Here is a 143,855-nt window from a genome sequence, read left to right on the forward strand (position 1 = left end):
GGTAAACTTTACACATGCTAACATCAGCATGTTAGCTTTGCCATTGTGAGCATGCTAGCATACTAGCACGTTGATGTTAGCATTTAGTCCTAAGTTGCAACACAGGACAATGACACAGACCTGCTAGCATGGCTGTAGACTGTTAATCTTGTTTTTGTTGTATGATCATGTGTGTATATGCAGATATCTTAATGCTGCATATTCTAAAGAAATGTAGCATTTTTTTTTTTTAACAGAAATGTTGCAACACTGACTTTTGCTGTTTGTAGCTTGCAGGCATCACATTTTTGATGATTTTTTTTGGGTGTTTCAGTGCCCCAAAGGGATATCTTAAAGGAAATGCATGATACTTGCAGAACAAAAAGCATAGACTCTATTCCACAATCCATTCAACAAGACAAACTTAACAAGACTTTTGTTTTAAAGCAAAGCCTTTAGCTCGCTGTCAATATATCTGTCTGTCTTAACGCCCATGTTTTACTTTATGCTCCCCCTCCTTCTCCCTTTTGCCAGAGATGGATGGCCAGAGATCAGGATGGAGGTGGCTGCCTTGGACAGCCTGATGGTGGACATGAGTGAGCCATCACTCTTGTAATGAGGTGTTGGGACAGAAACAAGGGTGAGTGGGTAGAGAGGAGGAGGGGAGAGGGCGAAGGTTTCAGCCCCCATAGAGGTGTGACAGGACAAGAAAGAGCATAAACACTGTGGTATTGGGAGACAGAAATAAATGCCACAAGGGGGTTGGTAACATATTGAGGTCAGGTTATGTGAGTGTGTATTTGTGTGTGTTTAACACAAATGGGGGGCAACAGTTGAGGCAGTGACCCTCCCCAGGCGAGCAGTTAAGGGCGAAAGCGGCTGGTGTTATTGTGTGGATATGTCACAGTCTTCAGGACCTGTTGCGAGGGGAAGGGTAATGAGAGCAGTTCCAGTGTGGAGATGTTTGTTTAGGGAGCACCAGGAAGTATCTAATTAATGCCATCCCAGAGGCCCTGGTGAGGCCTGACCTTCTGTTCAAAGCCCAGAGCTGATTCCACAGCCTCACCCTGCCTGGGCTGCCATCAGTGAGGCTTGAATTATTGATAAGACTGAGAGGAGAAGCAGCAGAATACTGGGGGCACGGATCAGGATTTCTCCATTGCATGTGCATGTGTGCAAGTAAATGAGCTCACAGGAAGCTGAACAGTCTATAAAGGGGGGGTCAGATGAGACTAACCTCGCTACTGCTACTCTCACAAGGGCAGGCGTCTACAGGGAGAGGAGTATCCTAAATAACTTCCATTCCGGAGAGACTGGGGTTAAAGGTGATGGGAGAGAGGACGGATGGAGGTGGAGGAGAGCAACAGGAGCACGATGAGTGAAGTCAGAGGATGAAACATGCATCCTGGATGGAAGCAGGAAACGAAGAGACACAGAGAGGAAAAGATGAGTGAAAGAAAGAAAAAGATTTCAGAAAAATTTGTCCAAACATTAAGGAATGTGCCTGCGTGAAATGCAGCACAGCAAGCCTCAGCATGACGGAGAGTGGAAAGGGGGGACGTTGGAGGGTGTGCTGTGACTCTTAAATCAGGCTGATACTTTTCCCAAACGCTCCGCTGTTACTTTGCCTCAGCTGGGGCTCGCTCGCAGGAAACAGATGGAGGTAATAAAGCCAGGAGTTGGGTGGACTCTTGGATCCCACTGGGCTGTCTGCTCGCAGGCACACTCCATCCCAGCCCTGACACACATAAAGCCCACTGAGGATTGAATAGGGCACAAATAGCTGGCGGGCAAGGTGACCAGCGGGGCAGGGATTCAATCTGGGGGAAACAGGCAGTGTTTAAGGCTTGAGGTTTAAGAATGAGTCACGAATGAACTTGAGAAGTAATACACGGCCTGGCTCTTAAATATCAAGCAAGAAGTCACAGAGAACAGAGGCTGGTTTTAAGATGTTCGTGACTATTTCGTGACCTCCTGGCAACCTCACGTGATGACAAGACATCAGGAAGTCACTGCATCTGGCCAAGAAATAGTTTTTGCACATAAACCCTTGATTAAACAAACAAGATATACAGTGCTGTGTTAATTAGAGAGCAGTGATTAACAGTGCTGTTTGCAGATTTAGTTCCATCAAGACAGAGTGATGCTAGCTGTTTCCCCCTCTTTCTATCTTTATGCTTAAGTGAGCCTATTGTAACAAGACCTGCTTACAACTGCCTTTAAAGTTAATTAACATCATTTATCTCATTTGGTTATTCTGTGCAACAAAAAAAAAAGTGAAAAAGCAGATGCAAAATGCAGTTGTACGTGGGGTTATGTGCTAGATTAAAATCTCCTGTAAAATGCTGAATGTTGCCTTTACATTTCAATCACTGTATTAAGTGAATAGGAAATAACATCAATGAACATTGGAGGTGCTGGAAGGTGGAATTTGTTGCCTTTGTAAAGATCCATGCTAGCTGTTTCCCTCCATTTCCAGTCTTTATGCTAAAATAAGCTAATCTGCTGTTGGCCTGCATCTTTACAGTAATACAGCTTACAGTATTTAAGGGACAAGTATGTGAGTGGTATCAATCTTCTCATCTCACTCTCAGCCAAAAAACAAATGAGTTAATTTCACAAAATTCCTTTAATTAATTAATCAATCCTAAGCCTCTAGCACTATTTCACACATAAAATTCATCATCTGGTCTCAAGTCAGATGCACCAAGAATTTTACAGTAATAAACAAGACTGTCACTGCCTCAGTTACCTTGAAATCGCACAGATTGCATGAAATCTCTCCAGACTGGAAACCTGAACACTTCTGCATAAATTTGAAAGACTAATTAGGCTTTGGTGATTAGTTCCTGCTCTTGCTTTTATTCCATTCTCTTTTAATCCCAACCCACGCCTACACCTACGCTCTTTCTCAGCTAAGTCATTAACGGCAAACCTCCCGTGGGAACTGAAGCTACCTGCGTCGAACAAAAACAAATACTAGCTTGTTTCATGCATCAGCCGCCGGAGCCCCTGGGATCGGCAGAGTATGAAGTCAGGAGACGGCTGCTCCCGCTAATGTATTTTTAATCACTTGTGTACACTTTTTATTCTCCTGTCCAGACAGGAGACAGATGCAGTCAGTCCTCGTGTCACCATCCTATTATCCGACATTATTAAAAGGTATTTTGGGAAATGTTTTAGTTAGGAAATAAGCCATGCTGTTTTTCTTTTCTGGCTTTGCTACGTTCTGTATAAACATTTTATGCAGAAACAGAGAAATAGAGGAAATGTTGCTGCCAAAGTGCTGTTAAATGTTTCCATGGCCCACCTCCCAAAATAAAAAACTGGCGCAGCCTTGGAGTCATCAAGCGTGGCGGCAGGAAAGAAAAAGGGAAGGACAGTTGTCAGCTGTTCATCCACATGCACTATCTCCTGAATAAAGAAACATTAACTTGGCACGAAGGGAGAAACTCTGCCACCTCAGTGAATTCAGGAGCAATCAGATCCCGTTAGTATTACACACCAGAAACTCCCTGCACAAGCACACACACACACACACACACACACACACACACACACACACACACACACACACACACACACACACACACACACACACACACACACACACACACACACACACACACACACTGTCCCTGTCTTTCTGTTCATTCAATAAACAGAGCCCTTGTGTTTACATATAGAGGCTTTTACTCCGTCCAAAGTAATTCTTTCCTATCTCAGGCAACCTCTGGCCTTATTTTGTTTGGCAAGGCAAAAGCAATATCAGTATATATTCACATCCCTGAATATGTAAACACTCACAAACACGAGGCTCTGACATCCTGTTTTCGTCTCACCTTCTCTCTCCCTCTGGGGCTTACAAGCACTAATGTTCTCTGATCTCTGATTCAAGGACCAACCTGCAGCTCTTAGTGAAAGACAGAAAGAGACAGAGCGTGGAGAGGCGCACAGCAGAGAAACACATAAAGGAAAAATTGTGATGATAGAGATAACAAGGATGTCGGAGCGGGTTTGAGATTTTGCAGAGGCAGCAGCAGCAGCAGCAGCCAGCGAACCAGATGTGACAGTCTGTATTTTGTCTTCCCTGACGGAGCGAGAGTGATGGCTGCTTTGATCCAGCACAGGATCTGACAATTTCTCAGTTCATATCTGAGCTCTGAATACATCCCCAGTGGCACACAAAAAACGCACCAAACACGCTAAAGTCTTCATAAGCAAAGATAGAACTGCAGAGCGCTTGAAACAAAAGTCCCACAAAGCCACCTGCCACGGGCGGCATGTGATGTGATGTGATTACAAATTGTTCCATTAACTCTCATCTTCTCTGGGGTAGGAGCAGCGAGATTTCACGGCTCAAGGCAAAGCTGCACGAGGAGAAATAGTTTCCGTCCTTCTGCATGGGAAATTTATCCCAGAGTGTTCACATCACACAGTGTTTTGCTAACACCCCACCTGCAGCAAAGTAAATGTTATCATTGCACTAAATGGGCTGGCACACATGTTCGTATGGAGGAGAGCTCCCAAGCGGAAATCCACAGTTAAACAGTGAAAAGGCCCTCTGAGTCTCTGTAAACAGAGGATAGGTGCTTCAGCCTCCGGCTAGATTTGGGAGCTGCTTTCACCTTCTGTTTGTCTCCTGGTCGACAGGCAGTATAAACTCTTCCAGCCTGGAAGTAAAACATGAATTAGGCCACTTTTTACAGCGAGGTGACACTGTGACTTTATGACAGGCTCTCTAATCCTCAATCTATGACATGGATTTAAGGAGGGCTGAACATGGGCTCTGAGGGACTTACTCTCAGACACTCCACTGCGCATACAATCACATGCATGTCTATGCATACATGTTAGTATTCCTGTGAGTGTCCTCTGGTCCACAGGTTATCTGCACATTATTAGTGGTAAAAAGCAAAGCACATTTACTTGAGTTACTGTGCTTAAGTGCTGTCATGAAGGGTGAATACTTCATCTCCTGATGAAGACCATGTGGCATTGAAAGAATCAGAACAGCTACTAAATGGACCTTGTGGAGCATTTTCTGAAATATAGAAAAATATTTTGTCAGTGAATAATTGGTACGTTTTTGAATGCAGGACATGGTGATATTTCTACTCTCACTAAAGATCATTAAACTTCCTCCATCACTGGTATCTATGTAGTCATTACATTTGTCTGTGGGTTGATGCTGGTGCACCATTAATCCAATTAATCTGAGATTGAATCTGTTTTTCCAGGAACAAAGGGTACACTCTGCACTTAATCATAACGACATCATTTTAACAGCAGCTGAGAGGCCCGTTTAATGTCTAAACAAAAGAGTTAGAGGTGGTTTGACATTAAAAGTCCCTCAACTATAACAAACCAGCGCCTATTTATTTCTCTGTATCTTGGGCTGTGATAACTGAGACGTAGTACAACCTGTGGGCATCTTAACTGCCTCTTATCTGCCCCATAAAGAATCAAATTGGGCTGCCGATGCACGCACAGCTGATCCCTCACCCTCGGGGCTTGGACCAAAGAAAATGTTGCGATCATGAACCATGGATTTAGTCTGGGAAGTGTTTATCCACCAATCTGTTTGGATTATCGAATAGCACAAAGGATATTGTTCACATACGGTCCCCTGTTGTGTGGAGCGGTGCTCAGAATATGTCTGTCTGTATATATGCTCAGCCTATGGTGCCATACAGAGGAGGACAGGAATACAGATGTAATCAACCCACACAAGAAGCAGCGAGGAGACAGTTTGATCATGGAGTCATCGCTGTCTGAGGGCATGAGAGTCATCCAATGTGACGGAAATGTGTTGAAGTGGGAGGAGTGGTACGGGATGAGATTTGTGCCACCTGGCAGCTGAATTAAAATGATGTGATCTAAACTGAGCTCAAGTCAAACACTGGCATCTGATCCAGTTTCGAGAAATAAGAACACAAAAATAAATTTGTTTACAAGTTTTGGGGGGCTTTTTGGGATTTAGGCTCAATTTAAGTTTTTTTTAAACAAAACTTTAAAGCATTTTTTGATTAGGGAAACATTTTGGAATTGTATCCAGTAATAAGCAGTTGTTTATTGAGATAATCAGACCAAAGCCCCGAATGGCAAGATATTTTCTTTAAAAAGTGGCCATTTATAACCAATTTCACGCAATGCAAACTTATTCAATTCAATTGCCAACATTCAGTATACTGATCTCATACGAATCCAAAATGAATGTCCAGTCTCTCAGCAGTAAAGAAAAGATGAACTTCTAGTTTCAGTCATGCAGTTTAGCAACGTGGGACAGCAGTGATGACATGATGGACAGATGTGAGTTAAGTCATTATGTAATATGAAAATGGAGCCTATTTGCTTTCTCTTGCTTTATTCTTACTATCATTCACTCACTGTTACTTGTTTTATGATAGAAATACATCATATACATTGTGTCAGATATGAGACTCAATGTTCAATGACAATTTATTTTTTCACAGATTGTAGATGTTGTTCACATTCACTTCACTCCATTATCAGTGTTTCTGCATGGTTTTGGGCTTGCTGTATAAATAACATCCATACACACACAGATAAAGGAACAGCTACACTGGTTATGCACCCACTCACACACACACACAAATGTTCAGTGTTTCATTCTTATCTGAATAAACGATTGGTTTTGTTTGCTTCACTGATAGCGCTCGCCCTGATCCCTAACTGAAAGTAAAGTGCCGTCGCTGGTTCATGAACCACCCAGACTGGAAAATGTTGTGACACCAGAAGAGGAAGCATCCCGATCCCACCCTTCTGTCCTGTTCCCAGAGCGCACAGCACAGCTCTCTGCACCCCCCTCATATTTTTCCCAGAATGTGTCCAGCCTGTCTGTATGGAAGCATAAAAATGTTTTCCTGTTTTCACTTTTCCTGTCTCCGCTCTTTCCTCTTTTGTCCACAGCGTCTGCATGTGAGATGTTACATTCGCAGGAGTTGGCAGGTGTCGCCTGGAGATAGTAACAGGTGGGATTGCTATTGATTTTCTCCATGAGCTGGTGCACGTGCATAAAAGATTTAGGGCGAAAGTGAAAAAGAGAGAATGGCCAGATGTGTTCATTGCAGCTCATTGGAGCAGAAGCTCTGGTCCTGGAGTTAATCAGTTCTCTGAGGCTGCTTCTCTAACCTCCAACCCTGTCTAACTATGCAGAGGCCTTCTTTCATTTCCTCTATTTCACCAAGTCTTTTGTCTTCTTGGACTCTAGACCAGTTTTTGTCTGCAGTGGCTGCTATTTCATCTAGTGCTCTCTAATTCTTTTCTTGCCTTTTTCAACCCACTTTCATGATTCTAGTGGGTTTAGGCCAAATTTTCTTCTGTTGGTTAACACACTCCTGCAAACTTGGAAATTACTGTTGGCGGCTTGTGTTTGTGTGTCTGTGGATTTGGTGGAGTGACATAGAAAATTTGAACTGAATGCTTCTGTTCTTGCTGCTAATTTACAAATTCCTGGCTAAAATCCTCCTGAAGAAATGTTTCCATTAAAAAAAACTATGCATCAAGGTCTCTCAGCAGCCTCTCCAGAATACAGAGAGCTAGTTAGCAGCCACCATAGCAGCAACAGCAGCGTGAAGGCTATATGTGTTTGTGAGCACAGTTTGTGTGAATTGATTCAGCATTGCTGGCAGTGCAGTGTGGTTCAGTGATGAATCACTGTAATTTGCACAGCCTGCAGTGGAGGCGATGCCACAGACTATTAAAGACGGCAGTCCTGCATTGATTACCATAGCAGGTAATTGCTCGGTGAAGATAAAATCAGTGCTAATCCTGGGGTGTTGTCAGGTTTTGAAGCAAGAAAAACTTTTGATCTTCCCAGCGGGTATGTAAAAGCCTGGCCATGCCAAAGGAGATAAGCTGAAGTGGACCAAATCAATTCCTGCAGTGGGTTAATTGCTTTTCTGTGCATGTCTAGCACATTTTCAGAGTGAAGGAGGATTGTTTTTATATTGATTCACTGCACAGGGAAGATTTTAATTCCCCCAAACCTCTCTGGCAGTGCCAACAGTCTGAGGTTAGGAAATCCAATTATCTGGGCTTGTCCCACAACTAAACTAAAACCGCAGGAGAACCATGATATTGAAATAACTGACATGATTCAATGGGCCTTCTGAAATTTTGAATGACGTGAGATAAGGATCAGCAGATCAAGGTCGCATTCACTGTGATAATGAAGGGGTTCAGGAAGGCTTGTATGGTGTGTCCTCTGGAAAAGACTTGGGGAAATAATGTGAAAGCCTGAGACTTTCAGACACTGAGACATTCAGTGTTGCAACAGCATTGCATGTACCTAGCAAGAATGTAATTTTAGGCATTTTTCTGAGTTTATAGTGTGTTGACACTGGAAGAACAAAATGAAGAATGTTTAAAAAAGGCAAGCATGCGTAACAAGAGAGAGAGTAGTCTTTGTTGGACACTATTTTTCTGCAATTCCATAGAAAACAGATGTAGAAGCAGCTCAAAGCTGAAGAAAGTGAAGTGATTTTGGATACCGGTGTGATGGCTCAGGCACCAGCTCAATATCTTGTCTCTGATGCATCTGCATCAGAAATACTGGATGTGCAAGTATTTTAGCAACCGCTCAAAAAGCAATTTGAAATTTGAAACTGTAATGTTGAACAGTTTGACTGAGGTCTGCTGGGGCAGGCCTGTCAACAGCAACTACACATTGTATTTTATGTAACTGGGACAAAGAATAAAGTAAAAAGAAGCCATAAAATAAAGAAAACTGTATATTTCTTTATTCCATGCTGGTTCCATTAGTGTTGAATCTATAGTTTGACATAACATACAGCAGAGATGACCTGTAATTATGGATGGACTGGGGAGCCCCAGGGCAACGAATTTGCAGTCATGCCCCCTGTGACACACCTGAGGCACAGTGACCTATGCCCTCTGTGAATTGTGTATGGATCCCATTATTTCATTACATACAATTTTATTTAGGAATGTGATCCATGTGAGCAGAAAAGAAACTAAAACACTTGAGATCCTAAGATTGGATTTTGACACAGCACCTCTCTACTGGACAGGGCCACACATGCAAATACTGCAGGAGATATTCCATTTTATTGGTATAAATTCACCAGCACATCTGCTTGTGTCTGTACACAGAGATATGAAACCCAGATTTTATAGCAACCAGCAGTCTGCCTGTGAACATAATCTGGTTTGAACCCTCAAATTGTTCTTTTGTTCATTATTGAGTTAAGTCAGGATTTGTCTGTTTAAATGCAGGCCAAAAAAGCTAAAAAGCTAAATCTCAAATGCGTTCCCATTTAGAGGTTTACAACAATACAAAAGCTCTAAATGCAGTTCTGAGAACACTATGTGGGGGGTACCAGGCAGGAATTAGCATTTTGCTCTTTCAGCCCTCCATTAATGCATTAATTCTGCCTTCCATTAATTGGTTGCATTCCGCTGGAGTGTTTCTAGTGCGACAGACTCTGATTAAATCTCAATAACTCCAGCATGTTCTGTTAGTGGTGTTTTTTAATTGAATTATGTCTCTACATTGTAATAGCCAGGGCTGCAGGGAGAGCGCTTCCTCTGCTCACCTTGACGGAGACACAGCCACAAGCCATAATAGAGACTTCACAAAACTCTGGCAGAAGAATACAGCAGTGTGATGATCGCTTCAAAGCCGTCAGAAGGCCTATACATAATGGATGACACAAGAGCAAACCACTCTGAAGTGCATTGTTAATCTCCCAATTAATTTAGAGGTAATAATTCCTTGGACACCTTAATAAGATGAGAGGGCACTGTGGAGAGGCTGCTGCTGCTGCTGCTGCTGCTGCTGCTGCTGCTGGAATTAGTAAAGACATTCACAAGCAAAACTATGATCACATGCCAGTCACTCTGTCAATCTTATTATTATTATTTAATTTATTTTTGCCTGCACTGTAACCATTTATTTAGCAGATGCTTTTATCCAAAGCAGCTTAAAATAAGTGCATTCACGAGGATACAACCCAAATCCTACAAGATGGATGGACAATGTGTTCAGTGTCTGCTGTGGATGGGCTGGGGTGCATGGTTTGACCATGTCTGGGATGCAGGCTTGGCCAGAACTCATTAATATTTGGCAGACCTCTCAGAGGAAAAAATACATTTCCTGGGGTATTTCAGCAATTTAGCAGTGCACTTGCACCGAGTTGAGGGACCTAAAAAAGACAGGTCATCATCAGGGTTATTTTCCCAGACCTTGAAAAAATCTCTCCAGAGTCACAGAAGACATAGTGCATCTGTTTTTTGTAGTACTCCCAGTGCAGCCCAGTCTCATGCCAAAGCGTGGAACAGACGCTGATCCACCAGAGGATAGCATGTCAAAATGACGTTTTCTTCTGGCCTACACGTGAAAAATACACATGTATGAAGGTGCAGTGCCAGCATGGGGCGATAATGACCAAGAAATGAAGAACCAATGTTGTTTAAAAGACAACAAAAGTCCCTTTAGATGCAGAGGCTCGGCCAGAGTGCAACTGTATGTCAAATTCTTATTTTTGCCCTCTGAATGAGAAGGCGTTGTTTCCATGCCTAAGCAATGCAAAACGTGACTGGCTGTTGTATTGCTCACTTTAGCATGATGCTGGGATGCCCCATGACAAATTGGTGCAGCGTCCCTTTAAAGCAGCTTTAATGAATTGACTTTTTGGCTACTTGTGGGCTGCAAAAGAAGCTGTAAACAGAATATTATCTTTCTAAATTAATAATGATAAAGCTGTTAGCAAAAACCTGTCTATTCACACATTCAGCAGACACAAAGCAACGTTAGCATTCATTTGAAGTCTGGTCTCCACCATCTCCTGAGGGAAATATCTGGTTTGTTCGCTGCTAATGCTCCACTATGTGGTGCTGAGCAGGAAACATATGGTGGTTTTTTTTGCTGAGAACGACGGCTGCTCGCTGTGGCTGCAAACACTGCTGATGAGAGCAGCGAGACTGAACCAAAACAGTGACTGTGTGCCAGAAAACCAAAACAATGAGCTGGAAGACGCTAAAACGCTCCATAGAGCTGAGAGGAGCTGCAGAGTCGGGGGATAATCCACCAGGGGTTCATCGCTGTGAGTGACCCCCTTTTCCATACAAGAAGCCATTTGATGGTTTGTTGATATAAAAATATTAATTATAGCCACTATAGAATTTCAACAAAGCCCTCAGTGAAGTCTATTTTTGTGAGCGGGAGTGTTTGTTTTTCCATGACATGCTTTGAGGTGTGAACTCGTGGTGTAGTGTAGCGAGCGAGCAGCATCGCTCACGCACACGGCCCATTTGGATACGAAGAGAAAGGAAGCCGGCGATGTTCCTGGTTTATTTGGGAACAACGGGGAACTCAAGTGAGCTCTATTGTTGCCGCAGCATGTTTGTTTGTTGCTCAGGAGTTTGCGGGGCCTCATGAGAGAGTCACTGACAAGCCACACACACACACACACACACACACACACACACACACACACACACACACACACACACACACACACACACACACACACACACAGAGCACAGAGCACACAGGGACTGATGATGATGTACAGCCTCGGTCTGTTGAGGAGCCTCCTCAGCACTACACGATGCCAGGAGAGCGCAGTGACTCAGGCTGACACAGCGGGAGCGTAGTGCCAAGGAAACTGCTATCAGCTCCCAGAGCACCACAACTCCTCCTCTGCCAGAAACAGTGCCGCTTTGCAGCTTTTGGAGCCCAGTTCCCAAAGACTCCCGGGCCTCATTGTTAATGGTAATGTTGTTTAATGTTGTCTATCTGCTTGCTGAGTCTCTGAATGTTGAACATTTGAAATTCTAGTATTATTTTATATTCACAGGGTTCCCCTACGAGGCAATGATCTCTTCATTTTTCCTGTGCTAAATAAGTCAGAAAGTACTTTTAGCACTGCAGACCTTTGTGGCAAAATAATTATTCAATTAATAATAACAAAAAAAGAGACTGAGGACACTGAATTATCGCCTCAGGGTGTAGGAGTGAAAAAATAAAACAAAGACTTGAGGTAATGACGGCAACAACAGTCCCTGCAGTGCACGTCATAGAGCTTCAAAGTCTCTGACATTTTGATGGGAATTCTTTTAATATATTTTTAATAATGTCAGTGTTGCACTGGGGATTTTCTTTAGACAATAAGATCAGTATCCACTGTGGCTACTAGCTATAGGCAATGTTCTCTATTCCTTGCTTTTATAGTTGTTTGGCTCTGAAATATTTGGGATGAACTGTCCAATGCCACATAAAAGATGTATGAATTCTGCCTTTGCTTTGACTTAATGCTTACTTTTACACAATAACAATTGAGCAGTATTTGCATATTTTAATGTTTCTCTCTTTTATTCCTCATGATCATAAAATGCTTCACAGCGTGGGAATGAGTAATTAATGAAGAACAGAAGATTAAGGTTGCAGCTGCAGTTTATGCACAGGTGACAGCACGGTGTTTGATGTTACAGATGGATCTTATTGGTGAAGATCAGAAGGAAACACCTCATCTGAATTCGGCTTGAAGCTGCAAATGAAAACTTCTGGTGAGAATTTCGTTTTCAAAAAGCTCATTAAAGTTTCCTTTTCTAAATCGTCCTTTTTGCTCGACACAGTTTTATATACTTTGCACGAGGAGTTTTTAAATGTACAATGAAGGCAAGTGAAACTGCACAAGGAAAATCTACTCATTTTTTGTTTATGTTGTTGCTGGACGACGGATAAGACCACAGCTAACGAGGGACTTACAGGTGACGTTTAACGCTCTTAAAACTGTCATTAAAGGTGAAGTCATGTAAAATAGGATTAAGGGATAATTGGTGTTTAAAAGGCAGCTTTCTCTCTGCTTGTCAAGAATCTTTTCCCCTGCTATCACTCTGTGCAAGAGAGGTGTTTTAAACACAATTAACAACTCTGAAGTGGTCATGTCCATGTGTCATATCACACCATTGGATGCGTTAGTGGATTAACAGTCAACATTATGTTTTGCAACAAAACACACTTTATCCACTTCGGCTATATTGTGTGACATTTTCTACAAATGCCTTTGTGCATAATCTACATCATCAGCAGAATCCCCACTGTTCTCAACATCAGTGCGAGGCTTGCTTCTGTCTCCTACTGTCAGATATGCTTTTTATTCTTTAATACTGCTTCATATTCACCTCGAAAAAACATCAAGAGGAGCTCCAGTGGAAGGATGCCTTGTCTCATTTGTGCACACACAGTGCAGCAACAGCTCAGCAGCTCATAGTTCCCACCATGATTCCACTGAATTACCGTCCTGTAGTTCAAAAAACTCTGAGAAACAGGACTAGTCAGAGGACAGCACAAACCCGACGCCTCTGATGCTGTAGATTAAACTCATGTCAAGCTGCATTCTCTCCCACTCCTCTTCACATTGACAGCAGATGGCCTGCGGTGTAACGTGTCAGCAGGGCACTCAGTGCTGTGCATAGAAATGCAACTCTCTGCACAGTGATTTGCAGTGAAGAAAGCATCATGGGACGACAGTTGAAATGACATGGCCAAATTTTAATCACTTCAAGTGATGACTACTACTGTGAGGGCTATTGCATCTGTGCTGCTGTATTAGACTCCTTATAAATACATTACTCTCCTGCAGGAGGTGCAGCCTGTTTGATGTTTGTTTCTATATTTGGTTCGTTTTAATTCCCATGCAGAGCAGCAGAGGCTGTTCCAATCACCCAGCAGTCTATGCTGCAAACAGCAACAAGGCATTGCAGCTCACATTCAGACATGTCATGTTTTCCATGCAGAAAAGTAGCGAGCCAGCCACTTGGCTCACAGATCGGACTATCAGGCCATCTGCCGCACCATCCCACAAATTCACTCTTTTATGTGATGTCTGATGATCAAGTCATCTAATGTTTCCAATTACTTCATGATACTGCTCATCTCCACACGCCTGCTTCCCTGCCATTACACGGTGCGACCCATGATGCTGCTGTATATCCGCTTACATACCATTAATCACGTTCAGGGGCTGACAAGGATCACGGGGATGGCAAGAGCACGAGGAGCGAGCATCTAAAACCTCTCCATGCACACTTACCACACCGAGGCATGTTCATGGAAAGGATATAAAAGCAAGTACTGAAATACTGAAAGTGTGTCTGTGTGTGTTTGCGGTGGAGGGACTCTCAAAGCTTTCATTGTGAATCTATGGGAACCCACATTTTTAAATCAGTAAGGGAGACAGAGAGAGAGAGTGGAGTATGCAGAGAGAAAAGGGGGCAGAATTAGGAGATTAAAGTAGCTGCAGGATTAGGCTCCAGGTTTTAATGATGGAAATGGAAAAGCTGTGAACAGAGTCTGACACATTCTCTCTGGCCCTCTTCTCCTCTTCACTGCCTCTCTGCAGAGCATGTGTCTCCTACTGATTGCGTGGAAGACCTCCGGGGAGAGACAGCTCTGCTCTCCATTAAATAGCATATATTTGTTTAAAGAATATTTATGTGTAAGCACATGTTTCCTAAAACAACGCAGCTGCTCTGGTTAACAGATAATATGTGGACTGGATATTTTGCATGTGCAAGTTACATTTTCATAGCTTTTGCCTATGCGCGCGCGCACACACACACACACACACACACACACACACACACACACACACACACACACACACACACACTTGAGGCCATACACACACACATTCCAACATTTGCATTCAAACACTGTGAATAACAGGATTAAGGCAATAGTTTGGCTGAAGCACTTACATGATTTACAGTAATCAGACGCCCAGAGTTTACATAATCAGGTTAATGTCTGGAAGGATGTGTAGTCGTTTACTGGAAACATTTTATTAATGCCAAAAATAAGCAACAGAGCACCTTAACATGCATTATGTGGTTTGCTAGCCATACACTGAAAGCTGTTTTGTTGTCAGCCAGACTTTTCCCACCAATCCTAGCCATGCTACATTTTCTAATTTAGTGTAAGTGTAAACCTTACCTGTGAAGAGCAGCCATTAAATCTAATCAGACTGGTAAAACAGGTGTGTGAATTAGTATTATTTTACATTTTTACATTGAAACTGAATAAAGTGTTTAATAACAGCTGCAGTAACTGGAGTGCTGTATTAATCATTTCTAGTAAAATCATTTGAGTGCCTGTACATGTGCTTTTTGATCATTTAGATAATAACAAAGAATAATTGGAACAAAGTAGCTGATTAGGGTCACACCAAACCACTAACTGTGTAACAAGAAAACTGCAAGCTGCTAAATTTTTACACCAGTGTGAACCTATGAGCGTGTTGGACAGCTTGACTGCCAGCTCTGCATTTCCACTTCAGAGTAATAATTAGGCCTCAGTTCTCTTATCTCCCCTAAAGCCACATTTTATTACCGTATATGTACTGCTTGTGCACAAAGTTTATCTTTAAGTGTGAAACTCTTCCTGACTGCTGAAATACTGAAATATCCCAGGACCCTCACTGCAGCACTGTAGGATCACTTTCAGCTGAGCTTTAATTGTCAGGAGGGCCGACAGTGCTGAAGATAATTCATGCCCCGAAGAAATGAGATGCTAATATATTGCTGGCCATTCGAAATAAATCTACAAGGTGCTCTTTCATGCAAATACAAGGTGCCCTGTGTGTCAGCAGAGAGTCAAAAATAGATAGATTCGAGGAAAGACCGTGGAAGACTGTGTCCAGGATGTTTGTGGCAGATTTCCTTGGACATCCTGTTCTTGCTGAAGGCTGCTAGGGTATTGCCTGAAAACAAGGGAGGAATTGCACAGTCAGTCCAGCTTTTTAAAATCATATTCAGAATGCTCATCACAATGCGTATTTAATCAGACAGTGTTTCAATAGATGACATTTTAAAATTCAGACACCAGAAACAACTGTCTCTTGGATCCAGCACTGTCATCACAAAACCAGACGGGAAGGGCGTAAGATAGTTTTCATGCTGTGTGCCCTGGGTGCCAATCCAGTGAAAACTTTAGGAAGTGACTTTAAAGACAGACCGCATGTTTAGCTCTACCTCTGTCCAGTGCTAATCACCACAGCTACGACTCATAGATTTGATCTCTGTTGCTTAAATATTCTGTCAAAGAATGTTTTTCTGTCAGTCCTGTTCCCACTTGACTGCTTTACCTCTTCATTTCAAAGGATAAGTATTCCCTTTGTTGCAAGGCTGAGCCTATCAACTTCAGAGATCAAATCCTCATAGTGCATCCATAATAAGTCCAAAGGCCAGCTTCAGAGCGTTATACCAAAAAAAGACAAAGGGTGAAAGAGAATTGAGAAGTGAACAGACTCCTATGGAGAGGCCCACATGCAAATCAAGGACTTTTGGATAGGGATGTCTGTTTTGTCTAACAGGACTCCAACACAGCAGACTGTGCAGCTTCTGCCACAGTAAACAGGAATTTTAAATCTGAAAGACTTGTTTCAATCCTCTGCATGCATCCTGACTCAGGCGTGCTCTGATGACACTCCTCCAAGCCCGGGAGTCCGGCCAGCACGCTGTCGCTGTCCAAGCCAATGCTGAAAGATGAGAAATACGAGAAAAGGAGCTGATGAGGCAATACTCTCTAATGAGCTGCAAAGCAAAATCTTTTCTATGGATTTTTCAGCAATCAGCAGTCAGCTGGAGACGGCCTGAGTGTTAATGTCGGTGAGAAACGTTTCAGCAAAGACTGACTGGATGGTCGAAATTGTCGCCATCGTGTAGCTTGTGTGCTGTTTTGAGGCTCTTCAGGACTGTGACGAACGCTAATCTGTTCTACTAATCCTCTACTGTGAGCAAGAGGATATCCCTGTCGCTCCTCAGCGGTTACCAGCGTGCCTGACGAAACTATTCTATTTGTCTGATGTTTAATGAGATAAAACTCCCCTCTCAGCCAGTGCATGAGGATTAATGTCTTAACCTCAATATTAACTTGGGACAAACATGGAGCTGAACTGCATCAGGCTGAAGGTGCGATGTTGCCAGAAAGCTCTGGAATAAGACAACACCATGCAGACTTCTAACCAGAGATGTTGTGGACAGCCAGCAGGCTCATTATGATCAAAGACAGAACAGCAGGTTAGACTTTCGCTCTGTGCAGGTCAAATGAGACAGATAGAGGAAATAAACTGATCAAAATGAGGCAACAAAACATCTTCAATGCTACATTCAATAAGTGGTTGAGGGTCTGTGTAATGTTTGTTGCTGTTCAATTTCCTATGAAGCCAAAATTACTCCTGAGAAAGCAGATATTTGATGGCCTCTTGTAGTGGAAAAATGATGCTGCTGCTGGAAACACAAAGGGAAAGTGATCAAGGGTTCAAAACTTCAAAGCTACTTTGTCTGTATTTGATTCGTTTCAAAAGTTTGAAGTTCAAACTGAAAATAAGTTATTAGGAAAGAGCCACTGATGCAGGTAACTTCTGAGGGCAAGGTGAATACATCATTTGCAGGCTGAACACCAACAAGACTTTCCATGTCACTTCTCACTCAAACAGTGACAGATTGTTAATGGTTGGAGACTTGCCATGAACAAACTAGTGAAATTATTAATATGCTTTCTAGGTGAGAGTTGCATAAGAAAATGGACAGAGATGTCTATCTAATTAGTAACCTGTGGCACTAGAGCCAGGAGACAATTAAATTAGCCTAGCATAAAGACTAAAAGCAGGGGGAGAAGACCTGGCTGCCTGGCTCTCTCAAAAGTTCAAAAATATACATACTAGCACCTGTAAAACTCATTAATTAACACAAACATTATAATTCACATGAACAGAAGAACAAACATAGCACACTACTTAGTGATTTTTTACTAGTTTTAGATGTACTGATAGGCAGATGTTTGAACCAGAGCCAGGCTAACTGATTCCTCCTTGTTTACATTTTTTAAGCTAAGCTAAACTAAGGCAATTGGCGCTAACCTACCTCCTGGGTTGAGCTCTGTACTTAACACACAGACGTGAGGACAGTGGTGATCCTTGAATCTAACTCTTTGTAAAAAAAAAAAAAAATGAGTAAACGCATTTCTCAAAATGTCAAACTATTGCTTTGAGTGGATGAATACTATGATGTTAAGAATTAGTTCGCAAGATGACATGAAAGATAAATGACAGGTGATCTATTTTATCAGGACTTATGCCATATATCCCAAAATAAGGCACATACACACACACGCACACAAATATGCACACCTGCTAATTCATTCGTGAATCGGGACGAACACTTTATGCAGAGCAGATGGAGGGACAAACCGCACTGTGCATTGATTCATGTAGTCGTTATTGTCATTATTTTTTCTCATTCTGGCCGTGAGTAATTACCCGCTTTGCTTCCCGGTACATCACATTCTCATTCTGAATTCTTTCTATTGCTTGTTTGAAGATAATGTAATCACAAAATGAACCAAACTACAGAGCTTTTGATTCACAGGCAGAGGGGAGAAAAAAGGCTTTGAAGTCATATGGTTAATATTGATGAGGTGAGATATTTTAGATGATTAGCACCAGAGATTTCACTTCTTTCTTTTATTTTGCATCAGCAAGGTCAAATGCCTAAAAATTCACACTTAGCTTACATTTTCCAGTTGCTTGATCAGTGGACACAGTACAGAGAGCAGGGCTGAAATCTTTAATGAACAACATCACATATATCCTTTGAGTGAGCGAAAAGAAAATGACTCAGAGTATTTTGTATCGTCTCCAGATAGCTGTGTGGAAAAAGAAGTGCCACTAACAATCTCTATGGGGATGTTTTTTTTCTATGATAGGAAAGACAAATCTCCATGTTTTAGTTGTGTGACTGCTAGAAAGCTCAGCCTAAACACTACACTTAATCAAACAGTTTAGTTCTGTTGACATGCAAAAGCTACGACATTAGAGGTTCAAGCAAGCTTGTGGACAATCTCCACACAGTTTGAATCTGAGCAATGTGACTATAAAGCTGGAGTCCACAACATGTTCATGCCATTGTTATAAAATCCTTCCTTGTTCGTCATGGTGCCACAGCTACGCATTGTACTTCTTAAGCAAGTCACTTTGCCAATGCCTCTTGCGATCCGGAAACACTCTGGGCAAACGGATCTTTTTGAAGTCCTCAATGCATTTCTTCAGATCCTCCTCCAGCATCTTCCTCTCCTCCTCGTCCTCATCCGCCCCCTGCAGGGGGCCACCATTCTCCTTGACGGTGGGCCGTGGCAGTGTCTGTAGATTGAGTGTGGTAGGACGCTGGGGGCTCTCAGCAGGAGGTGGTGTTTGGGGAGGAGAAGGACTGGAGGTAGAGAAAGGTTTGGTTGATGGTAGAGGTGGAGGTAGGACTGGAGGGGACAGAGGTGGGAGGTCAGAGTAGTCTACAGCAGGAGGAGGTGGAGGAGGAAGAGGAGGTGTCAGAGGAGGAGGGGAGTCCAGGAGAAGTGGGTTTCGTATGTCCAGTGTTGTGCTGCTGCTGGTTTCTGGAAGGCTTTGCGTTCGGCCAGTGCTGCTGTGCTGGTCTGTGGCTGGTGCTGTATGTGCAGTCGCAGTTTCAGAGGTCACCACTTCAGTGACAGCAGGGAGGTCAGAGGTCGCTGCCTTGGAGATCACAGATGAACCACCTGCAGCAGACAAAGAATTGCAAAATTGAGCGTGTAGAATTTGAAACATTTGATACAATTACTATTACTACAATTACTACAAGAATAGTTTGTCATTTTGGGAAATCTGTGCATTCTTTTCTTAAAGGTGAGCATCAATGCCACCGCCATTGTAAATATGAAGCTAGAACCAGCAGGTGATTGGGAAAACTGTGAGCCTGGGTTTGTCAAAAGTTTACAATGGATCTGTTTCTTCACCAAACAGCTCCTGGCTTCAGCTACATATTTACTGTACATTAGAGAGCTGCATGGGTAGACCTCAACAGAAGGACCTGAGCCCCATACCTGTATGGGTTTGGATCCACCTTTCATACGATCAATTGCATTGAGAAAGGGAAATAAGGTGTAAAAAGACTTCTCCTGGAGAGCACAGATGATGGCAAATTATGCTAATGTTGCTTACAATAACATTAGCAGCCGTGGCAACAAATGAATAAAGGCTAAAACTGATCCTTGACTTTGTTGCCAGTCTGTGTGCTAAGCTAAGAGACCAGCTGCTAGGGGTAGCCTACCTTTATGTTTACCAGACAACTATAACAAATTTAAGAATCGATGTGTGAGGATAGATAGAATATTCATTCTCAGGTGTCTGGTCTGTTTGAATGATGGTCTTAATTACCAGTGCAGCCTCATGCTGAAATTTGATTGCATTTCGTTCTTTTAGTTTGCCTTATCAAAGTGTGTCAGTAGTGTGTGGCTGGCACAGAAACAAGCACCTCAGCTTTGAGCTTTGCAGTTTTTGTTTCCAAGAGTACAAAAGTATACACATGCTGGCGCAAGAGCTTGTAGGAGCATTATGGGAACAGAAATTAACAGAGAAAGGCGCTCAGCAGGAGAGAAACGGGAATGAGAGATAAGGAGAACAGAGGACAGTTTCATTCAATTTCAGAATTCCCTTTGACTTTTGCTTGTATGTGTATTATCCTAGAAGGAAGACTGTGACTGAACGGGTGGAGTGAACCCTCCTGGCTGAAGCTTGACAAGCCATTTTTCACGGTATGTTGATTTTTCATCTCATCTCTGTGTGAAGACAGAGGAGGCTGCTGCGCTGCGACTTCTCAGAATAGTTGGCGTGGCACATGCACATTCTGTTCCATTTGAAAGCCCATCAACCATTTTGAATTGCCTCCTCTCTCCGGACAAACAGCCTATTTTTTAGAAATCAGTGAGTGGGTAATCAGCCTCTCTCTTCCCTTTGATTTTCACTGTCTACGTGATGGTGCACAGTCGCAGGTTGGGTAAGCAAGTCACAGCAAACTTCCAGCCCATGTCCTCACCAAAGCGCATAAATTTCCGAATGCTTCTTTTTTCTTCTCTGGGGCTTCCATTTCACACTAATCTTGGTTTTTGTAACCATGGGGAACACACCACACTCATATTCAAAATTGGGTAGCACATGATTGGTATTCATTCTCAGTCTCCTTTGTCACGTGATCCATTTCGGAGAACTTTGACATACTCTGTCCTTCATGCCTGCTCTGTAAACAATAAACAACATTTCAAGATGCCTCTGGAGGAAATAGTGCAAAGCTATACGCCTGCAATGCCCAACGGAAGAGATCAGAGTCTTTTCTTGTTGTTGTGGTATTTCAATAAGGACGCTGAACTTTCAGAAAACAATCAGAAAAATTCTCTGTGGACAGATAAAACTCCAATACATAAACATTTTAAATCTATCCACACGAGTTTGGACATGGCCTTGAACTAAGTTAAATGGCAGTGACAATCCCACGTGCATGCTGCTCATGCTCTGCACGATCCAACACACACATGCTCACTGTCACAGTGAAGCAGCCACACACAGCACATGCTGCCAGAGTTTATGAAAATACATACACCATACAGTGAATGTCTCTCGCAGCCTCTCATACGTCGTCATGCAGAAATCAGCAGGTACAATACGTCACACACACACACACATGGCAGCAGTCACACATGACCCAAGCTCACACACATGTACAGACACACAAAGACACACAAGGCCCTGCACTCTTTCCTGCAATGGGGCTCATCGTCACGGTAACCCATCTTATATAACAGGAAAAGCTGCTTGTGTCAAACGGAGGCGGCACAGAATATTCTCCCACTGCCGTGGCTTTCTGAATACCTGAATACGAGTGTGTGTGTGTGTGTGTGTGTGTGTGTGTGTGTGTGTGTGTGTGTGTGTGTGTGTGTGTGTGTGTGTGTGTGTGTGTGTGTGTGTGTGTGTGTGTGTGTGTGACAGAAAGTGCTCGAGCCTGTGTGTTTCTTCTGTGTTAGTGCATGCATGCATATTGTTAGCATGTGTGTGTACTGTGTGTGTAGGTGAGGGTGTTTGCATGTGCGTGTGTGTCATTATATTCTGGGCATGTGCTGGCATTTGAAAGAAGGACAGATAAAGACAGAGAGAAAGAAAGGGGATGTTGGGGAAGGAGGGGTTGACAGAAACATGTTCTCCACTGTTTGTGTTTGCGTATTTGATGCATTCAATGTCTCTCATAATGAATACATGTGCTTGAGGTCCGCCTGGACGTGGGAGTATGGGGGCTTAGCAGTGTCGGAGAAATAATCCACTGGGGGATGGGCTCCATTGCTTTCCTCCACCACTAAGCCTTATGGAGGAGAACAGCAAAAGAGAGCACTCAACCCTTTTCCCCGGGCCACTTCTCCAGGGATATATGCAAAAGCCAAAGCACTTTCTCACACATCCTCTCCTCTCTCACTGCCTCTCTTTCTCCCATCTGTTCAGTGTGACACATCCCTCCGTTGCCATCATTACTGCTATTAGTAACTCTAGTGTGTCAGTGTTGCCAGGTTTAGCACCTCCCTGTCACAAAATGTCTTCTCCATGTGTGTAACATTGTTTTTTCACCCCACCTGAATCTTTATTTACTCCAATCGTAGCCTAATCTGACACACTGACTGAATAAAAGCAGGACAAGGTATTGAAATAGACTAAAAGTTCTGAGAGTATTGTCATCCAAGTCTAATGTAAACATACAGGCCTTCATATTGAAGTTATAATTAATAATGTGCTTAGAAAAAAAAAAACAATTTTCAAAAGAGATCTCAGGTTACTTATGATTTTCTGGACTGGTCAACAAATTCAACTTTGAAGAATATTTGTGGGAAAAAAATGTTTACAACCATTTGACTAAATGGAACTTCTGATCATTTCTTCTTCTTCTTTTGAGGCCAAAGTTATTTCAAAGGCAAATAATACATTTGGTGTCTGAATTACACTGTTTCTATTTATGTTAAAGTAACATTAAGTGGGAATCAGTGCTTTAGTGAGCTTAGTTAGCTTTTACCTTCCAAGTGGATGCCAGATAGCCTCATCACACCATGCTCATGTCACCATGCTCATGTCTGTGCGGTAAATATAAAGCTAGCTAGTGCCAGCACCAGTTTAGCGTAGCATAAAGACTGAAAATAGGGGGAAAGAGCTAACTTGGCTAAAGTTCATGATGAACATATTGTATTGATGCTTGGCAAGGGGACTGGATTATTTGACCAAGACGAGTCCCCACTGGTTGCCTGGCAACTGTCACCATAGGGCGGTTTCCTGTTGTTTCCAGTCACGCTAAGCTAAGTCAGTTGACAGCTCCTATTTAGCTAACCTATAGACATGAGAGTGATAGGTTATCAACCTTCTCATCTAACTCTAATGAGTATATTTCCAAAAACTGCTCTTTCAGCCTACAGCATGATGGGTCCTCTCAAATGTTCAGATCATGTTTAGTTGTAGAGTGACAGATGTCTTGAATGGCTAAAGGTAGCTTAATAACCAAAGCTACGTGGAGCTCTTTGACAAATGTGAAAACTGTCTTGTATCAATGTTTGTAAGCTATGCAGGATGATGCTGAGATATTTCCACAAATATGCCCAGAAACGATTTAATCATCTTTCAAAAAAAAAAAAAAAAAAGAAGCTGCAGTATCATTGTGGTTTATGTTTCCTTGCACAAACATTTAAAGAAAAACAGTGTCATTCCAGTTCGACCTGAGTACCGAACAATGAACGCATGTAGGATAAAGCTGTTTAAAAATGAGTGCATCGGCTATCTCTGAATATGACCAGGTCAATCAGCCTGTGGGTGCTTTTTAAAATTCACTGTGGCTGCTGACAGCTGTTGTGACCCCGGAATGGGGAGACTGGCAAACAAGGGGACAGCATCATCTCCATGGTAACGCCACAATGATGTGCACGAGCCAGAGCTACACAAATGCATAGTAATGTGTATGAGACTGAGAAGCCTTTTATCCAGAGTGTGAAGTTGTTCATATGGCTCTATGCTGTCCTAATCGGAGCTCACGCTACATAATATTGGCAATTACAGCATGTTTTTTTAGCTAATTGCCTCATATTCAGTTCAGATATCCAACATCTGCTTTGTGAAATGATCTGTATGGTGCCTAATGACAGAGTGGGCCTCACCACCTACGGTCTTTTCATTCATTGTCTTTTCTCTCTGATTGCTGTCAGAGCAAATACATACGGAGGCGTAATCAGACGTGGTACTACGATATTCGTCAGACTAACTTTACATACCCGGGCATAAGCACAGATGCCCAGATACAAAATCACTGGAGTGTACTCACAAGTCTCTGAGCAATTACAAATCTGTCGATCCACATAATGTAGAGGAAATGCGTGACATAAACAGCTGGAGACAGGGGAGCTGCTGCCAAGCAAGAAAGGCGAAAAAGGGAGCAGAGGTGAGAGGAAAGAAAGGGCCAAAGACAAGACTAATGTATGATTTTTGTTTTTGCAGACTTGCACAAATCTACATCCAATCCAAATGTTCTGCTGATTCACTGCGCCACTTGCCGCCTCTTTATCTTCCCCTGCTTTAAACACCCTGAGCTGCTGCCTGGCTAACACAGCCCGTAACCAGCCAGCCTAAGCCCCCTAAAGCTCATCCTGGCACCCCTCTTCCCAGAGCCTGCAACCCCTGTGCCACCTGCCTCTCCTGTCCTGCCTGATTTCAGCCAGGGTCCAACCCTGCCCAGGACTGCAGTAAGGACAAGCCTGACTGTTCAGATTACTGATAATTAGAGGGACAGATTAGAGCCCAAGTCTCCAGATGGCCAAGGTGAATCCCATCCTAACTATGGCACTGATGGACACATTTACAACTCGCTGCTTAAGATCAGCAGGGACATGCTGACTGCTCATGCTTTTGTTGTTTTGTTATAACTGCAAAATGCAAAAGGTTTAAAAAAAAGTGACCTTTTCTCCACGGTCAGTGATTCATAGCATGCAATTAAAATTCATCACATTTAAGCAATTTGCCATCGTGAGACATTCATTTTGCAAAGAGAGAAACTGAAAAATCTGGAAAATGTCAACTGATGAGCTTCAGCTCATAAAGGGATTTTGAGATGATGGGCACAGAAAAGACACCAAAGCACATAGGAAGTGAAATTAAAATTACTTAAGTAAATAAAATGTCTATCTATCTATCTGTATAGCACAGGACTCAGTATGAGCAGGATTTCTGCAAGCATCAGAAGCAAAAAAAAAAAAAAACATCATTAGTACATCCCCACTTTAAACTGAGCTTGTTGACTTTTAACAAGGAATGTTAATAAGAGTCACTTCATATAGAGGCTGTGTCTCTATAGGCCCCTTCAGTCTATTGGACTCCAAGTATCCAGAAGGTCCTTTAATCCAACAATGGCATCAGTGCATCATCTAGTTGCAATATACTGCATTTGTAATGAGACAATTTCCATCTTGCAATTGAGTGTGTCAGGGGAAGTTCAACTGTCTTCCAACAGCTTCCTCAGTCAGTTATTGTCACAACTTCCACCTCACTTTGCCCAATCTGGTATTTCTCTTTCCTTTCAAACTGCTCCTGCCCCACTCCTCATGCCCCTCGTCACATATTCACAGTCTCTATGGCACCATATATGAGGAATTTTGCCTCTTGAATGATCCTTTTTGTTGCTCTCATTTTCAATCCAATAACTTGCATCTGACACTCAGATTCACTCCCTATAACTAATTTCACGCTCCCTCTTCCCCATCCCACTCTTCCGTTATTCTTTCTGTATCTTGGAGCTTAAAAGAGAAAAGAAAAGATTGTGAAGTCAAAGAGAATCACAAACAGACAACTTGGAGAGATGAGAAGATAGAGCACTGTACATCACCGGTGACCTGATCTGCTCCTTTTCAGCTGCTAGACCTTGTCCCATGTTGCCATCCCACTCTGTCTACCCCCTTGGGTATGACTACCCCCTGTGACTTTGCATGACGGAGTCCTTGTGGTGTTCAGGGGGCCAATATGCTTTGTGATATCTGCTGTCTGTTGGAGATGTGTGTGTGATGAGGAGGAGGAGGGCGGTGGAGCATATGTACCCATGCTGGAGGAGCAGTGGCGGTGCACATCTGACTCAATGCCTGGCTCACTATAAATAACCCAACACACAATGAGAGAAAGATGCCTGGAGCCAGTGCTACTGTACTCTGTGCATAGGCGCTTACACGGCAGCGCAGGCGAACCATGTTGTCGTCAAGGACAAACACAGCAGGGCTTGAGCTCACGTACGTATACATGTGCAGATGAACAAAAGCATGCAAAGCTCTGGGCTGCTGTACGCACACAACATGCACACACTCCCTTCACACACATATGTCACATACTGATGCAGAAAGCAGCGGAAGGCCGCAAGCTGCTGCACGCTCTCTCTAGTTCTGAGGTAATTAGCAGCGATGATGCTTCTCAGTATTAGAATGGACTTCTCCTGTTATTGCTGTCAAATGAGGGTGAGGAAGGCAAATGGCTTGTTTGTCTGCTAATGCATTTTTAACTGATCACAAAGAAGAGTGAAAAGAAAGGCAACCAATTAGATCTCACACCTCACAGCTGTGAGACATTGGCCCGTCACCAGTGGGCTGTTGCACATCTTCTCTGAGCAACTTCCCTCCCTCTGTGCATCTGTGTGTCGGAGATGCCAACTGCCTGCTCAGCATATTTGCGAGACAGGGAGCGCGCCTAGTTCATTGCCCCCTCGTGGACCCCATACCAACCCAGCGCTGACCCACCCAACACATAGGCCCGAAGCTCTCATCCAACCTGTCCTTCAAACCTCAACGTAAGCACAAACATGAGGACAAAAACAAAACTGAGCCAAAATACACTTGCACCCAGATCCAGAAGCAGTCAAGGCATTGAGGATGAGGCGATGTAAACAAGCGCAGAGCCACAGATGGTTGCAGCTGAATGAACAGAAACAGCAGCACGCAGACGACATCTGATAGTACGCTCAGTTTAAGAAAATGACTCATTGTAGTTCTCTGTGTTGTCACTCTAACGCATGTGGTATGTCTATTCATAAAAGAGGATACAGTCTGGCAAACTGGGCTGGTTGTAGTCAATTTAAAGGCATGACACATGATTCACAAAAAGATGAGACAGAAAATAACATTTTTTCTGTTGGAAAATATCACTTTACAGGCTTTCTTCTGACGTAATCATACTACGAATCAATATTAATCCCAACCATCCTGTGGATCTACTATCTGTCTGGTGTAACTGAATCTCTCTGTGAGTGTTGACAGAGCAGACGGGCCACAGAGGAGCACATTACAGCACGCCTCAGTGGGGGCTTTGTTTGTCAGGGCGATCCAGCACCTCTTCGAATAACAGGACACTTCATGCTGGAGTTGCTCAGGAAGAGAGATAAGACGGGATCACCAAATCCTTCCCGCTTAAATACTCTCCCTGTCTCACTTCCACCAGGTTATCTGTCTCACTGTCTCTCTGCTTCCTTGCCCCATTTTCCAATCCCTTTTTTCCTCTGACGTACATCCGCTCCTGTTCTCCTTCTGCTCTCTCCTTTTCTTTTTCCAAAAGGGGAAGCGATGACCCAGCTGGCTACAAGACAAGGGGATCATTCTAGGGGAGGAAAGCAGACCGAGCCAAGGCATGTTGCCACATAGAGCCGCCTACAGTAACAATGGCATCACAGGAACACGACATGGGTCAGATCACAGCCATGAGGTACAGAGAGCAGCCTTGTCCTCTCAGGGCACTAGTGATTTTGTGTTTAATAATGAATTGCACCAGCTGACTGAGAAATTGTATCAACTTCAAACCTTGTGATAGGGAGATAAGAATAAAAATTAAAATGAAATATAGGATTTAATTAAGTTGCATGTGTGCGATGTGGTGAGCAAATAATAGAGGCTGCTATTTTGGATTTTTCTAAAAGACAGAGAAGCAAAAATCTTATGGTAAAATATCTTTATTGTGACGCTCTTGATAGAACAGGCAGACCACGATGGTGACACAACTAGAACCTGCCTCTCACATGGCACACGAGCAGGCGCGCTACACTTTACAGGCACAAGTTTCACAACGGAGCACTTAAAAAAAAGAGGGAAAAATAAACCCAAGCAGCATCTCATCACAGCCCGGCCCTGCTGCTGCTCGATGGCAGAGTGTCAACACTTCTCACACGTTTTCTGTTGAATGTCGAGGCTCAAGGCTGCGAGAGAGGACACCGATGCCTAAAATTTCACGAGGCGCGTCTCTCCATGCTTGTGCTAATGACTGACCTTGGCGCTCCCGTGATGCAGTAGCGTGCCGGAGGACAGTGACGGAGGAATGCTGTCTGTGACTGTGTTTGTTTTGGGGTGAAGAGACTCTGCAGGCAGGGCATTGTCCCACTCTCTGAAGGTTCGTCATGCATTCTAGACTGCAACAAAAATCATCTGTTTTCCAGGAAGGGAGCCACATAAATTTTTCAACAGTTTTTGTGAAGCTCATCAGCTATGCTTTTATCTAGGCCAGGCTGAGATCAGGTTTAGAGGTCTTATACTTAGGTAATTAGCATGGGATAATCTCTTGGTAAAAAACTTATATGAGTCAGAGTTTATAAAAAGTGACAGCGTCACTCACATAAAAATAACCCTGGTTGTTGTTCAAGTTTAAATTATGCCCACTTTTCTGTCTGTGGGCGTGTGCAATAAATAAATGTTTTGCATTGACTAAAGACAAAAGCCATCTCTAATCTTGTGAAGCCTATAGAACTACAGTATTTCACAGTCCTGGATTTTAGGCCCAATCAAGATTTTTATTGTATGTAGTAATTAGGTCATTTGCTGGCAACAAAATAGACTCTGCTTTAAAAGGGCCTGTTATCTATGCATGTCCTCATTTCTATCCTGGCTCTAGTTTCTGGTCAACTACTTAATACAAAAAAAAAAAAAAAAAAAGGGGGGAGAAAAAGTGGAAAAGCAGATGAGAGGATGGGGCGGTGGTGCCTGAGGGCAAAATGTTGAACATTTCATATGAAGTCGATTTCATGACCATGGACGTTTCCTTTAACAGGAAATGGTGAGAGAAAAATTTGAATAGGTTGATGTGTGACTGGGTTGTACTGTCAGGGAAAATTAAAAATGTCAGCTGCAGTTATCTGAGGGCATGCACCACTTTCCCCACAGTTCCTACCAAATGCCATCCAGTGCTGAGAATACATTTTGTTATGAATGGAAAAATACAACTGGAAAAGAAAGAAAACATCTTTTTATTTGACAAATCAATTTGCTTGTTGCTGAACACTTTTAATTTCAGTGTCGTCTACGCCTGCAGCGGCACGCTGCAGCAGGTCTAACATATTGACTCAGATATAAACAGCACTTCATCACACTGAAACACAACATTGCGGTTTCTAGACATTTCAGAATACATTTACTGTCACTGTCAGACATTCTGCCAAAACTACAACCTGACACCTTCAAGCTCAGGAGAAATCCTGCACTATGCTGCCTAAACTCAAAACTCATTTTACTGTCAACCTCTTACTCAGCAGTCCCACTACGCTTTGGATATTTTCCGAACCGTGTCTGCATTTTCACGCCATCAGCTGGATCTTTTGTTGGATTTAAGTGCCTTCAGTTTGTGATTTAGTCTGAGGTATATGATGTGCAGACCTGTCCTGAGGCTGTATCTGGAAACGACCCTCTTTCTTACCTCACCCCTTTATAACTTAAGTTATACCTGCTCGCTATGAACCGCCCTCACAATGCCCTTGCTACAGTGCTGAGAAAACATTGGGCTTTGGCTAGCTACAGCGTAATCCTACCCTTTCTTACGGGTATTCACTTACAGTCAGTGAGAGCTGTCATCAAATATGCAACAGCTTCAATGAATACTGATCTGATTATTAAGAATAACATTATTGTTTACAGAACACTCAAAACGTGATCCGGAAAGGTGACTACCACATGTTTTTTTTTTTTTTTGCAGACAACATATAGACATGGAGTAAGCCTGTCCCAAGAAGCGCTTCACTGGAGAAATGCTCTCGAATATCCAGTCGAGCAAAGAAATGTCCAAGAAGCACAATGAGCGAAACTAATAGCAGTGGGCTGTGAGTGATGTAACACCTTCCATCTCCTCTGCCCTCCCAGCGTGGGTGATTAAAATACTGAAAGCTCCCCTGAACAATCAATACACGCACTTCATCTGGCAACCTTGTTTTTTCTTTCTGTCTACGAGGTCTCTTGATATTTCGGCTTTCATCGTCTTTTTTTTTTATCAAATACTTTTGCTTGTTCATTTGCCACACAAACAGTGCCTTCTTGAAAAGGAATCTCCACACACACATACAATCTACTTTTCCCTTTCAAAATAAAAACTTCAATTCATTTTTTTTATCCCCTGTCCATGTGGCTGTATTATTGTAACCATCATTCATTCATACAACAGCTGAACAGAGAGACTACTGTATGGTACATTCCCAACCACGTGGACACACTTAATAAAAACTGAGGAAAATTAGATTTTTGAATTACACTTCTGTCATGTGCTGGGGCTGCTCACGTCCCTCAAAGCTGATAAGATGTCCAATTATTTGGTAATTTAGTTCAGAGGAGCAGGAGAGGGTCCGATCTGCAGTATAGCACTGTACATCACGGCCACTCTTTGAAGCCCTTTCCCTTATGCCCTTATACCCTTATGACTGGTTCAATAGCCATAGAGATACACCAGGGCGCTTATTTAACAAAATTAGCTCTTGGATACAGTATTGTGCTTCACCAAGGCAGATGCAATATACAGAGTACAAAAGGGAAACAGTACATAGAAGGTATCAGTCTCTGCAGGAAAAGCTGTGGGGCTGCTGTGGTTGAGAACTGGGGACTACAACTAAGCGAGAGCAAAAGCTGGACCTGAGGATGATGAGGGGGTGGATCTAGGGTTGAAGGGGGAGGGCTGCAGATTTGACCTGCAGAGAAGGTATGAAGAGTCAAAGCAGCTGCTGGGGACTGTTCATGGGATAAAAGCTGGAGGCTGCAGAGAGAGATGGAAGGGCACAACATCTACGGTACATCTACTGGTGCAGGAGCCATCAGAGTGAGAAGGACAGGATGGCTGGAGGCCGGAGGAGAGGGACACTTGGAGACAGGGTGGGGGACCGGGGAAACAAAGCCGATAGTCTCACTCACGGTAGAACACATATTCAGTGTAGCTGGTCCAGATCTTGTCGTCCGTCTGCTCATGGGCAAAGGCGCAGGTTCCTGTGGAATTACAGGCCACCATGTGGAAGCCTGCGTCAGCCAGCTTGTCAAAAGCCTGCTCCAGAAAGGTGAACTTGAGATAGTAGCGGGACGTGTAGCGCTCAGGGGGGCGGTCAGGGTCACGGCTCTCGTTCAGCGTCTCCCCAAACACCTCTTTGGCCAGTGAGGTCTTCCCACACACCATGATCCGTGCCACCCGGCGGAATTTGGCATCGGTGTGGCTGTCACGGCCCAGGGTGTATGAGCCTCGGTAGCCAATAGTGATGAACCCGGACCGTTTGCTGTCCATGGCGCTGGGCACCAGGCTGGCGCAGGCAGCAGCGGCAGCACCCAGGGAGCCGAGGTTACGGGCAGTGTCAATCCCAGGCGAGGAGTCCTCTGGGTCGCTCTGACATCCCTCGTCGCCAAGAGAGTTCTGCTTGCTGATTTTGGGCGCCAGCAGCTTGACAAGCTCAGGCAGGTTGAAGAACTCAGCCTCCCTCTGCAGACGCCCACGCTCGGGGAAGTGGTCTGGAAGAACCAGCTGCTGGTCCCGCATGTAGTCCAGGATGTAACGGAAAAGGAAACCATCACGGTCCACGAAGAAGCGACCCTTGGTGTCCCTGGCAAGTCCTTTGGCTGACTTTCTGCTGAACATCTCCCCTAGCAGGGAGTCTGGTACACTTGTGAGGGTAGAATAGCGGGTTATGTACACCTGCCCACCAACATTGAGCTCTATAATCTCCGGGAAGGGTACCTCCTCCCCAGATATGCCACTGTCTGGTAAAGCCATGGCTTACTGCTGCCTCACAGGTGCACTTGGATGCAGCTCTAAAAACTCTCTTGGTTTTGCTGAAAGTTCAAATCAATTACAGGACTTCAAAAAGGATGTCCAGTGAGACCTTTCTCAGCGATTGGTGAGGCCTGTTGCCTGTCAGAGATTGCAAGTCCTGCAGCGTTGGAAACCTCCGTGACTGTGGTAACGGAGCGGCTCAACTGCAGCGCACAATTGGTATGCGCGCAATAAAAGCTGGCCGCTGCTCTCACATCAAAGCCGGCAGAAGCAAAACAGTCACACAGGCACACCCTCTATTCTAACTACAGCGCTCCCCCATAATGACTAAAACATAGCGCGCGCGATTTCAGGCAGCGTTGGATGGAACCGTGATGTCCACGTCCTTTACGCGCAAACAGATGGAGTATCCTGAGGCTGAAATGCCGCTTTTGACACCAGTTCTCTGAGCAGGAAATGCGCGACTTGCACAACTGTCCATAACGACTTCTCTTACTCTAATTTTGGTCGGTTGTCCTGGCGCAAACAGGATCAGGTGGCCCAACTTCAATGAGGCAATCCATAGTTGGTGAGCTCTGTGGGCACCCCGCAGATGAAAAGCCACGAGACGAACAGGATGTTGAAGATGTAGTGCGAGACGAGGAAGATGTACAAGAACACCTCCGAGCATTCCATCACCAGTGGTTCAAAGTTGCGCGAGGCGGTCAGCTGTTCGATCCCTCCGCTCCGCTCTCGTGCCAGAATGTCACACTGCTGCAACGTAACGGAGGATACGGCGTTATTCAGCCCGGTTAGCCACGCCCACGTGCGGTGACGCGCTCTGCTGTGATGTGTGACCATATCCTGCCCTGCGAGGAGCGTGGCTGCTTACAGGCTGCATCTTTCACAAATTTCCCTCAATGTTTTAATGAAACATTCGCCTTAAAATTAATGCAAATACCACATAATCAGGTGAAAAGAGCGTCATTTTCTCTCTGCATTTTCGATTCATACATGTCATAAATAGGCCTACCATTAATGGCAACAATAGCCAAACCTCTGGTCCCAGCATCCATTCGTGCATTTTTTGTCAATGCGCTCATCTGAGTGAACAAACAGCGACCTCAGAACACAATAACAGCAGTCCACCGCCAAATTCTTCTTCTGCTGGAGTGTCATTAAAGCCCAGCCACTGAGTTAGGGCATGCATTTCATTTTGATGCATTTATTTTGGGGGGTCATTCTCAGTGATCAGCGCACTCATTGTCTCTCTGAAGGATGGCTTAACAGTGACATCTAGTGAATACTCAAGAGGAAATGTTCTCTCCTACAGAACATTAATACTATTGACTCTCTCTGATAGGTACACTGCATAGAGAGGTAATTTGGCATTGGTATTCTACATTTTTTTTGGTACTTTGTTAGATTAAAGCCCCCACCTCACCTTACCTTTAAGTTTAAGACGTGCACATACATGATTTTGTATTAGAGATCACTGCTGTGAACTGATTTCCAAAAGGTGTCAAGTTAAAGATCCATGTGTTGTTTTTCTTTTGTATGTATGAATTTGCACCATACAAAAGTCTGGACATGCCAAGGTCTCAGACCTCAATCAGCTTTTTAGGTGTATGGCTTGATCGCAATCATTGTTCAAAGCTTTACAAACACTTCTCCTCAAATCTTGTCCCAGCAATCTGCAGCCATGGGCCCCTTAAGCTGCTGCCTAGCAGATGCCCACAAAGCAGGAGAACACTGTAAGAAGATAGCAAAGTGTTTTCAGATAGTCGCTTCCTCAATTTGTAAAGTAATCAATAAATGGCAGTTAGCAGGAATGGTAAAGGTCAAGTTTAGGGACACCTTACTTTAACATTCATCCTCATTTATGAGCACTATATAAACATGTAATAAATGGTTTATAACACACTTGGTATGCAGATACAAGGAGATGTATTTGTCCACAACTACAGTGTTATCACCACTGTACAAACAGATAATGAAAATCATATTTGTTGCTTCTCCCAGAGCTTTCAACCATGTCTTCACCCTTCGATGATTTTGGTTTGGTTGCCATAGAGATGGATCTGTAGCCGCTGTGATTTCATTCACAGCACTTTTCTGGGCTCAAAAGTTAAGCATGAACGCTCATTCTCAAAATAGCAGTTTGACAACACACTCCCGGCTCAAGATCCACTTTGCAGCTCTCGGAAATATTTTTTTTTCAGATTGAAGTACACGAGATGACACATCCTATGGCCAAAGTGTCAACACACCAGTGTGGAGCACGGGTGAGTCAGAGAGACCTGCATAGTCAACAGGCTGAAGGCTATTTATGTTCTATGTCTCTCTCTTTTTCTTCTCATGTGGAGTCCAGCACACGGTCCTTTTTCCGACTAATCAGCAGGCCAATTTTCCCCTTTTCCAAGCATTCTGGCACTGATTTCCCTGAAGGCCCCGCCGTCTCCAGCTGGCTTGCAGCGCAGCAGCCTGGCCGTCCACAATCTGGATCGGACGAAGCTGGTAATGTGGGCCACTGCAGGATCTGGAGGTAATATGGCAGTGCTGTCTGCCAATGAGATGAGTCGACGACACAGTCCCGGCTCCATTTGCCGCTCCCGTCACTGAAATATGCAAGAGCAATATGCTGTGCAACATCACAATCCTTTGCAGTCCAGAACAAAAAATCCACAGTGATAAGCTCTGATGCAGAACCTCATGTAAATACTTGGTAATATTGTCAACTGTTAACCCATGCTGGTGCTCGAAGAAGACTAAGTTTGTGACATATTTGTGCATGAACCATCATCTTTTCACTCGCTGCACACCAGTCCATGTGACACTGGATTAATACAAGCAGTTTCACCACTCTAATCACATCCAGACCATAACCCATTGATCCTCAGAAAGATGGGCAAAACGACCACATCAAATAAATTAGATTGACCTTCTGCAGCGGCTGGATTATCTGTGTACCTTTGTCAATTCTCATCACGGTGATGGCCTTCAGAGGCGTGTGTGTGTTTGATGCTCCACTGATTTAGAATAGGCAGAGATGAGGCTTGCACCCATGGGAGAGAGATAGTGGTTGAGCACAGTCAGACAGGAAATACGAAAATGTATTTGCTGCTACTGCTGCTCCTAAACGTGCATTCACAGAAAATCAACCAGGACGTGCTGCTGAATTCTTGGAGCACGCAGCGAGCCAGAGGAGGGTTACTTAGGGAGGATTTTATGGATATGTCGGCATATTGATCTCAGCGGTTTCTGCTGACAGCTGCACCAGTAAGTGATTTATGAGATGCTATGTGGGATCAACAAAAATGAAGAGGCTGTTGCATCTATTTTCTCAGGTGTTTGCGGTGTCCATGTGAACCCATCTGCACAGCCTCATTTCCCACACTATGAAGCATCATTCATCTTTCAAGACAGGTGACATAGAAGTGAAACAAGACAAGACTGGAGCACATTTTGTTTGAAAGAGAATCAACCCCCCTGGGAGTCTCGGTGCAGAGGCAAAAGATGCAGTTGTTCATTTAATAATGAGACGGAGTCAGAGCTGAGAGCAGTCACTCTGACAGATGTACAATACTAAAATGAAATGAATGTGGACATTTGAGGAGGAAGGCCGGCAGCCCCCAAACAGTTTTTAATCAAATCAGTTTATTCCACTTTTCCTGCTGACTCTGTCACTTTTCCTCTTTTTCTATGGTTACACCCAAATAGTTTAATCAACTCATTTGTTCTCTCCAAGGACTTCAATCCAACCGTTCTTCCCTATAAAATAAATAATGTATACGACTTTGACAAATGTGGCTCCACACTCATCTGCTCTTGGCGCCCTCTTGAGAGATCTCTCTTGGTGCCTTCAAAAGTTTGTCTGACATTGAAGTAAGTTTATTAAAAATGGCTACAGATAAAGTATATTGTCCATTGCTGGTTTGAGATTGTGGTGCAGTTGTGTCAGCTGGTCTTATCGACCTGGAAGCATGTGCCCTCAAGGCTGCTTTTTGCAAAGTAAGTGAGGCTCTGATGTCTCTTTGAAACACTTGAAAGATCTCAGTTTGCACAGTGTGTACTGAATGTACTTCCTGAGATGGAGATGCTCTTAATGCTGCGGGATTACATCAAAGCCACTGGAAAAAATACTGTTCCAGATAAACCAGCATACCAACAACGAGTTAAACTCAAAGCGCAAAACTTCAGAAGGTTTTAATGTCTCTGGATTTCCTGTCTGAGCTTTAAGATTAATGAGTCATTCACTCTTTACTCTTATACTCTTTGACTACAATGTGTACTGGTAAAGCACTCGCATGATTGGACAGAACAGCTCAGCCTCCTCATGCACTCAATCCTGCATTTATGCACAGGTGTGCTGGAGGATGAGCTGGTGATCAAGGGAAATTTTGAATTCCCTTTTACTAACCGATAAGTGGCTTGTTGCTCACTGGAGCTGCAGCTACTGAGGCTTACTGGTCTATTTCATCACTTCTCAGCGGTTAACGAGTTGTACAATCACAGCAAACGTTGATATTGTGCTCCAAGGATTGTTGTGTGGGCTGCAACTAAAAACAGACACTCAGCAGAGGTATTACAACAGTGAGCAGCCTTCCTGATTCAAGCTATGGATGGAGCATGTTTATCTGTGCTGAACAATTCCACTGATCTAGAGAGGAGGTAAGGAGCAGTCACAGGAGAAATATGTCATACCTACACTCCTGCCCGATGGCCTCCTTGAATCAGGTTGGCCCATGAATCTACAGCATGAAATAATGATGTATGGGGTCATTAAAACTGTATTCTGTCAATTCCTCCAGTAAATTTAATTGATGATCTGCAATACAACCAATCCTCTTTAATTATGTATGTGTATGTGCATAGAGCAGCACTACACGGTGCTAAAACTGCTGACTGTCTTAACGTTGTCGTGTAAAGGCGATTCATTTTTACAGGACAGAAAGACAAAAAGCGTAAAAAGATAATTGTTTATTTTGGTTCTTCCCCACCAGTAGTTTACCCACAATCAGACTGAAAGAAAATATAGACTAAAGTACACGAAATGCAGGGATTTTTAATATATACCACAATTAATTTCATGAAGACAGCATATGTGCATACTTTAAGGACTAATGCCAATATGATGACCACTGACTTCAGTTTGGGGTTGGGTTATTTACGACTGTAGGACGAGGGTCTGGGAAACTTGTTAGTGAGCACAAACAAAACACAAAACCCAATCACTTATCCATAGAACAAAACAATAAATGGTTTCCCCCACCACTGTCACTGATAACTCAGTTTTGATGCAGTAATGGATCGTGTCCACTTGCTAGCAATAACACTCAAAAACAATCTTTACCATTACCGACTCACAAAGCTCTGTAATTGTTTATTATGTAGGGTTTGTTTACATGTAATTAAAATACAAAAAAAAAAAGTTATTAAAGTGCTTTCTACTGACTCAAACACACAATCTCTGAGAGAATGGTATTGATACAGCATGTTTGAGAGTTAAAAATCACTTATTTTCTGATTAGCTGTGTTCATCAGTGCTTCAGGAATAAAGACCAACAGAGAGATGTAAGGCATGATTGCAACCAAATGGTTAGCTGAGAGAGCACATCTGTGTCATAGGAAACATCACACGTTACAGTGGCAGTCCAATACAAAAACTCCAGGGGTTATCACATGTGAAGCTAACCATCGGCGCCATCATCGCAGATGTAATCGGAGGTTTCTGTCAGAAATGTGTTGTGTACACTAAAGGGATTTTCTACTAATATACCAACTGCGCCATTTCTCCTCGTTAGACACCACCAACCAGCCCAGAAGATTTCCAACTCACATTTTAAGACATATTTAACGGAATATAGCCTATATTATACATGATTAATGTAATGGAAATTCAAAATCCAAAATGCTGGAAGTTCAGATGTTAGATTCATGGAGATATCTTTTAAAGGTGCGTATTGAGTGTCAACATCACTCAAAACCATTTCTGAATTTAAGAATGGCCCTGCCCCTAAAAGACCAGATGGCATTGAAAACAAATGTCAGCGTAAAAGCTGGTTAATAAGGAAAAGAGATACTAGCTGGTACGAAGGAGGCGAGCGTCTCCTGTACTCATTCCGCATCATCTGAAGAACTGGCATGACGTTCACAAAGCACCGCTTTCTGTTTTACAGGACACAGTCATCATCTTGCAGCATTTCAGCTGAGTGGGTATAAAAATATAGACATTTGAGACCCTGAATATATGTTCATATGTGATTTTCTGCAACAAAACAAAACACAATTTACAGCTGTCCCACTCAGTGTACACACTGTCTTTTTTAGACTTCACCCCCATCTAAAACGTGTTCTTGCATTACCCCTGGGGGAGGAGGTTTACACCCATTACAACACAGAACACAGAACGGCAATTATAATGTTGTCGTCTTCATCAACAGCCTATATCCATCATTTCTTTGTTAATACACTAAAATTACCTCTGGGTGTGTGACACAGATTTACTCGGGAAAGAGGAGTGTGTTCGCGTGTGCAATGACATTACATCAACATGTCTTTGTGATGTCTGGCTATGTGCTGGCTCTTTTCTGAAGGCCTCCTAAAGCCCTTGGTGCAGTAGTCGCAGCGGTGGGGGTAGTCCTTGGTGTGAATGGAGATAACGTGGCGTTTGAAGCCAGAAGCGTCCGTACTGTTATACTCACAATACTGGCACTGATAAACCTTTCTACCACTGTGTGTCTTCATGTGCTTCTTCAGCTCAGCAGGCTGCCGGAAGCCTCGCCGGCAGCGCTTGCACTTAAAGGGGAGGTCCTTCGTATGCAAGGACAGGATATGGCGACTCAAAGTGAAGGTGTCGGGAGCGTTGAAGTTACAATGCCGGCACTGGTGCACCTTGTTGCCCTTGTGTGTCTCCGCGTGTTTCTTCAACTCTGAGGGCCTGTGAAAGCCTTTCTCGCACACGTCACACTGGTGGGGGAAGTCCTTGGTGTGAACAGAGATAATGTGTCGTTTCAGGTCACTGGAGTTGGTACTCTTGTGCTCACAGTGTGGGCACTGATGGGTCTTGTGGCCTTGCACCATCTCTATATGACGCTGGAGTTCTCGTGCGTCAGCGTAGGCTTGAGGACAGTGGCTGCACTTGAAAGGTAAATCTGCGCCATGCTTGCTCTTGATGTGAGTCTTTAGGTTGGACTGATCTGCACAGCGGAACTCACAATGCGGGCAGTGGTAGGGCTTCTCACCTGTGTGGGTCCGCATGTGTTTCTTCAGCTCTGATGGGTGACGGAAGCCTTTGGCACACTCAACACACACATGTGCAAAGTTCTTACTGTGCACGGCCAGCAGGTGACGGTTGAGCAGGCCCTGTTCAGCTGTCTCATAATCGCAGTACTTGCAGTGATGCAGTTTGGGCTCCCGGTCTTTGACGATGAGCTTGTCAGAGCCCAGGGGGCTGGACTCATGGTAGCGGCGTGTGTACTCGGTGTATTCTGGAGAGCGCTCACTGTTGTGGCTCAGCAGCTTGTGACTCTCCAAGTGGTTGTGGAAACTGATCTTCTTATTGGTGGTAAAGTCACAGTCTGTACACTGGTACTTCTTCTTAAGCAGGTGGTCTGGGTGGTTCTTCATGTGGCATTTGAGGAAGCCTCGTGAGCGAAACTTCTTTCCACATATGTGGCAGGGGTAGACAGTCAAAGGCATACCGTCTGGTCCAATGATAACAGCTGGAAGAGAGGGTTGAAAAATAAGACTTGAATTTGAAATACTGTTAACTTTTTAAAAATGTGAAATGCTTATTATCAAATCTGCTGTTCTGATACAACAAAAGTACAGAATAACAATCTCATTATTTAATTGTATAGAATTTGATGCTGTTCATACCAGTCTGACACTGCCGGGTCTCTCCTTTCTTCTTTTTCTTGGCTTTGGGTTTGAGGGCTCGGTTGGCGCCCAGCCCCTCTCGGATTTGCAGAAATGGTGTAGATGTACCATTCTTCACCTGATCAATGGTATTACCTGCAGAGACAGTGCAGACATAAATTATCAACAGGATAGTGACACTGTCATGTTACATATCCAAGATGTGACACTTTTACAAACTGACCAGACTTAAGCAAAAACACTGTCAGCTTGTTCAGATCTTACTGATCTCTTGTCAACAGTCAAACACTTGAGTTTGACATACCCACAAAACAAAGCCACAAAACTTGTCTGACAAAAAAAGATTAAAATCTGTGTCACAAAGGAACATACTGATGTCGTCGTCATCATCATCATCATCACTGTCATCCTCATCATCCTCTTCTTCTTTTGGATGGTTCTTGACCGCCATATAAACCATCTTGTCACGACCAACTCCCAGTCTCCCTGACGATGCAGCTTCCAGGTCAGGGTGGCCGTTCTGGTAATCATCCTCTGTTATCACCTCTGTTCCGCCTAGAAAGGGGAAAAAAATACAAATTAAAAAGTTGTGATCTACATTCAGATTAACAGCCAAGAATTTACAGGTGATCTTTTTGTACAGCTGAAATGATTGATTTGGTTGTTTTTCAATGCACTTGCCTAAATCGTCATCTGCTTCGGCTTTGAAAATGTAGACTTTGATGACCTCTGAGCCATCCTCTTCTTTAGATTCCTTGTCTTCCATCACCTCTGTGCTGATCTCAAGTGGAGTGTCTCCTATGTCCAGCTTCTCTCCCACCTCATCCACTACAGTAACAAAAACAACTTTAGTTATCAAAAATTAGCAGTAATAAAACATGGCATTGCACAAGAACAGTGATTATTAATGAAAGTTATGTGATCATATGGGAAGCTGTCTTACAGGAGATCATGAGGTAATCTTCAGAACTGCTTCTTGCATCATCCTCCTCATCGGTCTGCAGGGGAACAGCCTCTGTTGGCAGCTGTTCGTGGATTATGGTCTCAGAGTTGGCTTCTGTCACCATCAAGCCCTCTGACACGAGCTGGTGGTCCAGAGTGTTGTCCTGGTGCTCAGACAGTAGCTCTGCCACAAACACCTGGTCTGGCATGTCATCATGGTGGTGGTTGGAGTCCTGGATGAGGTCTGAGGTTAGGACGTGGTGATGATGGGGGTCAAGCGCTTCCTCTATCGCAACTTCTGTGCCCAGAATATTGTCAGGCATGATCACACTGTGTTCTGACGACACCATGTCTTCACTGGATATTTCATGGGCCTCCACCCCTTGTGTTTGCAGACTTTCCACATCTACCTCAAGACCCTCAACAACTTCAGCTTCTAAACCCTCCACTTCCACCTCCTCCTCAAGGCCCTCAACAACATGAGCTTCCAGGCCCTCAACATCTACCTCAGTTTCCAGGCCTTCAACCACTTGGGCCTCAAGACCTTCCACTTCCACCTCACCCTCAAGGCCCTCGACTACCTGAGCCTCCAGCTCAACCACCTGTGTCTGTAGCTCCTCAACCACTTCTGCCTCCAAGCCCTCTACATCTGCATGTAAGCTCTCCACCACTTCTGTCTCCAGTCCTTCAACCACCTCGGTCTCCAGGCCTTGAACCACCTGAGTCTCCAGGCCTTCCACCTCAAGTCCATGCTCCAGGAGGATGCCTTCGTCCGTCATCACATCAGAAAGAAGCATACCCTCAGGCACAGATACCACAATGTGCTCCCCATCAATGTGAGCCAGACCCCCCATGCCTGCAACTGTAAATACAAGACACAGAGGATTCATGACAAAAAGCTTCCAACAACAAAATGACAACACAGTTTTTTTTTCTGCACACTAAATATAGTCAGGGTTTTCCCTACATCCTTGAAGGACTTAGGTGCTTCAAGGATGTTAAAACAAATATGCTCACTGATGATTTAAGTGCAATGTCCATTAGTAATCCTTCCCATGTTTGTGAGTGACTGTACTCTGTGCCATGGAGTGTAAGGCATTAGCTAAGTTTACAAGAATTTGACCCAGAAGGTGAAGGTGTATCCTTTGTGCTGCTGAGAGGCAGCGAAAATGTCATGATTTTAAGAAATCTCAGATTTTATCTTGAGACTTTACCTTTATTTTACCTTGGATTACATGTTGCATGCTGAAATTTAATTACAGTTTACAATATAGTGGTTGTCACCTTGTCCTACTTGATCACGTACCAAAGTCTTGCATGATCATAGCGTGGGGCATCTTCAGCTCCTGAGTGTGTAGCTCCAACACCCCTCCTCCTTGATCCATGTCTTCACCCAGAAAAGACTGAAAATTACAGTGCACACCATGTTAATGGTTTTCTTTCACTTTGTTAATGTTTATTACTAATAGCAAAAAATGCATGCAAAAACAGAGTACCACAGTAGCTAATACTCTATACATACCTTCACATTTGCTGACAAAACCCTTAGAATAAAACAAATAAGATCTTCGATGTGCTTCCTTCCATCAAGGTAACCAATCCCTCTGTTAACGAAAAGACAAGCAACTTGTACTCGTAAGTATTACAATGATAATAGACAGGAAAAAGAGATATCGAGTTAGTTAATTGTAGTCCACCTATTGTAAAGACATTTAAAGACAACATTTCAGCATGGGTTCAGGTTTACAATGAGGACACCGTAGACGCCACAAATAATGACCACTGCATAAGGAAAATACACAAGGCAGAAAAAGTGTCTGGAGGAGGGAATCTGTGTTGTTGACCACTGGCTCCATCCTCTGCCTTTTAACAGTACTGCAGGCGGCTTCAACCTGAGGACCAGTAGCTATAATACACCTGGAGCTGGTTGAGCCTGATGGCTGCAGCCCAGCTGAGACAAAGGGCTGTTCCGCTCAGTGTGCAGGAGGGCGAGCTCACAGACAACGGCTCTGATAGCTCCAAGAAGAGGAGTCCTGCTTGTTTTTGTGGGAGGAAATGCTTTGTCGTCACATGACGGTTCAAAATAAGCCAAATGTGCCATGTCTGCAATGGTCTGTAGTGACGTTATGGGTCCCTGATTTCCACGGAAATATCACAATGGGATAAAACTAACACTGTGCTGTCACGGTTATCGTTTTGAAAAAGTATAGTATTCTGGACTCTTTGCACAAAACTACACATGCTCAGAGTTTAAGGGCGCCAATGAAAGTACCGCAGACGTTATGCAATGCATAGCCTTCTAGGGCGGCTACCGCCCTCCACCCACCAAAGCTAACTAGCAAGCAAGCTAGGGCTGTTCCTTCGAGCGCCATTTTGTCTTAGCATAATGGCTAATTCAAGGAATGCAACAACCGATCTTATTTGACCAATTAAGTATCACATCCTCACAACGTTACACTACCAACAACGCTATAAGTATAAGCAACAAACCAATGTGACATCTGAGAATATTTTTTGCACGTCGCCATAATCTGCGCGACGACGGCCGTCCGTTCGGCTAGCTAGCTTGCTAAGCTAGGTGAAGCAGCTTGTGCCGCATTATCTTCCATGTTGTTTTTCGAAAGGGTTGAAAGAGGCCCGCTACGGCCGACTGGGCCCTTGCGTCTTATTCCATATGCCTTTCTAACCGATTCAAAATAATTTTACCTGATAACGTCGTCTTCAGACTCTATCGGTGTTTCTCCCCCTTCTCAGTTTTGTCTGTTATTGTTTTGGTTTATTTTTGACGGTAAGCTAAGTGCGGCCTGCAGTTTTGGATCCCCGGGCACCCTTTGCTAGGCCTCGGCCAATCAGCTTGCTTCCTGACAAGCAGAGGGAGGGCGGGGGGCAGACAATGCGTGGCCTCGTTTACCGCTGATCCCTTACTATTTGCGTCATGCATAAGAGAGCAGAGTTACATTAACACGGACATTCTGTTAATGGGAAGACATTTACGCCTGGCTTCGAGACACAAAATTCAAACCTTATCACACCATGAATAAATTTTTTTATGTGATTGCAGACTGTGCTCCAACACTTTGTATGCGCAGATGAGGCCTGTAGGCCATTTTGTCACAAGGGGTGGGCAGCGCCGAGTACTCATTTGTGAGGCGTTTTGGTCATGCACTTAGGAAATATCCGGGAGATGATGACGGCCGTGCTGCTTCCCTTGCATTGCATTGTATGACTTCATAAGCCTATGATGCAAACACTGACTTGGACTGGCACGGATGGCTTAAAATAACGAGAAATGCTACAATTAGTTTCAGGGTAGATTTTATTATTCATTTTCATTACAGCTCCTAATTTTCGGAGGCACTCTGCATGAGGGTGCATAGCTGTCTAAGGCACGCGGCCTTCGTGCATAAACATTTTCTTTATTACAGTGGTATCCAAAAGCAAACACTCAAAACCACCTCTGGATATGCAGTAAAAATGCCTGGAAAACACAGCACCGGTACAGTACCTTTAACGAATCAAGATTACTTCTAGTTTTAGAAAGTGTTGCAGCTGAAATGCACCTTGGCACAAACCATTTTGTTCCTTTTTTGTATTATTTATAAGGGCAGTGTGGTTTACAGGAGTTGCATTGCTGTGTACTCAAAGAGCTGAACACAAATACAACACAAATCTAATGATAATTTCACAATGAACCAATCATTCAGAAATTCACACAGATCATTGTGGGACACATGGAAGATTTGTCATATTGCAGTTACATGATAAAAAGGCTGTAGGGATAAGTAAAAACAAAACCAAGCATGCAACACTCGGCACCTTCATCTAGTAGGAAGTCACGCAGAAAATGAACAAATCAGCAATATCTTCATTTAAATCATCTTCATATCAATTACAACAAGAAAACAGCAATATAACCCTTAATATTCCAGCAGTTTCTCACAATTACCATAGAAAAATAAGTAGAATTGACACAAACAAGTCTTCTGGAAGCTCTGAGTTGGTCCATGTCACAAGTGGAGTGTGCACGTGTGCCTTCTTGTCTGCCTACACATCCTCTCTGTGTGGGTTGACGATGTTTCATGCGAGGGAAAGAGATGAGTCTTAACTATGGATCCAGTGCAGCCCAGAGCTCCGGCCTGAAATGGGGGACCGAGAGGTTGTACGACACAGTTATGGACACAGTGGCCGTGTTGTTTGTACAATGAGAGGTTTTAGAGAGAAGGTCAGGTGAGGGTCGCAGCAGTGAACATCCTTCATCATTGGCCAGACTCAGTAACAGCCATCCTTCCATGATTCATCTGAGATTTTAGTCATGCCAAAAGACCTGTCAATAAAATAGGAAGTGAGTCTTCATTCACACGAGAGAAACTTTAACGATCTGAATGGAATAAAACACATTAACCACTATTAAAAGGACACATTCCACTTACCTCCTGGGGGGCTGTGAAAGTTTACTCCTGGTGGATGCCGTTGGCACAGCCTGTCCTCGGCCCACGGTGGGCCTCCCCGTCCCGGTGGACGCCCTCCCGGGTATGTAGGCTCCGCCATTGGCAGAACCTGGGGACTGGACCCTGCGGCCGGCTCCTGCAGCCGGTGCTTGGACAACAGGCAGACCTCTGGAAGGCTGACGACCAGGCACCATGGAGCCCGCGGGAGTGACAGCTTTAACCGGAGCCCGCATGGAGAGAGGTGACTGGCCGTTGCTACGCAGCCGACTACAAGCCATACCTTGAGTGGAGGAAAGGCACAGAGGCATAATAGAATCTCAGCCAGCTATTTCTTTCATACAAGTCTGGAAATCAAATAAATATTGTTAATATACACAACCATATATGTATATATATATGTACATATATGCAGTATTTGAAAACCAAACTCCACTTGTGGCACATAGAGGTTTGAAGGCAAGCCTGGGATGATAATCATGACCAGGGGAATCAAAGGAGGGTGACAATGTACAATACCTGGGGTATGTCAGGGGAGAGGAGGGGTCAGGGTAGGAGAAGGGCTTTAAGTACCTGTGACCCATGTATTATGAGGCCATTATGGATTTTTCACACTTGTAAGCAGTCTGTACCCACTGATACAAGCTCAGAAAAATAACCTTAATTTTCTAAGAAAGTGAAAATATTAAACAATAAGCCTCACAGTGTCTGATTCGGACAAATGTAGTGGAGGACCCCTGCCACATCTTGTCTTAAGAATAGGCTGTAATATAAAATATATTGTTAGATATATCTCAGTTTTTTGTTGGAAGTAGCCTTCGGGACACTTTACAAAGACAAGTTTTGGAAAATTTAGAATTTTCATCCATGTTTGTTTGCTAGCCGTCGTCTTCTCCTCTGTGCTTATTGGTGCCATCTGTAAATCAGTGGAACAGAGTAAAACCATTGCTGAGACTGTGCATCGTGTCACACACATGCACGTGCATGTGTGTTCTGGTGCAAGTGCAAGATATAAACAAAAGGAGGACCAGTAGTTCCATGAGGACCAGTATTTGGCCACGAGTAGTGATCAAATATTCTACAGCGCTCCTTTAAGAACAATCTTCCCGAGTGTTGATCAAACCTTACCTGTGGTCACGCAAAGGTTAGGAGGAGGTAAAGTGGGAGGATAAATGTGACACTACAAAGGGCTATAAAGGCAAATGCAGGTGTGACAGGAGTGGTGCGGACCAGGTGAGGAGGGTTGGGTTACCTGTGGAGGGGGAGTGAGTCAGGTGGGACATGCGGTTGCCAGAGCTCTGGAGGTTAGCCTCCATGCTGCGGCTGTTTCTGACTGCCTCCAGGGAACGTAGGCTGGTGCGGGGGGCCAGATTAGGCATGCTGTGCCTCAACTCCTCTGGAACCACACACACAGAACACATTCAGCTACAACGCGAGATGTATCGTGACAGCTTGGGTAGAATCTCTGTGATGGTCACTCTGATCTTCTTTCTGATTTGTTACTGCCTACCCTCACTCTTGGCAAATTTAAGCAGCTCTGCACTGGGGCCCTGGAGAGACCGTCTGGGCGTTCTTGTGCGTGGGGCCCCGAGTCGGCTGCTGTATTCCTGACCGTGGTTGGAGGTGGAGGGAGACAGGCACCGGGGTGAGCCTAAGGGCGAGGGGGTGAAGCGATGTCGTCGCTGGGGCATGGAGCAGAACTCGTCCTCCTCGTCCTCCAGGCTGTAACTGTCAAATTCCTGATCGCTGTAGGTGCCACCCCGGCGCAGGGACTGCAGAGAGGCTGTGGAGCTGCGGCGTGATGCAGATGCCGAGCTGGAAGCATAATCCTGCCTCAGACCTGACACCAAAAAATGACACACACAGATTCATGCACATTTGAAAATTACAGAAAACCACTCAGAGCCTCAAAAGAGTTAAAATATCTAGAAAATGTTTGCAAAGCTGTGCTGGAAGTCATCTATTCTTTCAGCAGCTTTCATAAACAGTAGTCGACCCTTTGGACCAATAACATGTGACTTCCAGCACACGTGATGTGCGCGACCCCTCCACTCACTCTCTTCCTGTAGGCGAGCCATGATCTGGACATCAGTGAGATCCTGCAGCTTATAGCCCATAGAGATGGAGTCATCTGATGTGCTGAGCTCACTGTCTATGGAGGACTGCGAGCTCAGGGCTGACTGCATGCTCGTGACACCTGCAAATACAGCGGGACACCAAGTTATATTGGGGAGAATTACCTTAAATTCTCAAATAAAAGCCAGGACTGAAATAGTGGCCCTTTGACTGGTTGCACACATCGGTCTATAGGTAAATCTGCATCTTCACACACAATGTGATGCACGCCTGTTTGAGGCCATCACCCGGTTGGTGTGCAGTATGACTGAGACCCCTATGCTGTCCATCAGTGTGGTGAAGACTGAGAGATTCAAGAGCTTGTTTGGTACCTTGAACCAGAGCACGTTATACAGCTGAGTGCCGCTGTGACTAAACGCATTGAAAAACGCTGTGAGGAGAGGAAGGGTGGGCTAAAAGTCAAGCTAGACACTCTCACAAGTGAAGCTACACAAAGCTATCTGTCACCTCATCAGTGCTGACTGGGAGCAGGGTATCCATAATCTGGTAGTTACTGTTTTTCTCTAGGAAAAAGTCTCTCTGGTCATAACGTCCACTGAAAATAATTCAAGAGTTAGATGTGAAAATATTCTGGCTCTACACACAGATTCCCTGGCTGCTTCTCTGATGTCCGCCCTCTCTCTCCTCTTGAAATTCAGTGAGTTTATTTCAACCAAAGCAGATTGGTGGTAACTGTAAATGTAATATCTAACAGGTGGATGTGGATTTTATGTAAATTATCAGACTGATTCAGCCAGTATTTCAGAATTTAAGGTTTGAATGCAGACGAATCTTGTTTGACAATCACATTTATCACGTTTATTTTAACACATTTCTCTCCGGACCGACTTCACTTCAGCCGTGCCCAGCAGCATTAGTCTACAAAGGACTGTCTGCTGCTGATGCTCAGGAAAGCAGTATGCAAAGTTCCCCCGCCAGACGTGTCTGTCTGACTGAGGCCTAACTCGCAGACTGAGACAAACGGGAAATGACAACGTCATCCAGGGGCATTTGGTTATGTAAAGGTCTGGGATTAGATAAGGTCACCACCCACAAAGCCAAGCATTTACAAGTTCATGCAAAGATTTGTTATTTAAAGGGTTTTCACAACATCGGCACCTTTGGTGGCAGCACAGTGAAGTGCCAGGTGAGGAATAACAAAAGTGCAGCTGTAACAGTCACCACAAAGTCCTGATCACCAGCTTTATATACGTCACACAGGTTAGCAACGCCTAACACCTTCAGCATACCTTTGTATGAAGTATAAACTCATATACTGACCACCTCGCGAAATATTCTCGTGTTACAGATGAGTTTTTTCCATCTGCCAGGCACACACAGTTCTCCACTCATTTCAATACAACATGAAGATCACAATCAATCATGGAGAATATTATGTGCATTTTTATTTTACAATCCCAATTCCAAAAAAGTTTGGATGTGTGTAAAACACAAATATAACAGAATGTGATCACTTGCTAATCCTTTGCGACAACTGAAAACAGCGCAAAGACAATATATGCAATGATATATGCGATGTTTTACCTCATCAACTTCAAAGACTTTCGGAAATATCTGATTATTCCCACAGCTTGTTTGCAAACTGCATTCTGCTGCAGAGAATAGGGGTTGCAGATAATCTATGTGACTGTTGTGCAGTGATGTAATTGAAAGCTTGCAGCGACTGGAATGATCTGTGTGTGGGATGAGTTCCCGTGTTAGGCCGAAATTTCAACATCTGCCACGCGAGCTGCAACCTCTGTCATGCAAGAAGCAACCAAATCCACACTCATGACGTCTGTGTTCACTTCCTTGATCTTCTCTTAAATGCTAGCCCTAAATTTGTTCGACAGACAGCAGCTGAGCGGAGGAGATCAGACTTCCGGCTGATTTTAACACTGAATGGTGAACACGGTCTGCCTGGCAGAAGCAGAGAAAGGATCCAGGTAACCGAAAAATGGTTAATAGCAATGTGCAGCATATGTGACGTACAGTAAACTGGGTAAAACATGCAACAATGCCAGAACAGCATTTAAAAATGACCATTCAGATCCCAGAGAGGACACATTGTTGATGCCTTAGTGCACACGCGTATCAGCTGATCTACATCTTTACAATAACTGACGTCAATCCCACTTTTGTGTTGAGCGGAAACGGAGGAGCGGTGTGTTAATGTCATGCCATACCTGAAGTGCCACAGGTTAGTAGGGATTTGTTAGTTGATTTGTGGTACCCAGGAGAGATCAGGCCTGAGCCTGCCGAGCCTGCCTCTGCCGATGGACTGCTGTACATGTTCCTCCATCGAGACGCTGCAGGGAACAGGAGAGGAGAGATTAGGCGCTTTAAGAGAAGAATACACACTTTAACAGGGATGGCGCCAAGAGAGAGAGACAAGAGGAACAGCAACGAGTGGTTGGGGTCAATGTAAATGTTGTTAAGGGCCCCATTTTAATGTATTCACGCAACCGCAATGACTGGTGTCAGCATTAGGTCTTGGGTGATTGGACTAACGGGGCGTCTCCAAGCGCACCTGCTGCTTTGGTTCGTGTAGGTGAATCTAGATCAGCATTTGCCTCCCGATTCATTTCAGTAATAAAATTTGAGCGGCTGGGTTTCTTGTAAAAAGTCTGAAAGGAGGCTGCGGCACACGGGATTAACGGGTTGCAGTAATCCTCCCGCTCTCGTGTAAACGGGCACAGTTCCAAGTAGTAACGGACGAGTCCAAAGTGTGCGCCTCTCGTTCCACCTGTGCACTCTGCGCCGGGCGCGTGAGAACAAATCCAACACAATATTTGCATTCACAACGTAGCCAACAAAAAAAAGGGTTCAATCAGACTGTATGCTTTTCTGCAAACCCCACAGTTCCTGCTGCTTGGCTGAAACACGCTGCATGGCACCAAGCAGTTTCATGGCCCGGTGCTGTCGTTTTAAAGGAGAGATGACCCAGGGGTGTAACCCAACCCCGCCCATGACTTCACGTCCTCATTCAGCCCATTGGTGTGAAAGGCCTTGTTGTTCAGGTTCTGCAGTGTGCAGGAAGCAGGCGCTCCGGGCAGGATAAATAATACATGGGGTCTGTTGGATCAGACACAAACCTCTGTCCACACGTAGAGACATACACAGCATGCACACACCACACGGGCTTTGTCATACAGACACAGACCTGTGCACATGCACAGCGGGGGCGAGCAGTAAATAAGACTGCAGCACATTCACAGGAGGAGGTAAGACGGTCTCCCTCAGCTGAATTAGGTGCTTGATTTAGGCCAAGCAGCTCCAGGGCAGCGACATGTGACTCAAAGGCTGTCAGATAAAAACATTTGTCTCTCGTTTAGTGCAACAGCTGCTGCTGCTTTGCATTTGTGACGGACTGTTTAAGACTGAATGAATAAATATGCAGATTAATACTTTGGTTCAGACTTTTCAAAGAGTTTGTCAAAATGCTTACTCTGGTCCAAGCGGCTGATCAAGGTCCGACAAGCCATTTCTGTCTCTGGGCTGCGGTGGTCAAGAGCCTGTCGACACCACTTCAATGGAGACTCGGTGCCTGGATCGGCCGCTTGCTTTTTTGGAGACACATACAACCTGTGGACAAGAGATGGACGAGAAGAAAAAGTAATTATTACCACGGAGATGAGACTGAGGAGTGAAAGGGGCTGAGATGGAAAAGCTGAGGTAGGGAAAGGCAGTTCAGGGCTGAGAGACTAAGCCTAATCTGCCTCATATTAAACAGGCTTGTCAGAAATGACAGTAAGTGCAGAGCAGAAGATCTGAATAAAAACAAGCTGCGTATTAGTGTGAACGTCTGGCCTGTGAGGAATGCACTTAATCACGTTGAGCATGTACAGAAAGAACGCTTTTCACACCGTGCATCACAGGCAGAAGGAAAGGACAGACATCGAGTTATATTTGGAAACTGTTGTACATTAACTTCCACTGGCAGAAATCCACAATCACATCTATGAGCAGCCGGCTGCAGTGGTTTTAATGCAGCCACACAATGCCGCCATCTGAGATGCGTCCGGTGTTGCCCCACCGAAGGCAAACAGCCATTAGTTCACCACAAGCTTTGAGCCGGCGGTCACATGGGCCGATCCTTTCAGTCGGATACACAAAAGGCCCGGTCTGACTGGTTTTGGACCAATCTGCTGCAAATCATCTTCCCATTGGGCAAACACAAAAGGACCCATTTCCCACTGGAATGAGCAACAATGCAGAGAGCAATATTCAGGTCACACATCCTGCCTGTGTGAGGGGGAGCGGAGCGTCTCTCATACATGCATGAACACCGTGTTTGATGTGGAACAATGACCCATGGTCTGCTGGTGTTTGATCTGTTCACCCCTGAGTTTTGGTCACAGGTTAACACCTGGCTGAAACTCACGCAAGGCACAGGTCTGCAACTGTAGCTGACTTAGTTATCATGAGCATGATATGCAAATATATCAGACCTGGTTGCTGGGTTAAGTACAATGTTTACACTGAACTGCTGCAAGTTATTTCTAGAATAATAAAAAACGCAACTATTAATCGATTAAATGTAATGCTCCTTAAGTGTGAGGATTTGCTGCTTTTCTCTGTAATTTATGATAGCAAATGAAGAGTTTTGGACTGTTGATTGGACGAAAGAACAATCTGACATCGTCACTTTGGGCTCTGGGAAATTGGGATGGAGTTAGGAGGCCTGTGTGTGGAATCTAACAGACCACCAGTTTGCTAAGCTGAAGAGTGTATGAGGTAAATCCTGGAGGAAAATGACCACAACTTGAGAACAAGATAGACATTCACAGGGTGATCCTCAGCTGACCTGGCAGCGCCGAAACGTGGCCTGTATCGTCGAATGAAGGGAGGGAGCTACGCTTTAGTTTGCCTAACTAATTTGACTCGAGTGCAGATTTTATCCTTTGAATCAGAAGCACACATGATGAGATCCTGCAGTCGCTCTCAGCTCCAGCGTTTCTGTCCTGGCTGCAGTCTGGTCACACGGGGGGGCCCTCGGATCACATGCTGCGCAATCCCACCCAAAGCAGTTTAGCCATGTGGCAGCATCCAGCCCAGGGCAGATCAGATTATCTCGCTGTTAGGATTACTGGATGTTTTGGCTATGATAACCGCACAAAGCACATATGGTATGGCTAATGATGTGAAACTGAAAATCAGTCATGAATGGTCTGGCTGTTAAGCTGCGGCTCAGCTGCTAAAGTAGCCATCAGAAGCACAATATGCTACCTGTTTTTGGGGAATGCAGCATGCACGGCATAAACATCTCTAGCCTGATATCTGGCATAAAATTAACACAGATTATCAGTAATTAAGCCTCTATTACTGTTCTCTTTGGTTAATTATATTCCAGCAATTAAACTGGAGGAAATGAGCAAAGTTCATGTTGTTTTTTATGACCTGCAGTCAGGAACAAACTCGCACAGATGAAGCTTTGTTGATCTTTAGCACGTTCTGTAACACGGCTAATGGCATGCAGGCGTATGCTGGGTCAAGACACCAATAACAATTATCATTATTAGAATTTTTTTCTGAAACAACCTTTGTCCTTGAAACACCTTCACAGAACACTTCACGCAGACAGTGTTTGCTTTGCTTGGTGTTGATGACACAGAACGGAAAAAATACTTTGCGCTCATCATAACCTGCCAAACAGGTGGCAGACAGGTCGTGCCAGATGTTTGGCGAGGTCAGAGTCAAGTTTTAAAGACAACCAACAGCTTCTCCCTTATGTATTCACATGTCAGCTGCTTCTGAAATCATTCTGGCTGGCTGCCCTTCTTTGTTTTTTTGCTGCTACTGCTGCTGCTGCTGCTGCTTCTTCGTCACTCCAGTGTCTTCTGTCTCTCTCTCTTCTGCATCACTGACATGCTAACATGTCCTCCTAATAACTGTGAATAAACAGTTAGTGAACAGAATGTTTGCCACAGTCAAACAAAGCTTTGAGAAAAGAAACGCAGCTTGTGCCTCGGCCGCTCTCATTTTAAATTCCAGTAACCTACAGTACAGTCCTTTGTCACTCGCCCGCGGGGGAGTTATACACTTTAAAATCAGAGGTTAAAATGAAAAGGCAGAAGTGAGTCATCTGGCTGAAGGAGCTCCTCTACCTACAGGCGAACATAACGTGGACTGAAAATGCAGCATCCTTGTAGTCTATATTGCCAGAATTCGACTTCTGCTGAAGGTGACTCACATGCACTGCTACACATTATGGATACTGCAAATGTTTGCAATGTCATAAAACAGCCCGAACAAGTGGGACAATGCGAGGTGACCAAAAAGCAGAGATAAGCAGTGCAGATGAAACATACCAGCTGTCCTCATCCTCTACTTCTGCACACTCATCCTCCAAATCGAGGACGTCCACTTCATCCAGTGCAGTTTGGTCCACCCCTGAGTCGCTCTCTGCAAGCGTCTCCGATTCATAACTTTCCTGCGAGGGGCTCTCCGGCGTCTGGCTTTGCCCCTCAGACTGTCCCCCTCCGTTGCTGTAGTTCAAGGTGAGAAAGTCCTCTTCCTCCAGCCTGCTGGCCATGGGCAGAGGGGACATCTCTTCGCCGCTGCTGCTGCTGCTGTCCTGAGGGGGTGACAGCTCAAAGTCTGTGGTCCCCAGCTTGCCACTGTGCTCCAACCTGAGGCGGGAATTGGTCACTCCTTCACAATCCAGCCTCTCATTGATATTGACCGCGGCTGTGAGGTTGCTGTTCCCACCGGCTCCTCTGTGGATGACGGCCTTCTTGCTCCCCCTGTTGCGCAGACTCTCATTCTGTACCTCCAACCTGTGAACAAGCTCCTGCAGCTTTCGGACCTCCTCCAGCTCCACCCCTGCCAGGTCTTGACCCCCCTCCACTTCCTGCTCGCACCCGGGCTCGGAGCTCTCATTGCCAGGCTGGGGGACCACGCTGGCGCTGTCCGGGACCACCATGCTCCTGCTCTATCGGGAGGAAGAGGAACATTTACTTGATGACACTACAAAGCAGATCTATCCATCAACGCATGGATGCAGCCTCACGTTATTATGCTGAGTACTCCATTAGTGAACGAGCACCATCTTGTCAGCTAAAACTACTAACAACAACTACAGTAAAGCATATGTTAGCAGTAAAATTTACTTGTAGCTAAAGTTACTTCAAATACATGCAAAGCTTTTGGTCGTAGTCACCATAAGCAGCACGAACATCAACGTGGCCACTGGTGCATGAACTAGCTGACTTCACCTCTGTTTACATGTCGCCGATCACTTTTTTCTCGTTGCAACGTTGCTAACTCCACTACTGCAATCAACGCTGCAAGAAGCTAGCTAAAAGCCGAGGCTGCACACCCTCAAATCCACCTCTAAGCTGTGGACCCACAGCAGATACACGGCGGCACAGCCAGTCCTACCTGCGCATTTGAGTATTCTAGTTATTGTTAGCTCCGCTAGCATGCTACCAGCAAAACAAACGTACCGGTGAGTGAGCCGTGTTGTCCCACTTGTCCCAGCGAGCTGAAGACTGAGCTTGCCCGCCACTAGGAGCTCAAACCCCCCTCTGCACCAGCGACCGCATGAATGAAGCAGCTAATCACAACCACCTGAGACGGTCCTCAGCCTGATGGTGATTGTCAAGGCGCCGGGATAGATCTCAGTCAGCTAGTCCATGTCCCCTCGTCGCTAGAGCATCATCGTTAGCGTTCACCACATTGCTCACTGCTAACTAGCTTGTTGATGGACTTTATTCAACCCAGTGAACAGACCTGCTGCGGCGCTCGCCCCTCCCCCTCCGGCTTTTCCCGGTTATTTGGCGCCTCTCATGGGTTAGACGTGGTACTGCAGTAAACCATGTCTGTAATTTCTATTGTAGCCACTGGGTGTCGCTGTTTACACGACGGAGCAACACACCAGTGAGGAACCCAATAAATGTTTCATCTGCAATGACTAATGGCAGTGAAGAATCGCAGTCATTCGTCTGTAAATAGACAGATAGAAAATTGTTGTTGCTGTTTGCGGTTGCTGCTTTTCGTATAGTTTGAGCTTCACAATTGATATTTTATTCATTCTATTGTACTGGAGTAGAGACAGCAGTATCAGCAGGATATATCAACCCCTTGGTAAATAAAACTGAAACTAGATCCGAGATACAGCTTTAATCAAGTGATAAAACCATCCATCCATCCATCCATTATCTATACCGCCTATCCCTTTCGGGGTTGCGGGGGGCTGGAGCCTATCCCAGCTACAATGGGCGAGAGGCGGGGTACACCCTGAACCGGTCGCCAGCCGATTGCAGGGCCATATGTAAGGACAAACAACCATTCACACTCACACTCACACCTACGGACAATTTAGAGTCATCAATTAACCTAATGAGCATGTTTTGGGTCTGTGGGAGGAAGCCGGAGTACCCGGAGAGAACCCACGCATGCACGGGAAGAACATGCAAACTTCACACAGAAAGGCCCCGCCTGACCCGGGGATCAAACCAGCAACCTTCTTGCTGTGAGGCACGCGCACTACCTGCTGCGCCACCGTGCAGCCCCAAGTGATAAAACCTTTTTATGTTTTTCTTGAAAAAGAAAAATAAAAGGAAATGACAAAATGTACAATCTGTGTTATCATAAAAAAGGTGCATATTGTGCATACAAAAATGCAGGATAGTTAGTGTTTCTGGTGTTGAAACTTGGCTAATTCTTGGCTAAGTTTTTACACACTGCAGTGTATGCCGTGGTTGCTGTATAAAGTGCTGTGCTCATATTTGTTTTCACCATCGAAGTGTCTTTTTATTTATTTATTTTTTTTAGGACAAGGTGATCTCAAGGAAGTAATGGTGCTGCTAAAAGTACCTGCATTACTTGTTTAGCGAGAGGTAAGAATCACCTGCACTTGCCACAATGTTGACACAGGGATAACACAGCAGGCAATAAAAACACAGGTAGAGCAGTCAATAAGCACCTGTGATATTGCAATCCTGCAGCATAAATCACATGTATAAGTTTCAGCTTTTCAGTATGTGGCTCAAGAATAATTTCAAGGACCCTGAATAAAACCATGACCTCCCATCATTCAGTTGTGTCTTCATGTGTTCTTTCTCTTTTTGTGTTGCATTCTCAGTTCTGTTTTCACAGTGCATGGACAAGCCTGATCCTGAAAGATCAATGGAAAAGAAAACAACATGCGTACCATCACTGGCTGCAGGGCCATGAAAGCTCTCATCCTCACGAAAAGTTCATATGATCTCTGACAGGCTTCAATACAACACAGGGGAAATTCTAAATCTACTCAACTCTTCATAATTTTAGTAAGTAAATTCCAACCAAAGCCAATTAGATGCTATAAAGTACGTCTTTGCTCTCACTGACTTGCATGCTGCTGTGTGAGCATGTTCCAACAGGCTTGTTGTGGAAAAACACAGCCTGCATGATCTGAAGCAATCCACACAATGTCTGTGGGAAAAAAAAAAAAAAATCTAAGTCACTGAACCATGTGATACATTTCCTCAACATGGGCTTCCCAAAGCATGTTCATACTGCAAGAGGACTCAAGAGTAATGTGAATATTTCATACGTTACATGTATTTCAAAAACTGGAATGTGACGCAGCTGTGAATGGAAACTAAATTAAAGCAAATTTTTTTAACATTAACCATATTTCATTTTGGCAGCGTGGAATGTGCGGCACCTGCAGCTGATCCACTCCTCCTTCTCCAGCAGGCTTAGACCTGTTGTAACTCTGGATGGAGGACGTTTTCACAGGGCGAGGTCAGTCAAAAATTCAAAACTGATGTCCCATATATGTAGCTCATGGGCAGCCAAGGCAAACTGAACATGCATGCTCACAAACAAATGAAACTTGACAGCATGACAGCAGGTGTTAAGACCTTTTTCTACTCAGCCAAACACTATCAAGAAGATTAATATATTGGCGCCATTTTGGTAACAAGCTGTTTATGATAGTGACACACATAAAAAAGGGTCCAAAAAGTGAAACCTTCTTTGTTTTTGTACCTGCACTTAAGCAGGAATAAATTTGACCTTCAACCTTGTGTCTTCTAGTATGGAAACACTACTTTACAAATGATTTAATCTGTCTTTTCGCATGTTTTTCAGTTTTATGTTGCTGTGCAGTTTCTTAATTGCAGCGTAAGACTAAAAATTATATATTAATGTGATTGTAGAGCTGCAAAAAAATGCTCTAACTTTTCTTTCAGTCCACTTTAGCAGCAATGTTACACCTGGCTCGAGGTCTTGGGAGGAAAAACTAGGAAACATGCTGCAATAACTGCAATAAATGTAAGTATATTCATTTTGGTTTGCCATAATCTTGTTCAAACACACTTTAAATAAATAAGAAGGTTTAGCTGCAAGACAGTTTGACAAAATACACACAAACGCAACTCAAGCAAATCGTTTTCGATACATCCATTTTTATTAAAGCAAAAATATCATCTTATGATTTCTTTGTCCAGACGTGGCCTGAAAGGCACCACTTACAGGCATACATATGGTATTCTTAACAATGTAATATCATCGATGGATTTCCATGAATACATGTATTTCTGAGCTTCCTCCTTTTTCTGTTTTAAAACCTACACCCAGTCAAATTATTATCTTCAGCCCTTTCTAAACTAGAAAGCACACTAAAATGCATCCATTGCATGAATTTACAGACAGATCTTTCCCCGTAGCATCAGCCCAGACACCATTTCTTATCAAACGTGGCGGAGCGGAAAACAGAGGCAGAGGCGGAGGTGATGGACAGGATTCCTAATTAGAGGAGGAGCAGGTAACAGGGCAGGACTGAAGGAGAGGAATCATGACAGGTGCATTTCAGTTAGTTTCCCTCTTTAATGGCTTTCTTCTCCTCCTCAATTTCTGTGGGAGAGCAGGAGAGACAGATGGAGAGGTGAGCAAATGATTATGTAGTCCAAACATCAAACATCATCAATTTGAAGATGATACAGAGACACAGGCAGGGCCCCTTTAATGTGATGTCTAACTACGATGAAAACAAAAAAAATTATTACAATTTAGTACAAACATTATTCAGTTAAAATGAGCTTATGAAACTTTTGCTAAAAGTCAGTTAAACAGCAACATCTCTCTATCTGTGCATATTAGCCACCAGTAGCTGCTGGTCATAACAGATCAAGTACGGAACTGATCAAAGGTGTGTCTTTAAGTTACACAGTCTCACTTTAATGCTTAGAATTCAGCAGAAAACTTGACAGTAAAAGCCACGTTGTGCTAAACTCCCACGGTAACAAAGCACGGCGCTTGTGAGAAAATTCAGGCTCATAAAAAGCCAACATGCACCAGCAGCGCCGCCTGGTGCCCCCCCCCCCCCCCCCCCCCCGCTGACATGCCAGTCAGAGCAAAGTCAGAACTTAATCTCTCCCCTTCCTGCTGCTGCATGTCACACCCCATCTGAGGAGAGTTTCTTCCCCCCCCCCCCCCAGTCCCGGATGGCATGATGCTCCATTTACTCCACACCACCTCTTCATACATCTTAGAGACAGAGATCTTGTGATTAACAGATGGGGGCGGACAGGTTGGCATTAAGCTGAACAAGAAGGAGCTCTCAGGCAGTTTTGTGTGTGCCTGAAGTAATCAGGAATGCAGTGTTTGCAGCTATTTTTCATACTGATACGCTGGGAGGAGTCGAAGTGGTCAGGAGCTGAGAAAAAAAGTTAAACCTGGATCAAAATTTGTTGAGAGCACACTTCTTTTCTCTTGAACACATACCCTCCTTCGTTGGAATATGGTTCTTCTCTGCTGTTTCAGTCTTCTTTAGCTTGCCCTTGTTAAAATTCTGCACCTCCTGGTTGACTGGGTTATCACTCATTTTGGCAGGTTTCTAATGGAGAAAAGAGGGAGACAGAGAGATAGCAGGAAATGGTGATTCAAAAAGCAGACAATCAACAGGGATGAGAAAATGTCCAAAGCATGCATGAGAAAGCATGAGCACATTATCCTCTCATCACTCAAGATGTTGTCTGCAGGACGTGCCCTTACAGGTATACAAATCAAGCCCCGCCTCAGTTAAACAAGACAGTTCTGCCTGTGCTTTGGAGTTATGTAAGCCAGTCACAAGAATCAACATGTAGCTGTTTTACCACCTACCAGTTCACAATGAACAAACGGCTCTAAGCTGGAGTCATGTTACACTGTGCTGTTATTTACAGCACTGTTATTAGGAGGAAACATGCTGTATTTCTACACTGATTTTCATTTATGTGTGGTCATAAAGACATTAGGAAAATATGAGATGTACACCAGGGTTAAAATAGAGACCAGCAGGGAAGTGAGAGCAGAACATGAAGCACTTCAGTTCACTTTTGCTTCTGTGCAGGGGAAAAAAAGTTTGACGGAGACATAACAGTTAAGGAGAAGATAGAAGACCAAAGCAAGAGAGACACGTTTTCTGCACAGTTTCTGCTTGAAACAGCCCAGTGGCAGAGAGATTCAATGTGGAGCTTGGTGAGCTGCAACATCATCAGGCCATCAGGCATCATCACTGTGCACGCCTGCAGACTGGACGTTTCAGCACCGCAGTGAAGGTGTGACAGGTGAACATGCAAATTCAGCGTAAAATCCTGATGAAGCAACGCTGAAAAAGCGTGTGTGCAGAGGAATGGTGCGCTGCAGGGTACCCGCACCACACACTGTGACGGAAAGGCTGCGTGGCCTACAGCGGAAATGTTGCCTTTAAGGCTGTGATATATAGAAATTATTTCTTAACATTAATTATGTTTACATTACACTGCAACTATTAAATGTCTTTTTGAAGTTGCACGAGCTAATAAAGAGGCAAATCAGAATCATTTTACCTGGTGCAGGGGCGCGCAGCGTCAGTGTCCTTTACAGGTAGGATGTGTCTGCGTAATCTGTGCAAAGCCAATGGTTTAAATAGAGTCCACACGCCCTTCTGCACGCAAACATGGACACCGAGGCTCCGGTTCTCATTGGCTGCCTGAGCTCAGAAGACGACTTTTAATTGGACATGCTTGATGCATGACTTCCCTGAATTATGACAGGCAACATTTTGAAACGTCTTTTGAAACATTGCTGTCCGTTCATGTTGTGATCATCTGAATCATTTTCCCCTCCCCGTACCTGCGAGGATGAACATAGCCTGCAGCCACTGTGCAGCTCATCAGCGCACCGACATCCCATTATAGTTGGTGTGGGTGAGTCCCTTTTATACTTTTTGACAACAGCGCCACCTGGTGGAGTGGTGAGTAAAACACAGCAATCGCCGAAATGCATGAAAGACAAGATTCATTTATTAATGCACCTTGAGGAAAAGTGTCTTTTGCAATATAGTTTTATAATACCATTAATGTTATTATGTGTATATTTGTATATGTTGAGGTTACAGACAGGCAGCTGACATTTCTCTTTCACAGTCAAACAGATACTTTTATTTAATTGACTACATTGTGATTAACTTGTTTATTCCACCCATTGGCGCACTGTGATTGCAGGAGGTTGGAGCCTGTCACACACATGGTGAGAGGCCAGCTACACCATGGATGGGTTTACAGTGTATTACAGTGCTACATAACAAATTAGTTTCTGATTACCGTAACCTGCATGTCTTTAGACACCCGTGCAGACATGGAGAGAACATGCAATCTCCATGCAGATTCTCACCCAGGACTTTCATTTGTTCCAGTCCAGATATTCATATGTAATATCTCCATTATACAGAAAATGAATTCATATATTGGTCTATTATTGATTGCACTTGAAGCCATGAACAGACAGATGGTCAAAATCGAGGTAGCAGAGGCTGAGATATCCTGACCTTTGGTGCCCTCATATGGGTCAAGCCCTGAAAAGCATGGCTGAAACCAGTTTTGCTAGACCCTACCTGCCTAGTAAATAACCATCTCCATGCCCTAATTTGTAACGCAGGCTGTATGTTGTAAGCTCTAGTGTCCAGTCTGAGAATCATCCGTTTAGAAAGTTGTTGATCATGTTACACAACTTCCCTTGTTCAAGTCCAGCACGATGTTTTTTCTCATTTGCTCCCCATTATTTCCTGTGATTTCCTCCTTCTACTGTTAATGAAGGCAAAAATTAATCAATTACCTGAAAAAAGCAAAGACCCTCCGAACATTATAAAACTATTTTCACAGGCTGAGTAAATGGAGTAAAACTGAAGTTCCCTTTAAGACAGTCATAATACAAGGCACCTATGACACACGAGCACCATATTTATGTTTCTAGTGCACAAACTTTGGTGCATAATATGAACCAGGTGATGGATCATGATCTTGTGGCTGCACTAATGATTCCCATTAAAAGACTTTTGACACTTACAATGTTTTGACATGTCACAGCAGGAAAGGCACAGGTGTAAATAATAAAATGAACACTGGCTTAAGTCCATTTAGTTGCATCAGTTTCAGTGTCCCAATATTGTGCATGCTGGTTCACTGTCACACTGTCATGGTTAATCAGGGCGATGCAATAGAATCGCGCCATCATTACTGCTCTTGTAACACCTGTGCTTTTCCTACAATGACAGTTTGTCTGCTGCGAAAAAGGTTTAATGGTGAGGGCGTCTGCATGAAGCTGGAGGTGGGATTTGATGAAAGTGTACTGAAAGAGCAACATGGGTGTCTGGTCCCCAGGAAAACACTGAGTATTAGCAGTGGAAAGGAAAACAATAAAATAAAAAAATAAAAAAAACATTTTAAATCTATAGAAAATAAGAAAACCAGCTATTTCTAACCATGTGTCCTCAGCCTGAAGATTTCTGCTGCCTGTCATAGATGGCAGTAGTGATGCCCCATGTAATGCATGATCTCAAAATAACCAGAGAACCTCCTCGGTACAGCAGAGCCACGCTCCGCTGACGCGACTTCCACAGCATCCTCCAGCAAGTCATGACCCCTTTCACCTCCCCTCCCACCTGTGCCTGCATGTTTGCCACTAGCACAGACAGAGGGTACAGGGATAGGCTGATTGCCATGGAGGTCAGCGTGCCTGAGATGAAGGAGGAGACCAGTGGAGAAAGCCCCTGTCCTGCCACGACAGCACACATGGGCCCCTTCAGGCCAAAGTAGAGGGAGCTGCCAAGAGCGTTGCGGGCAGCGATGGGCAGGAAGGCTCTGTAGTAGCCTAAGGCCCACCTCTGTGCCTTCAGCCTGATGAGAACACTCTTCAGGGTGGGCAGGCGGCTGTCGTTTTGGCCGTTTTGCAACACGTTCTGGATGCGCTCAAAGGGGGTCAGAACCACAGCTTCCACCATGCCTGCACCAAACCCAGCCAGAGCGGGCAGGGCAGCGGTGGAGATGACACTTTGGGATGACAGGGTAAGCTGGTGGAGGAGGGTGTCCTGGAGCCCAAAGAGCAGCGTCCCATTCAGTGTCCTCATCAATAATGGTGGGGCCACACCCCTGTACAGCTTCACAGGTCCCTCTTTGTAGAGCTGTCCCACTGCCTGGTGAACCGCAGTGTTGTGGATTTGTTGACGGAAAACAGTTTTGTAGACAGGGAAGACGATGAGAGTGGGGAGGGTGGACAGCAAGCTGGAGGTCCCGCCATGGACATAACTGTGGAAACGAACCATTGGGTTCTCAAGGGCCTCTTTATCCTGTTTATGGTCAGGGCTTCCTGCCATCCTTGAGCTGAGTAAAAACAGAATAATAAATTATTTCAGTGTCAGGACTGTCATACTGATAGTGAAACAGGAATCATACAGACATCAGAGGAGAGAAACCCACAAGAAATTACACTCTGTGATCAGGAATATTAAAGACAAATCAGAGGTGAAATGTACTTACTCAGCCAGCTGTCACCGAGCAGGAAAAACCGATAATGTATAGCGCAGAATATACATTAATTTCCGCGCATTGTTTGAAACTGAAGGCAGCACAAGGTTCTGTTTGCTTTCCAACACTGCACGTGGAGAGAGCTAATCTCTGGTTATTCGTCCAGTTACGAAGGCGACACGTTTTCTACAAGACAAATAAACTGTCACACGCCGGCAGAAGATGTACAACAGCACCTACATAACAGACGCACTGACATTAATCTACCGGTGCTCGTGATTGGCTCACCTCTTCTATTGGTCAAGACGCTCACGTCATGTGGCCGACGATTGGTTATTTCGCCTATCAATCAAAGTCTTGTCTCCGGAAGAAGGGCGTGTTCAGTGCGTGAATGTGTTGTGAGATTAAACAGGCCTTATACATCCGCGGCTCAATGTGAAAATGTACTTGTTATTTTAGAAATACGCCGCTGTTACTGAGCTCTCAACACAGCTAGGGATAACATTCAGGTAAAAAAAAAAAGATTTTATTTATTTAATGGCCACAAGTGTCTAAAAATACTGGATAAAGCCTTCAAAATACAAGGGTAAAAATATTAGCAACATAGGAAATGGATGGACGGGCCTTATCAGGGACTGCAGATGGTAATTAACTTCTAGCTGTATCTGGAGCAATAAATGGATCATGTGTTATCTCTGTCAAATACACACTAAAACAATAAAAACAAGCATTCCCTATGAACTGCTTCTGCTTGTATGTAACTTTAAGGCTTCCACAGCCTGCAGATATAGTGCATTCATGACAGAAACAACAAAAACAAGCGTCAGGTCTCAAGATTTTGCACATTTTTAATTTTATTAAGAATGCATCATCATAACTGGTGCATTCACCCTACTGAAAAAGTAGAACACAAAGGTTTGGATTATGAACATTTATGACAGATCCTTCCTCCAGACATACCAAAAGACAAAAAAAAAAATCAAACGAAAAACAAAAAAAGCAGGTGAACATTTCTGACGGAAGCTCCAGCCTGCAGAGACCCCAAACTCAAAACCCGACAGCTTCTCTATAGAAAGACCTTCAATGCAGAAACTCAAAGGTAACACCTGGAAACTGGGCAAACCCCACTCAATGAGGGCGCCTCAAGAGTTGAAAGAAACATCCCAAAACATCTTCTACAGCCTGATTAGACAGGAGTAACTTCTTCATCCAGCAGGAAAATAAACACCGGTAAACGGGTGGGGTGGGGGGGGAGCAAGGGAGGAGAAGGCTGGAGAAAAAAAAAGTCATTTCATTTCAGACTGTTGAGGCACTCTTGGTTGAGTGGAGCTTCAGTAGCACTGTAAACTAGTTCAATAAACATTCACTTCATTTACTATCTTTTGAACAGCAGAGAATACAAGAGCAACATGAAAAACTGCACTCGTTCATTGTAACAAAAGCACTGTAACAGCTTTATATGGCAGACGCTTCTCCTGACCACTGCAACCTGCCAGGGTTAGTTATATAAGCTCTTTGATGACAGCATGAAACGACTACTGGAGAGGCGAAGTAGTCAGGAGAAGCTCTGTATCTATATGATATGAAACAGGGGACAAACTTCACAGTGGATAAACACTTATTTACCCAAGAACAATAAATATGCTGGCCTATTGATAGCTTGCGATTGCTTTGGTGCCCCTGACATGAAAGGGACACTGCTCAAGAGGGAAGGGACTCAAGTGTCAGGAGTGGAGGGGGGAAAATCAGCATTAGTAACAGACATGACAGTTCATTCTTTTTTTCCCCATGGTTAGTTCGTAGGACATTGTTACTAATGGTAGTGTTTGGGTTGGGGAATTCCCTCTTTTATTTGGTGTAACAGCACACAGGAGATGGCAGACACTATTTGTTACAAGGGGACGTGGCTGAACAGGTACGACACAGACTCTCCGTTGTGAGTTCTACGGATAGCCTCTGCGAGGATCATGGAGATGTCGATAACCTGGAGGGAGAGAAGATGGGATGTTATGAATGTGGTTGGACTGGATGATTCGTTTACTGACAGAAAATGAATGACTTATTTACTTTGGGATCTGGGAACTGGAATGATCAGTTGCAACCTGACACAAAACCAAGGTAACGGCTGTATTCTGACCTGTATTTTGGGACAATGCTTCATCTTCTCCTCCTGAGGGATTGTATTGGTAACCACCACAGCTTCAAAGCAGGCATTGTTGATGCGTGAGATAGCTGGGCCAGAGAAGATGCCATGGGTTAGGATGGCATACACCTTGGTGGCACCAGCAGAAATTAGTCTAAAGGGAGAGAAACAGGGTCATGCGTTACATATCTCAGGAGCAGGAACCACAGTAGCCCACTTGCCTGTGGCTGTAAAGTTCCAAATCTATTTCCCACAAAAAGGTAAATAAAGGGGGCTTACTTGTCAGCAGCATGGCATATTGTACCACATGTGTCGGCCATGTCGTCAACTAGAATGGCAACGCGATCTGTCACATCTCCAACGAGAACCATGCGGTCCACCTCATTTGCTTTTTTCCTCTCCTTGTGGATAAGAGCGAAGTCCACATTCAATCTGTCTGCTATTGAGGTGACCCTGCAAAGCAGAACGCCCACGAGTTAGAGCCACTGTGCACGCCAAAGTGTAGAAAACTGCAAATGCACAGCTCAAATTAGAGCCTTGTCAGAGATAAGCAAAGCCAACAAAAGTTTAATCCAAAGTAAATTCCAGAGGAGATAGTGTGAGGGTAAGCTATGCTCAAGGGCAGAACACCTATGGCAAGCCGCTGTGGCATACCTCTTTGCTCCCCCTGCGTCAGGTGAGACGATGGTGCAGTTTTTCCATTCAGGAATGTTCTCTTTGATCCATTTCAGCACAGCTGGCTCTGCATACAAGTTATCAACAGGAATATCAAAGAATCCCTGGAACAAGATAACAGAGGTATATGGGCTGGGGTCACAGGAGCAGAACATGTACTACCTGCTGGACACCTATGTAAAATGTAAGGCTATGGCAGTCAGGTTACTGATGTCACTCTCCAAAAATCAGGCACACAGGTTCAGAGTGTCAAACAAAAAGATTACACTAAGGACAGATTAATGGCAGGACAGTGAACAAGATGCACTTCTGTTTATGTCTGCTTTTGTGTTGCTCACCTGTATCTGTGAGGCATGCAAGTCCATGGTAATGATATGGTCAGCACCTGACACTGACAACATGTTGGCCACCAACTTGGCAGAGATAGGGGCGCGGCTCTGCAATGAAAACAGATCTCTTCAGTCACATGGAATCAGTGAACTGGCAAGCGTGGCTTGCTTCTAAAAATAACACTCGACAGAGAGCTTGGACATTTTGTAAAATTATACCAGACAAATATAACAATCTGTTAGACTAAAGATCTCAATAATGGCAATATAAAAATATTCTCCGGTTGACAATTGATACTTTCATTATTTACTTTGTACTAAGATGGATGATATGCAAAAAACACCAGTACGTAAATATTAGCACATAGACACAGTTTTTCCACTCAGCTGGAAGAGTCAGATAATATGTTTGGCCCAACTGCAACATGGTTCAAAACATGAAAAAAATCCAGCACTTACTGCTACATAACCAACTTATCACGACACACCCTGGACATCTACTCCTGCATCACAATAATCAAATGTGCAAAACACACCATTCATGCAATATGCTCAAAATGTTGGAATGAGAGTAAGCAGCAGGCAAACAGCTGCACAAGAAGGACTGAGGTGGAAACTGCATTTGACTCAGCAAAGCATACCAAATGAGGGAGAGGAAAACAAACAGAAAAAGAAAGCAAATATGCTCTGTGGAGTGGTTGTTGATGGACATGGCTGCAAGCTTCTTGTCATGATGTTGGATGACAAATGGCATGACAGAAGTAATTAGACAGATATCCCTCACCCCCACCTTGTCCTTCTTGTCTTGCCGAGCGTACGGGAAGCAGGGGATGACAGCCGTGACCCTGGACGCAGAGGCGATCTTGCAGGCGTTGATCATGATCAGCAGCTCCATCAAATTGTCATTGATCTCGCCACAGCCACTCTGCACGATGTAGACATCTTCCCCACGTACGCTCTCCCCTATCTCCACGCTGTCAAAAGAGAGAGGCGACAAGACAAACAGCATTTAGTGCCACTGAGTTAACACTGCATGGCAAGGCGGGGGACAAATGACACAGGGTAAACAATTGCTTGTGTCTACGTGCGATGTGATTTCCACAACCCAAAGTGGTGGGTGAAAGAGCAGCACGCTGAGTCAGAAAATGATGTAGGATAAGACATTATAATTTCATTTTATTGAGGCAGCTAACGTGGCTTTGTTGCGCGGGTATTACCATCAGGGTTGGCTAGATAGTTAGCATGAGTTCTCAGCCATACGTGGACTACAAGTTCCTAACAACACTGCGCGGCAATCTCGCCGTGACACCACGTTTCTGGTCAAATTCATGTCGCCAGGCTACAACGTTTGCACACAAAGCAGCCGCACGTCTTGTTATAAGCGTCTTTAAAGCAGCCACAGCAGCAAAGCACTCACCATGTTTCTTGGTTGCTAAATTTCTTCGTAACAACCTTCCCCAGCTCGAGACCCAGGCGGTCTGCTATCTTCTGAGACAGGTCCGGATGTGAGCTACCGCTGAATATTTTGATATTCGGCATTTTGTTGCGATCCAGGGTGTCGTTCAGTCGGAGCGGGCAGCGGCAGCGAGCAGCTGTCGAGTCAGAGGAAGCGAAGAGGCCAAGACAAGTGGAAATTGATCAACAGTTGATGAGCTACTCTTACCGAGCTAAAGTGTGCTCCCTACCTATCCACCATTATGTCCCACACATCACGCGTGCGGTTCTTCCTCCCGGGGCCGCGCGCACGCTTTCACTGACGCTCTGCCGTGATTACGTTATTCCGGCCGTAGGTGCCAAGAGACAACAGAGGCACGTGAGCGAGCGAGGTGCAGATATGTAAACTGTCCACACCTGTGGCCTCACACAGCCCAAATGAGCGCAAAGGAAGTTGATATGTAGTTGTATAGATAAATCGAGGTTTTACTGCCTCCTGTTTTGGAGTTTTACGTTGCACTGCCTCAATAAACAAGCTATTTAATAAATTGTTTCATAACAACCATGGACACTTAATGTGTGTTTTCCAAACCGCAATACTGATTGTGGGTTCCCTGGAAATGTGGGTTCCTGGACTATTTACCACATTTCTTGGCTCGTGAAGGGCACTGCAGTGCATTTGCAGGCCAACACACTGTCCATGTTAGCTTTAGGAAGGTTTTTGGTGTTGGATATGGTTTATGCAGAACTGTATTTAGCCTGTCCACACTCTAGATTCAGAGGTAACAAAGCTGCACGTTCCCCTTGTGTTGTCAAGAAAGCTACATCTAATTTTCTCTTTTTGTAGAGACCTCTGGCATGTGCCTAGCACACCCTTCAGGACCCCAGAGACAGCATGGCAACATGGACCGTAATGACAAATGTGCTTCACCAAAATGCAATCTGTAAAAGAGGTAAGTTTAAGCCTTTTTCACAGCAGACATTTTGCCTTGTCATTATATGAAAAACACAGTCAATAACAACGACTCTGTCCTATTCCTATTAGTAAACTGTGATCATGAGACTGTGAACCAAGCATACAAGGACCCTGAAGCTAAATGGAATTCAGCCATTATTCATTTTATTATTTACACATGTGCTTTTTCTGCTGTGACGTGTCAAAGTGTCAACTGTGAAAAAATAACTAAGATAGCGGCATATTCCTGTACGTTTAGGTTTGAATGGTGTATAAAATTATGCGTGTCACAGATCTCTAACAACCACAGACAGTTGTGTTTTTACTGTGTCTTTCTTGTAAGTTTTGCAAATGAACATAACCTTATTGCATTGTTTTTGGCTAAGAGGCTCCGCTGGCCGGTGGTTGGCTCAGCTTTGGTCTGCTCTTGAAATGCTTACTGTAATACAAATAACACAGAAAAACCCACCATAAGGAAACTTATCTTAAATGTCAACAGCACAAAGCCATTTGGTGTTGTGTCAAGTCAGTGAGGTTTGCACTGTTGAGTCAACAGCAGAGAGACAAATAAATGAAGCCACCGCAGCAGTAAGAACCTGCCGGCAGCAGCAGGAGAGACATTTCCTGATAAGTTATCATGACGTCACTCTAATGGACATCCTGTCTAGTTTACTGCATGCAATGTCATTTCCAAATTCTCTGAAAGAGTTTATACAATATACTTTATTGCTCTTAAAACATGAGATAACTTTGTACACAGACAGAAGACCACAGTGACGACAAGATCATTGACAGTAAATAAAGACAGGAATGAATAGGTGCACATAAAGAAACAATGGATTAAGCCATGGTGGGCTCATCGTGTGAATGAAACACAGACAAATCCACACAGTTTAGCAAAGCAACTGAACAATGACAACCACACAAAATGTTTATCATAATGTTAAAATGTTCAAGTGCTGATGAGAGAACATTGTCTGATATTTTTGTTTAGAAAAATAAACATGTCCCATGCTTTATACTCGTAATATACTCATTAAAATATATGTTTTGCTATTAGTCTCTATGTTACATTACTACTAGAAATAATTACCTTACAGACATGTTTTATCTTTTCCTTTTAACAAAATAGTGAAGAGTTTGGATAAATCTTAATGTTACAAGTAATGTTTTAAAAGTGTTTCTTATTCTCTCAAATTTTTTATCATACTATTTACATTTACAGTTTAGAATAATACATTTCCATACTGAATATCATTTGCAAACCATTAGCATACTGCCACCGTGGCCTTTCATTTTTGCCTGGTTTTCCACTTTAGAACTTGAAAATTATCTGTACAAACAGTATTATCACCTTCAATGGTCAAAGTATCTGCCCCTGAAAGTAGAATAGGTAAGGGAAAACATGCAGTACAGTGAAAGAGAAAACACTGCACATGGTTATGGAAAATGCCACAGTAACAGCAAAGGACAAACTGTTAAAAGGGAGCGTTTGTGAACACTAAAGTGTTCTGAAACCAAAGAAATAAGTGCAACAAATCTGATATCCTGTTTTCCTTTTTCATATTGAAGGTCAATATGACAAAGACATATAAAACATGTAAATGAGATTAGCCAAAAGAGGTATGTGGCTCAAATGTACAGCAGTATTAAAACATAATGTGGCGATAAAGTATTTATTGCTTTTTTAATTGATTTATTATGTTTATCAAGTATAGAACATTTGCAAGTTTGTTTTACACTACGGCATGTCCACTGTATTGCATTAAGTATTCTAACAGTTGAGTACCTTGAATCAGGGTGGAAACAGTATTTCAGTGTCAGATTCAGTGGAATATCACGTTGTATCCCAAAGAACTGATCAACCAAGAAACTGCATGTCGCATTTCTTGTCTTTAGTGTTGTGGTGACCCAGTTGTCACTATTAATCTGGTTTCAAAGCACTTTCTTTTAACAGTATGTCCAGTATACATGTTAGGCCAGCACAACTATAAAGCCTCTGTGATTAATTTCCAAGAATAACAAGAGGATGAGACACAAAGAAGATTTCAGACAGGAAACAGATGTGTTAGTTTTATTAAAATACATAGAAAACTACTTTGTGTGTTTCTTATATATTTGCTAGATTGCACAATGTATAACAGCACATAGAAAGCAAATTTGTTTATACTGTATCTGAAAACCTGAATAAAAACAAAGGATCCTTTTGAAACGGGTAAGCTTTAGCTTTGAGGGGATGGATTATGTAAAACTGGTGGTGTGGACTCAAGTGAGTTTTTCAGCAGCAGAGTGAATAAAAAACACTTAATCAAACATTAAAAGATACATTTCAACTTCAGAGCTAATTTCAGAGGTTGTGCAAAATTCTAGTGATAAGCGTACTCACTTGCAAGTAGGTGGCTATATTTAAAACTATGATTCACGACTAGTGAGATGCAAGTGAGCCATGGATCAGTGATGGTGTAAAATACACTCTGTGCGTTATTAAGTACAGTGTGGGTTTTCCTTCTCTACAGCTGAGTGAGATAACGACACTCATTACTGTATAGTGGATAAGATGATGACTTGAGTCTCTGCTACATTGTCTGCCCTGAGCAGGTGCTGTTCATACCTGCGCTGTTATAGTGTGAGAATGGGCCTCTGCCAGTCAGTAACTGTCAGTAAATGTCATCCCTGTCTTTCAGCGGTTTTCGTTTTCCAGCACTGTCACTTTCAATTTCACTCTTGTATCAGTACGCCAGACATTGTCAACATAGCCAACAGAGATCTCCATTTTGCATCACAACAGTTAGAAGATTCAACAAACACACACATCACCATCTAACCAACCAATGCTTCGGACGACGTGATTAACAGAAGTCGCTACTTGACGAGATCTCTGAAATATTTTTGTCCAGCTCATACATTTATTTCTGATGATTTAATATAATCTTTATAGTTCTCTTAACTCAATACACTTCAAATATATTCTTCACTTTTTTTCTTCACAAAACTTTATATTATTTGCTAAGTAGACACAACTCAAATATACATTACATATAAAATATTATATTATAATGACTTATGTATATTGTGAATAGTGATATGAGGTGATTAGCCCTGTATCACCCAGTCTGTTGTAGGGTTCTTATTCCATTGTGCATTAGTTTGGTGTATCTTTATATTTCAAAACAAGATCCACGAGGCTACCTCAGGGCCTGTAAACATGGGATGGAACAGCTGCATTGCAATTTTTACTGAAGATAATTCATTGCATGACTTGTAAAAAAATGTAAACAATAAACAAATAATGAATTTGGATAGAGTAGCCACCCACATTTTGGACTGTTTTGATTACATTCCTGCCATCTTTGTTCTTACTGGGCAGGCAGAGTTTTGATGGGTCGAGTGAGTGAGCTCATGTTATTGGTGTTGGTGGAAACTTGAGGACTCACTGTCTTTGTTGGCAAGCTGCTTGAGTGCCCCATTGATTCTTCTGCCGCACGCAGAAGCAAAGTGTAGTTGATAGCTACTTCCTCAACTTTTCTCAACAGCTGCAGCCTTTGGGACTCTGAACGAACCCCTCTGACCAGTTTGATGAAGGTCTGAGTCAGTTCACACAACACTTGAAAGCTGGCCGTCACAACAGCAAGCATACGTGTTGGGCTTTTTTCAACGCTTGCCACTCGCCGACAAGAAGCTCTGAATTCTTTGAAGCGCACCGCCAACTCCTGTTTGTACTCTGCAATCTGTGGAGGCTGGAGACGAGCCTCACCCTCAGCTTGTGGGCTGTTAGCACACTGACGCAGGATAGCTAGCAACTCATTAGCATCCAACTGGGCATTTAGGAAACCGTCAGGTAAGCTGAAACTTTTCCCCTGTAGAGCCTGTACACGTGCCAGGCTCCCCTCCAGTGTACTACAGGCTCTCAGGTCAATCTCCTGTGTCTGTGGCTCCTCTTCTTCCTCCTCCTCTTCCTCCCCACTGCAGTCCTCTGCATTAAGAACCTGGAGTGTTTTGCTTACTACAGGAAAGGTACGCGAGTCCAGCTCCATGCCTGGAAGGACCTGAAGAGGTATGGAATATGAGAGCTCATCCTTCTCACTACTTTCATCTGCTGCCTCACACTTCCTATAGCAGAAACAGAATGAGCAGCATTTATCCTTGTCGTCACTGTCTTCACTGGGCAGGGTCAGGAGCACCTCGCCAGTCCCGTCTTTACTTTCACGCAGTAGCTCTTCTCCCTGAATGAAAAACACACCCTTTTTCCCCTTTCCCTCTGCCTGGTGAGACTGAGTGTGGATGGGCTCAATTGGGGTGGGGAGCCTCAGTCCTGTGGCCCTCACTCTCTCCATCTCCTTCTCTAGACTTTTGGCTTTGGGCTTTACCTCAGCATACACAGGTGTGCTAGTGCTGTTATCCAGCTCTCCAATGCTGTAACGCCTCTGTAGCTTCTTATATTGTGGAGCTCCCATGCAGTCTGTTTGAGAAGTACAGGTGGGCAAGCAGGAGCCATGCTCTCCCCTTGGCTCTCTCGACTCAAGACTGGTAGATCGTATTCGTGTGGTTTTGATCTCTAAGGTCTGAGGTCTCCTTGTAGCACCTTGGGTGTGAGGTGCTTTGGAGACTGCTGGAGGCGTCTTCGAGACACTTCTGTCTCTGCCTCTGTGTTGTGTCTCTGTTGTGGAGCCAACTGGTGTGTCAGGTAGTCTCATTCCCCTACACATTCGCTTGCAGTCACAGCTGCGACGCTGCTCCCTGGAGATACCTGGTGCCTTTAGGACGGGGCTGGTGCGGAGCTGGCAGGCACAAGGGGTGCCTGAGGGCACAGGTGAGGATCCCTGGGGCAAAAATTCTCCCTGGGACGACTTGGGTTTCAGCAGCTCCTCTAAGAACTCAAGCTCATACTGGCGGACTTTCTGCAACTGAGCCCTTCGCTCATCTGTCTCTCTTCGCATTCTTGCTGGAAACGTAGCTGAAAGAAGATTTCTAAAGCTCAAGAAAGGGGCGCTTCGCTGGGACTTCCCCTTACCACCGCCTTGCTTTGTTGAATCTCTGGCTGGAAGGGTGGAGACCTTATCTACAGAGTGGCTAGGTGTTGGATCATCTAAAATAGGTAAGGATTTTATGGAGCATTTCTGTGGCTCAAGGTGGGATTTTCCCTGGGCACTCTCAGCCTTGCTTTCAGCTTCTTTTCTCTCAGCTTTTACAGGCAAACGAGGGGAGTACTTGGTTTGTATTTGAGGGCTTGGTTTTGCCAAATTAGGATCTGCTCCTACTCTGACTGCATTGTCTTTGCTGTTGGCCAGTTGGAGGCCCTTGGCCCGAAGACGCTCATCATCTGTCGGAGAAGAGGATTGAAACACCACTACTTTCTGAACTTGTGGGTCTTTTAGTCTTAGTTGAGGCCCAGGCTCCTGTTGCACTGGACATGTACAGAAAAGGTCGTCAACTGGCAGAAGTTCTGTAGAGCTTGAAGGCTTCATGGTCTCACTAGAGGCAGTCTTGGCATCTTGGCACATATTAGTGGGAGAAATCTTGGCAGAGGCAGTTCTTTCCACAGGCAGGAGGATAGGTAAGGCTTTGTTGCTAGGATCTGTATTAAGAGGTGCTATTGTCTTCCCCTTTATACCATCAGTGAGATTTTGGCTCAATGTCTCCCCAGAAGAATTTGATAACTTCTGATCTTTACTGACTTGAGCTGTCAATGCAGCATCAGACACTTTAAGTTCTTCAGGTGACTTAGAAGGGGGATCAGGGGTGTTTGCTTTGGTGGACTCAGAGTTTGCTTTCATTTCCGCTTTTTGTTCAGTCTGAGTAGTGTCTTGATTTCCCCCCTGCTCTGTCACAACACTGAGCACTGCAGAGTCTTGACTGGGACTTACTTTAAAGGGAACAGTCTTGCTGAGGATTACTTGCTTGGGTGGACAGCCGGCACGAATCTGACCCACAGAGAAGGCCCCAGTCCCTATAGTCTTTGCAGTGCAGCCAGGGATAGCCAGGGGAAAGTCTCGGCGGCAGAGGATACGTTCCTTGTTGATATGGTGAGCCAGCAGGTAGGCCTGGTTCTGGTTTTGCTTCATAGCTGACACCATCTCAGAGACATCTGTTAATTCAGAGGAGTTGGTCTCATGGCCCGAGTCCAATGATGACTCAGGTGTAATGGCAGCTAAGACAATCAGCCCTGAGGAGTAGAACACATCACACTGTTATGATAATTAGGAAACAAAAAATATGAATAATAAAACATATACAAAATTTCATATTTGTGTTTTACTGTAGCTATGAAAGCAGGCATTTGCAGTTAAGTGGTTTCATATTAATCTCAAAAGAGCAAATGTAATTTTGGAATAATTATCATTTGTTCCCAAATTCAGTCCTTCATAGTCAGATTTAGAACCCCTTTCCAGCCTACAAATTATGTAGCAGTGGGTTTATCTTACCCATCCTAAAAATCTGCAGCATTTGCATGCAAATGCATATGTGTGCTTGAGAAATGTGCAAAAATTAAATTTCCAACCCTGTGTTCATGAAATCTGAAATATTGTTGGCCGATTTATTTTTCATTTACAAAAAGGTGTCTATTTAATAACAAGCTTGTTTTGGCACACAACATTGTGTAATAATCAGCTGTTGTTGCTTATTCATTTACGCATGTAAAACCATGGTCCATAATATTTTCAGCTTGACTTTAATATTATTTTAGTTAGGGTTATCAGTCAATTTGTTCAGCATCCTGTAGGCATCTTGTAGTTCTGAACCCTCTATCTTAAGTTTGTATCTTAGTTTTGATTGGACATGCATTGCTATGATAAAATTAAGAGTTTGCAATTCTTGCAATTTCACAAGGAGAGTTTAGTTAGAATTTTAGTAATTTTAAAAGACCATATACTGCATATATACTGTGTAATATTGATTGATACAAAAGTAGCATTTAATTGAATCAGCACTATTGTTAATTCTTTGTGTGAGATGTGGGCGTGACTGAGGCTGTTGACCTGCAGTCTGTGTTGGCTGTTGAGCGTGATGGGGATAGTCTTCAGAGGCTGCCAAAGCCTCTAGTGCCTGTAAGGTTGACACCAGAGCATCATCAAGCTCCTGGGCATGATCTCGGACTGTTCTTGTTGTAACATTATCAATCAGTGTGACAGGCACGTCTTCCTTGGCTTGGGCCAGCTTCCCAGAGGCAACCCCTGGGCTGGCACCGGTTCGTGCCTTCCTCCCTCTCTTTGTGTCATCCTCATCTGAACTGTTGTCCCTGAAGCCAGGTGGCGGGGCAGCAATAGCAGGTGGTGGTGGTTGCAGCTTCTCTCCTCCACCCTCTGCCTCGTCTTCTTCTTCATTCCCTGGGGGTGGTAGGGCCATTAGGTCAACAGCGCCTCCATCTCGGGAGGCACAAGCACTGGAGCAGTGTTTTCCAGAGCTCCCACTACTGTTTGCTGCTGTTGTAAGACCCTCTGCTCTGTGCCTTGCTTTGCAGGAGTCACAGAAGTATCGTGAGGTTTTCTGGGATTGACCCATTGTTTGGGCTCTGATTCTGAATCCTGCATTCTCCACTGCTGGGCTCTCTAAAACCCCAGCTATTTCCTCTGTACTTTGCTGGGTGGGGTCTGACTTGGTGCGGGGGCGCCCAGGTAGCTCCTGGGAAATAAAGTTCTCATTGATGTCGAGCTCAGCTTCAGTACGTGCTTGGAGCTCTTGAAATTGTTGTTGTTCTCGAAGGTGAACATGACAGAGGCCTAGATGCTGAGGCTCTGCTGGAACTAGGGCCCTTGCAGACCCTGACTCCCTGTGTGAGCTTTCCCTCTCGTCCCCTCGCCGCCCTCCACTTGGCAAGCCGGTTGCCCCAGAACGTGGGTGGGCATGGTGGGAGCTTCTGTAATCTGAGGATAAGAATTGTCAGAGCATTGGAGAGTTTGAGGTGTTAAGATCTAGTGGGGATAGAGATGATCCTGATGGAAAGCAGAGGTGACAGCTGGTGGTCACATGGGGATTATTTATTATTTCAGAGATGGATGCTGAAAGTTGAAGTTTGTTTGAGGTTGGAGGGTTAGATTCTGGTGGAATGTGATGGTATGATGATCCTTATTTTATGTGGCCTACAGGTTGAGTCAGCAGATGGCAGAGGATCTGTTCATGTTTGAACAGTAAATGTTTATGGTTACAGCAAATAGTCAAATTCGCTGTAAAACTCCACCATGTTATTTTAAGAAACATGGAGTATTTCTTCAATGAGTCGAGATTGAGATGAGAGGAGAGACAGCAGAGGGCACCATGGGATGGTAGTTCCAGGATAACCTGGTTACTACAGATAATGATTTCAGCCAATGAAGAAGCGGCTTAATGTCCATGTAGACTGAACATACAATGAATATTGCAAAATATTGCCTGACATGCAGTGTGTTTATTATGATGCTGAAAGAAAGATTCTTTCACTTACACAACACTAGATATGTGATATGAATCTTTCAATTTAAGCTTTTAAGTAAAGAGAGCTGCTTTGTGTAATTTTTTTACACTTGATGTATATTGCAGAGCATTTGTTCAAAATTAACCCCTACAAGTCAAGAAGACTTCTAACATACCTGCTTTGGTCAGCTGAGACTGACCAGCGGTCCGGAAATAGATGGTCCGTTTAGGGTCTACAAACAGCTTGTAGTAGCCAGAGATGAGGCATGCAAAGTTACTGGCATCAGGCCATTCCATGAGGAGGACCAGGGGCTGCAGAGGGTGGTAGGGAGGGGAATTAGGAGACTATTTAGGGCACAGGCAATAAGCATTGCCTGCTCGTTTTGTAATGACCTGATGAAATAAAATTTATGAAACTGTTGAATGGTTTTGTACTCAATAATTTAATTAAACACAAACTTAAAATGGGAACTGCCTCTCTAAAGAGATGGCATGCAGAATACTTTCTCTACTGCTAATTTGCGCCATGTTATTATCTAATCTAATTGTAATGTCCACCTTTCGAGATTGTGTTGTAATACCTTGGCCTCATGGATTGTCATCTCCACACGAGCCACTCCTTGGCTCTCTCTGTAGAGCTGGATCTTTGCAACCCTACTGAACTCAGCCAGAACTGTTGTAAGGTTGTTTTTCAGGTCAATCACATGACTAATGCCATGCCGAGGACCCACCAGTAGTGTTGTAGCTGATTGTTTCTCATCCTGTAGAAGAACACAGGAGGGTTTATGATATTGGAATGTCACATTATTCCTTTCCATTACCGCTGTTTCGACAATTTCTTTAAAATGTTAAATCAGTGCATCGAAAAAGCAAGCTCCCAGTGTGACCATATGCACAGAAAAGACACATAAGGAAAATGAATGGGGCAATGAACTAAAGGAGATACACATTTATGTCTGCACGCAAAGATTGAAAAATGTATTACCAGTCCAACAGTGTGGAACAGTATTCCACCAAAAGGTGGGAGGTCGTTCAGCACACGCATGTACTGCAGCTTTCCTTGCAGAGGAGGGACCTGTCAACAGAATGATAAACAAGATACGCTCATCTCCGAAAGAGGAGTTCTCCTCTAGCACTTCATCCTCATGGGGGCACTGTTGAACCACAGATGTTGAGCCTAAAGTCTTATGCAACAGTTACATCTATAGCAATGAAGGGCTTGTCCTAAGATAAAGGACTAGTTATCAAGCAGACACAACCATAGAATACAGTTAATTAAAATCCCCTCTAAAGAAGATGATAAATCTAATGAGATTTAAATGTAAATAGTAATAAGAGTATGGCACTTTGGCAAGAGGTCTGCTTGTATTTGCAGTGCTTATGAATGTGTTTAATAGCAGTACAACCAAAGGCAGTAAAATCAACCACAAAGAATATTCTAGATATTTCATTAATGGCAATGGTTACAAGTGAAAATTAGCATCAAAATGTTTGACATGGGGAAAACCTTGTTGCCCGATGGTGGCGGATGCTGGTAGGTCTTCAGCAACTGAGACAGGCTTTTACACACATTCTTCTCCTTAACTGTTGGGAGCAGAGTGAGGGGAAGGAAAGGCTCTAGTCCCCACTCTTTTCTGTGATCAAGAACAAAGGGAAAGATGGCAGAAGAAAACACATAAGAGAAAAACAACAGTGGAGTGGTTAATCAGAGTCTAGGGAAAGGAGTTTTTTCATCCCACGGGAAGACAAGGTGAGCCTAGCTTGCATCCCTGACTCCTGTCTTGACATGGCCACCCAAAGTCTATTACAAGCGCAGTAGGGCTGTTCTGCTTCTGTGGTTGTGATGGCAGAAGCTAATTACTTGCTAGGTTGAGGTTTTGAAGAATAAATGAGCAAATTGAGGGAGAGATGTAATTTCACAAAGCAATGGATTTCTTTGTCTCATAACAACCTAGGGAAAATGATCCTTGAGTAATTTGAGTTTTTAATACAGTTGGGATTAATTATTAATCATTTAGACATTACTGAATGAACAAACTTCCCTGTGGGACTCACTGGTATGCTACACAGAATTGTCAATGAGGTAAAAGATGCAATACATCAATTTTGTCTGTAATTTTTCACAAGTTCATTTGAAAGCTAATTTAGTTTCTAGACTCACTCGACATGCTTGAGAGAGATCTTCTGATTGGGCCGTGCCGAGGACACAGTGATGTAGATATGGAGAGCAGCCAATCGTAACGTGACGTCAGATTTCCAGTCCATGCCGAACCGCTCCTTGATGACGTCATTGCGACTCTGTTAGGACACGATGAAATGTTTTGTGCACAGCTAGACAGCTTCCAGATTAGATATCTGCAGTTAACGTAAAAGCATTTTTGGAGAGCTTGCAATAAGGTCATTGTGTCTGAAGCCTGACTCTGGCATATGCTTCTTTCCAAACTCAAAAATCAGTCACAGATGGTAAACTTAATCTATTCAAAACAGTAAATGAAACTAGCTGCCTATAGGAACTAATCTAATTGTTGGCTCCTCCTCTAAGCACCCCTGGCTCTTTGAGGAGACAGCTCTCCAACGGTGTCATGAGATTGAATGACATCCTTTTAAATCCAGCTTGAATCCAGCACTTCACCTGTATATAGAGGTACTCAAATGCGGCAGGGTCCCTTCTCAGCAGGTCTGCAGGGTCCTTGGGGAAGAAGCAGATGCGGAACAGACACTTCATCCCTTGGAAATATGTTCTATGCACCACCTGAGGGAACACGACAGTATCAGCTATAACCAACTACATCTTTGGCATTATTCACACATTTCTTCCGTCTTTCCTTTGGTGAACGGAGTAGTCTGTTAGTGCATTCTGGATGCAGCACCATGTGTGTTCACAGTGCTATGATATGTGTGTATGTATTTAGTTTTGTCCAAGTGACCACAAGCCAACAACCTACAGTCCGAAGTATGAATACAATACAATAAGACCGTGCCGAAACTAATGAAACCCTGTGATTTGCATCCAAAAATCAAAGTTTTAGTGGCGAGAATCATCTGAGTTCTTGTGGAAATTATTTTAATTTGAACTTCAGGGAGTGGTTTTGATTGGATGCCCATAGTATCAGAGCTCTCGGCTTGCCTTCCAGTTTAACTGACAATATGACTGCCAGTTTATCTGACCAGTAACACCACACAGAATCCCCACTCCTGGAACATTTGTCAAACCAAACGCAAGCCAAACCAAAGGCAACAAACACTGAAACTGTGAGTCTAAATTGAAGTCACTTCTTTTCCATTCTCATTTCAGCACTCTGTCTTATGCTATGTTGACATTAGCTTGGGGTTGCTGGTATTGCTTGAAAACTGCTAGTCCTTCAAACATACCATATCAACTGAAACATTTTTTTTTTTTACACACATCTTGTACTCATTTAGCCATTTTGGGTGTCTTACATGAGTTAGAGGCTGGTTGTCCTGCAGCAGATGCAACTTCTGATTCTGGTCCAGACCACCTGCCTCCAGCACCAATGCAAAATGCTCAATGTAGCGCAGTGAGAGGCGGTCCTGCAGGGACGAGATCACATCCTGGAAGAAGAGCAATGGAAACAGATGAGAGATTGAAATATATTTCCACAGTAAGAACATTCTGTTGCAACAAAAATATATATCTGATCTACAGAGGCAATTTTCAACCTGAATTCACACTGTGTTTGTATAGGGTAGTTTCCCAAATTGATATCCTTGAGGTCTGTTAAGGCTCTTTACTTTGATATCATATTTGTCATTTGTGCAATGAGAGCTTCCATAGATATTCTTTATTCTGCACAGTGAGCGCATCCTATTTAAGAAAATAAAATGTCAGGGTATGCAGGGCAAGCTTCTGCTCTTGTGCAGATCAGTATCTATGAATGATGTAGAGCTTTCCTTATCCTGTTTCTAAAAGGTACAGAGAACACTGTCTGAGGGGAAATTCACAGATTTTACTGTGGGCTCTGCCTGAGGATAAGGTTTCAGCATTTCTTTGCCCTTAATATATTATAGGCATGGACATTAAAAGGTATTCTCTTGTTGTGATATGTTACTGCTGTTTTCCCAAATCTGAATTGGAGGCTCATTAAGAGCTGTTAAGTATATACACTAATGATCTGCCATCCATAAATAATTTCATTGACATTTGTCGATGTAACCTAAGCAGCAGCTGCGTCTGAAAAACAGGGATAAGCTGTTTTAACAGTATTGACCTGTGCGATTTGCATTAAATGACGCCTGGGAAAGCCAAACAGTCAACTGAAGTACCCACAGAATAATATAGATTGTAGCCTAAAATACTGCAAGAAAGCTTCTTTAGTTGACACACAGTCTAATGGGCATACAACCGGGCATCCTATAGTGTCATTGATTTAATCTGTGGTATTGTTTTATTGATTCAGGCCTTTTTATTATGCTGAAATTCCATTTAATTAGGCTGACAGTGGCGAGCTTCCTCCATTTCTCCTTTAAAGTGCTGCTGTGTCCCTCCTTTTCTCCCTCAGTCTCTCTCCATGAGATTTGTGAAATCTAATAGAGTCCATTTAATGAGTCTGCTCGGAGATGTCAGACTCATCTTAGAGGCTGACATAGAGACAGAAATGACCTCTGTCTGACTGAATTCATTTGTTGCTTTATGGCCTTAATCACATTACTGAGATTTTAAACTCTAAAAACTGAAATGTTGAAGAAAGAACATTAAGGCTGTTTTTTTCTATTTATTTTCTCAAAGAAATTACTCATAAGATACAAACTTGAAAGTAAGGCTTGAGCGAATTATGGTTTGAGTTCATGTGTCGTGTGGTAAATGATGATTTTGTGTGGGAAGATGTAGGTTGTATTGATAATTGCTCCACGTGTAGCTCCAAAACAATCATTATACTATACTACGTTAAAAATCCATAGTAATTCAAGCCAATAGACAATAGTCTGACCCCTTTCTCATGTGTTTATGATATTGGTCTTAATGTTAAACCTATAGTAATTGATTTTTTTGGCCAGTTGGGGCCAGCGCATCAGGCTGTAAACACCATTGTAACATATTATCGCTTTATTAAGTTGTGTGTTAGTGAACATGTGCTTGGTTACACACAGCAGACAAGGAGCAACATTATCATTCATTTGAAGTCATGTTTCTGGTCACCTGACAAAAATTCACTCTCCTGTTAGCTCTGTTTTGGTCCTTAGCAGCTCCTGGGAACCATGTTTGGCTGTTTAGCCGCTAAATGCTCCACTGTATTCATAAGATAGTCGCTAATTTTCTCTGTCTGCCAGCTGATACTGTACACTTAGTCTTTAGATATTTTTTCCTGAAAAGAAAGGTTGAAAAAGCTGGAAAAGACACTTGTGAGAGCCACCAAAATGCTCTATAGAAGTAGGGGAACTGCAGAGCTGGGTGATAACTATCTGTGGGTTCATTACTATGAGCGACCATTACACATAGTCATTTGATCCAGTGTTAATATGAAAATTGATTATAGCTGCTTTACGTAAAAACCACAATTATGCTGAAATTCAGTTATTTTCCCGCGTGCATAGCTGTAGTGAATACATACCCTTACAGTGGTACGGCTGTCGAATGTAAAGGACTTAATCTGCCCATTCTCCAAGAACACCTTCAGCACATTTGGTATGAGAAGCAACGAGTCGTCCTTGAGCATTGTCTGAAAGAAAGAGAGAAAACAGCGTTGGTTTAGTGAGAAAAAGATGGTACGTGAGAGAATGTGCCAAAGAGGTAATCAGGAATTATTTTTACAGTACAAACACAGTCAGCTGTAATGGTAGGCCCGTGCTTTGTTACTGACACCTGCAGCGCTCAGGACACATCAGTGTAAAAGAGCAGAGCTGCACGAGAGACACTGAGCTGTTAGCCATTAGCCTTCGGGCAGAAAAAGACTTAACAAACTTGGCAGGAGATCTGGCTCTGTCCTGGACTGCCCTCTGGACACCATCGAGGAGGTGGGAGAGAGGAGGATGTTAGCCAAGCTGACATCAATCATTGACAACCCATCCCACCCCCTGCATGAGACAGTAGGGTGCTTAACTAGCTCCTTCAGTAGCAGATTGCTGCACCCAGTCTTCATGCATCCATTCTTACAGCTGTCACATTGTTTAACGCCAGCATCATGTAATGTAGCACTGTGTTGATGTCCTGTAAGAATATTGGCATTAGTATTTTTATGGCATTTAGTATTTTTATAATCTGTACATAATGTACATAGTTAATTTTCTATTCTACAGTCCTGTATGCCTTTTCTATCTCCTGTATACTGACACTGTTTTTTCTTTTTGTCTCTGCATTGTATCAGGATCAAAGAGGAGCTTATTCAATTCAGTATGTATGCCATGCAAAGAAAATTGGATGGTGGGATTGAAAATATTCACCACTGAGTTTTGTGAGTGGAGGCATAAGAGGAGAGGCCTGGTTCAAGGTTACTGCTTTTACTCAGAGCACTTGTTAGGAGAAAAGTTATGATATGCAGTAGTTCAGTTGATTCTTGCTTGGATGTGATGTGACAGGCACCCCCCCCCCCCCCCCCCCCCCCCACACACACACACACACACCTTTTTTTTTGTATAGTACTCTGGGCTTTTCAAGAAAATGACTCAGTTCTCATTATGTAGTTTCAAAGAACCAGAGTTGTGATCAGAGGGAAGGAAGATGTCTAATGTAATAAGATGAACTGAGGGCTTTTATTTTGACATGTGGCAAAGATGCAGAGGGAAACAGCCTTGTGGTCCAAATGAAATCTTCCATAATTTTTGGACCCAAACAAAATCAATTCTTATCAGTTTCCTGTTTCTTCCTTTTTTTTTTTTTATCAGATGATGGGATTTGTATAAGAACAGTAAGAACAGTAAACAGACATTACTCATGACAGTAAAGAGATGTGGATTTATTGCAACTATATATCTCAGAAAATGCATTTAGTTGAAACGGAGAGCTGTGTCCATAGCAGATGCCCAGCAGTCTGTTTTTGGGAGAACTTAAGTATTCAGTAGGCTCAACAAGCTGTTCTTCTGTGCAGATTGGAAGCGACTAAAGTCAGAGTTATGAGTGAACAGATCTTTCTCCATACTGCAGCATTAAAGCAAGGGTGAAGCAGTGAAGAGATGCCACAAACATTTTGTAAGCCACCACCTTTGTCCTGAGATGGTGCAGATTTGTCACATGCTCAAATCACAGCTCCACACCATGCCCCCACTCCTTCTCTCAGTAAACACCGGGTGAGGTGGCCAACAATGATAAGCCTTCTGATGATCAATAGCATCTTGTGGCTCCTGAAGGCAGAGATTTAGAAATGTCTTGCCTTTGGTTGGGGGATGGTGGCTGAAACATGTGATCATTACCAATCATAGCATCCCCCTCCTATCTCTGCATCGACAGCGCCTTGTGTTCTGTACTTGAGCTCTAATCAATTGAAGTCACAATTCTAAGAGAGAGAAGAGGAGGAGGATTAGTGGAACATTAATGAAACTGTTGGCCTTTGCTGGTTTGTGGGAATATCTCCCACTACAACTAAAGTCTTAATTTAGGTCTAATAAGGTGAATCTATGGGTTCACATGTTGTTGATGATTGGTACTACCAGGCCAGAATGGAGAGTAAAATCAGCTGTAACACAAAGCGAGCAGTCTGCCTAACACTCTAGGTGGGTTTCACCCAGAGTTATCAGAGACCTGGTGGTCCATGTGATGAGCAATCCTGTTCTTTGCCTTCTTCTATTAAGTTCAGGTGAATAGAAAATAGAATGATGTAATAGCCTTTCCTCCAACTTCTGATTCTTTATTGATTGTCTGTTGCTCGTCATGTTCGTGCTCCCACTTTATTCACAGTATAACCTCTTTTTCCCCTCATAGATCCTTGATTGACTGCCAGGCATTAGGGCGCATAAGAGTTTTTGTGGTGGGGAGGTATATTTAATTTCACCATTAAAACGCTACAAAATGCTCTCTCTCCATTTTCTGAAACATAACACTTTGTTGAAAATAATGAAACTGCTCAAGAAACTGTTATTATAGCCACCAAATGAGTGAATATATATATTAAATCTTTGACTTTTTAAAAAAATATATAATTCCATCTCACAAATCTACAATTTGAGATAAAAAAGAAACATAAAAGTTAGACAACCCTCCCTTTAGCAAAAAATACAAAAATCTCCTTTTTCTGACCTTGGTAATTAATTTGCATGCAGCCTCTTACCTCACACATATGCCACACAGCAGGTCTTAATTGCACAATGTGTAATAGCGTAACCCAAGCCACTTAAGTGTTACTTGTAGCTTGCAGATGTTGATGGATCAGGTAAGAAACTTGGGAGCGGGATAGCACAGCCATATGCAACCAGGATATTGCAGCTGATTTCAAACTAAATGTTTGAGTGCCTGCGAACAGAGGTTCAGGTTGCCCCAGAGAGTGTTTGAATCAGTCAGGAAAGCAATTTAGTCAACGTCAAACCACTGGACCAAAGGCTCACATAACACAGCTCAGACTGAAATACAAGGACGCAGAGAGGAAGCTTGGAGGTTTGTGTGATTGCTGATCAAATAAAAGAAAGGCGCATTGGGAGAAGGAGGGACAGGGTAACAGCATGTCTTTGCATGCACATGACTAGTTGAACTTACTGAGTCTGGGTCGCTGATGGACACTTGCTCTGAAAAGCGCACTTTAGGCGGGTTGGTTCGCAGGCGGGCCTTTTTGGCTGCACTTATGAAGGCAGATTTAGGTGACTGAGGATGAGGAGAGAGAGAGAGAGAGAGAGAGAGAGAGGAACTCTTGAATCAGCTTCAAAGAAGAGACGTAAATGAGAGAAAAGCCTCTGTGACTGCCAGTGCTTAAGAAACGTGTGTTGGAGAGCTCGCTAATGCTGCTGCAATGCGACAACTGCAAACCTGCTTCCAACATGAAAGTTGCCCGCTAAAAGTTTAGTTTTAAAATGTTTTCCTTGTTTGTTTGAGCTCACTAAATAATGTCAGCTGCTTAGAGACAAGACATACCCAATCCCTGCGGAACTGCTGCATAACTCATAAGATAATATATACTGTAGCTCTGAGATTATGACGTGGAAAAAAAAATCTGATTTAAATTTATTTTCATCATCTAAAAATATCCAGTATCAGTTAGATGGCTTAATAAACAGCATATTTCTGTTTCCTCTATAGGGGTGAATGCACACACAAAGTCTAGTCAATAAGGTCTCATTTAGGTGTTTATGTGCCTTCATGGAGCTGTTCTGAAAGAGGTTACCAGAAAAAGAAATTACTCTAATGTGTAGTCATGGCCATGAATACTAATGTACGTCTGCACTGCATTAGTCTGCATGGTTGGAACAGGATACTGTATGTGTGTTTCTGCATGACTCAGAGTGACAGGAGAAGTGTTAAGACTGCTGAAGAGTGAGAAAAATCCTGAGGGAGAGGAACATGAAAGAGAGTGAGTGTCCCATTATACTACCTGATGGGGCTGCAGCACAGTGAGAACTATAGTGTCTTTGCAGCGTCTATGGAAAGACAACAGAGAGTGGAGTGGATTAGATAACGCCACGTACAGCATGGTATTTGGAGAGCTTCTCCGGGTTTATATCTGCCATTTCCTCGCTGTCCTCCAGCTGCAAAAGGACTGACTCATCCACAGGTTTGTGTTGATATAACGCATCACCAGCAATAAGAAGCAGCTTGTTCCTTTTGATCCACCCTCTTTACCCGTGTCCTCGTTACCTCCAATTGCCCATGTGGCTGGTCCCCTGGCCCGTACCCTCCTCCTCCCCTCCCCCTCCCGGGACAGTAAAGGATGTTACCTTACAAGGTCTATGACTCTCTCTCGGGGCGCGTCGCTCACCGTCTCCTCGTTAATGGCCAAGATCTGGTCTCCAGGGAGAAGCTTGCCAAAGGAGGGGCCGTCTGCAAGTAAGATGAGACACGCAGCCAGCATACAAAGTCATATACATCCAGTAAAAAGGAAAGTTTAATTTGAGTTGGTGTAGGATGTGCTTAAAGAGCCATCACTCTCCCCTTATGCTCGCTTTCTTACATGCACACACATACACACTAACCAGCAGAGACGGAGCGTACAATGACAGGCCTCTGGCTGCCTGCAATGAAGCCGAAGCCTTGAATAGGGTGGCGCTGGATGGTGACCTGTCGAGCTGAGGCAGGACTTAGGGTACCACTGTCCATACCATCCTGGCTCTCCTCTAACATTTCAGAGCTGCAGAGCACACACATAGAGACTCGTCAATAAAAATAAATGTCCGAGTGCATTTTTAAAATGAGGAATACTCTCAGCTCAGATCACACAGAGCACCGTGTACCTGTCACATGCGTTCGTGTGTCCATCCTGGACCTTGGCCATCCCCTGAGAGGAGGGAGCAGCATGGGACAGGGTTGCACTGCAGAAGCCGTTTTCTGTTTCGCAATCATTCACCTGCACAGGAGAAAGGAGACAAAGGGATGCCAGCATAGAAATAAGATACCCTCCTTTCTGCACAGCAAAAATACTCTTTTGTAGCATTTTGTTTAAAGCTGCAGCTTGTCTGAGCACGTCCCGAAATGCTGCTAAATATGTAGCTGAAAAATGTAACATTCAAGATTACAGTCCCTGACATCTTGCACTGTCAACAAGCAGCATTTTGCTCCTCACAGGCTTCTGCATTGTATTGAAAAAAAAAATGCCCAGGAAAGAAGTAGGAATGTAGCCATTTTCTGTGCTAAAAGCAGCTGACATTTGAGGCCTGCCTTTAGAGAAACTGCAATTATCAGGCACCAATAAAAATAATGCACATAGAGTATGTAAGACATTAAGGTCTCTGAATCTGCCAGCCTCTTTCAGTGTGGACCAAGCTACTGCTGTGAACCACACATGCTCTTTTACAGATGCCTGTGTGGGAGGCAGTGAAAGCAAGATTACTGAAAGACTGCGTGTTACTTTGTGTGTGTGTTTGTGTACATGACACGTGGGTTTCTGTGTTTGTGGCAGAAAAATGACTGAAAGAAAAATGGATGGAAATGATTGTGCGAGGGGAAAGAGAGCCAGATATTGATGCTCATATCTGTGATCTAGGACTCTGATGATTGCTGACTAAAGATGAGACACTGATTGTGATGTTAATGGCGCAGATGGGCTAAAACAGAGAGAGGCAGATAAAGAGCACATCAGTACTGCTCGGGATTATTATGCAGGGATACGCTGTTGAGAGCAAATACCTTTCTGAGTGCCACAGGCAGAGAACAAACTGTCAGTAACAGGAGGCTGAGTCACATTAGTCAATAGTTCAGATTCATATTCTTGTCACTTGTTGTTTCTGATAACAGTGGCTTATGTGGGAGCACGGCTCATTTACAATTCCAGTGATGCATTACTGATCTCTACCTTGTGACATGGTATCAGATGAGGGTTGATGTATCCTAGATAGGTTTCATATTGAGCTCGGTCCATGGCCAGAAATCCATTACAATATGTGTGCTTTGAATGTCAATTAGACTAATCATTTAAAAAGATTAGATTTGAATAAAAATTTCTGTATTCAATATTCAGCTGACTTACAAATCATCATCTGTCTGTATCAAAGGTGCGCAGCGGTGACAAATGATGCTGCACCAGCTGGTTCTGCTGCTAAAAAGGATTACATGTTTTTGATTGAGAATGATTATTTTCCCCTTTGATTCTCCCCGTGGATTCTGACAGTGCACTTCTCTCCCTGTTTCATTCTCCTTCTTCTCCTGTCCCCCTAATGTCTTCCTCTTTCCACCATCTGTCTCCCTCTCCAGTTGCTGGGAGGACACCCATTCTGTTGGATCTGTGAGGAGGTGCCAGCCGTTCATCAGGTGTGTGTGATTGGTGTGTGTCATTACAAATGCCAGTAACTCCTCAGCACCTCTTCTTCGGTGCAGAGGAGCCAAGATTTGTGACCACAGCAAAGAGACAATATAAATATCCTTGTTGTGAATAGCCTGCTCTTGCACATGGTCCATTATTCACAGAGCCTTTCTTATAGTCTGATAGTCCCCAAGTCTTTTTGTGCCCATCAGGATCAAAGCGGAAAGCTGAAATACACCTGAAATTGTGCAGTGCCACCAATAACATCATTACATTGGCACATGCAACTGTTACCAAATTGGAAACAGAGGACTACATATGTGTTTTTGCAGCTTTAAATGCTTAACTTAATTCAGAGATGAGTTTTGGCATTCAGAGTAAGTGAACTGAACAGAAGGGAGAGCGATGAAGGTAGCCGGGGGACAGTGAAGCTTACGCGTCTGCAAAGATAAACAGCCATTCAGCAGAGGGGCCGACCTTTTACTGAGAGAGGACGCCAAGGAATTCTGTCAAGAAATGATCCCCAAGGGCATCGGCAGGCCTGCGTGTTGCTATGACGACAGCTCACGGCAGCTTGTTGGAGCCGGGGTGGACGGAGGGATGGTGGGTGGATGAGAATAGTGATGGGGCCACACGCTCCTCTATCACCCTGCAGCCACTGTGGCCAGATGCCATCATTTCCTCGGGCAGCAGAGGTCAGGGCATCACATACCTGCTCTGCTCCAGTGTCCCAGTCTGCACAGGCTCAGCAGGCCTCAGGGTCTGGGAAGAATGACCTTTTACTTATTATCCTCCCAGACCTGCATTCTAACCGGTTTATATCTTGGTGGGATGCTGCATTTCATTCAGCAGCATTGCTGAATAGTTGCAGTTTCCGTGTGATAAGGTGTTCAAAACTGATAGCCACAGGCTGAATTATCATGTAGTCAGAAGTGTTGATGCAACTCCTTGATCATGTTTAGTTTGTGATTATGTTGACCTGAATTGCACAATGTCGTATGGTGTTTCTGATATTTTAAAAAACATTGAGAAATAAGTATGATAAGATCTTCACAAAGATTTTTGGCTCATTTATTGGTTTTCACTGGATGTACCTGAAGTGTACGCCCAATAATCTGACAATTCAGTGAACAGGATGACTGTAATTCATACAAAGAGAAAGAAGAGAAGTGAAACAAGAGGATGAATGTGCGGTATTAGTATATTTAAGACAAAACAAGACAGGAATAAAAACAACAACATGCAATTATTTTAGTTAATAATTAAATCAGATGAGATGAATATGCAGCTAAATGAACCAAACTGAAATGTTTTTTGTTTGTTTCCCCCTTTTTTTCTCTTGCATTTTGTGATTTATAAACTATAAGATCTAAAAATCAATTCCAGTAGTGGCAAAGAGAGACTAATGTGCTCTCCCTCTTGTTATTGTTAAAACACCTGTTGCTGAGTCTTATGTGTTGTACTTGACCTATGGCTGTTTCTCGGTTAGATCAGAGAGAGAATTACAGCAGAACAGGCAGGTTGTCACATTCAATGGAAAGTTAAGTCTGAGAAGAAATCCAGATCTTCTATGACTAAAAAAGAGAAAATAACTAATGGCCGAATGTCCTTTGTTACACACAATTACGTAAGTGCAGCCCATCCAAAAATCTTTTTTAATGTTTCTGTAGGACTGAATTGCATTTTTGAGAAGAGAGTAAGAGCTCATAGTTGCTGAAGCTACTGTGGAAACTGGATGGGCTCTGCAGGAAATTTGCCGTGAAGGAAGGCAAATTAGTTTAGCAAAGATGAAGTACATCACATTGTGAATGCTTACAGTAAAGGCTGAAAGCTGCAGTCCTGTTCAGGAAAATTAGATATACCACTGAGAACCCTTGAGCAGAGGGTAAATAAGTTGCCTCCCCTGTAGCTGTCCTGTGTTTTGTGTGGTGGACTGCAGACACTTGCAGTCCTGCTGCCAGTCAAAGCGTTTGCTCAGCTGTTTTCCACTTTTTGCTTCGCTTAATTTATCATGTGCAAAATGTTACAGGTCCATTGTTATCTGAACTGCACTTCAGTCACTGTGTGGAAGTTGTCTCTTGTCTAAGAAACAAGTGTTATTCCTGGCTAAGAGGATGATGCTAAAGGGCGCCTTATTTCACTCTGCATCTGTCTCAGACCATGTTATGATATTAAAAATTTCAAAATTATATAAATCCTCAAATACAACACCTCTAAAAATCTTGCTGAGACCTTGAAGATACATGCTTAAATGTCTGGCAGTGATTAATTTGATTAAATGTGTTAGTAAGGAATGTTGCAGGAAAATATTAAGAACTGTTGATGTGGTCTATTTAATTATATAGTTAACTTGTCAATAGACATGCTATATGGAGGATGTTGAGCCTGACAACACTGATTTATGCATTTAGGCTAAATGAATGCATCATTATTTCTGCTCGTGCAACATTATTCAGACCTAATTAGTTTAGCCAATTCCCACATGCAGGGGCTGTGGCTTAGCCTTTTGGATGCTGCATCTCAAATGTAGATTCTTAATTATGGTTTAATAGGAATTAAAGAGTCCATTCCAGTGACAATTAGCATGGCACTTCCACATGGCTCTCTGAATTATCTGGCTGCTTACCCTGTTGATGCTTCAGGAATTTTCACTTATTTTACTGTTGCACTAATTGTTCATCTCTGTGATTAACTGCATCTGAATGCCTGAATTATAAATTATAATTTGAATCAGAGATGGAATCAACTGCAGAAACTTGGGAGTTGTGCTGCACTAATTGGAAAATGTGACTGTATGTTATTGGATCATTGCCTTGAGAAGCCAGACAATCGTTGAGCAGTGATCTCAGTGATTATTTATAGACAGACAGACAGACAGACAGACAGAAGAGCAGGCAGAGCTTATATCCTCTGACTGACTGAATAATTCATGAACATAAGAATGTATCAGCATCATTGTAACATATTTGCACCATAGTTGTATAATGCTCTGTTAATGGTGACAGCCTACCATATTAGAAAACTGCTCTGAGTGGATTTTAAGTACTTTTCATCATCAAGTTGAACCTGTGTATGGCAGCAGTGATCAGAGGTACTCAGATGGCCTCCAGTGTTTTACCTACACAACCGACGTGGCTCTATGGATGGCATTCTGGTCAATCCACCACTGAAATCTCTCAACAACTACTGGATGAAATTTTGTACAGGCAGTCATGGTCCCCCATCAACAAATCCTAATGACTTTGATGTTCCCTTGACTTTAACTGAAGCATCATCATCTGTTCAGAAATGGACATTTTTCCAATAATTTGATTTATGACCCAATATCTACAAAATCAATAACATTCCCTTCAGCCTACTTGTAAAGCATGTTAACACAATAAACAAAGAGGGTGAACAGTCTAAACATACCTGCAGAACACCAGCATCGTCTTTCTGAGCATGTTAACATGCTAATGTTAGCATTTAGTTTTAAGCTCCGCTGGGCCTGTAAGTACTGTCTCACAGAGCAGCTAGCATGGATAGACTTGTTCAAAGACATCTTTATATTAGCACACTTGACAGGAGCTACTGTTTCATACTGGCTCAGTCTCTTACACACTCTTGCACACACCCACCCACCCACACACACACACACACACACACACACACACACACACACACACACACACACACACACACACACAAATAGTCAAACATAGACACGCATAGTCTATAGTCATAAAATAGATAACGTACAAAAAGACATTATTTATATCTTAAAAATATTGCAGTCAAAATCACTATAGGATAACATATTAAGTGTAATTGGGAACTGCAATCAATCAGAGTAATACTATTTTCTTGGATGCTTGAGCAGGGTCAAGGTGACAGGGATGAATTACTTCGACTGGAATATAGCCAGACAGTAAAGGAGGACAGTATCTGTGGTGACTTACACAGTCATACACCCACGATGATACACTCTCACACATGTAGAGCTCAGTGTAGAAAAGTGATCCTGAGTTACACCCCCCCCCCAGAAATGTGTTGTGGATGTGGATCAAATGACTAACAAAAACATGTAAAAAAAAAAAAAAAAAAGTGTTATTTTAAATGTTGGGTGGAATCACTCTTGTGTTACGTCAGTGGTGACACAGGAGTGTCCAAAACAAACAATATTCATCTCTTTTAAAACTACACTAATTTACTCGCCACATGCACACTGTGTGTATTTAGCTGCTGATTCAGACAAATCAAACACATAAGCATAAGACGACGATCAAGGTAATTGCAGTGTTAAATAGCTAGATGTGTATCAGTCAGTGTTTGCATGTGTCCAAGACAGATTTGCTGTCTTCTCTTGGGAACCTCTGAATAGGAGAAAACTGCAATGTGTGCAGCTTTGCTCTGCTTCGTGACAAGATACATCTTAACCAGAGCTGAAAATATTCTGGCCCACAAACACTAGAAAAGTTGATGCAGTGTAAAGATGGTAGATCTTTCATTTTCAACCACTGCTGTATCTGATTTTACAGACATATGTATACAAAGTCTTGTTGCATACTCATATTTCCTGATTCAATCCTCTGTCAGACTAGAGCGCAGGCTGCCAGCATTTCATATCAAATGTAGCAAATCCTTGAATCTGCAAAAATCCTGTTAGGATTATGAAAGAGGCGACACAATAATCTCCCCAATGTACTGTGAAATGAGCCTTCCTGGACAAAGATACTCTGCCTGTCACATGTCTGGCCTCTAGGAAGCCGCAAACATGAAAGTCATTCTGGCAGCATGGTCGCCACTGTCTTCAATCTGTTTTCAATTGCTGGCTGTGATAAAAACCCTTGCTAAATATTTATGCTGTGTTTTTTGAAAGGATTTGTGGTGATAGACAGCCCTTTCCGCTGAGAGAGCCAATCAAATGAAGCCATCGGCACTGGGCCTAATCCTTTCTGTCACTGCAGGCTGCCCGGGCCAGTCCTGCAGAAATCCTGCAGGACAACACAACTGGGGAAATGGGGAAAGTGAAGGCTGATATATGAAAGTCAGTCCTGGACTTCCTTACTGATAAACCTTTCATTGTGTATTTTATCTACAGGATTAGATTATTTAAAACCTGAGGCAGTCTCTCGCCTGAAATTGGAAATAACTCACGCCTTTTCCATCTATTTTTCGAATCCTTCCTCCTCTGTCGTTCACGATTACGATGCTGTCTCATTCAGTCTCTAAATCATATGCACTATCTGTGCATACCCATGCATACGCACAGACACATTTTTTGGTATAATTCACATTAACATTAACTTTCCTCACTGTATCTTCCATCTGATGTGTTTTCTCACTCTTCCAGGTAGATTCTCCAGCAAACCCTTCTCATCACTGCTGCCAGGTAAACAATACAGACTCCATCTCTATAAGCCTCACTTGACACACTGGCTGCTTGTATTTCTGTCATATAAAATAAAGATGCAGACTCCAAGATTTGTACAGCTGCAGGACCCATCCCTCTGTCTGTCCCTGGCTGTGTTCACCTGCTGGCTTGCCTGCCAGCATGGCTGCATCCTTTCCTCTCTTCACACAATGACCTCCCTCGTACAGCCAGATGGCATCCATTTAGTGAGTGCTGCCTACTGCTTTCTCACTTGCACTTTCTGAACTTATTGCCCACATATACTGTTTCTCTGTTTTTTCTCTGTTAATCTCTCACTCTCTGTCTATCCGTCTGTCACCGGCTAGTCTCTCTCCTCCAACAGCCAAAACTGACTGCATGTTTGAAAATGGATCGTGGCTGTGGGTGAAAGCAACAGCTTGAGTGGTGATTGATGCAGCAAGGAGAGACCGAGAGCATTGGCTCTTTGGAGTGGCGTTTGTGTGGAAAACGTCCACTGAAAGTTTACAGACATACTGTTGACTGAATTGTCGAGCTCTTTAACTTTCTCGCCTTGTCAAACAATTAGCTTCTGTCTTTATTTGCACCGTTCAGTGTTGGGCCTGAAGGGCTTGAGTAGTTAATACGGTTATGACTCAGTGGAGAATGGTTGTTATGTCAGATGTTGCAAGTTACCGTTTAGATTACCAAAAATGTGTGTTTTAAATGACACGGGTATATATGCATGGCCCTGCCTTCTTACAATGTGTGTTTGAGTCCAAAAATTGGTGTATAGGTGATCCTGACCAATAAACTACTAGTTATGATAAGGAGTCTGTGCCTTCAACTAATCACAATCAGTTAAACACCTCATACTGGGATCAAGAGTGCATGAAAACTAGCTAGCAGGAGCACAGAAAAAGCAAAATAGCTGAAAGCATTAGATAAATGTCCAGCTTCTGCCGCTGCAAATGCAAACATGGTCAAACCTGATAAATGGATTACTTAATCTTGTCAGTGATATTTACCTTTGTATAATGAATAGTGTCAAAAAAGTCAATTTTAAATCAGCTCAAGTGAGCGTATTCAGCAATGAGGCTGTTTGGAAGCTGCTGTTCTATTGGATCTGAGAAATGAATATATCGTACATGTCAACAAGACAACAGCACAATTTGCTTGGTTGTGTTCTTCTAAACTCCCACTCACCTGCTGATCACCAAGTGTTGAAATGACAGCAGCAGACTGTATGCACCCAGAGAAACCCCAATCAAGACCCCCTGAGTGCACGTAGGCAAAAGATGATGCATCTTGAGAAAAGTGTGGGGAGAGAGCAAGCTTAGGGAAAGAAAATACAATCACAAAATAGAGATATAGACTTTCTCCGCATGCGCTTTGTTTGTTATTGTCTCTGAGACGTAGATGGTAAGATGTTAAGAGCGATCTGGAAAAGTAAATGGGGTTTGGAGTGGATGTGACTTCTTCACAATAGAGTTCACAACCTTGTGGGGGAAAAGAGACGTAATTTTGTTTTCCCTCTCCAAAGTCCATTAAGCAACAAGTGCAAAGCGGGAAAATAACCCCTCCTTAAGAGTTGCAGTTTTGTTACCACATTGACTTCCTATCATTCATACCTGGACTGAACTCTCTGTATGTCTCTGTCTCTCTTCCTCTGAGTCATTGTGTTTTCGTTAGCACCTCGACCAAGACAAATGAAGATAGATGATAGTGGACAGGCTTTATCATTGTATCTCCTGCAGTGTTATCTGAACAGTACAAACAGACATTTCTATGACTGTCACACGTCAGTGATTAATTCACATGTACCAGCTGAGTGTGCTCAAATCTTCCTCTATTCTTTTATGGCGGCAAATGCTAGAAATCTTTGGTATTGTCTTAACTCACACATTATTTTTAAGCTGAAGGGTGTTTGGATGCTATGAATGAATTTCTGAGCTTCAGGTAGACCTGCAGGCACTGAATGGGCCTAAATACACGATCAGGCTATCCAGGGATTGGATGTCCTGATACGAAAACAGGATGAAAGAGAAACATCTGCTCGGCCACATGTTTGAAGACTTCCTTGGTTCCATTTGAGCAGACTTGGCTGACTTGTTGGTCTTGGGCTTAGCAGCTCCTCTGACTCATTCCTACATTATTAATGTGATCATGGAACCACATGACCTTCACCACAACATGGAAATTAATATCCCACCTTCCCATATTAACCCCACAACCTCTCTGCTGAGGAGCAGCCATGTGCTGGCGCCAGTTAAGAGGTTCACAATGACAGGATCAAAGGTTATAGTGTATCTCCATGTCCTGAGTGCTGTCTGTGGAAGGCTGTAGATAATATGGGTGAATTTATTTTCTTATTATTGCGATTGCAAAATAATTATCAAGTGATTCTGACATGACATGCTTTTTTTTGTCGCAGGCCATGCAGGGCTGGAACGCGTGGCTGAATATATTGATGTAAATTAATGTCAATTCAGTTATTATTTTAATAATCCTTTGATTGTTTCAGTCCTTTTTCAAACACACATTGTCAGATTTTGGCTTCTCCAATGTGAGGATTTGATGCTTTTATTTGCCATATTTTCTGTCAGGTAAATATTACAAATCGAGCTGAAACAGCTGATTAGTTGATGAGTTGGTTGACAGAAATTGAATTGGCAGTAATGTAAGTAAGCAAAACACCCCAAGCTGTTTTTTTCAAGCTTCTCAAATATGACTATTTGCTGGTATATTTATATTTATACCAAACTGAATATCTCGAGATTTGGACTGCTGTTAGGACAAAATAAGACATTGAAATAGGTCAGCCTGGAAATGACATTTTCACTGTATTCTTGCCTTTTAGAGAATAAATGATTAACGGATTAATTAATAATGACATTGCACTGCAGCCCTGTAAACTAATCTGTTGACTCCCACACTATCAGTCCCTAAAGTAATACAATACTAATACAATGCCTTCTGCCTAATTTGATCACCACAGGCTCCTGTAACCCAGCTGCTGCTCATAGGCACACTCGCTGAGCGTAGTTATTACAAGTGAAACAGCCAGTGTTGCATCAAGTGCAGTGAATTGGTTCCTTTTGGTGGCTTGGCTTTACATTTGAAACATAGAGTAATTGAGTTCTACCAAGCCGTACAATTAACACCAACAGTCGGCCTCCACAGCTCATCACGGACCTTGTCGCTCTGTGACAAAACTTTGTCCGACAGAGGCTTTCTCCCTCAGCTAGAGTCAGTTAAAACATAGATTTGCTGCAAGGACCTTGGGCCTGCTTCATTGCGTTGAGATCAATAGCCCGGCCTTCTCTCTGGCATGTAGACGGACAGACAGAGGTGGAGAGGAGGGAGCGAGCTGTGATGGATCAGCATAGTACTTAAGAGCCGGTCTGTCACGGAGGAGAGATGGGTGGAGGAGGTTAGCCAAACAGATGTTCAGCTCTGACGGTCTCTGCGGGTCACTGAGCAGGATCTTGGATGATAAAAGGAGGATGAGGTTAAGAAATGCAGCTCATCCATGTAATAGCTTGTTACGACTTTCCCTCACTTCCATGGCCATAAAGAATATATTTATAGAGGGCAAGGGGCAGATTTTAATGCTGTCCTGACACTGTGGGACGACCGTAGAGGTCATAAATATTAAGGCAAACATGACAGTGCTGTCTGATGAAAGCCAAAACGTGTAGGCATTCTTCTTGCGCTGTTTATTACTCCAAATTCATGTTTTTCAGAGGCCATTTACCAATTTGACATGAAATCAAGAATGTTTTGCATACCTGCGATGCACTGCATAATGCCTGTCCAGTATGAGCTGCATGCCAGGAGCAAGAACAGGCTTTTAAACTGAGAGAGGTGGAAGCAGCAAAGTGAGCTGCATCTCCATAGCACTGGGGTTTGGAGAATACCACAGTGGCAATCCTCTTAACCTTCCATTAGGGTCCACTTTAACCATCAAAGAAACAGCATAGTCTTTGCTCTGCTAAAGGTAAAATAAATATAATATATATGAGAGGCAGACACAGAGAACCACCTACTGAGTCACATGTTTGCTTGTTAGTTCAATGAGCATGAGCTAAAATGAAAAGAAAAGAAAAAAAAAGTAATACTGAATTACTGAAAAAGAACCCTAATTAAATAATACGTTTACCTGTTTTAACACCATACACTTAAATGTGTCTGCTTACTTTCAAAGTATAGTGTGATGGTGGTGAAGAAAAGCAGCAATAGAGAGTTCTTTAAAAAATTTAATAAAGCCACAGGCAGTAAAACAGAAATATGTAAAATGAAATATGGAGGAGAGAAATAAGTGATAAGGAATATTTCCAAAGTCAAATAGCAGCACGGGAAAAAAAACCCAGCTGTCATTGTTCAGTAAGCTTCCTTAGATAGCGAGGAGATGCACTTTCCCTGGCTGCTTATTTTAAATCTATGTTCTCAGGCTGGGGAGGTTCCACTTGACTGCATTTGATTCATCAGTCAGGAGCTGAGAGGAGAAAGTCAGGCCTGCGTCGCATTATTCTCTGCACAAACTCTACCAGCCAGCCTGTGCTGTGCACCGCGCAGACTGTGTGCCTGTTTCAGCTCTCTTTCCTGATCTGTTTCATCTTATTTATTGACTTAACCTTTCAAGATGCATAAATGTTGTAAATAAGACAAAATTTTAAGTGTTGGGAATGTGGCCAAGCTACCGCCAAAGGCTAATACACCTGACCTTTGCAAAATTAATTCCAACCCTCCTCCTTGTGGGGTTCTGTGAAAGAGACCATTAACTAACAGCTGGCTTTGACTACGGCTTTCACACACGTAGTGAAAATGACATGATTAGCCGCTCAGGTCCAGCAGCCTGCGGCCAGTTGCACCAGCCAGTTGCCCACAGCTGAAAACTGAGAGGCAGAGTGGCCGTGACAGCAGCAGTGTGGCTCTGTCTCTTTGCTGTCACCCTTCAGTGAAGCACACAGCTCTCAGCAGCTCGCCTGACAGCGGAACGACACAGAGTGACACTCATTCTCTCCGAAATACAGCATAGCTGCTTCCCCCTCCTCCTTCTATCGCTGCCACCCATGAGATATCACCCACACGGCCCTCCCAACTCCACCCTTTTGTGATTACCAATAAAGTGGTCTTCTCCCCACAGTGTGCAGCTCATTTCCCACACCCTTCCCATTTTCTATATTTGTGCTTCTGACTAATATTCAGTTATGCAGTTCACACAGTGTAAACACATTTTCTGACTCAGACACATTTCCTCAAACTCTCTTTGTGCAATATTAATTCATGCATTGTGCTTAACTGCACAAAAAGTGATGCACCCGGCTCTATTTTCCTCCTTTGCACATTTGCACAGAGCAACGTTAAAAGCTGTAGAATATTAATAAGCTGTGCTGTCACAACAGTTTGTGCAACCGTCCAGCCCATATCTCTCATTTACATGCAATAATGGAAATATGTGGACACACCAGTGCACACATCATTAATCACAATATCTAGTCTGACCTCTCTGCCTTGCCCTCCCATTACATTAAGAATACATAAGGGTGCCCTTCCAGTGGAGACAACATGTTGCAGAGCCATCCTGCATAGGCTGCCCTTCATGCTAGAAAACAGCCTCTTAATGGTTAACTAGTTAACAGTTTCCTGTGTGTTTTTATTACAGTGTAAAAAGTCCAGTAGTTATTATGAATCTGAACCACATGCATAATATTAACCAGGGTTTGGAGCTGTTTCACCGTAAATGCATCATAACTTTCCACGCTTCTGACCCACCATACTGTTTGTAGCTAGGGCTCTTTTTATTGCCTGAGTGTACCACTGCATTCCTCACTGAAGTGCATCTTCTGTGTTTGTCATTGCTGCTTTTCCCCAGTAGCTTCCTGGCCCCCACATCGCTTATGTTTATCAACATGACGAGGTGATTCCACTCATTCTCAAGATTATATATTACTAAATAAATTCTACGATTTGGTCCCTTGGCGTAGTGTGTTGGTTTTGTCTGCCAGAGGGTTCAGGCTCAGACCACGACAAGGGGTTGATTTGTAACCCAGCCTCCCTGCCGCCTGGTTCTGGCTGCTCTGGGAGCTTCTGTAGCAGCTCTCCCTCCCTTTCCTTCCCTCTGTTTCACTCTCTTACCACCGACTTATCTAGTGCTGGTATGTTTTAGTGGGTGTGCAGAGAATACCAAGTGGCTCCTCCATCAGGGTGTGTAATTATCTGGCCTGCTGGGCTGCCATGCTCCTGCTGGCTGCCTGCTTGGGTTCAGCCAGGCCCCACTTGTCCCCTGCCTCAGCTTGGACCCAAGTCCCATCACTGTGCAGCAACTGTGTAGCTTTTGTTCTGTTTGAGGTTTTCTAATGTGTTGCCACAGTCCATTTCAAAACCATGTCAGTCCATCTGTCTATCCGCATAACAGAAAAATGCCATTTTATCATATCAGTAGCTGCATGGATGTCTTTTGGGTGTGTTATTCAGCATCTAATGTGGCTGCAGGCCAGGGAGCAGTGGTGCTGCATCGTGTAGTATCATCATTCCACTTTATGTTAAGTAGATATTCTAATGCAATTTTGGCATAAAGGATACAAAATGTGTTGGTTGATGGCGCCAGCTGGTGAGGTCGAGGTGTGAAACCTCAGCTAAACAATGTGCGCAGCAGGTTTAACTTACTGTTTATCAGCATTTGCTTTTGTAGAAATAGTACACATTATTACACCGTGATGAATACCATATAGAAATCGATATACCTATATCTACAATGTATGTTAAACATATCTGCATAACAGTCACTGTGACTCTAATTTGTTTTCCTTGTAATATTTGCTCCTCATCAGTAAAGCATTGCTATGTTCTGTTTATGCATCTGGTTAATGTCAGTGAAAAGATTGTGGTCTTGGTTTAGTTTTAAAGTGTCAAAGTGTTTTAGGAGCCTAATGCAGTTTCACGCTAAAAGAAGAAAAAGTTCAACATGGCGCAGAGCAAGGCCGTTCTTTCCGATGAAGTGATCGGCTGTGTTCTCTCAGGCGGCTATGCAAGTAATTGTAGCTCACATTTCGCTTATTTTTTGCCATGTTTTGATCTCAGATCTCGTCTTTGAGAGGAGAATGTTACGGTTGCAGAAATTTTACTTTAGAGAAGTTGATTTTGTCCTGCTGTGAGTTATATGTCCTGTCTGATCCTACCCAGACTTGAGTAAATAATTTCAAGCATATACAGTATATTTTTATATATTTGCTTTGTCTGCTTCTTTTTATTTTGTGTACTACTGCACAGACACTATTCACTCTAACATTAACTACACATTGGATACAGGATGCAAATCCAAATCTGTGGTGTAAAAGTTAGAAGCTTTGCATGTCCAAGCATCCGTCGCAACTTTATGTTTGGTGTAAGAAATCATGCATGCTGTATGTACGGTAGGTAACATCAACATATCCTCCATTACAGATCTGCCAATTCAAATTTGTGGTATGCTAATGTGTTGTTATAGGAGATAGGGATGTACAGTGACCTCTAGTGGCAGTTAGGGAGTGAATCAAATCCTGCTCTGTCAGCATTGTGTGCTCATTGCTCAAGTGACGCTCTCATATTTCTTGTCAGACTTAGAAATTAAAATACATAGCCATGAGTAAATATAAAGATATTACGATAAGAAGCAATCTGAGAATCAAGCAACTGAAGGCTAGCATCCTAACACTGCTTGTTATGTTAATAAAGCAGAGTCACATCAGTCAAGTAGCTTTAGTATCATTCTGTTCTTATGAAATGGTTATTCAGGCATTACACTAAATACTGACACAAATATCCTCAGTTTTGTAAATTTAATGTGATCAAGTGTGCAGAACAACACTCAGCTGGCACACTGAGATCCTTGCGATGGACCCTAGAGAGACGTAATCTTTCTGCTTTCAATGCAGTGTTTACTTACTTTATAGTTTATCTCTTTTCTCTCATACGAATGTGATAGCTCCTGCTTACACTGGGCAAAAAGCAAGCAAACAGTGCAACGTATATGGCTGCTTAATGAAGAAGATTGTATCCAGTCTAAAGATTTTAATCTTCTGTCTTCGATTTGGTGAGATGGTCCAGGGTCTTTGTGACACTCCATAATATGATGTCTGCTGCTCACACCCTCAGTGTGGAGGAAATGAATATATATGCTTGGCTGCTCTTAGTGCTTTAATCCATTTAATGCACCCTGGGCAAAGGAGAGGAGAGAGGAATATGTAGCATACTGTGGTACACATATCCAAAAGAGCTTGACCATTGCATTGAAGCAGAACCGCTGACTGCTTACAATCCTTGTTGCGGTTGTCATTGTCATATGTAATTCGTTTACTAGCATTGGTCAGGGTGTTCAATATTTGAAAAACAAAGCAACAGAAAACACTTCCTTGATATGATGAATTTCTCTTCAGGCTAAGCCACTGCTTTAAGCAGTAACACTGTCCCTCTGCCATCATGATATATTGACCATTTCACCAACAAATATTCTGCTTGTTGTCCAGTGGGCAATACAGAACGGCACAGGAAAATCTACGCTTATTACTAATTCTCTAGGTGTTCAGCTTGTGTGTTCAGCACAAGTAATGGAAAGAGCAGAGCGTAAAGATTTTCTGAGGTTAAAATCTCACATCATTTCCCTTGTTTTCGACAAAAATTATATATCCCTCTCACACTTCAGCTCTCTCTGGGGAGAGTCTGGCAGTATTTCTGCTCTTTTATGCTGTAATAAACTCTCAGAAATCATTTTGGAGAAGGTACCCTGTGTTTAATACACCTGTGGATGGATGTTTATTCCAGTTGCAAGTGTAGGTGGCCCATGGAGTGATGGCTCCGCCATGAGTTGTGATGAATCAGGCAGTAACTGTGCACTTTTATCCCTGTTAATGGACTGTGATCAATAATGTTGCTCCGTATCAGCAACCACAGAGTGATAACTGAGTATGAGGGGGGAGGGAACCACATGATAGTCAATGTGAATGTGGAGATAATCAACAAGATTGCAGGTAATGCTCTTGGTGGTCTGTCATATCGAACGTTTTGCAGAACCATTTAAAGGGATCAATCAGGAGAAACGTCTCAGTCAGAGTCTCTGCAGAGCACCCACAGTGCACTGGGGAACTTATTTGTCATGAAGGTGAAAATAGAAGAAAGAAAAGTCTGTTTTATGAGTCTGCTTGATTCACAGATAATAAGCATGGGTTCCTTTTGTGTGAGCTTGTCTGTAGTAGTTTCATCTATTGTTCTTTGACTTGGAAATCTAATTTTTCCATCTCTTTGATGACAGCCACTAAAACGTAGCCATCTTTTCATAATCAGGTGCAAAGGCTGTTATAAAATGGTGGAAGATGCTGCAAATGACTCATCTGATGTTTAATTTAAAATTTCACGTCTGGGTCACGGAGAGGAACGAGCCGAGGATTGGAAAGTCTCTAAGGTGTTGGGTGGCTTAGCGGTGCTCACTGGCTGCTCATTGCCTCTCTCCTTGAGGCCCTGTCTTAGCTAATCGTTGCCACTTGTCTCCTCTCCAGTGTTCTGTGATAGTGTGTGCTCAGCCATGCGGGTGAAGTTTGAGAAAGCAAAGTTGATTGCAAAGTGGTGGTGTTGTGACAGCAGCAGTGAGAGGTTAGTGCAATACATGGTGAGGAAAGGAAAGAACAGCAGGGAAGTTGGGATCAGGTGCACAAATTAGATTCACTTTTTAATTGCGTGTGTAGGGAGAAACATAGGAAGTTATGCTTGGAATATAGTTTATAGTTAATAAAGTAGGCAGTGTGGGTTGGTGTTAGTGGTGGCACTAGAGCATCAGGGCCAGAGACATGCAGACAGGCATGTGAGTGCACACTCAAGCCTTTTACTGTGAAGCTAGGGCAAACAAATGTCTGATTGAATTAAGATAATTAACAGCTGAGCTTTGTGATACTGTGTGCTAAATGACATTTATAGCCTTCTCTCTGCTGCTCCACTGAGCTGCAGACACAAACCAAACCAAACAGAGCACCAACAGTGGCTAGATTTACAGATTACGTGCTTATGAACCAGTCAAGGTGATAAAGTCAGGAGCTACAGAAAAGACACAAGATAGGAAGAGAGCTGTACGCATTGAGAACACATGAGTTGGCAGGGCCATTATAGCACAGGTAGACCAAGCTGAAGGGCATATAAGTGTACTGACACAAGCTAACCTGTCAGCAAAATTACTGCAGCTTTTTGTGACAAATGTACTGAGGCTTATATGGTTCAGACAAAACTGTTTGCTTTTGAGGTTACGTGCTGTTTCATCTTCAAAGCCCCGACGTTACTGTTCTCATCTTTTCTCAAGATTGATCACATGTTGTAGTCGGAGCAACAAATAATGCAATTTTGTTGTTCAAATGTGTCTGATGTGGTTAAATTTTATGTCACGCAGGGAGAAAATGCACTCAGTTGGAAAAAAGAGCATTAAAGACTGAACACTTAATTTCCTCATTATAGTTTTTGGGATTTGTGCTGTGACAATGAGAGGGACTCCATGTGCAATGTTGTTGTGTAGTCACACAGTTGGGGGGAAGGCAGGCAGGTGCTGAGCACCGATATGTTTCTTATCGTTGAGTCGCCTCCTCTTGGCTCATCACAGTCCAGAACACATCATGCACATGCACGCAGACATGGAAATATCACATATCTTTGGGTGTGATATGGACGCAGAGGAAGTAGAGGGAGGGGAGGAGAAGGAGAAAAAGGACTTGTTGACCTGTTTGGTAAAGAAACTCTTAGGAAAATGTCCTGTGTTTTGACAGTCAATACACTGCAGTGATTGTGTTTTTTCCCACAGTGACAGCAAAATTACATTCTTGAGTTTATTTTTGGGATTACAAAATAATGAACGGCCCGCCGCTGTAGCTACAGAGCCCTTCACTCAGTGAATCTTATTAAGGGTACAGCCAAGTGCTGCATTACACATACTGAGCCTCAGCATTTTACTTAAGAGCCATAACCAAGAGGAAGGACTGGAACGGTAGCCAGAAGCTCTGAGGTGACATTTACGATTTTAAGATGAGAGTTGCGTGTACTTAATTAAGAAATAGCAGGGGACATCAGCTACTCTCTTCCTCACTGTTCCCTTGGAAAGCTTATTTCATGCTCCAGAAAGCCTTCACTCTACACACATGCACAAACGTGTGTGAGCCTGTGTGACTGTGTGTGTGAAGTACACAGAATAATTGAATCCCAGATGTAAAGTCTTAAAGGGCCGGTGTGCACAATTTAAGGGGATCTGTGTTCAGAAATGAAATAAAATATTCAGAAGTATGTGTTCATTAGAGTATGATCACCTGAAAATAATGTTTGTTGTGTTTTCGTTACATTAGAATGAGCTCTTTATATCTACAGAGGGAGCGGGTCCTCTTCCACTGAGTCTGCCATGTTGCACTGCTGTTTCTACAGTAGCCCAGAATGGACAAACTAAACACAGACTTTAGAGAGTGCCTATCATGTTTTTCTCAAGTTTCACAGCCACCACAGGTTTCGCTGGAAAGACGGAGGTGAATCATATTTAGTTGGTTACAGTCTGCAACCTCACCATTAGGACAAATGAAAGATGGAGGCTGTGGTACATCATTACATTACACGGAGTATGCACGGTGGCATTTAAATGTGAATATAAGTGGAATATTACATTTCATTCGCCATGTAACCAACTTAGTAGAAATTTTGTATTTTTGGGAATATGGGAAAAAAAACTGAATATTATGTGCACATCGACATAATCAGTGTTCTTGTAGATGCACGCACACAAACTCTGTCTGGTATCTACTTCTATTTGTAAAGCAGAGCCTTGATACTGTATTAGCAACTAAGCATCATTTTCAGTATCAGTGAATCTGCAGATAGTTCTTCTCATTCAGATAAGATAATCCTCCTACAGCAGGGAAATTTGCAGCGTTAATGTTTGAATAATGTGTGAGTGTTTGCTGTATTCTTAATGAATTAATCAATTAAATATTTGTTTTCTAAGATGTCCAAAAACGGTGAACTCAAGGTTGCATCTTGCGATTGCTTGTTTGATCTGACCAACAGTCCAAAAGTGAAATATATACAGTTTCTTAGTACTTAGTATTAACATCTGTGAAGCTGCAAACAGTGATTCTTTTTATAATGTCTCGTTTAAAAAAATTACTTATCAAAAGATTCACTTACTGATAATCAACAGTTAACAGTGAAAACGTTTGACTCACCACCTTTGATGGATGGAGGACACATGCTGGACTATCAGGTTTATGTGATCTGTTCCTTCATTATTTTACCAAAAATAATAGCCTCTCACACTTTTTTCTAAAGTACCTGTGGACTCGGTAGGTTGTGATTAGCATATTCTCAGGTCAGTGATCACCATAGCAACATGTGGAGCAAGGAGCAGAGTATTGTCTCCACAGTGCAGCAGCTGTAAGCCTGAGGGCCGAGGAACGAAGAGAGGTTGTGAGTAAGACGATGCACTGTGCGAACCCCTGAGACAACATCTACATGAAGCTCTACATCCACATCACACCCCCCCCCGTCTCTGTCTCGCTCTCTCTCTCTGTGTTCTTCTCATCCTTTATATCGTTTGCAAAGATGTTCAGCACAGTGTGTCACTCTTACTGCACAAACCTGGAGGCTTACATCATTCAGTTCAATGCATGTCATTGAATTCACTGTCCAAACATAGAAATGCTAATGCCGTTTATTGTAGTGATTTCAGATGTGTGCAAAGCTCAGTATATTCATTCACTTGCTCTCGACACACAAAGACAAACATGCTGATGTCCACATGTATGCGCAGTGATTTCAGTATGTGTGATGCAGGTAGCATGTGTGTGGCTGTTACTGCTCTGCTTGTCCCTACATGTTGCATAGTATCCCTCAAATGACGTCATGAGTGATTTAGAAGAAAGGAGGTATCATTGTGTGTTTGTGTGTCTAAGTCAGTTTAGCATCTGAGCATGTATGCAGCTCCATCCCTAATCTTTAGCTTCTGCTACAAACTGTCTGGGATTCAGTTTTTGTTTGTTTCTCCTCTTGACTCTCTGGCTCTCTTTCTCTCTCTCTCTCTCGCCATCTTTGTGTTAATGTGCGCACACATTCATATGAATGTGTTTGTGTTCTTGTGGGTGTCCCTGCCTGCTGTCAAGCTGCTGGTGTCAGAGGAGTTAAATAAAAATGTAGTCACAAATAGCGTTTGGCAGGTTCGAGTGCCATGGGAACTGTGGATCAGCTCTCTAATGTAGTGTTTTATAAGGGCCAAGTGTTGCTGAATTTTGAGAGATATGAGTTCTGATCAGAAAAGTGGTATTTACATTGAAAAACTGCTGTGCTGGGTTAGGATTACTGAATGACCAGGCGTGTCAAGCTTTATGAAGGTTGAACTTCGCTTCCACAAGGTCAAACTCTTTTTGTTGGCCCACAGCCGCTAAACGATTAGGAGTGCCAACAGACTCTTAACAACTTTAAGTCTTCAGTTTCCAAAGATGCTGCATGCCAAATTCAGAGATTATTGGATCAACAGTCTTGGTTAAAACAGAGCTGCATTTCAGTCTTCAGTGTTCATGCAGTCAGTCTGTGCGTCAGAGCCTCTTCAGTTAATGTAGGTCTAAGAAACCAAAATGCAGCTGGAACAACTTAAGAAGTACCTGCATTGGGAATACAGTATGTTTTTTTAATCTCGGAAATCCCAGACAAAAACAAACAAACAAACAAAAGACTCCTTTTGTTATTGCACCACAGAGATCACTTATAGAGATTAAATATAATTGTATTTTAATTACTGGCCTTCAGTTGGGAATATGAATAATTTTCCTGTTTATTTGGCAGAAATGTGGAACAAATCTGTTTCTAGATGTCTTTATGCATTGAGAAATGACAACAACCTGACGACACATTTTCTATAGACAGATCTATCTGAACTTGCATCTTAATCTCATTATCATCATATAATTTGTATTTAGTTTCTCATATAATATAATTAAATTACATGTAATGATATATTATATCATTACATGTAATTTAAAGATTTAATATGTCATTAAATTACATGTAATCCCTCTATTAAGGATCCAGTCCAATCTCTAATTAAATTAGTGAATAAATGACAGCTCCACCAATCTTACAAATCAAAGTCAGTTAACAGGTCTTGGGGGGTACTGCTACATATGTGAAAGAAGTTACATAAAACCTTTTGTTGTTCCAGAGGGAGCTGTGTGAAGTCTGATAAGTTGCCACAAGTGAGTCAGCGATGGTTGGGGCTGAAGTCCACAAGTTCAATGTGGAGCTAGAAAGAAGTGACCGGCTCATCATTTCTGCATGAGGCTAGCAGCTTAAGGCTACATTAGCTACACAGCCAACTCTTTGACAGAAGAATATGGACGTGTGTAACCATGCAGATGTCTTTGGTTCTGCTGCATCAATATTGCAATTTTGATCCTTTTTAAAAAACTTACCGTTGTGAGTCAGGCAGTGTTACAGGAGTGCAGTGCTGAATCTGTGGAGTTGGTCAAGGTCAGTGTGTGAAAGGAAGAATCTCCAGCGTATGGAGGGAGTATGAAAACTTAACATATGCCCAGATTGAACCATATGAGGGATCATGACACAAAGTGACACCTACAGACTGGAGCCACATTATAGGATATTTTAAAACTCCTCCGAGGTTTGTGCTTTGGAAGGTATTGTGTGACTGGAGCAGAGCGTGGCTCTTTTTTAGCATTCAAAATGGCAGACAAGCGAAGAGAGAGCTCAGAAGTTGCCATAATATACATGACCTGGAATTTATGGGAAATTCATTTTATTCTACATACATTTCTTCAACAACCATGTACCTAAATGTAAAATGAGTTGAAGGAGGAATCCTTTCCTCAAAATGTTAAAGTCTGGTACTTGTAGGCAGTACTTGCTTTACATACACTACATACATCCACGCATACGTATACTGCAATCCTCGCATGTGTGTCTGTGGGCTAACACAATATTTCAATATGACACAATCTAATGTAGCAATGCAATATAACAGTTGTGTTTTGTCTTGGATTGTGTTGAGGGGCCACATTTCAAGAGAATTTGGCCTACATGACAGCATCAAGAGGCTACTGAAAATGACATGGCTGTTGGCTGCCACTTAATTATGCTTTCCGCTTTCTCAAAATGACCTCATACAGGCGGTTTCTAATGTATGGCATCAACATACAACACAACAGAGTAAATCTGAGTGATGGGTGAAACCGTTTAGGAGTCAGTGGACTAAAACTCTCAAAATGTTTGAGAATTCAACTTTACTATCTGACAATACCATATGTGCAGAGTTTCAGGAGTTGCATTATTGTTACAGTTGCGACTACTGACTGTCTGATGAGGATGTTGCATCACTAGTCTGAGACACAAAGAAATGAGCGCAAAGTACAGAGAATTTATTGTTTTAGCCTCCAGTCTGACACAGTTTATGAGGATGTACATGTCCTCCTTTACAGCCAAACAACACTAAAACAAGCGAATGTCAGCCTCAGTCTCTGATTCTGAGCATAATAATGAGTACCTGACCTGTGGATACAGATCCTGCTCTAATTAAGGCATACAGCATTTTGCTTTAGGGGAAAGTAGGACGCCAGCACTTTGTTCTTGGATCTATTCAAATACATAGCAAGAAGAAAATTGTAATGACATTTAATAGGTGAGTCAAAGTTAACAAAACTGGTATCAAAAGAAGGGAAATTACAGAAACACTTGCAGAGATGGACTAACACTTTCTATCAACTGAGACCCCTCAGAGCTATATTTCACTTGTCAAACTCCATTTTTGCTAATCCATTACCGCTATGCCCTTAAGCCTTTAACGTGTATTTCTGTGTCGTTTCTTTAGTGGGAAAAGTGGATGACAAGATGAAACTCTCAGAATACATAATGACTTCATTAGTGGTCCTTCTCTGTGATTAATTGGAGTGCCGTGTCACCCAGTGTGACAGAGCCGCTCATTGCCAGACAGTGTTGTGACAAGAGACGAGCACCATGTTGATGAGGCTGGAGATGATCGCACACACCCATGTACACTTGTAAGACACACACACGCACACATACACATCCTGCCTTATCTCAGCATGAAGATCCCACTGAGATCAAGAAAAGGAATGCAGAATAAGACGTGGCCTAATTTCAATCTGCTTCACGAAAGTACGATCTACCTATGAACGACTGATTGCAATTTCACAGTTTTGCTGGCGTTGATTAGCAATAGCAGTCTCTGCTTCAATATTTGCCACGGTTGTTGATATCAACATGTTGGCACAAACTCAGCTGTGTTGGCACCCCAAAGAAGCTGGCATCTCTATATCTGAACGGGAGAAGAAAGACATCCGAGGGGCCTCAGAGCCTCTCAGCTCAAGGGGCCAGAGATAAGAAAATCCACTGTGTTTGATGGCTGCTGTAAGCTCGCCATCACAGAACATCTACAAGGAGCAGGAGAGAGAGAGGAAAAAAAAACAAGTTGTATCTAATGTTTACAGAAAACTGAGGGAAAGAGAAGAAGAGATGGAGTACTTGAAGTGAGTGTGAGTAAATGTTGAGTGCACGAGATGCACTGAGAGGGCAGGGATGAAGCGAGACAAGGGTCACGGTGTCAAGATAAGAGGAATCTACCGCCGGCTGAGGATCAGTCTGCTGGTGGGTTTGAGCTGGTAAATGCTCCCCACTAGGATATCCAGCCCGGCCTTTGATGGGTTTGTTCGATTGATGTCGGCTCTACGACTTTGAACAGGGTGTCTGGAGTCGGTACAACAGGGAAATGCATCGTGGTCCTGCAGCGGAGCTCAGCTTGTCAGATATAGAGATCCCCATGTTGTAAAATCAAACTGTTATTTAATCAATTTGATCAATACAACCATTGAATCAGGCTAGCTCCTATATCAGAGTAAAAGAGACCTCTTAACGGCAGGGCACTGATGTTTGTGGCTGTGGCTCAATGTTAAACAGCAGCTTCACTTTATTAAAATGCATTTATCTCTGATGAAAAGGTTGGCTACAGCCTAAGAGCAGGTCTTTAACCTGCCTCTGGGTGCTACAAATGGTTTGATGGCTCCATGGGGTATGATCAGCGTCCGTTAGCTTCTCATGATTCAAAATATTTTTTCCAGGTAAATCCCACATTTAGCCCAGAATCAGCCTACGAATCATGTAGGAGGCGATGAGACCCGGAGAGTGCGGAATGAGTGCAATAAATTCCAGCGTAGCTGCATTTGCATATTATTAGGCGTCTGTGAAGTGTTTGTGGTGATGGAACAGTTGCTTATCTGTACCTCAGACTCAAACACTGCCTGATCTGCCACTCAGCGATTTCTCCCCACCAGCATGCGTTCACATGCCTTCCGAGATCATTAAAGGCCCGGGCAACAGATCACATAGGAATTTTCCAGCAAAAGCATCACTATGCATACCACACACATAGAGATGCGGCTGAAAAACAAACTCCCTTCTCCCTGACTGTGATAGCAACACCTTCCATATGCTTGAGTAGCTGTTTATATTCCCCCTGGCAGATCACAGAGGATTTTTTATTTTTTATTTTTTTTGCTGCATCTGTGTTGTCTATCCCCGGCACGACAGGTCCTCTGTGGCCTTCTCCACTCAGCACAGTTTGCTCAAATCTCTGTGAAGTGTTGAAGGACGCTGCCCTCTCTCCTCCAGCAGTAATACTGACATATTTAGAGTGGCACTTTGTTTGTGGGATGCAGCAGTATGCAGCAGTGATGCGAGAAGAAAAAGTCGGTTGTGTTTGCTGCTTATTGTTTAAATGACACTTTTTCAGGCATTGGTCAGTAACCATACAAATTAAGATAAGATGCCAAATGTGAAAAACATTATAGCAGCTAAACATCGGCTTGTTAGCATTATCATATGAGCATGATGTTAGCGTTTAGCTCAAAGCAGCCTCACAGAACAGCCAGCATGGCTGTGGACTTAATTTTGCCCTGAGATAATTACAGAAGTTGCTCGGGCAGTCTGTGGGAAATATAATTAATTATACAGCATAGATAAACATTTTTACAGATTAATCCTGCTAAGTTATTCTGGGAATGTGCATAATATGTCCTGACAATAAATTTACAATCTTAACATCTCCTGAGGATGTTGTAAATATAAGCTCAGCATGTGAGCTGCTCTCAGCTGAGATGGAGGACACACAACAGGCTTTTTCATTTCACTTTTGCCTGACACTGGCCCGTATTAATTTGTTGAAAAGCAAGGTGATAAAATACATGGCAGCGTTTCAGCCTGCAGGAGGTCCTAACACGCATAAGTGGCCACCTCGCGGAGACAATAAGTGGGCCCATGAGTTGATTATCAAGCCGAAGTGCTGTGGGGATAAACAACGGGATTCTGATGTTTGTGAACATTGTGTTTCATATGCTAATTAAGGAGAGCTTCCAATTGTTTACGAGTATTTCCTTTTTGCGAAACACAGCGTTTAGTGCACTGTAGTGCATTAATGCAATGAAGACAGAATGCTTCGTGTTCGATAATTCTGAAACTGAAAAAACACTCATATAATGGTATATAATACACTTCTACACAATTGCTTGTGACTGCAGCAAATTTGATTACTGTACTGACTGCAGTCATTTACTCTGCAGCATTATTTAACTCCCTCACACACATCCTGTTATGGCAGTAGCCACTGGCTGATGTACCTGGCTACAACAGAGAGCCCACTACTCTGCATCAGCTTTCTGCTCACTGGCATGGAATCAATGCAGAATTGCAGATGTGAGCAAAAGCTGCAGAGGACACACACACACACACATGCACACACACCCTTCACTGCAATATCATAATAACAGTAGCTTCCCACCGAGACAGAGTTCATGACCTCTAAGAGGATATAACTCGTGTTTCTCAAGAAAAATGGGGAGACTGAGAAGGGTAGAGGGTGAAGCACTGGGAATAATTATGCGTGACTCTTTCACTAGCCTATTAAAGGAGGATGATCAGTCAGCAAAAAAGAGGTTATGCATTTAAGCAAATTTAACTCTATAGCTTGCCTATGGCTCACATTGATAAAGGATTTAGCATTTAATCCTTGTAAGATTAGGTTTTATATCCTTTTGTTAGATCAGACTGAAACGGAAGGAGTTTGAAATCTTTCTTTACATGATTCATGTTCTAATAGTCCTTTTAGCTTTGAATTGGGTTTAACTTTGACGATGGCAACGATGTCACACTGTGATATTAACACAGGGGTCCTTCAGGAACCCGGTACAGCTTTGGGCTGTTAAAAAACGAGGAGTACAGGGAAGGCAGAAAGTGTACTTACGATCTCTGAATGCTGACTGGTGGACAGGAGGCTCTTTTTTTAAGCTGGGATCTCCCACAAACACTGACACACACACACACACACACAAGCGTCTGGTTGGTGGTGTGTGTTCCTGTTGCGAGACACAAAAGCACAAAAGAGTTTAATGCTTACACACTATAGTAGATGCTGAGCCTCACCGGTGGTACATAAAACAACCCAGTGTGACAGATAAGAAAAGAAATTGAGCAAAGATGTCAAATAATATATAGCATGTACTGTGAATGATACAGGTACAATAAGACATATTTCAATTATATTAGGAATAGTAGTGTGTGGGTGAGTGAAATGTGCACACGGGTGTTACTGGCCTTTGATATTGTCCACACTGTTTTCTAAGATCAGTGTTTAAATCCATCCGCTACAGAGGGATGTTTTCACTGGTTTTGTTGCTCATTTCGTCCATGTGCTGTCGAGCTGAACATCATTTAACATCATTTCATTTCTCACTCTGTACAGCAGCACCGCAGAGTTCTGCTGGCAAGGTAGAAATAGTTCAAAAATAGAGCACAAATCTGTAATATTAAACATCTTCAAGCTCACATCTACTGAGCTGTTTTAAAATTCAGATTCGCAGGTCGATGTTTGTGCTGCTTCTCTTCATATTTTGGCACACTTGATAATGCAGCATCTTAAATACCATCTTATTTCACACTCTTTTAATTTGATTGCTAATAACACCAAAACCCAGTGTTGTAGTTTATAGTTTATTAAAACTAGAATGCAAATGGTGTTTGACTAGAAATTAAATGTGTTTTGCATGGAATAATAAAAAACATAAATTATGTATGCTGAGTTTTCTATTTGGCGCTGCAGTCTGTAATGATGGGCGGCTACTTTCTTATTTCTTTTAACACATAAGATTGCTTTAATCAGAAATGAGATTACAAGCACATTTTCTAACAAGGGTGATAACCTCACTTGGATAACTCACTTTCTGTTTATCAGGCTGCGTACTTTCATGGTTCCAAGTAATTTATTCAGGCACTCTTCTTCGTTATTACAAGACATGAAAAACCATAAACCTGCTTGACCCGTTAAAAGTTCGCAAAGATTTTTACGCTCAGGGCACAGATTGGTGTCAGGACATCAATGCATAACATTATTACACAGGTGACTTTGACTCAACAGAATGTGCCCAGTCAACTGAATTAACAACGTCAATAACCAGACTTGCAAGTCCAACAATTAAAAGCAAACAATGGCTGAACTTCCTGCTTCTCATTAACCAAGAAATGTGAGGTGCACTGGACCGACTTGATACGTCTGCACATGTCCTGCTGTCAAACATTGCATTCGTTCCATCAATCCATCAATATACAAATTTGTTGCGTAAACACTAGATTATTATCTCATCTGACCCTTAGTTTACCATAGGCTAGTATTTAATTAAGGGCCGCACGGTGGTGCAGCAGGTAGTGCGCGTGCCTCACAGCAAGAAGGCCGCCGGTTCGATTCCTGGGTCGGGCAGGGCCTTTCTGTCTGGCCCTGTCTGAAGTTTGCCTGTTCTTCCCTTCTCCAGGCACTCCGGCTTCCTCCCACAGACCAAAAAACATGCTCATTAGTTTAATTGGTGACTCTAAATTGTCCGTAGGTGTGAAAAGGGATAGTCGGGTATAGAAAATGGATCGATGTATGGATAGTGTTTAATTAATTCAGGGAGTGATAATATTAAAAACAAAACTATTTGACCAAATAAGTCTGTTTTTATGTTGTTTGAGTCTTGCGCTCCACTGGCAGAAGCACATCATACACACAGAGATGATGGAACACACTGTAAAAGGTAGCAATACACTCGGGTTCAAACATTTACAATTACTCAGACAACTTTAAAGGTACTCTGAGGCGCTTTCTTGTAAACAAACACAGTTTCTGTTTGCATTCAGAGTACCTCCCTGAAATGCATTGTGTTGATCATTGAGGTCTAACAAATAGGTTGAATACATTTCCTTCCTCATAAAACCTTTCCGAAACCAATTTGTTTGAATATTCTGGAACTTGCATTGTTTCCATGTTTATTAGCTTACAGCTTTATTCGCTGGTGCATTGCTGCATTTCTTGGAGAGGTTACCACCACCTGTACAAAAGTGAAACCATGTGAAACTATTGGCAGGAATCAACATAGCATCAACTGCGTCCTTGTGAGCGTGGATGAGAACCACAAAACAACAACCTACTCATGAAAACATTGCTCATGAAAACATCACCTCTAATCTTTGCTCAGTTACTAGAAGTGAGTCATTCTTTTCATATAGTATTGTTTAACTCAGATTCTTGCAGTTTTGGTTTGGATATCCTTTTTTCCTGGTCTGTGCAACCCCGTTCATTCACGTTGCTGCATGTCTGTCTGTGTGAGTAGGAGTCAGCTAATAAGTTCGTCTATAGTGTGGACTGTCCTTCGTCCTATGTCTCAGGTTGTGGCTGCAGCTAGGCAGTAACAGTGTCCTTTGAGGTTCAAATGTCTTGTTTCTTTAAGCCTAAGTGAAGAGCTGGTGCTCATAGCGACTGAAACATTACAGAATGTCAGCACGCTGGTGGTGATTCTTGCTATGACAGTCATGATGAACATGATGAGACAAGTTTATCTGAGACTCAGACGTTTCAAGTGCTCTGCTTGTTTGCATGTATTTCAATTAAACTGTCTTGTCCTTATTTAAAGTTTTGTTTACCCACTCTCAGCATTGAGGAAGCCCTCTCTATGATGCCTCCTCTAATTGGTTAATATTTTCTTTTCCTTATTCTCATTATAGGTGTTTATGTGTTGTTTTGTGCATCTACATAAACTCAGACTGAGCTCATAGAGTCGACAATTAGTTGAAACCCGCTCAAATTTAATATTTCATCACACTTTTGTACAGACAAGCAGACTGAAATGCTTGCTCTTGTCGAGCACAGTGTTCCAGTTTTAATGGGCTCAAGTACATCCACATTCATTTCATAATTGCACAAATGATACGTTTCAGAGAAAGGCTGCCTGCAGCTTTGATCGCATCAGGCAGAAAGAGATGGAGACTCACTGGAACCTGGAGGACTCATACATAACAGTCTCCCACTGCTTCTTACAACTGACCCAGGAGGCTTTTCAGCACGTCCAATGTAGAATCCAAGATAAGAATCAGGTCTGACATAAAAGTAGTAGGATATTAATTAGCACCAACAAGGCCCAGTGGGGGTTCCTGTAAAAGTAGGTAAATGTTTCATTAGCTTGCACGTAGCAGGGACCGGCTGCTCATGCCATAGTTCCATATTAGGCTCTCTAACCACTCCGGACACCAAAGCCAATCTCTTTGCCCAGAGGCACTGAGGCTTTTTTTAGCTGCAAGTGTCAAAAGAGCACTTACACAATACAGAGCTGGACAAAACCGTGGAAAGGATGGTGTGTGGAAACGCTCTACTAATCGAGGGTAACGATTCACAGATTTGTGGAAATTTGAATACATTGTTGACCTCTCAGCATTCACGTATTTACTCTGAGGCACATTCACTAATCCACAGATACTGACTCAAGCAGACAGTGAGACAGAGAAAAATAACATTTTGAGGGGTTTTTTTTTTCATCACACCATATATTGACATTGGAAAGAAATTCTGATCCTCAGAACACTTCTGACTACTGATCTATACTTTCAGAGTTGCCAGATTGAGCTGGAATGTATGAAGCTTGATTGCATCATGTGGAAATAATGACATATTTCAGGTTTCAGCACCAATGGCATGCCCTTTTATATTTTTGTTTGCCAGCCCTCATTATATTATCACCATGAGTCCAGTTGCATCATGAATAGCATTGCTGGTGTAGAACTGTGAAAAAAATGTCTATAACATTATATTAGCTGGAGGATAAAGTTGGCCAGAACACATGTTCGTTATTGAAAAACAAACAATCAATTGTGTCTATTGATTTTTGCTCATAATTGCCCTGCAAATGTTGGAATCAGTGACCATTTTCCACTTCAATTGCATTCACATGTCTGTTGTACGTACTCCATCTCTCAAGCATGCAGCCATAGGCTTTTATTGACAAGCAATTACCAAAAATCCATTTTACTGTGGGTTGTAGAATATGTGCTAATATACACAAGATCAGCAACATTAGGCATAACAATAGAAGTGGTTTGGGCCAATTTGGGTAATTTAGACATATGTAAGTATCTAAATGGAGTCCTAACATAGATGTAATATAATATGTACTGAAAATCAAGACTAAATGATTTTGTATTCCTGCAAGAGATTCTTTATTATTAGCATGTTTGCATGCTCCACGCAGATGTTCCAACTTCATTGTTTGGTCCTTTTCTTCAGCGGCCCTGACAGATCTCTTTGTTGGTGTGATGTTTTTGTCTTCTGAGAAGACATTTCCTTCAGTCAAGTGAACTGTAGTTTGTTGCAGGTTCAGCCAACTGATCGTTGGATGTCTTGCCAGGTTAGCTGGTGCTTTGTTCTGGTGAATTCTGAAAGAACAGTCAAGCCCTTTCACCACCTCGTGCCATGAATTAATCAATACCATGATCCTTAGCTTCCTGTTGTTAATCTCATCCCTATTTCACTCCAACTTCTTTTATTCAAGTAAATGCTGCTTATTTCTTTCCTCTTTTATATGTTTTTATCTCCCCTCAGTTTAAATTTCATCTCTTTCTGCCGCTATATTCTGTAAACAGAGCCTGACCCATTGCACATTTCATCCAAACGATTCCTTTGCAGAACCCCCTCTGCATTCTTCAGCCTCTTAGCTCGCCCCTCTCCCTGGACACACTTTGTATTGCTTCTTATTTGTCGTGTGCAAACAGTGCCTGTGTGCACCTTCTCTTCTCTGCCTCCTTTTCCTTCCCACCACCCCACTGTGGTTATTTCTGTGACCAGGGCAAACACAGCCTGGTCTCTGTGCTCTCTTAAAACTTTGATCATATCATACACACCTGGAGCTTTCTGTATCCACAAAAATACTCCGCTGTCCATTTTAAACTTTACACTCACACAAGGTTAACTAGGGTGTGGGCAGCAGTGGCAGTGACAACAACAGCAAAAAAAAAAAAAAAAGACAAGAAACTGAAAAACCCAAAGCCAGGAGCAGACTGCTATCTTTGAAATCCTACGTCTTTGTCATATATAATTAATTGGTAGCATATTGTACACAACATCCATACATCAACACTACTCCCACAAGGCTGGCACCTGCTGCGGTACTATGGTAACATCATGAGATGTCTCATGGCAGGTACAATTAGCCATCATCAGTAATTAGAGCTCACTAACCCATGAGCCTGAACCTCCATTTTTAAAAAGGAAAAATCTTTCCATGAATGAGTGCTGCAGTTGTTGTGAGCAGGCTGCAATGTTTAGTCCTCGGAGGTCAATAGACAGACACAGTGGACACAGACGAGGCACATGATCACAGCCACGACAAAGACTCAGCAGGACTCTGTTCATAATTTCAGCATCCTGGAGAGGTTTCAGCACCACGGACAGCAGCTCTCTGGTGGAGCTATCTGTGCAACTTAGGTGACTTGTATTTGTGGTGATTACCCAAGTGCCTGTCAAGATGCCAAAGTTTATCAGAGCTCACTGTGACACACTTATATAATGAGAACATCCTGTCGCCCATGCCAGTACAAGTGCTGCGCATGTATTTGTTGTCAGTCATGAGCTGAGAGTAATGCAATTAAGAAAAGTGTTTATTGTACTGTACTTGAATAAATAAACATATTTAAGGATGGAGCATATTTCTCAAAATCCACTTAGCTCTAAATATCATTTCAGATGGGCATGAGGAGCATTATTTCAGACATTGGACACATTTGCCTACACCCTGGCTGTGTGTGAACTTGCCCTTCAAGACTGTTAGTGTGGGAATTGGGACAGACTCAAAATCTCCATGAACAGCATGATGTTTCAGTACCATGGACAGCAGCTGTCTCATGAAGATATGTCCATGGGCCTGTCTGAACCAGAGAGCTATACTGCACTTTTATCTCAAGGCTATCCCAGATGGGAGGCCGCACTGCTATGGGGATAAGCCCTCTACAGGCAAGCTTAGAAACATGGGAGCGTTTCTGAAATTTTCTCTATTCCTAAAGCTGCGCTTACTTACAGAGGCAGATAGTTTGAGTGCAATTTAAAGACAAGCTGTCACCCACAAGGTTCGCTCTGAGGAGAAAAACAAGCATGCTGACTGCCCTCATTTAAAAGTGTTTCTCCATTTGAACCTTCTAGCCAAAAATTCAATATACCATATATCAAGGTTTTTTTAACCAAGACATGCAGGCCATTAGCCGTCACCAACCTCAGCCTGCTGCCGAAGCTTAACCCTCTGAAGTTTGCCATGAGGTTTAAAGGGACAAATAAATATATAGCCATATCTGTAATCTTTATTATTGATTTCTTTTCATGCAGTTCGTCTGGAAAGAGAGCCCACTCTGTGTCTACTAATTGCCATGTACTTGAAAGAATTTCAAACTGCCATGCCGCCTGGTTTTCTTCAGAAGTTAGTGCATTAGCTATTCGTCCCCCTCTGCATCCTCCAGTGTCCTTTCTTCAATTGTCATTCGCTGCATCCATTCACTAATGGAAGCTTTAAAGGGACTATTAAGGAGGAAAATTATGGTTAAACATTTCAGATATATTTAACAAACCTCTTAGCCATTTCATTTTCTGCATTAGCAGTGATGATTCAATGGGGAAGGCTGAGGTAAGGTGTCAGCTAAAAGCCCATAATGAAGTGGACTGTTTGTCAGGCAGAAAGATAAGTCCTATAATTGGCCAGGGTTCTGTGTTGTCAATATGCATCCTAATACCTTCAAAGGCTCTACGGTTATAAGGGCAGGTGCTTTGGCTTTATTCTTTTGCTAGATAACACATGGCTGTTGATGATGGAACTGTTGGACGCTGGGAACAGAAAAAAGCAAAAGCTATTTGGACGCCCATAGTAAACCTGCTGAAGTGTCCAGACTTCGTGATATCTTAGTGGTCCAGCTGCACAAGCCTGTGAGTTTGTACTATATGTCTGTCTGCATGCGCACACTCATTCATACAGGATGTGTGTGCTGACACATGTACAGTACACATTGATTTGTGTGTTCTGTCTTTGATCGCCCCGCTGTTAGATGTGCTTGCTAGCTTGTAACCTGGTTAAGCTTTTAATGGAAAACTGCGGGTTGGCCTTTTCTCACTGTGCTCTCTGCTGTGGCATGCTTCACTTTGGAAAAAGGAATACTTGCTAATTAAGATAGTTAATCCCCAGGGGTTGTTCTCTGCAGCCGTTTTTTTGCTTGCTGTGGGAGTGAGAGGTTGACAGGTCTGCAGGCACCACAAGTGTCTATGGAAATTGAAGGATGAGGGAGAGAGAGTGCTTCACTTGTGAATATGCATTCAGTAGAGCAGCACTCTGTGGACGAGCCAGTGGAAGCCACTGTGTCAGGAGTGAGAAACACACTGTAAAATAACAGAGGAGAGATGGAGAGAACAGAAAGCAGCTCATATCACTGAAATTCAGTTTGTCATTTTCAACATGTCATGGCCATTAGCAGGGATGGATTTTGACTCAACAGGACTCTGAATACAGACAAGTAAAGGGCACCCGCCACTGCTGTATAGAAGCAAGACACAAACCATAAGACATGCAAAACTCTGGGTTTGCATCTCTTTCATTCTATCAGTTGTGTTTTGCATTTCTCTGTAGTCATTTTGAGTCTCTTTGCATCTCTTTTTAGCCACTTTGCTTCTGTTTTTGGTTGCTCAAGGGGCCCCTGGGCCTGAGCTTGGTATGCCCATTCACTCATCCATCCAAGGTCAGGAGAGTCTGTACGTCAAGTCACGACTCAGTCACATTTTATAGATTAAAGATTTGTAGACCCCTGTTTCTAATGTTTTTGTTGTGAAGTATCTCAATATCAGTAACATGCAACATCAATTATATTTGCTAATAACCACAAAGCATATTTTTGCAAAGGTGTGAATAGATTTATCTTATAAAAAAGAATCCAGGATTCAAAATATCTAAGCCAAAACATTAAGTGGTTCATAAATGGACAAATGATGATGGTTTTTTTTTTTTGTTATGCATTTGTTCCTTTGCTTACATTTTTCATATTTCACTGAAATCTGTTAAAGTAGTTTTTAGATATCCTGCTGAGTAGGAGACAAGATAAGGTTGAAAACATGATGTTTTTGACGGCCTCCCCTCTGTCGCTGCTCTGCGAGGTGCTAAAGTCTCTCCTTGGGGATCACCAGCACTTTACTCAAGCTTCAAACGACGTCAAAACAACATCAAAAATTCTAGAAGCGACGCCCCCTTTCTCTGGATGGAAATCCCATTTACTGGTGGAAAGGAATTGTCAAAAATTCCCTCAGCTGGCAAAGTTACTATGACAGTGTTTTTTGTACATTTTCCTTTTTTTCCTCCTCCAGCACAAATCAGATGATGCCCACAGCAGCCTCTTTCCTAAGCAATTCTGACAATTAAAGCCCCTACGGTATTATCTCTTCTTATCAAGAGCTCTATTAGCCTTTTAAACACCTACTGCTTAAGAATAACTTAAATAATATGAACACTAACCTACAGAAGATATACGGATTACATTCCCCTGAGGGTCAGTTGCACAGATCTTACTCGGCTCATTATGATGATTTAGTTTGCAGCATGATGTTTACACCCCAGGACAATCATACATGATTACCTAATGAATGCAGCAGGAAAAATAGGCCTAAAGGAGAACAGTGAATAGGAAGGTGGGCAACTAATTAATGTAGTTTTTCTTCAGAATAATGATCCAATCTTGTGTGTCTGTGAGAGAGAGCGTGTCGTTGTGCTGGTGAGGGGAGTGGGGCTGTTGGATGATTATTACTATGGTTTGTAATTCCTTGCACATCTCAGAGAAGGCAAAGTAGGCTGCTGACACCTGATGCTTGTTTGAATGTGAATTATCCGAATTGCCAAGATAATTTTTCAACTAGGACGGGTCGACGGTGCGCCTAACTTCATAATAACATTATGTGATTGTTTTTGTGAGCAAGCTTTTAATGTTGTGCTCAGTCAGGGTTGCTTTTGCAGCTGCACAGAGAATCAAATGAACACATCATTGTAATGTGGACCAAGGAGGATCCGAACAACCAATTTGACACAAATGATACAATCTGCTTGTTGTACGTCTAATCCACAGGATGTTCTTTGCATACATAAAGTGGGCAGCCAATGGCAGGTTGTTGGATTTGTGACCAACAACAAAATGGAAATTTTAAGAAATACATATACGGCTGAGTTGAAGTTGAATTAATTGATAATTTATTTGGGCATGTCCCCTGCAGGCCCTTGGATAATTTATTTGGGCATGTCCCCTGCAGGCCCTTGGATAATTTATTTGGGCATGTCCCCTGCAGGCCCTTGGGTTCAGTGTTTGTGTTGTGCTTTTTGCATCTAAACACAGCAAAACAGCCCAAGGTTTAGGCTTGGGATATTAAAAATGTGGATCTGAAAGAAAAATATCCCACATCCACTTTCATTATCCCGTCGGAAATTTTAAATTGTAAACAAAATGATCTCTTGAGACAAAGAAGTACAGTCTTATTTTCAGACTCCCTGCTTTTGAGTTCAAAACAAATAACCACTGTGCTAACATTTTCAGTGTGACAATTTTTAATGCTGCCTGAAGTTTCTTCTGACCAAGAGAAATCTGTACATTTACTCAAGTGCTGTGCTCCATTAGCCATTTTACAGCTCTCAGCGTCAGCATTTCCATTTCATGTTTCTTTACGTTTAAACTCCCTTCAGTTCAGAGGGAAAAATTTTGCTTTTTACTCCACTTTATTATTTTTTCTGGCAGACTGAGCTCCATGTCTTGGCTCCATTGACGTATCTGTAATAGTAATTCAGTGATATGACACATAGTTATATTTTTCTGCATTTGATTGTTTTTGCATGGTATTAGTACTTTTATGTAAGAACAGGACCCGAATGCTTCTTCCACCGCTGCACACAGTATACAGTATCCGTGAGATATGAGAATAATGTGAACATTTTTCTTTCTACTGCTGTGAGTCACCTTCATTTGACAGACATTATCATTGAAAACCTCATTGCATGTAATGCTGAGGTGCAAGAGGGCCACAAAATGAAAGAGTTCAGTTCAGTACAGGACTCAGCCTGTAGTTGTATAATGCATTTTGTCTCTCTGGAGGAGCTGTCCAATGTCTGAAAAATAACCCTGATGGTATCTTTAGGGTTATCTCAGCTCCGACACGAGACTCAAGTTTTTTTTTTTAACTGAGTAGCAAACTGGAGGTGTGGGGTTTTGAAGGAAGTGGGTATTTAGGAGGCAGGAATGGTCTAATGAAAGACACTACTGAGTGGTGAATTGTAGGATCTAGGCTATTTGGAGCTTGACCAAAACTAGGGACTAAAAGTCAGGATATCTCGGCCTCTGCTGCCCCCTTAAATCTTGAGAAAGAAATACTCTGCACACTGAAGTCCATGCATTTATTCAATCAAAAATCACACCTGTGATTAAAAATGGCTTTTAACTTAACTAATACAACACAGACTTGCACAATCCTGCTTATCACCTCTCGTCACTCCTCATATCTGCTTGTGCTCTAGATCTCAAAATGCCTCCTGACGGTTCCAAAAAGAAAGAAAACACCAGCGGGTCTGACATCTTCTTTGAAATAATCTTCCTATCCAGATTTGAGAAGCTGGCTCAGTCAAAAGCAAACTCAAAACATATCTTGTCTCATCGGCCTTCAACCTTACATAGTCTGCCCAAAATACTACACTGCAGCAGTCCAACTTATACTGAGTCTACGCGTGCATGATTATGTACATGTACTTTATGCTGTGCTTTTTATTGCTGTGTGTGTGTGTGTGTGTGTGTGTGTGTGTGTGTGTGTGTGTGTGTGTGTGTGTGTGTGTGTATGTGTGTGTGTGTGTGTGTGTGTGTGTGTGTGTGTGTGTGTGTGTGTGTGTGTGTGTGTGTGTGTGTGTGTGTGTGTGTGTGTGTACTGTGGACTGTATTGTTCCTCATTACTTGCTCACACAGAGAATATCAGGTAATTGCTTAGCGAACCAAAGAAAGCCGACAGTATAAAACATTTTTTTAATATATATAATAGCACGTTATCAATCAAGGTCCAGTAAGAAACAATTGTAAGGGTATTGCTTTTATTGATTTTGTTAGAAACATGAAACTCTGGCTTTGCTTTGCTCTTAAAAGCAGTTTTTTTTCCTGTTGGCAGAGTTCTGTTAATTTCATTTGTAAAGGTGTTTTATACTGAGCAGACTCTGCAGTAGTTATATGTAGAGGAGACAGACGGATCATTCTCCATGTTTATGAACGCCGATGAAAAGTCCAGAGGCGCTTTCTATGAAACGTTTTCTCTACACATCACTGTTAATGTGTTCTCTCTTTTTTATTTCAATCCACTATTATCTAAGTGCATACATCATAGTATCTTTAACTGCCCACTCAGCTCTGGAATCTGTCCTTTATTACATGAACGCACCCCGTGACCTGCATAAGGAGTTTATGTCAGCAGCCAGAACACCTGTGACTAATCATGTCTTTCACTGCGCTCTCCCCTTTTCTCTCATAATGTCAAACAGTGACCAAAATACACCCCCGCACCACCACCGCTTAGATACTCTGCGCTGAGAAAACGACTATTATTCATGCTGTACTTTGCTGTGGTGTCGACAAAGCACCGCGCTGTGGAAGCCAGAAACTTCCGGCTGCTGGTGATTTGCAATTATGATTTGCAGTGATCAAACAACACTTTTGATTAAAGATAATCGGCTGACTTTCAAAATACAGTCACAAGCTCATATGCTTACATTGAGTGTTGCCAACAGTAAAGTTTAGCTGAGTGTGACTGATATTGAGCTGCAGCCTGTTCACACAGTCTATCTCAAGCCACTTCAAAAGAGCTGCTGAAAAACTATTTTGTGCAATTATACATGTAAATTCGCACACTGTTGCTTTTGTCTATATGGGTTCATATTCATGAAAGAAATTTAAGAAGGATAACAAAGGTGACCGTGGTTTGTTTCCAACCAACAGTCAATGTTGTTTTTCTTTTTCACAGCCAGCAAAGTTTCCCAACCTGAACAGTGTTTATTTTTTTCTAACTATGATGATGAATCTCCCCTAACCTTATCCAGCTAGTAATTTTAATCCAAATCACAAAGTTTCCTTAACTTTAAGGGCTAATTTCAGACAAAACCATGAACCTTAACCATAGAGCTTTCCCACCATATAACAGAAGTATTTTTCAGTTGTAAGTGATATGCAGCAGATTTGGAAGGCATATGACAAACATCATGTCATTCTGCCGATTAGACCAGAAAAATATGTGTCGTTTGGACAAATTATGTATTTTGACATTTAATTTTGAAGGACTCACAGGGTTTTATGTCCACAACAGGGTAGTTGTCAGTTGTTAGCAAGAAGCACATATGATAGCAGAGAGTACAAACAGCCATGTGTGGAGAAAGAAACAAAGATGTTTTCATGATTTGATGCCACAAAGGTGCCAATAAGTCTGTGACAACGTTGGCAGTGAACACAAACATTGGAGCACCAGCAGAGGCTGAGCAGGATGAGATACACTTCACAACACTGTGTGTATGTGGGAGGGAGAGCTTACTCTTTTTTTTTTTTTCATCTGATTCCTGCCTGTCATGGAGCCTGTTCATTGTCCCCCTGAGTTAATGATTGATGGTTATTCAACCCATCTACGTCTCGCCATCTACTGTACCTGAATGCACCCCCATATGTTTATAAATCATGCATTTGAAATCTAGAAACCTTTATGTGGCCCACGGCACACCGGGAACGTGAGTCCACTGACATACTGTACAGCACTGGAGTGTAATCTTGAGTAGCCAATTATAACTCTGTAACATAAACTAGAACTGAATACTTTATACTTCAAAGGCCACTGCCTTGAACTCTTTAAAAGTCAAGTCTCAAGGGAAAGTGGTAAAAGCATTGCATCATAACAGCTTTGGCCCACTGAAGAGCTTGAGGCCATCTTGTCTAGCAGTCATCCAGAGAAAGCTATTACACAGAGAGGGTCACAGAAACAGTCTGAGGACCTTTTCAAATATGGAGCAGTGAAATCTACAGATAGGAAGGAATTCTGGTTGAAAGCATTTTGTGTTTTCCGTCAGAGAACATTGTTGTTCCAACTTGTAGAACCGGCCCTGAAGTCTGCGACTACCATGACTATGAGCTTTTCTCAACCACGTTGTTGTGTTTGCCTCAGCTTCAGAGAAGACGAAGCATGAAACATTTACTGATGCATTGTCTGATGGCATGTTGATTTTCATACACCCACTCTCCTCTTTCTCATTTTAACCGGAAGTAATTAGAAAATACATCAGCATGTATGAAAAATTATTTCTTCTAAATGATGAAAATAAAGGTGGCTTTTGCTTTCTTTCCATATGCTGATAACATCCAATGAAACAGAGTCAGAGTCAGAATAAGAAAAAATCTAATACATACCCAGACATAGCAGAGTTCCTGTCTCTCTATTACTTGACCGACTCTTGCACATGTTTATTTTTGTGGAAAATAAGATGGACTAGATGTAGAGCGATTTCTGTAAATTGGGTATGTTACAAGAACTGTCACAACAGTGTAATGAGAATGAGAAGCCTTTGCTTTCCATTTCAGGAAATTGTCCTCAATTCAACAAGATGATGTATCCTCGCTGATAACTCTGAAGAGATCTTCATATGCTGACGCACTGAGAGGACTTAATGGCTCAAAGAGTGCTGCTCTCCATTTAAAATGAAATGGTTTGCACTGAGAGAGCCTAACCATTAGGATAAGTGAAGAAAGAAGGCCGTCTTTAAAGCTACAGGAGAGGATAACTTGTAATCCCCGCTTTGCTGTGGCTGTCTTTGTGTGCGGCGGTGGCGTAGGTTAAGAATGGATTAATTAAACACTGGGCTCTATTTGTTTGTTTGTAATGAATGGCTGTTTCCACACACACATTTCTCCTCATCAGACACAGTGTCTCTATGTAACGCCGACAGAACATATTTTGTTAGAAAGCCCCGTTGTGAAAGCAGCAGATGAGGCTAATGCTAAAGTGGAACACTTTCATACTGGTGCAGTATGGTCAAAATGAGATTTTTCTGAGGTTGTGTAATAACAAGGAACCCCAAAATCCCTGAAACTCCAGATTATTAATTCATAGCAGGTTTATCTTGAAAACAGTGCTAGCTCTGCAATAATTTGGATAGAGAAAGAATTAGCTCTGTCTTCTTTTATTTTACCTGCGTCGTTCATCCAGTTACAAACCATTGAGCAAATCTGTGATCTATAGCACTGTCCCTGGGGACTGATGGGTAATATGCAAAACAGCCCAGCTTGCATTCAGCAAAAGCCATAAATTTGCAGTGAAGAGCTGGGAGGAGCTCATGAGGGTTGTGAGGAGGGGAGGAGGTACTGCAGGGGTAAAGCTGTGCACCACATCGTTTTGCCTCTTCAGCATTCTTGTCACGTATCTTTAACGTCATGCTTTTCGTAGCACCATAAAACTACGACCATTAAAAGCACCTGCATTGGACCACTAAAGCTCACCTCTCGTTTGAATAGAAGAAAGCACAATCACAAATTTTAGCCCTCTTGACATCCAGAGAGAGGAGAGAGAGCGGAAAAGCAGTCAGATCACATTGGCACACGACGGATTCCTCCCTGCAGGAAACGTTGAAGGTTGAGGTGAACATTGATTTGTGACAGCAGAGCAGGTCATGCCCCCCCCTTCATCAATACGTCAAAGCTGGCCTTTTCCTCTGTACAGTCCCAGTTGTGACTGCAAATCTATGGCTGTCAAATCTGTGCGTTTTCTGGGTTGAAGTACTTGACTTTAAGATAGACGACCAGTGGCTGAATGTCATGAAGTCTCCTGAAGTACATTCCTTTCACTTATGGGTAAAACATTGATGTCACATCATCACATGTGAAGTATTAGTATATACCAGAGGTTCTTAAAGGTATTACTCAAAGGTCTGCTTCTGTCTTTCACGGTCAGATGTCCAGAACGAACAAAATAACATTTAATTAATTCATTAACGTCACCTCTCTTGTGATTGGCCAGCATGAAACCGAGGCAGATGAGGCTCAGACAGTTGGTCCATATTTATTTCTGCCTCAGACATATTCTTACAACTGCATTTACACTAGTTGTAGAAATTGTGTACCAAAGAAAAGGAGACAGTTTCTCTAGTGTAACGTTGATGTGTGAACTCGGCAGCACAATCATAGTCTCCAGCTGTTAGTGTTGCCATGACAACGATGGGGAAGTAAGACAGATTAAAACCACGTTCATTTGTGGACTGGATCGCTGTGAACGATCTCCATCTACACTGTATACTCGTCACAAGTTACTGATGAATAGAAAATGTATTTAAAAAAGAAAATGTTTAACGTATTGTAGCATATTCATAACAAGGCACGACCTCCTCAACTGCATTTGTCCAATGATCAGAATTTCTCTCAGAAGCAGACACTGTAGGGAGTGGATTAATAAATTCATTAAGGCCTGTTTAATATTTTCAATTGCTCTGGATTGACTTCCTGTTGATTTCCCATTGGTCCGGATGCAGCCTGAGATCCTGAATTTGAGAAGCCGTGGAATAGACAGTACTCCCAAGTTTATGATGTTGTATGCCACTGTTAAAAACACACAACTAGACTACAAAAATCACACATGAAAAAATGTTAACATGACTTCAAACAGCTTCAAATGAGTTCCTTTATATTACATGTTTGCTTAATGATTACAACAAGCTCTGGAGACGCATCACATACTGCATATATATGAGAAACAGTTATATGGCTGAAACCTACATTAAGGCATTTCCATGTTCCTGCTGTCCCTCTTGTGTCCCTTAAAACTGTAAATGGTCAAAACATCTTCAAAGCATTACGAAATGCATGTACTTTGAAAAACAGCTATTATAGGGTCTGAATAGATGGCAATTACGAAACAGAAACAGTGGTGAAGAAAGTGTGCATATAATTTACTAAAAGTAGAACTACCACAATGTAAAAATAATCCATTAAGAGAAAAAATGGGAGCATCCCTCTGCCCCCACGCCACCATCCAACACAATCACCAGCCCACAGGACAGCTTAGCCCAACATCGAGAGGAAAAAATGCATCTGTAGTCATATCTCCCCTAAAATAGTTTGTTACATAGGTGGTTTGATCTGGAGGTGTGTTTCCAGCACGGACATGACTGAATAATCACATAAATATAGAAATATAGTAGGACTACTACAGACGGCAGTGTGTCTCTGTGATCCTCTTGCTGCTCCGCAACTTCATGTTGCTTCCTGCTGCTTTGACCATGAAGGTGCTCCTCTCTGTAGAGTATAAAGGCTGAAATATAGAATAGACCTGAGTGTTTATAGTATATATTTTAGAGAATATTATAGATCCAAGATGAACCTGATAGAAGGGAGGGACTGATAGAAAATGTGCAATTAAAAGTCTGTCTGCTGCTTCAGCACCGCGGACAGCTCCATGGATTTATCAATACACAACACCCCTGTCAGGCAAGACCTGCTTTTCAATAGAGAGTTTTAGAATAAGAAAAATTAAATAAAAGTAGTTGTCAGTTGAGATAAACGCAGCATGGATGACCTATTTTGATTTTTAAACACTTCCATAAAGTTCAGATGTATCCTCAAATTAACATCAAGATTTACTGTAATGTAATGCACATGGATGGGGCTGGAGGTCCAACTGTCCCTGAACTAAAAGAGATTTCCATTAAAACATTATTTCACATGATGGATGACTTGCATCTTAGCATTACAGATGAATAAATATGGTTGTTAGCTTGTAAATGAATCCTCATTTTCAATTTGCCTTCAGATATTAACTTTGTTACAATTTTAACAATACCTTGGTCAGCATCACTGCATGACACCAAGCACTGCTTGTATTTTGAAAGAACATTGTACAGTGTATTGTCGTTGAGAGAATGGCGCAGTTGTCGGGTATGCAGTACATTCTCAGATAAATAGATTTTCTCTCCGCAATGAGATTTTCTGTTCTCATGCGTTTCGATCACGGCTCAGCCTTGCAGCCTCCCCAAAGAGCCACAATACCAGGCACTTGGTCATGTTAAGGCTGCCTCCTCCATGCATCAGTGTGTACATGGCAGCCGGCTCATCAGCCTGAAGAGAAGTTAAAGCCCTCACCTTTTCCCCCTCATGTTATCAGAACAGGAGCACTCAGTCGCACAAGCCCTGAAGCTGTCAGTCAGTGAACGATTGTTTGTGTGTGTGAATGTGTTTACTCTTTTGAAACTGCAATCACTTCGTTTAGATTTTGGGATAACTGTGCCTTGTCTCTTTTGTGTTTTGCCCCTGCCTTTGGTAATCACCTGCTCAGGTCCTCCTCTCCCAGCTGCTGGGGATGAATTAGGTACGAAGGTGGAGATTAAATGTGGCTCTGAAGTTACTCCTTTTCAAAAACAACCTCCACTCTGCCAGCTGCCATATCCCCCGCTCTCTTATCTCAGTGGGCTTTGAAAGTCACAGCAAAAACAAGGCAAATAAGTTGGTTAGTCTGCTCATTTTTTTTTTTCATCATCTTCAAACAGCCACTGTGGTAGATATAAAAATAGAAACTGTCATAAATACATTAATCATTTAACTCTGTGTGACTCCAATCAGCTGGGTCTCGACTGTACCGTGCACAAAGTATTCCCCAGGTTCGGGCTGTAGAGAGAGCATAATCACAGGAGGCAGCTTTGTTCTCACAGCCATGTTCTACGCTGAGATCGCTATCTGAGGAGGAACATCTGTCTGTCTGAAGTCGTAAGCTTTTGTCATACCAGGCTTCCGCATCCGGCTCAGAAAGCAATCCACTTAGCACACACTCACACACACACACGCACACACACACAAGCATGGGCACAAACTGATAACAAATACACCGGCAGAAACACAAGGAATGTGTGTCAGTTTCTCCCTGATGCTCTGACAAAAGACCAGAGGAGCTGCATTCAAAGTAATCACGCAGCCTTTTCAGAAAGGCTGAAAGTGTTCCCTGTTGGATGGAAGGTATGTGTGTTGCCTGTTCCAGCACCATAAATGATCAAAACGACGTTTTGGACTTTTTGCGATGTGCTGTGGGGGGAAAAAAAATTTTTTTTAAACAATATATCCAACCGTCTCCATCCACATACTTACGCTCACAAAGCAAGCAAATCTCCGACAGAAGGGCAAGCCTGCAGGAAGGTTATTAGGTATAAAGTGCTGTCTGTGACGTGCAGCTCAGCTCCAGGGCTCCTGCAGGGGCACGGGCTGATTTACTGTCTGCCAGACTGATGAGCCTGAGAGGCAGGCTGTTATTGGCCTCGGCAAAACTAGGCAGGTATGAGGGAGATTACAGCCTTTAGCTGGGAGCAGCACCTTTGCCCAATGAGACATTTGGCAAAACAGAGACTGTTGGAGCCAAAAACTGCCAGAAAGATATATGAAGTCATCAAAAGCTCGAAGAATCTTTCTGAATAAAGAAGCGCGTTTTTACATCTGAGTATTCTCAAAGCATAACATGAATACATGCAGTGAATAATGGAAATTCAGCACAATAGATGACATTTGGTAGTTTGCATACAGAAACTGCCAACACTATGCAATTAATAAGAAATGGCAGTTCCACATTTTGGAAGTAATGGATTCTTTCACGCTCCCTCATCTGCGTCTTTCACATGTTTGCTTGCTTCACGACTGCTTCTGAACTGAGACACGAAATGCACCCCTTTAAATTTCAGCCATTTTAAATAACTATTGCAAATCACAACACCAGATGGGCAGTCAGAGCTATATTTGGGCAGTGGCCATTAATAGAGCCACCCACCCACCATTACAGCAAGAGAGTAGACAGGATGAAATTATCTTTCCAATTCCCAATCTCCCCGAACACCACTGGCCAACATAGTGTATCATCCTCAACTTTGTATTTTATTGTCCCCGAGGGGACGTTTGTCAAGCAGCCAAAATAAATAAAGAACATACTCATACGAATTTGAACATAAAATATAATAACATACATAACAATATGTAAAATGTACACTAAAACCCAACACACAAGCTGACATAAAACACTGTGCACCAGATGAGTGTTTAACAGTTTGATGCAATGACAGACATGGAAATGTGATGGAAAACACCGCGGCCGCACAGAAGAAGGGATGCAGCAGAGGTGACTTGGTGTGGATGTAAACAACCAATAGTGCTTTTTTCCCCCTCCAAACAACAGTTAACAAAACAATCTCAACACAAGCTGTACAATGGCTGCTGTGGAGCTTTCGACCGCTCTGCATCACATGATCTTCATTGGCAGAATATTACCAGTTGTCATGGAACCGTTGCAACTGAACTGATATGAATGGAAAGCTCCAGAACGGCGGCTGAAAGGACCCTGCGGTGAGATCATTGCTGTTTTCAGGACACAAAAATGGAAACACCATTTCATGACAACTGGGCAGCCTCCATCTGCTGATGAAGACTGTGATATGACTGAAAGTTCCAGAGCAACTGCTAGATGGAGCATGTGGTGAGATTGAGCGGGATGGTAAAAGATCAGATTGTTTCATCCTGACGTCTATGCAGTTTAGTATACAGCCAGTTTAGATTGTGGTTTTGAAGGCAAGCATCTGATCAAATGAAATTTTCCTGTCCAAGAAATTTGACTCCAAGTTTTTAGCAGCTCCTGCCAACAGAGAAACTGGGGTGAAGTTAACATATTTTCAAGTTCGCTGGCAGAGGCAATAAACAATATAATCAGATGCTGACTGAAGACTGTGACTAAGATGATAAACTAAAGCTCATGCAACACTTTATAAGTCAGAAAGTCTTACTATATATATCAGACTGCAGCATGTTTGGTGTGGAGGAGCTTTCAGCTACAGACATAAGGGCAAAGACATTTTTCACCTTCAGCTGCATGTTCGTCTGGATTCAAGGCATCAGTGATTTTCATTTGTAATCCTTAAAAAAAAAAATGACTTTACAGCAACACAATATGTTACTGACACTCACAGACTCTTTTTGGCTTCATTCCCTGGCAAAATTCACAATTAATCCCATTGTGTTTCCGGGAAACAAGACAAAAACCTGCAGATCAGCAGCTGTAATTGTGCCCCGCTGCTGGATGAAACTCCATAGGCCAAAATTAGATGGAGCATCCTTCTATGTGTTGCTGCAGCAAACTCTAAAAACAGTTAACTCATTCAGATTGAGGCTTGATGTGCACATATCCCAACAGGCTTTTGCATGAATATTGTTTTATTTTGACTTTTCTCTTTCATTAGTAAATGCATTATTCATGTTCTATATTTGTTGTGCTGTGTTGTCAGCATATTTGTCAGGAAGACATGTACTCTGAAATATAATTTACAGAGTCAATGTTTACTGTAGTCCCAAGAGGAGTGACAGGCTATTAGCAGAGGATTTGTCTGAATCCAGACTTTTCACCTTGGAGACAGTTGCTGGTTGAAAATGTGCTGGTCAAAGCACAATTTATCACTGTTGCGCAGAAAGATACTCCATCATCAGCCCTGAGATTATACGCAAACATGTCTTTCGCTGCATTCCTCCGGTTTCCTCTGCTTGACTGCAGATGCAGACCTGTGGGATCACAGCAGCGCGTTTCAGTAACACATCTGTGACGAGGAAACTCTTGGTGACTTTTAATCATGGCTGTGGTCTCGTGGCAGGTGGTCTAAGTGCCCTTCATTACAGGCCGATTCTTCTCCAGAGAATGTACTCCACTGGTGCTGGAGGCCGGGTCGCCCACATTACCTGCAGACCATTAATTAAGCAGACAAGAGCGTCGTCTCAGCAGTGGCCTCAGCTGCGCAAACCACTACCAGTTAGAGTCTGTGAAATTTCTGGAAAAGATCTACAGCGATTCTGTTTTTAAATATTCACCCTAAAAGACATCCAGCTAGGCTGCTAATGTCAAGAGGGGGAAGATATCAACAGAGAATGACCCTAATTTCTGCATGATTCACTCTGTCTCAGTGTGTGTGTTTGTGTGTGTGCGCGTGTGTGTTGCAGGTCCATTTACTTTCAGTTAGTGAAGCCAAATGTTCTCACAATTGTAAGGTAATGAAAAAAATAAAAGGGAGGAGAGTTTTGTTCAACGTCATCACCTTGACCATCTGTGGGTCATTTCTGGGTTTGTGGGTAGCCTTCGGATTATAGATGAGGTCAAAACTAAGGTATTTGAGCACGAGTAGTGCAGTGCACCAGAAAAGGCAGGCAGGACTGCTAAGGATGCAAACAGATTTAAAGGATAGGTTCACAATTTTTCTGTCTTAAAATAATAGCCAGGTGCCGAGCCGTTTTCTTCGCTGTCATCGTTCCTCCTGTTCACACTGACCATTAAGATATTCCTTCCTCATGCACATGGTTATGGGGGACAAAATCTACTGTTGTCACTGCTTGCAAAAACATCTTCCGAAGTAAGGTTGCCAAAAGTATTGATGCTTGGTTACTTTATCATTGCCATGTGGTTAAAATCATATGATCTCCAAAGCTGTTCAAAAAACACTGAAACGGTCCTCTAACTGTGACTGCTCCATCATTCTGTGCAGCATCGAAGCCACCACATGACTGGAGGGGAGGCAGAGGCACAAGCAGGCAGCACTACGTGAGGGGATGTCAGAACAGCCAGCGAACGACCCGTCACTGTTATTCACTGCACTGGTTACAAGTGAAGCAACAATAGAGAAAAAAAAAAAAGAAAAATACTAAAAGCAATAATAACAGCATAAAGAGTTGTTTTGCTGCTCCGCAACTTGTTGTTATGTTGGTGTGGGTTCGGTGAGGTTTCCGTACCAGCACCATGTGCAGGTTGTTAATTAAAAAAAATGATCCTAAATCTTTTCTTCCATTTTTAGCAGGGTGTCAAAAGTTTAAAATTGTGGTATCGTGGACATTATTCCGAAGTTTATCTAAAGTTAAGGAGCACGTTAGCATCCTGTTTGCTTCTGGAAACACATTAAGAAGGGATCACTTCATGGTAAGTATGAACAGGAGGAATGAACACAGCAAGCAAAAACTGTTTCACTGTACAATACAGACAAACACCTGACCGTTGTCGTATTGAAAAACGTCTGAAACTGTGTCAAAACCTTCAGAAAAATTCTGTTATCTACATTCTGTCCATCCATCATCTATAACTGCTTGTCCTTTGGAGGATTGTGGAGGAATGGCAAAAAATTCCAAAAATTGTCTTTTCAAAGGTTTTGTGGGGAAGGAAATGCGTTCAACCTCAAGGATACACACAGTGCATTTTGGTGAGGAATGCTGAATAAAGATAAAACAATATTTTCCAGGATTGAGAGAAATCTTCTGTGTGTGTGTGTGTGTGTGTGTGTGTGTGTGTGTGTGTGTGTGTGTGTGTGTGTGTGTGTGTGCGCGCATGTAAAGGCTGCTATAAGTTTTAGTAAACCACTTAACACTGTTAATTAATGTGTTCCATATCCACAGTAAGTCCCTGTATCTCTGCATAGATAACTCTTGACATGAAGCTTCTGCTGCCAGGTTATTCCTCTGCAGTGACCTTGCATTGCGCACAAGAAAATGCTTGTTACACTCTGTTATAGTGGTCACGATTCATATCGATTTTTCTACAGCTTCCCACTCTGCAACTTAATAATCGCCATAATCAAACTAATAAGTGAGCAGCACTTAATCTGTTTATAAGAATCTAACTGTATCAGGTTGTTCTTTTGTGAAGTAGCTGAGGGAATTGACTGAGATCAATACTGAATTCCCTTACAGTAAGCAGCAATTTCATTTAGAATTTCCAGAGAATCCTGCGATGATAATCAAATGCGCATGTCTCCTCTGCACACATCAAATGAGTATTATTATTAGATGCAGTTGATAGATACACTTAGGTTACTGTATATGCGTGCATTACCTAAGACATCCTGCATGAATGTGGTGCTGTATGTAATACTCTGCTCAAAGTTCGAGAGAAGAAATAAAGGGAACACTGGGGTTTCAAACTAAATTGGTCGTTCATGCGTGGCGGAGTGCTATTTACGTGAGGACATGTTCTGCATAATACCGCATTTAGTGTGTCCAATTACATTAAATGTTCATATTGGATGCATCCTTCCCTCAGGGTTAAATAAATTTAGAAGTGGGAGGGGTAGAGTGTTACAAGCGTTCGGTAAAGCCACGTCTCTATTTTCCTCAAAGAGTCTGAACCCATTAAAAATTTAAATTAGGCTTCTCTGAAGAGAATGAATGTACCCCCACACAATCACGGTGTCAGTGCTGCAGTCTACGGGTGTATGTGCATGTGCATGAGAGGGGTTGGAAAGAATCTCTCTTACAGTAATAACTCCTTGTGAGCTGCTATAGTGCACACGCACACACACACACACACACACACACACACACACACACACACACACACACACACTCACACACACACACACACACACAGCATGCTAACAGACCTGTAGGCTGAAAGCTGCAACCCCCGAAACAGTCTGCGGATGAATATAAACCCTGTCAGTGTGGTTTTCAAAACAATTCTGTTGCACAAGCAATCACTCTGATTCAAACAGAATTTGATGTAGTTGTGTTCAGATGCTAATCTGAGCTTTTTGTCGACATCCTAGCTCGTGTTTGTACATAGATGTGTTGTGTTGACAGCAGAATCTAGCAGGGCTTTATGCATCATCTGCAGGGGAATTACACGGTCTGTCTTGACTAAATTAGCAGAATATTGACTCCACATTCTCATCTGTTCTGCACCTGAATGTACTATACATACTGTATATGGATGTGCAGTGGATACATGTGGCAAATTGCTCAGGTCATATGTGGAAGCTTATCATATTTTGTGTTTATTCAACAGCCGGAGGGCGATCAAAGAGTCAAATACGGGACTTTGCAATGATATGATGTAAGTCTAAGACTGCAGGGCTCACATAATACCCCATAATCTGTTAAACTGCTGCACATGCTGGACTTTACCTGCCAGTTATGCTTACATATTCACAGTGAAATAGCAAGATTAAGCCCATTACACACAAACGCAGCTCTGAATACGCATCAACAGCATGGAGTGTCTCAGTTTGTTTCCAGGTCTGCTTCTCTTCCTTTACAGAGATTAAAAAACATAAGCATGAAACGCACTTTGTATTTTCAGTTAATGTGAAACACAACACAACGCACAAAATATCTGTCCTGTAGGTGTGTGTATGTGTGTGTGTGTATGAAACATGGTTAGGATTCATGCCACATCTCATGCGTGCATGTCTCCATCTTTTGTCATAAATATATGAGTCTGTGTCTGTGATTGTTCCCAATTAATCTCAAGCACATGTATGGACATACATGGCCTTCCACATATTATAATTTTCATAACTTCACAGATATGCACACACATGTGGCTGAATGTTTAGTTCACATACATTGAGACTGCTAATTAGATCATATTCCACTGTTTAACTGGAAATATTAGGTAATAATAGAGGTCTGTACAGTGGAATTTCTATACTTTTTTGCTCTTACATGTCCATTGCCAATAATGTACTGGTTTTACAATCAGAGCCTTGACAGTTTGAATCAGTGTAGAATGTTTACTGGTGCTGCTGTGTTGAAGGCCAACCATCAAACCATCAGACCTAACAGGTTTGATGCTTTCGCCCACTCTGTGTGTTTCTTTTTTTAACTAACATCCATCCACTGTCTATACCCGACTATCCCTTTTCGGGGTTGTTGGGGGGGCTTGAGCCTATCCTATATAACCGGTCGCCAGTCGATTGCAGGGCAACATATACACAGAAAACCATTCACGCTCACACTCACACTTAAGGACAATTTTAGAGTCAGCAGTTAACCTAATGAGCATGTTTTTGGTCTGTGCGTGGAAGCCGGATGCACGCATGCATGGGAAGAACATGCAAACTTCACACAGAAAGGCCCCTGCCCGGGGATTGAACCGGCCACCTTCTGGCTGTGAGGCACATGACTAACATTTTCAAATAATTGTGTTTAGGCAAACTCAATTTACACAAGTTTTTTGGGCAAAAGTGTTACACACACACACACACACACACACACACACACACACACACACACACACACACACACACACACACACACACACACACAGGCCTATGAACACTGACAATGTGTCAAAGTGTTGCATTCTACTTACACCTTTGAAGTGAGGCCCTGTATTATAAGGAAAGGTTTTATCTTTGGTTTGCACTGCTTCAGGGAGGAAGCAGCACACACATCAAAGAGCACTCCCTCCCCCCCACCGCCGCTGCTGCCCCAAAATCTCTACAGAAAGACAATAAGATTGAGATGAATCCTCAGACTTATTTACTCCAACAAATCACACGTACCAGGAGAGAGCTCCTCTCATTAGCTGCTTTCATTTGAGACAACAATGTTCTCTGTCAGTAGTAGCGTAGTGCTCTATTTACAGTGGTATTATATTTTATTTATTCAAGATTGGAATTGATATTTGGCCAATAATGCACTGAAAATGCTGCAGGCAAACATTTGAATGGTTCTAGCAATTGTATGGCACTTTCATAGAGAGTGTAATTGTTTTGTCAGTTAGTAAAACTATAGACAGAACACAGTGGTGTTGAATGAATCCTGTTTCAATTATTTAATTCCGAAAGTAATAACAGCTAGTAGCGTAAATCTAATTACTGTAAATGCTGTTGCAATTATTGCAATTGCAATGCAATTATTTTGATGACATTTTATGAAAGTCAGGGTCACAATGGGGACAGTTCAGTGAAACGTTGCATGATGAAATCTGATTGACTATGATGTGTGTTTTTCTTCTGGATCACCCACCTCTGGTTGAGTCCACCTTACTGTATGTTGAATGTATTAACGCAGCCAGTAATGCTGTTCATCACTTCATGTCTGTGCACAGAACAGGCTGCGAAAGACAGTCTGCTTTCTGTTTATAGTTAGAGCACATGGGTGTTCAAACATACCAAGTGATTTTCATGAGTCAGTGTGAAAGAATTACTGTTAAAACACACACACACACACACACACACACACACACACACACACACACACACACACACACACACACACACACACACACACACATGCACAGTTGAAAACAATTCATCTTAAAGCAGGAAATGTTTAAATCTGGCTGCAGTGTCAATGAGTTATACTCATACTTACAACTGTTACACAGTATGCTTAAGCTCCCATTAATCAAGTACAGTTTTGCAATATAATGCAAAATCATATGCTAACTTCCCTTAAGCTATTTAGAAAATTGATTTTGTTCCTTTCTTTCTTTCTTTCTTTCTTTCTTTCTTTCTTTCTTTCTTTCTTTCTTTCTTTCTTTCTTTCTTTCTTTCTTTCTTTCTTTCTTTCTTTCTTTTTCCCCCATTTTGCCCAGCGGGCAGCCCACCTGAATACTGAATACATGAATGGTATGCTTCCTTTTTTTTGTTACTTTCTCTCTTCTTTTTTCTGCTTCTTGACTGATTGCCACACATCTGGATGGTAATCATAATGAAAAATGTGAATCACTGTGTAGAGTATATGACTCTAACCGTAAGCAGTGTAGGTCCTTTGCAAGTCTGCGTAGTTACTGCACCCTCCATTTTGTGACACCACAGTCATGTTTCGTTTGTTGTTGGTGTAGAGGGGTGTAGAGGTAGGAGGCTTACAATGCTGATATGTTGCTCAATTGTTCTGCGCTAAAATCAATGAAAGGCTATCACAGGATGAAAAACTGGGTGAAAAATGTTGTCAATAAGCAGTGAGTTGTATTGTTAAAGGGAGACTTTGCCGATTTTCAAGCAGATTTGTATCATTACAATGTGGGTAGTATAGATCAAGTACTTTATTGATCCCCTATGGGAAATTGCAGTTTTACGTCAGCGATTCATATATCAGAAAACATATGTAACGTACACTAAGCTGAGCTGATGTAGGGAGGAATAACAGTATTTTAAAAATATATACACATGTGCATAGAAAGTACTGCACTGATTAAAAAAAAAAAGAAGAAGAAGGAATAAAAAATAGATTAGAAACTGAATGTGCAAATGAACAATGTTTAACTTCACTCCGTGTTGCTTGCACTCAGGGATTCTGCTCTGGGGCAGTTGTTCAAACTACAGATTGTACTTCCACATTTTGCGTACGCCCGCCTGCACAGACCATGGATGTGTGACGAGAGAGAGAGCCACAGACCGCGGGATCAAGAGAGGGGCGGTGCACCAAACTCAGATCAAACTGTCAAACGATGCTTTGCTAATCAAATACAAATCAGTGTTACTGCATTGCATTTTTGTTGTTGTCATAAACTTATTTTAGTGTTTCATTTAGCTTTAATATCAGAAAGTTCGTGACAAGGTGCCTGACATAACTTCCTGCTTGAGAACGGACAACCCAAAACCAAGCACCGCCCAGCTCATGGTATGCGAAGCAGTGCATTCTGGTTGTTGTAGGTTTTGAGCAAAAGCTTTTTTCTTGTGTTCTCTGGACATAAAGCACCACTTTAAAACATATTATCATCTTTCTCCTGCACAGACAACCCAGTTTTATGAAAAGATCGTCTTTCCAGCGGTGAAATACTCCTTAAATTCTGAACATTATCTGCTGTGCAGCTCCTCTGCTCATCTTCCTGCTTGTTGCTGTTTATATAACAGACGCTCTATCTGTTTGATCTTCTCAACATAGATCTCTATCTTCTGAACAGCTCAAAGACGCGCAGTCTTGAGTTACAAAACCAGACAAAAAATGACGTGTTCTTTCCAGACTTCAACAAATTTGTTAAAAGTGGCGCCTTATGAGTCAAGCAGCAGGGCCACTGACTGCTGTGATTCAGAGAAATGTGAAAGAGCTGCACTCTCTGCTGCCGTGTGTGCTGTAAGCCTGAAACAAGTCAGTTTCTCACAGCTCGTTAGCAAATGTCCCACATTCACTGCTGTTCGTTATTACCTGTGAGACAATTAAAATGTTATCAGCGACGGCTTCTTAAATCTCTTGACCCATGCCCGACGTGAGGCAGCGTTGTTGTTGTGTGTGTGTGTGTGTGTGTGTGTGTGTGTGTGTGTGTGTGTGTGTGTGTGTGTGTGTGCGTGCTGTGTGTTCCATGACAGTGAAAAGTTATTCATGCGGTCATACTTTTTTTCAAACCTCATCTCAAAATGCTTGAAATGCGATGTCAAAATCTACTATCTGACACTTCCAGCAGATTGTTTTCTCGTCTGCACGGGGGAAAAAGTAAAAATCATCAATCATCTTCAGCTCCACATCTTTATGTGCATCTCTTTTCTTGTCTCAGTCTGTTTCTCTTACTTGCATCAGACTTGAGGAATATATTGCTTCTTTTTTTATCTTGATCAGACTCTTTTTCATTTTCTGCACATTATCTGAAGACTGATGGTTTGCTGGTTGTGTAATGGACATTGGGAAGATATAAGTCAAAGACAGGCACGGGGAATGATCACAGTTTTTGCAGTCAATCTTATGGCTGCGCTTTTGGGTGGAAACATTGTATCTCCAAAATGTAAACTGTACATGAACTGAGGAAAATTTATAAATGGATTCAGTTGATTTTATGACTTGAAGAGCTTGGACATGATTCTCAATTATAACAAAATTTACATTTCTAATATGACAATAGTGTCATAAGCAAAAAAAAAAAAAGCTGCTAAGAATAATATTGTTGTGCAGTGTCTGAATTACTTCAGCACTGTATGCACATATATGTCATCTGAACCAAAATTCAAGAAGAAGAGGAAGGAACAACCCAACAGGACCAGACAAGGAGAGAGGTGGAGGATCGGGGTGATGGAGAGTGAACGAGAGAGTGGGAGTAAGAGAAGTCCATTAAATTCCTTTGAAATATTAAGTAAATATATCTATCTGTTTTCAAATACTTTGCCCATTCCTTTAGAGAAAGACCTACTGTACTGAAAGATTTAGTTCATTCTGGATTTCCACATGTGGGCATGGAGTGTGGAGTACGAGAGAGAGCGTCCTGATGGCTCTCCACTTTAGTCTACCTCACTGATCTCCTCATTTCTCCTGCAGTAGCACCATCTCTGCCCACCGCTTCTCCCTCTGTGTACAGCATCCCCCCTCTGGCTATTTTTCTAAAACTGTCCTCACCTGCAAAATGGAGTTTTTGTTACGGCACACAGATCTATAGCACATTTTAAAATCCATGTGTTTTTCCTGTTGACAAATGAAAAGTGTGATTTTGGGATGCAGGCTGAACCTGCAGAAAACACTGCAGTCATCTGTTTTCTGTGTGGCTACAAAGAGACACGCGCACACACACACACACACACACACACACACACACACACACACACACACACACACACACACACACACACACACACACACACACACACACACACACACACGCACACAGGTGGACTAGATGGGAGTTTTGTAATGCCCAACCATCAAATACTGTGTATATTTTGGAGTGCCACTGTGACAGAGAAGGGAACATGAAACCACAGTTAATTATGTAATTAGCTCTATGGCCCTTGGCTGTGTTTGTACCCTGTGAAACAAACAAACAAACAAGAAAAAAAGTCGTCACACAATCCTTGCAGTAATGATGGTGCTTTTACTTTGTGGTTGTGTGTAAAGTATACATATTCATGTGCAAATCAGCAAGATTATAATTGTGTGCAAGCGACTGAGAATGCAAATATCTCCCTTCAGACTCCACATGTCTCACAAATGATGCATGACCCCGAGCATTTTCAGCTATGGCTCTTGCTCGACTGTGGACTTGAAGCCTCCATTTTTGGCCTGAGATTTCATTCCTCGGGTGTTTATGTTAATTCATTCCACCATTGTGCTCTCCCTGTGTTCACCCTTAATGTGAAATCCTACAGCATGTATGTCTATCAGGGAAAGGTACATCATGTTCATCATGTTTTTTGTCTCATCAGTACCTGAAGCAACATGTCTCCATCAGCACAGCTCCATGTAGTGTTTTGATACAGAGGCACGGTGTTGCTGGCAGCTGAATGCTAATGTCAGCATGCTAGCATGCTCACAGTGACAATGCTCACAATGCTTTAGTAGGTATAATGTTCACCATGTGCACCACCTTAGTGTTGCATGCTAGCAATAGGTAATTTGCACTAAACACAGAGTACATTATAATAAGCAGAAAATTAACCTGATAGTGGCAGTAGATGAAAATCTACTGGACAAAATTATTAAAATTCATCCTTAAGAGATGATACCTGATGGAGTGTTGAACAAATTTTCATGGCAGCCGTTCCATTGCTTGTTGGACCGACATTGCATCCCAGTGGCACCGCTAAAAGGTGTACACTCATATCTGAAAAGGACTGGCTGCAACCTGCCTCTG

The 143,855-nt window shown here is 42.7% G+C and overlaps 7 protein-coding genes across 12 annotated transcripts; all 7 read right to left on the bottom strand.

Annotated features, from left to right (window-relative positions):
* Positions 1-18,479: 18,479 nt before the first annotated feature.
* kctd12b (potassium channel tetramerisation domain containing 12b) lies at positions 18,480-32,620 on the bottom strand. The gene is made up of 2 exons (XM_070962296.1): positions 31,034-32,620; positions 18,480-19,558 (listed from the first exon to the last, which is right to left on the bottom strand). The coding sequence occupies exons 1-2, from the start codon at positions 31,875-31,877 to the stop codon at positions 18,975-18,977; spliced, it is 1,428 nt and encodes a 475-aa protein (XP_070818397.1). The 5' UTR covers positions 31,878-32,620; the 3' UTR covers positions 18,480-18,974.
* Positions 32,621-36,821: 4,201 nt separating this feature from the next.
* znf711 (zinc finger protein 711) lies at positions 36,822-43,571 on the bottom strand. Of its 2 annotated transcripts, XM_070962618.1 has the most exons (8): positions 43,386-43,571; positions 42,202-42,283; positions 41,986-42,082; positions 40,681-41,541; positions 40,419-40,565; positions 40,110-40,292; positions 39,738-39,872; positions 36,822-39,580 (listed from the first exon to the last, which is right to left on the bottom strand). In XM_070962618.1, exons 3-8 carry the CDS (start codon positions 42,062-42,064, stop codon positions 38,400-38,402), a joined length of 2,586 nt encoding a protein of 861 aa, XP_070818719.1. In that variant the 5' UTR covers positions 42,065-42,082; positions 42,202-42,283; positions 43,386-43,571; the 3' UTR covers positions 36,822-38,399. The 2 variants fall into 2 exon arrangements, with proteins under 2 accessions (XP_070818719.1, XP_070818718.1); XM_070962617.1 differs by having other exon boundaries at positions 40,110-40,565.
* Positions 43,572-43,977: 406 nt separating this feature from the next.
* Positions 43,978-54,946, bottom strand: LOC139331450 (SLAIN motif-containing protein-like). Of its 2 annotated transcripts, XM_070962918.1 has the most exons (9): positions 54,688-54,946; positions 53,551-54,173; positions 50,688-50,824; positions 49,426-49,548; positions 47,181-47,321; positions 46,635-46,964; positions 46,377-46,520; positions 45,110-45,407; positions 43,978-45,003 (listed from the first exon to the last, which is right to left on the bottom strand). In XM_070962918.1, the coding sequence occupies exons 2-9, from the start codon at positions 54,162-54,164 to the stop codon at positions 44,949-44,951; spliced, it is 1,842 nt and encodes a 613-aa protein (XP_070819019.1). In that variant the 5' UTR covers positions 54,165-54,173; positions 54,688-54,946; the 3' UTR covers positions 43,978-44,948. The 2 variants fall into 2 exon arrangements, with proteins under 2 accessions (XP_070819019.1, XP_070819020.1); XM_070962919.1 differs by lacking the exon at positions 46,377-46,520.
* Positions 54,947-57,619: 2,673 nt separating this feature from the next.
* On the bottom strand, positions 57,620-60,171 carry tmsb1 (thymosin beta 1). Its single transcript, XM_070963460.1, has 3 exons — positions 60,043-60,171; positions 58,958-59,069; positions 57,620-58,087 (listed from the first exon to the last, which is right to left on the bottom strand). The coding sequence occupies exons 2-3, from the start codon at positions 59,055-59,057 to the stop codon at positions 58,047-58,049; spliced, it is 141 nt and encodes a 46-aa protein (XP_070819561.1). The 5' UTR covers positions 59,058-59,069; positions 60,043-60,171; the 3' UTR covers positions 57,620-58,046.
* A 307-nt stretch (positions 60,172-60,478) lies between these two features.
* On the bottom strand, positions 60,479-63,262 carry LOC139331473 (solute carrier family 25 member 53-like). Its single transcript, XM_070962944.1, has 2 exons — positions 63,010-63,262; positions 60,479-62,853 (listed from the first exon to the last, which is right to left on the bottom strand). Exon 2 carries the CDS (start codon positions 62,844-62,846, stop codon positions 61,965-61,967), a length of 882 nt encoding a protein of 293 aa, XP_070819045.1. The 5' UTR covers positions 62,847-62,853; positions 63,010-63,262; the 3' UTR covers positions 60,479-61,964.
* Positions 63,263-63,829: 567 nt separating this feature from the next.
* On the bottom strand, positions 63,830-67,888 carry prps1b (phosphoribosyl pyrophosphate synthetase 1B). Of its 2 annotated transcripts, none has more exons than XM_070962283.1 (7): positions 67,562-67,888; positions 66,935-67,118; positions 66,154-66,252; positions 65,795-65,919; positions 65,420-65,593; positions 65,135-65,294; positions 63,830-64,981 (listed from the first exon to the last, which is right to left on the bottom strand). In XM_070962283.1, the coding sequence occupies exons 1-7, from the start codon at positions 67,681-67,683 to the stop codon at positions 64,889-64,891; spliced, it is 957 nt and encodes a 318-aa protein (XP_070818384.1). In that variant the 5' UTR covers positions 67,684-67,888; the 3' UTR covers positions 63,830-64,888. The 2 variants fall into 2 exon arrangements, with proteins under 2 accessions (XP_070818384.1, XP_070818383.1); XM_070962282.1 differs by having other exon boundaries at positions 66,929-67,118; positions 67,562-67,870.
* A 1,354-nt stretch (positions 67,889-69,242) lies between these two features.
* Positions 69,243-113,523, bottom strand: frmpd3 (FERM and PDZ domain containing 3). Of its 3 annotated transcripts, none has more exons than XM_070962286.1 (16): positions 113,415-113,523; positions 87,248-87,360; positions 86,990-87,144; positions 86,735-86,837; positions 86,392-86,437; positions 85,563-85,667; positions 82,492-82,599; positions 80,363-80,494; positions 79,554-79,673; positions 79,083-79,219; positions 78,429-78,555; positions 77,907-77,996; positions 77,503-77,682; positions 77,098-77,233; positions 75,511-76,395; positions 69,243-74,696 (listed from the first exon to the last, which is right to left on the bottom strand). In XM_070962286.1, exons 2-16 carry the CDS (start codon positions 87,286-87,288, stop codon positions 71,890-71,892), a joined length of 5,172 nt encoding a protein of 1,723 aa, XP_070818387.1. In that variant the 5' UTR covers positions 87,289-87,360; positions 113,415-113,523; the 3' UTR covers positions 69,243-71,889. The 3 variants fall into 3 exon arrangements, with proteins under 3 accessions (XP_070818387.1, XP_070818385.1, XP_070818388.1); XM_070962284.1 differs by having other exon boundaries at positions 77,098-77,266; XM_070962287.1 differs by lacking the exon at positions 75,511-76,395 and having other exon boundaries at positions 77,098-77,266.
* Between the last annotated feature and the right edge of the window lie 30,332 nt (positions 113,524-143,855).

This window comes from Chaetodon trifascialis, chromosome 5 (assembly GCF_039877785.1).
Source record: "Chaetodon trifascialis isolate fChaTrf1 chromosome 5, fChaTrf1.hap1, whole genome shotgun sequence".
NCBI lineage: Eukaryota > Metazoa > Chordata > Actinopteri > Chaetodontiformes > Chaetodontidae > Chaetodon > Chaetodon trifascialis.

Bases quoted from the DNA above. Each gene is read 5' to 3' on its own strand.
- kctd12b (XM_070962296.1), bottom strand. From the start codon at position 31,877: ATGGCTTTACCAGACAGTGGCATATCTGGGGAGGAGGTACCCTTCCCG. The intron at 19,559-31,033 runs GTGAGTGAGACT...TGTCTGCTGCAG, and splicing joins CACTGAATATGTGTTCTACC to GTGGTTCATCTGTGATCTCC.
- znf711 (XM_070962617.1), bottom strand. From the start codon at position 42,064: ATGGATCAAGGAGGAGGGGTGTTGGAGCTACACACTCAGGAGCTGAAG. The intron at 39,873-40,109 runs GTATGTTCCTTT...CTGTCTCTGCAG, and splicing joins TGATGATGACGACGACATCA to GTAATACCATTGATCAGGTG. The intron at 39,581-39,737 runs GTATGAACAGCA...CCTCTCTTCCAG, and splicing joins GACCCGGCAGTGTCAGACTG to CTGTTATCATTGGACCAGAC.
- prps1b (XM_070962282.1), bottom strand. From the start codon at position 67,683: ATGCCGAATATCAAAATATTCAGCGGTAGCTCACATCCGGACCTGTCT. The intron at 67,119-67,561 runs GTGAGTGCTTTG...CTCTTTTGACAG, and splicing joins TTTAGCAACCAAGAAACATG to CGTGGAGATAGGGGAGAGCG. The intron at 65,295-65,419 runs GTAAGCCCCCTT...CTCTCCCTTTAG, and splicing joins ATATGCCATGCTGCTGACAA to ACTAATTTCTGCTGGTGCCA.
- LOC139331473 (XM_070962944.1), bottom strand. From the start codon at position 62,846: ATGGCAGGAAGCCCTGACCATAAACAGGATAAAGAGGCCCTTGAGAAC.
- frmpd3 (XM_070962284.1), bottom strand. From the start codon at position 87,288: ATGGCCAAGGTCCAGGATGGACACACGAACGCATGTGACAG. The intron at 80,495-82,491 runs GTATGTATTCAC...CTCTTCTTCCAG, and splicing joins ACAGCCGTACCACTGTAAGG to GATGTGATCTCGTCCCTGCA. The intron at 77,997-78,428 runs GTTTTCCCCATG...TTCTGTTGACAG, and splicing joins CGCCACCATCGGGCAACAAG to GTCCCTCCTCTGCAAGGAAA.
- tmsb1 (XM_070963460.1), bottom strand. From the start codon at position 59,057: ATGAGTGATAACCCAGTCAACCAGGAGGTGCAGAATTTTAACAAGGGC. The intron at 58,088-58,957 runs GTATGTGTTCAA...GCTCTCCCACAG, and splicing joins CCATATTCCAACGAAGGAGG to AAATTGAGGAGGAGAAGAAA.
- LOC139331450 (XM_070962918.1), bottom strand. From the start codon at position 54,164: ATGGTGGTCCCGGACAGCGCCAGCGTGGTCCCCCAGCCTGGCAATGAG. The intron at 46,965-47,180 runs GTGAGTGGAGGG...TTTTGGTGTCAG, and splicing joins GGCTCGCCTACAGGAAGAGA to GTCTGAGGCAGGATTATGCT. The intron at 45,004-45,109 runs GTAAGTGGAATG...TTTTATTGACAG, and splicing joins CTTTCACAGCCCCCCAGGAG to GTCTTTTGGCATGACTAAAA.